The following is a 119,383-nucleotide window of genomic DNA, read 5'->3' on the forward strand; positions in this document are numbered from 1 at the left end:
TGATTCAAAGGTCTTCATTCAAGATTTATACAAATGTGATTCAATAAAATGCTATCAAACTCCTTTTCATCCCATTACAAAAAATCCAAGTCCATTACAAATTTCAAGTGGAAATGCATAAGGGACAAGTTACAATTGGCGATGCGCTTTCATTCATTCGCGAGTCAAACAAGATCAATTCTACATGTCCAAGTTCATCCGAGTATCAATTATGCTTCATTCATAAAAGGATCTTATTCAAAATTTCAAGTGAAGATGAGAATCATCAAACATCATATTAAGGCATGCCCATGGTTCGGAAACAAAGATAAAGTAAAGAAAGATGGGATTTCAAGCTCATGGGAAAGAAAGTAGATTTTTCAAAGTTAGAATTCAAAGGAAGGCCCTCACAATTTCAAGTCAGCCATTTAATGAGATACCATTCACATAGTGCATTCATCTTACATTTCCACTCTTATTGCACAAGAATAAAAATTACACATGAAACTATTTGCAAGTGGGACCACCAGACTTCATAATCATCCATTTGCCTTCAAGCTCTTCACATATCAATGTCCATAAACCAACACAGATCCTCAATCAATCTGCAACATACAGACACACAGTAATCATTCACTTCAAAAGCCATAAATGAAAGAAAAAACAGTTCCGAAACTACACCCGAATCTGAGGCAGAAAACCAAATCAGAACCATATACCTTACAAAACTAACAGTTATCCCAGAACCATATTACTAACCAGTCCTAATTAATTCCCATCACATAAAAGAACATAACCAATTACCATTCAGTTCATAACTCAACTAACTTAAACAGAATTAGTTACGTATAACTAACAACCTAACTAACCCCTAACCGTTTTGTAACTAACAGTTACAAGCTTTAACAGAATTAACAGAATTTCTATCCATTTCTAACAGCTACTAACAGGTCTGTTACCAATCCTAACAACCTATAACTAGACTCATAACAGAAAACATAACTCAACCAATTTGTAACTAACCTTTTTTCCATCTCTTCTTCTCCCCCAACTGAATTCAACTCTCCTCTATACCACTTTGCTTCCAGAAACACCACATTTCTCCCTCTTCAACATTCTTCACTCTTCAACTCAGCCATTCTTCACTTCTCACCCTTCATCATCCACTTCATTCATCTTCAACTCTCCACTCTGCAACTTCTTCATCACTTTTCACCCACCTTCACCCTCCATCACGAATCTTCAGAACTTCATCTTCCATCCTCAATCTCTCTTCATACTCTCTGCTACCCCATTCTCCACAACCATTCATCACCCTCATCACTTCACAACCTTTAACCAATCTCGCTCAATCATCATCTTCACCCAACTCCGCACCTCAATCACGAATCCGCAAAACACGTATTCATCCAAGCTTCAATCTTTGACACGCTCCAGGTGCATCGTCATCTTCATCAAACAATAACAACACGCAAAAAGAACACAACAAAAGATTCAACACGCAGAAATCACACAGAAAAAGAAGCGACGAAGAAGAAGATCACACAAGGAGAAGTTGTTTTGAAAATATACAAGGAACAAACGAAGCACGTTACCTGAACGTCACGGTGGTCGTGAATCTCCGCCACCGTAAAAAGGGAGCTCAGGTCTTCTAAACCAGGTTATTCCTTAACCCTCTTCGCATTTTCCTGATACAATTAAGTTCACTTTCAATTTCTGGAAATGTTGGCTCGAATTCATGGCTATCGTGGCTTAGGGTTTAGTTTTTGTGTTGCTCAATCCGGTTGAATGTTGAATTTTCTGTTTAAATTGATGGTGGATTTGGGCTCAGGACAAGATTTTAGTTGGTGTTTAGATTACGGAGAGGCGGCCGCTCGGAGAAGACGGTTTCTCCGGCGCCGATGGTTGCGAATGAAGAAAAACGGGAGAGGAAGAATAGAACGAAGGAGAACGAGGGGTGAAAGAATTCTAATCGTCACACCCAAATCAAACCCTAAAATCCTTTTCTTTAATTTTTATTTTTTAATTTTATTTCAATTAAACCAGTTAAATCGAAATCTGAATAAAACTTGAAGCTGGACCAATTTCCTTTGGGCCATCATCGCATTACTGTTCATGCACACCAAAATGTCCTTTGTGCCATTGCTGATGCATACCCCCCTGTGGCCCATTGTCATACCCCAAAATTTGCCCACCATATTTTTATATGCTCAAGCTCATCCAAGCATCAATAGCTCAAGATCTAAGTGGATGCACACTCTCCTAAGCAATAAGGACCAAAACTAGGGTTTTGTTCTCTCCAAGTATAATCAACTTCTGATACCTCAAGTGGATCCCATGGCCTCTCATATGATTCAAAGAACCTCTATGCCAAGTTTCAAGCCTCGATTCAAAATATTGCTCACTCAATGGCCCGAACGATCAATAATCGACTGATTGACCTAAAAGTCAAACTATGGTCAAACCACAGTCAAAACTTCGGATTTTTGGTCAACAACCTCATTATGAAGTGTCATTCATCATTTGATAAAGGATTGATCATGATTCATCAAGGAAAGATCAAAAATCAACAAATTAAAAGTTTCTAAATCAGGGTTTCATAGGAGAAAGTCAACTAAACTTTGACCAGACATAACTTTCACATGGAGCATCAGAAATTTTCCATCCAAAGCCCAGTTTGAAGGAAACTGAATTCTCTACAATTTTGTCTCTCACATGCCAAGTCTAAAAATGCATAATTTGAGAGATATGTCAACAAAAAGTCATCTTTTTGCAAAGAGTGATACATTAACATGGTAGACTCAATTGAGATGAAACCAAAAGGAGCTTTTAGAGGACTCTTTAAGCTTTCTATAAAGTCCTAAAACACATTCATAGGATAAATATTGAGGGAGATACGCTTGGCGCAAGGTGGGCGATTTTGAGGAAATACATAAAAGGCAAAGTGGAGAATTTTGGACTAATGGGCCTAAGGTTTTGATTTTAAATATCCCTATAACCTAAAAAATGACCTCTGAACCCATTCCCATATTTTTGTCACCTTTTTATATTTATTTGAATTTTTATTCAATTAAAAATCAATTAAATCAAGTAAAAATGCAAAATAAATGAAACAAAATGCATGGATTTGGTTTTAAACATTCAATGGTCCAAATATCATCACATAAGAGGTCCAAATTCGTGAAAGAGGCTAGGAGAAGATATTTGTCAAATTAGAAAGTTTTAATGTAATTTTCAAATCAAATTTTTATCTCTTGAAAGATTGGATTTCTTTCCAATTCTCTTGACCTAATCTCATTCTCTATATAAGAAAAACAATTCTCAGAACCCTAGGACGAAAATCCTAGTCCCAAAAGCTCTCAAAAACTTTGCAAAAATATCAAGGAGACTAGGGCATAAGGTTTCTTTGCATGCAGCCGTTCTCCATCAATTCCAAGCATAACATCGTGATCCAAAGAACTCATGGGATAATCCCAGGTCCAAAGCCATGGTTCATACGTGATAAAACGCTCAGATAAGAGCTCACTTTCCTGTATCCCTTACGTTGATCGTATCACATGTTACAGTTTATTTTAATTCAAACTAACGATGTTAATGGCTTTAGGAGATGTATTTATACAGGTCTGAGTCATCGTTTGACACTCACCACGGCGGGAACGTGTTTCACCATGGCTAGGGCATGATGAATGGAGCCTCTCGTTTTCACGCCTACAGGCCGTTTCACGCCCAAAAAACCACACCAACGAAATCAGGGGAAGTTTTTATATACATCTGGGCCCTTTGGTTATTTTGCTAACGTTGCCTTATCGCGTTTTGATCTTGTTGCAGAATTCGAAGGAAGAGTTGCAGGTAAATCCGCAGGTAACTACCTGGGAAAATCCGCAGGGGTACATGCAGAAGATGATGAACAGTAGCCTTTGAATGGCTGACTGTTACGTGGCCTTGTCTGGTTCGCTGGTCCACTCTTACGGTCAATAATTCAACGCACTATCCCCTCTCCTCAATGGCTGTAGCGCGCGGTAGCGGGCCCCGTTTTTGACTCATTCCACTAACTTTTATTTTGTTTATATATTATATTTGAGTGAAATTCTAAACAGCAAACAAACGGTGATCCATTGGCCAAGTGTAGAAACTTGTAACCCTCATGACCTGGGATCGAATCCAGGGACATGCAAAGTTTTTTTCTTTATTCTATTTGCAGATCCAGTGTTGTCCATTCAAGAAGTGTCACGGTGTACCATCAGCTGTTGGCCGTGGATTCATCCTGAAGCCGTATCTGAAGGACTATAACGCACGCCCGCTGTACTCCCTCTAGAGTGTGCCTCACCGAATCCAGGTCCCAGTTTTTGTTTCTATTTCTTTTCTATCTTTTGTTTTTTTGCTTGCTTTAATTTTCTTTTTCACTTTTTTTCAATTAGAGGTTATTAAATTAGGATTAACAAATAATTGTATTTTATTTTCATAATTAAGTTATTAGATTAGTATATTAATTAATTAATTAATTAATTAGATTTAATTAGGTTTAATTATTAGGTTAAATTAATTAGATGGTTAGGATTGGTACATGATTTTTTATTTAATTTAGTTTAAGATTAGGATTTAGCTTAATAATAAAATCAATTTAGGTTTCCATTTAATCTCTTTAACCCCGATTTTTCCAATACGATTCTCTTCTCACCTCATACTCAATGATTGGCGCATGGTTTTCTGCTTGATTTAATATTTGCTATTTTTTAAATTTTCCGTTATTATTGTGCCTTTATTTAATTATGTTATTAATTTAATTATTTAATTTACTTTCCGTCATTTAAATTTTAGAAGGTGTATAGGTTGCAATTTTTGTGATGTAATAGTAATTAAGCTTTTATTTCCTCGCATTTACCTTTTGCATCCCCCAGTTTTGATTTTGTAATCCCCCATCCCATAAAGCTGTAATAGCGTAGAACATTTATTTTCCGCACTTTATTTTTCTGTAAATATATTCTCTGCGTGGTTAGTAAATAGGGAGTGATAACAAGTAATTGAACTTAATTCACCTAATACAAGATAAATACTCGAATCTAACTCACGTGATTGCTACACACACGCACCTTTAAGGTACCCTTCTTGTTGCCTGTTGCCTTCAAATTTCGATCAAAATAGTCAAGTCCCTCGGATATAGGGATACCTTAGCATATGTTGCCTTCGATTCAAAATCACCACGTCCCTCGGAACAAAAGATCATAGTCCCTTCGAGTTACCTACGAACAAAATGATCTCGTCCCTCGATGTTGCCTCGATTAAATGGTGATAGTCCCTTCGATTGCTAAGGTATCCTTACTGCCGCCTTAATGACTATTTTATCCTTCCCTAAAGACTACTTACCTCTTCATGGTGAGGACAGTTTTATGGCGAACGATATTTTCTCGATGACCCGTACATCCAATTGAAAGACTTCCTGCCCTCTCATGGTATGGATAGACCCTTTCAAACGAAAGACTTAAGGAACACGAAAGACAAACGTAGGGTAGGTAGCTTAATTGCTTGCTCATATTCAAATCAATTCAAAATACTTTTCACACCTCATTTCAAATACTTTCAAACAAGGCTACGCTTATTTACAAGCTAAAGTCCTTAACGAAATCTTTTTACTATTCGCACACGACACTTTTCAAACAATTCAAACAAACAAAGTGAGCTAAGCAATTAAGAGCCCATGGATAACCATGGATGCAAAGGGTGCCTTACACCTTCCCTTTGTATAACCTACCCCCCGAACTCAAAAATCCTTCAAAGGTCTTTCCTGTTCTTTTTGCCTTTCCAATTGGATAAAATAAAAGTCGGTGGCGACTCTTGCTTAACCGCGACATTCCGAATAAAGTCAGTTCACCGTATTACAGAACTGGCGACTCTGCTGGGGATGCTTTCGAATAAAAGAGGGGTTACCTTAAAGTTTAGGATTCATTTTAAATTGTTTGCTTTGTTTGTTTTATTTTTCAGGGGCGTTTTGGGAATTAACTGAAGGACGAATCCTATTCCCGGATTCAAGTACATCTAAGATAGGAAGTGGCATAGTCATGGCGACCTCCCTTGTGTATGCTTGGGATTGGTCAATATGAGAGTTCACGCTTAAGTTAGGCCTCCATGGGTGTTTGCATGCTTCTCTTGTATGAGGGAGGTTCGTGCCGATGTCTGTGGGTGAGTCGGAGCTTAAGGACCTTTAGTTACCTTTAACCCATCCTGACTTTTAGGAACGTAGTGGGGGGACTACTCTTGATGTATGTTGAGAGCATAGTCGCTACCCGATACTACAACTCAGATAGGTTCTTTCTCAAAGTATCATTGCATGGTATGTATGTATCATGTTCGAGGGTGCTTTAGGAGGGCTGACAATTCTGAGTCACTTGGTAGAACCCGTTGCTGAAATCTCCTTATCCATAGAAATATCCTTGGGAAGGACACCCGATCAGACTCCATGCAAGCCTTAAGCCAAAAATTGTGTGACTTGCGTGACTTGTGTGACTTGTTTGCGTTTGCTACTAACCTTCGTTTCCTTGCAGGTTTTGTTAAAAGGACTTGTTTGTCCTTACTACCTCACACTATGCCAAATGAACTTCATTCGCATAACATCATGACATCATGACATCATAAGCATAACATGATTAACTAACCCTTTCAAGGATCTTAGGAATTTAGGGCGCACAATTTCAGGTGCTCTTATCAAGGACTGAATTCCTAATCAAGGGGCAAGAGGATTTATTTTCCTCAAGCCGCATGCCTTCCAATTAAAAGACTCAGTACCTATCAAGGGGCAAGAGGATTTATTTTCCTCTAGCCATGTACCTTCCAATTCAGAAGTATCCCGAATCAGAGGCGATGACTCACTCGATATGGTGAGCTTGATTCTCAAAGAGGAACGTTCAAAGACGAAAGTCAGAATTCTTCAGACAAAGACGCGACCAAATCACCTTTTAATGTTGCTAACTAAATTCCTAAAGATCCTTGAAAATATTGCATTTGCATTCATAGCATCACATAGAACTAACTTTTCCTTTCAGGTCGACCAACTGGTCAGACATATACCATCAACAAATCAATCTCTATCAGATGAACATTCTGGAAGCTTGACCCCCAGACTTCTGAAACATTCCAATCAGATATACATTCCGGAAGCTCGAACCCCGGACATTCTGAAAGTTCCAATCAGATGAACATTCTGGAAGCTTGACCCCCAGACTTCTGAAACATTCCAATCAGATATACATTCCGGAAGCTCGAACCCCGGACATTCTGAAAGCTTGACCCCCAGACTTCTGAAACATTCCAATCAGATATACATTCCGGAAGCTCGAACCCCGGACATTCTGAAAGTTCCAATCAGATGAACATTCTGGAAGCTTGACCCCCAGACTTCTGAAACATTCTTATCAGATACACATTCCGGAAGCTCGAACCCCGGATACTCTGAATCTCCACACCAGTTCTACAACAACGACGCAAGCCAGATGCACCTAAGCGTCAATTCACCGAGATCAATATGTCATTGGCTCAAGCATTACAACATCCATTGAAGATCGAATTGATTACTCTAAGGGACCCTCCTAAGAATGCTAACACCTCCACTCCTGACTATAAACTCAATGCGAGGTGCGCGTACCATTTCAAACATTCCTGGACATTACAAAAACAATTACTGGGCATTAAAGAATAAGATTCAAGATCTGATCAATGACGGAGAAACCAAATTCAATCCTCATGAAAACTCCTATGGGGATCTCGGCTCCTATGCCTGATCATGACAAAACTGACTGACACCTAGGCGGATGGACTTTTGGATCATTAGATCTACTCTCATCTGCAAGTTTATTTTCTGTTTGTTTAAACATTTGAATCATGATAGACATTATCTGTTTTAATAATCATCATCAATGCATTGCATATGTTTGTCTTGAATAAATTATTTCGTTATCACTCATTTTAAATTATGTCTTTATTGCGTATATGTTTTATGATACTCAACTCCTGCTAAAGCTGTAAGCCTTTTGAGGGAGGATGACGAAAACAATACCGCAACCTCATACAGTATGCTTTTGAACGGACTATGCTGACGATGTACAGGCATTGTTTCAATTCCTAAACAGTGGAGATATAAGGATGTTAATCCCTCGTCAACCCCTTTGAGCCTAAGAAGTAGAAGTTTCTTTCTTGTGCTAATTAAAACCCTTGATCATAACCTGGGGCAGGGTAGTTCTCAGTTAATTTGGCTGTCCATTCTATTTTAAGAGAATCATTCAGTACACCTTCCAATAAAGGTTCCAAACACAAGCGCTCATCCGCACACATCAAAGAGGTGTTGGAGATGTCAATCAAAAGCCAATGATGGTTCATCAATCATTAAGCAAGGCAGTCAATATCTTTCAAAATGAAGTAAAAATGAAAAAACATATATACAAAAAAGGCCTGCTAAGTCAAAAAATCAAAAGGATGACTTAGGCAAAAATCAAGGCATCCCGCTGACTGTAAGCTCAAAAGAGACAGTTCAGGCAAAAGTTAGGGATATCAAAAAGATGAAAAAATAAGAACAAATTCTTAAACAACACAATGTTGTGGCTACCAAAAGGAAGAAGTAACTGCCATCTCAAAAGTGCTCCTTGCTTGTGAGCCATTGTCATTATCAAAGGTGCAAATCCAAAAGTCTCTTGGAACCTGAATGCATAAGCTGAATTAACTGAGCTTAGGACTGAAGATCATCACGAGAAGGGGATGGGTATAAATAAATTTTGAGCCATTATCCTTTGTTTCTTAAACCGTAAACCAAACCACGTTACAACCCTTAAAAGTCCTAACTGAAGCATGGTTAGTTCGAAAGCATAATGTCACCAAAAAGGTATCCCGACTCCTTAAGGTTTGCTACAAATATAAAGTTGATATCCTGTTTTTTACAAACATCACGTTTTTATAAACATCATGCTTTTACATATCCAGTTTTAATGTTTTTCAACAAACTCAAGACAAACGTATGCATTGCATCTCATGAATTCATTATTAAACATATTTTGCTACATAATTTCAAATGTTAGCATCAGAAAGAATCGGCACAGGGTACAACTAACGACTGAAAGTCATCCCGATAGACAAGATTATTCCGAGAAGCAACGTCTCTTATGTATACAAGGGGCACGACACGTTTTCCCAATCAATCTGGGGCAATCAAGTCAGGATTCCGAGAATCTCTCAAGGGGCATAAACCCAAATAGGTCAGAAACCATCACTCGATCAGTCAAGGGCACGCATCCAAAAAGATCTGAAGCTATTTCCCAATTAGCATGGGACATTGTCCTGGGCCTATGACTACTAGGGGCATGTCGCCCAGGGTGCGCATCTCACAAATTCCTCGCAAGGAAAAATCTTCCCAAAGTTCCTGCTAACTGGGGCAAATCTATGCAAGTCCAGTACTCAATGGTGTGTCCTAATCAAATCCAAGAATGGTAGTTACTATAATACTTGGGGCAATGTTCAGGGCACCCATGCCTCCTGACTTCACAAGATCATATCCCCACAGAGTAATCACTAAGAAGATATCTCTAGATACTCTTATCTCGACAAAGACATGGCTCCCCAACAGAGCTTACATCTTCAACACTACCGGTCATCCAACATGTTGCTCTTCTCCAACATGGTTTATTAACATCTCTAAATCAGGGTACATCAAACTACTGATCATCTCCAAGCAGAAATTATAAATCCCCAGCTGAGCATCTTCAAGACAAAATCAAACATCAAAAACAAAAAGACCTGGAGATTTATTTTCTCGACGAAGATAACATAAATCATATTCGCATACCACATGACACAAACATACATCGCATACATCACTGCATAACAAATCCATAACATACGAAGTTTCTCATTTATTTTGAGATACTCATTACATAAACACATGCATCATGACATAAGAAAACTAACCTCTACTTTTCAGGATACTACTACATCTATTTTCAAGTATTAAGTCGACACCTTTGACGGTTCCTTAATATATCAAGAGTTAAGTCGACACCTTTGACGGTTCCTTAACAACACACTTCAGATATAAGTCGATACCTTTGACGGTTCCTTATACAATCTATCTACATATCTGAGTCGATACCTTTGACGGTGCCTCAATGATATGCTTCAAAGTTAAGTCGACACCTTTGACGGTTCCTTAACAACCCACATCAAGAGTTAAGTCGACACCTTTGACGGTTCCTTAACAACACACCTCAGATATAAGTCGACACCTTTGACGGTTCCTTATACAACCTACCTGCATATCTGAGTCGATACCTTTGACGGTGCCTCAACAATATGCTTCAAATTTAAGTCGATACCTTTGACGGTTCCTTAAATAACCCAACACAGATTTGAGTCGATACCTTTGACGGTTCCTCAACATTCAAAAAAGGGAAGACAACAAAAGCAGAAATTGCGTAACAATCTATACTCTAACAACTATCAGATGGCATCTACAAGCCCATCTCCGACAAAAGTCCCTACTGCAAATAGGGCAAATTTCTTGGTATTCTAGTGTTCAATCATCTTCCACCTTCAGATACCGACTGGCATACAGACCACTCTACATCTTCGGGTTTAAGATAATTGAACAGGGGCAGCTGTCATACCCCAAAATTTGCCCACCATATTTTTATATGCTCAAGCTCATCCAAGCATCAATAGCTCAAGATCTAAGTGGATGCACACTCTCCTAAGCAATAAGGACCAAAACTAGGGTTTTGTTCTCTCCAAGTATAATCAACTTCTGATACCTCAAGTGGATCCCATGGCCTCTCATATGATTCAAAGAACCTCTATGCCAAGTTTCAAGCCTCGATTCAAAATATTGCTCACTCAATGGCCCGAACGATCAATAATCGGCTGATTGACCTAAAAGTCAAACTATGGTCAAACCACAGTCAAAACTTCGGATTTTTGGTCAACAGCCTCATTATGAAGTGTCATTCATCATTTGATAAAGGATTGATCATGATTCATCAAGGAAAGATCAAAAATCAACAAATTAAAAGTTTCTAAATCAGGGTTTCATAGGAGAAAGTCAACTAAACTTTGACCAGACATAACTTTCACATGGAGCATCAGAAATTTTCCATCCAAAGCCCAGTTTGAAGGAAACTGAATTCTCTACAATTTTGTCTCTCACATGCCAAGTCTAAAAATGCATAATTTGAGAGATATGTCAACAAAAAGTCATCTTTTTGCAAAGAGTGATACATTAACATGGTAGACTCAATTGAGATGAAACCAAAAGGAGATTTTAGAGGACTCTTTAAGCTTTCTATAAAGTCCTAAAACACATTCATAGGATAAATATTGAGGGAGATACGCTTGGCGCAAGGTGGGCGATTTTGAGGAAATACATAAAAGGCAAAGTGGAGAATTTTGGACTAATGGGCCTAAGGTTTTGATTTTAAATATCCCTATAACCTAAAAAATGACCTCTGAACCCATTCCCATATTTTTGTCACCTTTTTATATTTATTTGAATTTTTATTCAATTAAAAATCAATTAAATCAAGTAAAAATGCAAAATAAATGAAACAAAATGCATGGATTTGGTTTTAAACATTCAATGGTCCAAATATCATCACATAAGAGGTCCAAATTCGTGAAAGAGGCTAGGAGAAGATATTTGTCAAATTAGAAAGTTTTAATGTAATTTTCAAATCAAATTTTTATCTCTTGAAAGATTGGATTTCTTTCCAATTCTCTTGACCTAATCTCATTCTCTATATAAGAAAAACAATTCTCAGAACCCTAGGACGAAAATCCTAGTCCCAAAAGCTCTCAAAAACTTTGCAAAAATATCAAGGAGACTAGGGCATAAGGTTTCTTTGCATGCAGCCGTTCTCCATCAATTCCAAGCATAACATCGTGATCCAAAGAACTCATGGGATAATCCCAGGTCCAAAGCCATGGTTCATACGTGATAAAACGCTCAGATAAGAGCTCACTTTCCTGTATCCCTTACGTTGATCGTATCACATGTTACAGTTTATTTTAATTCAAACTAACGATGTTAATGGCTTTAGGAGATGTATTTATACAGGTCTGAGTCATCGTTTGACACTCACCACGGCGGGAACGTGTTTCACCATGGCTAGGGCATGATGAATGGAGCCTCTCGTTTTCACGCCTACAGGCCGTTTCACGCCCAAAAAACCACACCAACGAAATCAGGGGAAGTTTTTATATACATCTGGGCCCTTTGGTTATTTTGCTAACGTTGCCTTATCGCGTTTTGATCTTGTTGCAGAATTCGAAGGAAGAGTTGCAGGTAAATCCGCAGGTAACTACCTGGGAAAATCCGCAGGGGTACATGCAGAAGATGATGAACAGTAGCCTTTGAATGGCTGACTGTTACGTGGCCTTGTCTGGTTCGCTGGTCCACTCTTACGGTCAATAATTCAACGCACTATCCCCTCTCCTCAATGGCTGTAGCGCGCGGTAGCGGGCCCCGTTTTTGACTCATTCCACTAACTTTTATTTTGTTTATATATTATATTTGAGTGAAATTCTAAACAGCAAACAAACGGTGATCCATTGGCCAAGTGTAGAAACTTGTAACCCTCATGACCTGGGATCGAATCCAGGGACATGCAAAGTTTTTTTCTTTATTCTATTTGCAGATCCAGTGTTGTCCATTCAAGAAGTGTCACGGTGTACCATCAGCTGTTGGCCGTGGATTCATCCTGAAGCCGTATCTGAAGGACTATAACGCACGCCCGCTGTACTCCCTCTAGAGTGTGCCTCACCGAATCCAGGTCCCAGTTTTTGTTTCTATTTCTTTTCTATCTTTTGTTTTTTTGCTTGCTTTAATTTTCTTTTTCACTTTTTTTCAATTAGAGGTTATTAAATTAGGATTAACAAATAATTGTATTTTATTTTCATAATTAAGTTATTAGATTAGTATATTAATTAATTAATTAATTAGATTTAATTAGGTTTAATTATTAGGTTAAATTAATTAGATGGTTAGGATTGGTACATGATTTTTTATTTAATTTAGTTTAAGATTAGGATTTAGCTTAATAATAAAATCAATTTAGGTTTCCATTTAATCTCTTTAACCCCGATTTTTCCAATACGATTCTCTTCTCACCTCATACTCAATGATTGGCGCATGGTTTTCTGCTTGATTTAATATTTGCTATTTTTTAAATTTTCCGTTATTATTGTGCCTTTATTTAATTATGTTATTAATTTAATTATTTAATTTACTTTCCGTCATTTAAATTTTAGAAGGTGTATAGGTTGCAATTTTTGTGATGTAATAGTAATTAAGCTTTTATTTCCTCGCATTTACCTTTTGCATCCCCCAGTTTTGATTTTGTAATCCCCCATCCCATAAAGCTGTAATAGCGTAGAACATTTATTTTCCGCACTTTATTTTTCTGTAAATATATTCTCTGCGTGGTTAGTAAATAGGGAGTGATAACAAGTAATTGAACTTAATTCACCTAATACAAGATAAATACTCGAATCTAACTCACGTGATTGCTACACACACGCACCTTTAAGGTACCCTTCTTGTTGCCTGTTGCCTTCAAATTTCGATCAAAATAGTCAAGTCCCTCGGATATAGGGATACCTTAGCATATGTTGCCTTCGATTCAAAATCACCACGTCCCTCGGAACAAAAGAACATAGTCCCTTCGAGTTACCTACGAACAAAATGATCTCGTCCCTCGATGTTGCCTCGATTAAATGGTGATAGTCCCTTCGATTGCTAAGGTATCCTTACTGCCGCCTTAATGACTATTTTATCCTTCCCTAAAGACTACTTACCTCTTCATGGTGAGGACAGTTTTATGGCGAACGATATTTTCTCGATGACCCGTACATCCAATTGAAAGACTTCCTGCCCTCTCATGGTATGGATAGACCCTTTCAAACGAAAGACTTAAGGAACACGAAAGACAAACGTAGGGTAGGTAGCTTAATTGCTTGCTCATATTCAAATCAATTCAAAATACTTTTCACACCTCATTTCAAATACTTTCAAACAAGGCTACGCTTATTTACAAGCTAAAGTCCTTAACGAAATCTTTTTACTATTCGCACACGACACTTTTCAAACAATTCAAACAAACAAAGTGAGCTAAGCAATTAAGAGCCCATGGATAACCATGGATGCAAAGGGTGCCTTACACCTTCCCTTTGTATAACCTACCCCCCGAACTCAAAAATCCTTCAAAGGTCTTTCCTGTTCTTTTTGCCTTTCCAATTGGATAAAATAAAAGTCGGTGGCGACTCTTGCTTAACCGCGACATTCCGAATAAAGTCAGTTCACCGTATTACACCCATGATACGCTTTTTTGGCTATAAAAAAAACTCCTTTGGCCCTGTCCACCTGGGCCCTGCGCCCAGTTGTTCTTTACACCATAAAATCAGCATACACCCCCTGGTTCTATCATTTTGTTATTTAGATTAATTAGTTTTTTACCCTTTCTTTGAGTAATTAAATTGCTAATTTTTCTTACTAATTTTAGACCTTAGTGCTGACTTTTTACATAAAAAATAATCATAAAATATTAGTTTTGTTAGGCTAATTCCTTTTAATTCTTTTTGATTAATTAGAATCATTTTTCTTCATAAAAATCATAAAAATAAATAGTATCTTTTAATTTATTTTAGCACTATATTTTGAATAATTTGTTTTCATGTTTGGTGCTATATTTTCAAGTCTTTCTTTTAGCCAATTTTGTATTAATTTTGTTTCTTGCTTACTTGTGATTTTTGCTTGTAATTTCACTTGTATGTTCCTTAGATTTAGGACCTATAATCCATAACTTTTAGGTTAGTCTTCCCTTTTAAGCACTTAGGCTAGTTATTCATTTTAGGCTAGTTTTCTCCCCTTTTTTCTTTTCAACTTTAAAACATTAATAAAGGACGATGTGAATCATGCTAATGCCTTTTTTTTTAGTGTGAAAGAAATGATTGGGGCGTAGGCCCCGATGTATGTTCTTTCCCACTTAGCGGAAGAGAAATGATTGAGGCGTAGGCCTCGGTGTATTTCTTAACCGTTATTTAGAGAAACGATTGTGGCGTAGGCCTCGATGTGCATTCTCTAAATATTCAAAAATTGTATTTCATTTAGAGAAACGATTGTGGCGTAGGCCTCGATGTGCATTCTCTAAATATTCAAAAAACTGTATTTCATTTAGAGAAACGATTGTGGCGTAGGCCTCGATGTGCATTCTCTAAATATTCAAAAAGACTCTTTTTAAGGCATGATTCAAGTCACAAATTAATTTCCCTTAAAAAACACCCAACCAAAAACACATAAAATATCTAATAAAGGCTCAGACCTAAACAAAGTAAGGAAGTGATGCGAAGCCTTGTAGTGGGTTTTCGTCCATCATGGAATTACACCTAAAAGACACAAACCAATTTTATCTCTTCTTTCTCTTGCCTCCGAGGCATTCTTTCTCTTGCCTTCAGGGCATTCTTTCTCTTAATCGGACACGTTATTTCCGCTCCATTCCCAGCTTAAGACTCCAGAGGTCGAGCAGCGGAGTGCGAATGTAACTTCGTCCACTAAAAAACACAAAAACAAACAAAAACTAAAGAGCCGAACTACGGCGCTCTGATTCCTGAAAAGGATACGTAGGCATTAGGTCGCGGGGCCTAAGCGAGCACAACTATTTATAAACCTTATTTTCCCCGTGTTTCTTTTCTTTCATTTGCATGCATTCCCTTAGTAATTAAGCTTTAGATTTATACACCCTTAGAATAGAACAAACATAGGTGGATACCATCGAGTACGATGGGCGTGAGGGGTGCTAGTACCTTCCCCTCGCGTAACCGACTCCCGTACCCTATCTCTGGTCGAAAGACCTCGTTCTTATTCATCCTAGGTTTTCTGATATTCCTTTCCCTCTTTGGGATAAATATATTAGTGGCGACTCTGTCTGATTTTCGCGAGCGTGCGACAGCTGGCGACTCTGCTGGGGAGTCTAGCTTAGTCGATCCTAGCTTGTGTTTGCTTTCTTTGGGTGTTCATTTATTGATTTATTGCTTTATGGCTTTACTTCTTTATGCCTCGCATATCATGACTATTTATTGCTTGCATATCATGTTTATTTTCTCGCATCCTGGACTATATTATGGGTCCCCGTGGGGGCCACATATTTTCAATGTTTGCAGGTTGGGTGGGATTTCTATGAGGTAAAAGGCCCAATACCCAGGCCAGAGTGATACCTTAGGAACTAGGAATAGAGTGGCCATGACGGACAGAAGACGTATGTCTGATTGATCCGATCATGTATCCACGGGCAGAGCTTGGTTGAACGAGGCAATATCGTATGATTGCGCCTACTTTCAATCCTCTGTTGGCTTTTTGACCTACCATATACTAGATCCTACCTGTGAGAGGGGTTGGGAAATTTTGTTTTGCAGGAAAACATGCCTCCATCCTACCTTAAACCATTCAGACTATCTATCATAATCAACGTCGAACCTCTGAATCTGGAGGTTTGACCTTATGTGACTTTTGCAAAGGTTATCTATCAGAATCAACGTCGAACCTCTGAATCTAGAGGGTTTGACCATCTTTGACTTATGCACAAGCTATTTATTCAGAAAGCAACGTCGAACCTCTGAATCTGGAGGATTCGACCATATCTTATTGACCATGAGAAGTTGTTATCCAAGAGGCCTTGATCCTTGATCCTGATTTATGTTGCATTTGCATCATCATCAACATTTTGCATTCATGCATGTGCATTCATGGTTACCAATACTCTTATACTCTTCCTCTCCATCAGATCAGTCAAGACGATTCCTCCACACCGATATCTGACAAGAGCTCACAGAAGAAGAATCATGGAGAATTACGAACAAGATCAAGCTGCCATTAGAGAAGAGATGGATCAAATGAAAACTAAGGTCGATGCTATCCTGGAAGCTATCCAAGCCTTGCGAACTGAAAGGGTTCCTGCTACACAAGAGATTCCCGTTGTTGGTAACCAAGCTGCTGCTAGCCAACTTGAGATCGTTCCACCTTCTTCTACTCCATTTGAGTTCCAAGCAAGGACTAATGCTACTCTTGGGATGCCATTCAACTTCATGACTGTGGATACCCTTGGAGCTCCAAACCAAGGTGGGACTATACCCGTGACTTCTGGAGCAATGACTATGGCTGATCCCGTCTTCCCACTCCCTGTGCCACCTTCTCAAACAGAGATTCCTATTCCTGCTTTCTGTGGTACTCGTTCTGCTAACCCAGAAATGCAAACAATACCAACTGCTGAAAGAGCTCGACCCGTTGAGAAATCCGCTGAGAAGTACAAAATCCTTGAGGAAAGAATTCGAGCCATTGAAGGATTTAGTGCCTATGGGATGGATGTTGAGGATATGTGTCTAGTTCCTAATCTGGTTGTCCCTCCTAAGTTCAAGACTCCCGACTTCCAGAAGTACAAGGGTTTGAGCTGTCCGAAGAGCCATATCATCATGTATTGTCGTAAGATGGCTTCTCACATCCACAACGACTCCTTGCTCATTCACTGCTTCCAAGATAGCTTATCTGGGGCATCTCTGAACTGGTATATGAATCTGGAGCGTAATAGAATCCGATCTTGGAAGGATTTGTCTGATGCTTTCCTCAAGCAATATCAGTATAACATTGACATGGCACCGACTAGGTTGCAACTTCAAAATCAAGTGCAAAGGACCAATGAGACATTCAAAGAGTATGCTCAGAGGTGGAGAGAAATAGCTGCTCAAGTGAATCCACCACTTTCGGAATCCGAACTGGTCGACATGTTCATGAACACTCTTCAAGGACATTATTATGAGAGAATGGTTGGTAGTGTTTCTTCTGGTTTCTCCGATCTAGTCAAGATTGGTGAAAGAATTGAGAATGGTTTGAAAATTGGTAAGATCCAGAATCCCGCCAATGCTGCTGCTGCAAACCAATATGGGTACAAGAAACCTCAGGGTAACTTTGTCAAGAAGAAAGAAGGCGAGACCAGTGCCACCTATGCTCAAGATCAAGCTCCTTGCTATCGAGTGGCCGCCACCGCCCCTCAAGCTTATGTGGCACCTGTTGGTCAACAACCTTGGGTCCCTTATCAACAATATGTCCAACAACAACAACAAGGTTTCCAACAACAAGGTTATCAGCAGAGACAAGGTCAACAGAGGCAGAATAGGCCTAAAAGGGTGTATGATCGTGTACCAATGACCTATAGCCAACTTCTCGCCGCCTTGCTTGATCAAAAACTGATTCAATTAGCTGAAGCGAGGCCTCCTCCTGATCCCCTCCCTCCAAATTACAAGATTAATGCCAAGTGTGAATTCCACTCTGGAGGATCTGGTCACACCACTGAAGAGTGCAGAGTTCTCAAAGACAAGGTTCAGGATCTGCTTGATGCAAAGGAGATTACATTCACACCTGCGGCACCTAATGTGGTCAACAATCCCATGCCACCTCACAATGGAGCTTCCACCAGTGGAACATGAAGACTTTTATGTTTGTCAAAAAACATTTCATTTGCATTAGAATAAGGCCAAACTTGCCATTGTATAGATTTCTTTAGTATTTTCAATTGTACTACTTTTGTTGTTATCAAGTACTATCCATTGTAAGAAACTCATTCTGTTTGAATAAATAAAAATGTAATATACATGTTTTTCTCAAATCATTTCATCTTTGTTATTATGTTCATTGATACTTCACTCATTTGTCTTAAGCAACTAAAAAAGGAGAATGATGAAAATCAAAAACACATGAATCACTAATTGTATGCCTTTGGAACAAGATCCTGCTGACGATGTACATGCATTGTTTCCATTCCTAAACACCGGAGTTATAAGGAAGTGAAACCTTCGTCAACCCCTTTGAGCCTAAGGAGTAGTAGTTTCTTTTCAAAAAATACAAAAACCCTCAATCTTAACCAGGGGCAGGGTAGTCTTCAGTTAGCGCGACCGAGCGCTCAACTTTCAGGTATTCCATCAGAGGATCAATCATATTCCATATATCACAACAAAAGAAGAAGAGCACATTACACAATGGATGTCTCCCATTCACAAAGAAGAAGGCAGTCACAACCTTTGCATCAAGTCAATCACAAATGTCATACAACTTGTTTCCGAACGAGACAAAAAAAAATGAAAAGAAAGTATTGAATCATGATCAAAAAGAAAGAAACAAAAGCCCGCTAAGTCAAAAAAAAAGAAGAAAGGAAGAGCTTTGAAGCAAATGACTTAGGCAAAAATTAGGGCATATCCCGCTGGACAACGAACACCAATATCAAAAGAAACTTTTTGTCCAGGCAAAAGTTAGGGAAAGCAAAAGGCAAATCAAAAGAAAGAAATCCTCTAAGGGACAGGTTGTTATGACCATCAACAAAAGCACTAAAGGGTGACTGCCACCTCCATCAAAGCTACAAAGGATCCTCCTCCATCACCATCCTTCCTGAAAGGCGAACGCTCGTGTTAAACTAACTGAATGTAGGACTGGAGAACATCACGAAGAGGGGTGGGTTAAGTAGAACTTGAGCCTTTATCCTTTGCTTCTTAAACCGTGAACCCGGCCACGTTACAACCCTAGAAAGTCCTAATTGAAGTAGGGTTCGTTCCGAAAGCATACAAACTGTAAAATCATGTCAAACTGACTCCTAATGTTGCTATGTCACTAGTGTTAGTATCAGTACAACATTTTGACAAATAAAAACTTTTCTTTTGAGATTAACATGTGCATTACATTTCTCATTATCTCTTCCAAAACAGAATTGTCTCTAATATGAAATTAAGTACTTGATACCAAGGAAAGTTCAACATTGAAATTCCATCGAGTAATCTTACAAAGGAAAAGGTTGGTCATCCACTAAGCAAATATCTGAAACATCCATTAGGTGGAATAGTTCCTTTCAATCTGGGGCATTCATTCCTTGATCAACACTGGGGCAGACCATTTTCAAATCTCCACGATTCAAGCATATCAGAGTTCTTTCTCAAGAGATCCTACAAGCTGGGGCAAGCTAGTAACAATTCATTTCTTCATCTTCAAACAAGTGTCAGATATCAAGATAGGTGTCAAGGAGTCACACCTCACCTTCATCAATACTTTCACAAGCTGTTACCTTTCCGCAAAGGCATTCTCCATCCATCCCTTGTACCTTGGAAACCATCATTCCATTCATGATCATACATTCATCATGCATGTCATTGCATTTTCATTATCATTTCTCCCATAATGATCCAATCGTCAATAAAGCAGGGGCATCCACCCTATCTTGAATCAAGCAGAGTTTCAGAACTCCATCCAATCTATTCCATACAAAGAAGAAACCTTGATCAATCAGTACAATGCATATAGAACTCATCGCAATGCATCTCCAAAAGTGCATAAATAAATCAAACATTGCATATGAAGCATAAGCCAAGTTACTCATCAAATGGGTTCTCTACAAGTATTCAAGTTGATATTCCACTGGATCACTCAGAGTTACCATTATGGTGTCATCTCCCAAAGTCAATCATGTTCACCTTTCTTCAACCCAGAATTGATGTTTTTGTGTTGAACCCAGAGTTGATTTTCCCTTTCATCTTTTAACCCCGAGTTAATTATCTTCTCCCACTCAACCCAGAGTTGACGGTTATCCTTTGTTCAATCCAGAATTGATTACTCTTTTTCCCACTCAACCCAGAGTTGACGGTTATCTTTTGTCCTTTCCCCTCTCACCCAGAGTTGACGGTTATCTTTTTCTTTCCCACTCAACCCAGAGTTGACAGTTATCTTCTTCTTTTCCCATTCAACCCAGAGTTGACAGTTATCTTCTTTCTTCCCCACTCAATCCAGAGTTGACGGTTATCCTTTTTCAACCCAGAGTTGATCTTTTGTCTTTTCCCACTCAACCCAGAGTTGACGGTTATCTTTTGTCTTTTCCCATTCAACCCAGAGTTGACGGTTATCTTTTCTTATTTCCCACTCAACCCAGAGTTGACGGTCATCGCTTACCTTTTCCCACTCAACCCATAGTTGACGGTTATTGCTTGTCTTTTCCCACTCAACCCAGAGTTGACGGTTACCTTTTATTCAACCCAGAGTTGACCTTTTTCCCACTCAGCCCAGAGTTGACGGTTACCTTCTTTCTCTCTCATTCAACCCAGAGTTGACGGTATTCCTAATTGTTCATCTTTCCTCTTTCAACCCAGAGTTGAATTACCTTCTCTCAACCCAGAGTTGATGTCTACCCATTGTCTTCAACCCAGAGTTGATTTTCATTCTTTCTCAACCCAGAGTTGATTTCCCTTTATCCTTCAACCCAGAGTTGACCCGCGTTTCTTTTTCAACCCAGAGTTGATGTTTATTTCATTTCTAACCCAGGGTTACTCTGTTCAATCCAGAATTGACGCAATCTTCCTCAGTAAAATGACACCGTCTCTTCCTCCGTGGATTCTATCTCACAAGGCAAATTTTCAGGTTCTTTTGGTATTTAATCCTCTTCCACCTTAAGTGTTCGAAAGGCTAGCGCCAATCTCACTCTCAGGTTTAAGATGATTAAATAGGGGCAGCTGTTGCACCCCAAAATTTGCCCATCTAATTATTCTTAATTGGCTTACATATCTCATTCATTTGCATTTTAGGTCATCAATAAAATCACGCATTTGTTAATAATTTGAAATTGAGATCGAGGATCTTGGGTGTAAGGATTCCTTTATGGCTCTTAGTAATTATTCACATGCTGAACAGGATATGTTAAGTCCTTCTCCGACTCTATTTTTCTAATTCTATCTTTCACCAATTCCAAGAGTTCATATAATTGATTGAGGTACAAAATATCATGGATTTTATATTTGATCAAGACATTGAGTATTGAATTTGGATTTAATTATTATGGAGTATAAGTTTGATTCAAAGGTCTTCATTCAAGATTTATACAAATGTGATTCAAGAAAATGCTATCAAACTCCTTTTCATCCCATTACAAAAAATCCAAGTCCATTACAAATTTCAAGTGGAAATGCATAAGGGACAAGTTACAATTGGCGATGCGCTTTCATTCATTCACGAGTCAAACAAGATCAATTCTACATGTCCAAGTTCATCCGAGTATCAATTATGCTTCATTCATAAAAGGATCTTATTCAAAATTTCAAGTGAAGATGAGAATCATCAAACATCATATTAAGGCATGCCCATGGTTCGGAAACAAAGATAAAGTAAAGAAAGATGGGATTTCAAGCTCATGGGAAAGAAAGTAGATTTTTCAAAGTTAGAATTCAAAGGAAGGCCCTCACAATTTCAAGTCAGCCATTTAATGAGATACCATTCACATAGTGCATTCATCTTACATTTCCACTCTTATTGCACAAGAATAAAAATTACACATGAAACTATTTGCAAGTGGGACCACCAGACTTCATAATCATCCATTTGCCTTCAAGCTCTTCACATATCAATGTCCATAAACCAACACAGATCCTCAATCAATCTGCAACATACAGACACACAGTAATCATTCACTTCAAAAGCCATAAATGAAAGAAAAAACAGTTCCGAAACTACACCCGAATCTGAGGCAGAAAACCAAATCAGAACCATATACCTTACAAAACTAACAGTTATCCCAGAACCATATTACTAACCAGTCCTAATTAATTCCCATCACATAAAAGAACATAACCAATTACCATTCAGTTCATAACTCAACTAACTTAAACAGAATTAGTTACGTATAACTAACAACCTAACTAACCCCTAACCGTTTTGTAACTAACAGTTACAAGCTTTAACAGAATTAACAGAATTTCTATCCATTTCTAACAGCTACTAACAGGTCTGTTACCAATCCTAACAACCTATAACTAGACTCATAACAGAAAACATAACTCAACCAATTTGTAACTAACCTTTTTTCCATCTCTTCTTCTCCCCCAACTGAATTCAACTCTCCTCTATACCACTTTGCTTCCAGAAACACCACATTTCTCCCTCTTCAACATTCTTCACTCTTCAACTCAGCCATTCTTCACTTCTCACCCTTCATCATCCACTTCATTCATCTTCAACTCTCCACTCTGCAACTTCTTCATCACTTTTCACCCACCTTCACCCTCCATCACGAATCTTCAGAACTTCATCTTCCATCCTCAATCTCTCTTCATACTCTCTGCTACCCCATTCTCCACAACCATTCATCACCCTCATCACTTCACAACCTTTAACCAATCTCGCTCAATCATCATCTTCACCCAACTCCGCACCTCAATCACGAATCCGCAAAACACGTATTCATCCAAGCTTCAATCTTTGACACGCTCCAGGTGCATCGTCATCTTCATCAAACAATAACAACACGCAAAAAGAACACAACAAAAGATTCAACACGCAGAAATCACACAGAAAAAGAAGCGACGAAGAAGAAGATCGCACAAGGAGAAGTTGTTTTGAAAATATACAAGGAACAAACGAAGCACGTTACCTGAACGTCACGGTGGTCGTGAATCTCCGCCACCGTAAAAAGGGAGCTCAGGTCTTCTAAACCAGGTTCTTCCTTAACCCTCTTCGCATTTTCCTGATACAATTAAGTTCACTTTCAATTTCTGGAAATGTTGGCTCGAATTCATGGCTATCGTGGCTTAGGGTTTAGTTTTTGTGTTGCTCAATCCGGTTGAATGTTGAATTTTCTGTTTAAATTGATGGTGGATTTGGGCTCAGGACAAGATTTTAGTTGGTGTTTAGATTACGGAGAGGCGGCCGCTCGGAGAAGACGGTTTCTCCGGCGCCGATGGTTGCGAATGAAGAAAAACGGGAGAGGAAGAATAGAACGAAGGAGAACGAGGGGTGAAAGAATTCTAATCGTCACACCCAAATCAAACCCTAAAATCCTTTTCTTTAATTTTTATTTTTTAATTTTATTTCAATTAAACCAGTTAAATCAAAATCTGAATAAAACTTGAAGCTGGACCAATTTCCTTTGGGCCATCATCGCATTACTGTTCATGCACACCAAAATGTCCTTTGTGCCATTGCTGATGCATACCCCCCTGTGGCCCATGATACGCTTTTTTGGCTATAAAAAAAAACTCCTTTGGCCCTGTCCACCTGGGCCCTGCGCCCAGTTGTTCTTTACACCATAAAATCAGCATACACCCCCTGGTTCTATCATTTTGTTATTTAGATTAATTAGTTTTTTACCCTTTCTTTGAGTAATTAAATTGCTAATTTTTCTTACTAATTTTAGACCTTAGTGCTGACTTTTTACATAAAAAATAATCACAAAATATTAGTTTTGTTAGGCTAATTCCTTTTAATTCTTTTTGATTAATTAGAATCATTTTTCTTCATAAAAATCATAAAAATAAATAGTATCTTTTAATTTATTTTAGCACTATATTTTGAATAATTTGTTTTCATGTTTGGTGCTATATTTTCAAGTCTTTCTTTTAGCCAATTTTGTATTAATTTTGTTTCTTGCTTACTTGTGATTTTTGCTTGTAATTTCACTTGTATGTTCCTTAGATTTAGGACCTATAATCCATAACTTTTAGGTTAGTCTTCCCTTTTAAGCACTTAGGCTAGTTATTCATTTTAGGCTAGTTTTCTCCCCTTTTTTCTTTTCAACTTTAAAACATTAATAAAGGACGATGTGAATCATGCTAATGCCTTTTTTTTTAGTGTGAAAGAAATGATTGGGGCGTAGGCCCCGATGTATGTTCTTTCCCACTTAGCGGAAGAGAAATGATTGAGGCGTAGGCCTCGGTGTATTTCTTAACCGTTATTTAGAGAAACGATTGTGGCGTAGGCCTCGATGTGCATTCTCTAAATATTCAAAAATTGTATTTCATTTAGAGAAACGATTGTGGCGTAGGCCTCGATGTGCATTCTCTAAATATTCAAAAAACTGTATTTCATTTAGAGAAACGATTGTGGCGTAGGCCTCGATGTGCATTCTCTAAATATTCAAAAAGACTCTTTTTAAGGCATGATTCAAGTCACAAATTAATTTCCCTTAAAAAACACCCAACCAAAAACACATAAAATATCTAATAAAGGCTCAGACCTAAACAAAGTAAGGAAGTGATGCGAAGCCTTGTAGTGGGTTTTCGTCCATCATGGAATTACACCTAAAAGACACAAACCAATTTTATCTCTTCTTTCTCTTGCCTCCGAGGCATTCTTTCTCTTGCCTTCAGGGCATTCTTTCTCTTAATCGGACACGTTATTTCCGCTCCATTCCCAGCTTAAGACTCCAGAGGTCGAGCAGCGGAGTGCGAATGTAACTTCGTCCACTAAAAAACACAAAAACAAACAAAAACTAAAGAGCCGAACTACGGCGCTCTGATTCCTGAAAAGGATACGTAGGCATTAGGTCGCGGGGCCTAAGCGAGCACAACTATTTATAAACCTTATTTTCCCCGTGTTTCTTTTCTTTCATTTGCATGCATTCCCTTAGTAATTAAGCTTTAGATTTATACACCCTTAGAATAGAACAAACATAGGTGGATACCATCGAGTACGATGGGCGTGAGGGGTGCTAGTACCTTCCCCTCGCGTAACCGACTCCCGTACCCTATCTCTGGTCGAAAGACCTCGTTCTTATTCATCCTAGGTTTTCTGATATTCCTTTCCCTCTTTGGGATAAATATATTAGTGGCGACTCTGTCTGATTTTCGCGAGCGTGCGACAACGTTAGAAGAATGTTAGTCTGGTGTCAAGCCCAACTTGAGTCATTTGAAGATATTTAGATCTATAACACAGAGACATGTGCCAGATAAGTTGAGAAGAAAACTTAATGATAAGTCAAGTCAAATGATCCTAATAGGATATCATTCGTCTGGTGGATACAAGTTTTTTCGACCCAGTGAACAAGAAAGTAGTGATCAATAAGGATGTAATCATATATGAGCTTAAGGAATGAGATTAGACTGAAAATGTAAATAAGAATGTGAACCAACAACTGGAGTCGAAAGAGAAGAATTTCGACAAGAAGAAGTCAGAGGTGATGCAGGTCCAAGCAGACCTTAAAGAAGTAGTCACATGTCTTTAAGGTTGCAAGAATGTGTAATTACATTAAATGATGCAGTCGATAATGAAGGTGAGTTGGTACATTGTGTTTTGTATGTAGATGTCGAACCAGTCAATGCAACTGAGGCATTGAAGGATTTGAAGTGGGTAAAAGCTATGAATGAGGAATTGAAGTCCATTGAAGTCAACAACACTTGGTCACTTGTCGAATTTCCTCAAGGCAATAAGGCAATTAATGTGAAGTGGGTATACAAGGTGAAATTGAATCTGAAAGGAGAAGTAACTCGACACAAGTCAAGACTTATGCGAAAGGATTTATTTAAAAGGAAGAAATCAACTTCAACAAAGTTTTTGCACCTATTGCTAGGATCGAAACAATTAGGTCGGTTGTTGGTCTAGCAAACATGAACCTTTGAACCATATGTCAGATGGATGTAAAATGTGCATTCCTAAATGCCTCCTTAAATGAAGAAATATATGTTGCACAACCAGTTGGGTTTGTGAAACATGGACTTAAGCTCTATATGGACTTAAGCAAGCTCCAGGAGCTTGGAATAAGAAGATACATAGTTTCCTAAGGGAGAAGGAATTTATGAAGTGTAAGGAGTATATGTAAGATGAAGCAGGAGTGAATTGCTGATACTATGTCTCTATGTCAATGACTTGTTGATAACATATAGTTGCAAGAAAGAGATTAAAGACTTCAAAGGTGATCTTAGCAAGGAATGCTAAATATTTAATGTGGGCAACATTTTATACTTCCTTGGTATCAAATTCTACAAGAGTGAATTGCTTATACTATGTCTCTATGTCGATGACTTGTTGATAACATATGGTTGCAAGAAAGAAATCGAAGACTTCAAAGGTGATCTTAGCAAGGAATGCTAAATATTTGATATGGGGGACATTTTATACTTCCTTGGTATCAAATTCTACAAGATTCGTAGTGGCTTGATGATGCATCGAAGAAGATATGCAAGTGAAATACTCAAGAGATTTAAGATGGAAGAATGCAACCCGACTTCGACACCTTCTGAACCAAGACTGCAACTTTCAAAAGACTCGGACGAATATGATGTCGACCCAACCTAGTATAGAAGACGTATTGGGTCATTAAGATACCTTTATCATAGAAGGCTTGATCTAGCATACAATGTGGGCATGATGAGTTTATTCATGCAGAAGGCAAAGGTATCACACCTAGCAGCAACTTAAAGGATACCAAGGTATCTGAAAGGAACTCTCGACTATGGAATTATGTTTCCTACAGTCGATGAAGGAAAAGAATGCAAGTTAGTGGGTTACACTAACTCAAATTGGTTTAGTGTCGCCGAGGATCAAAAATCCATAACACGTTATGTGTTTATGCTAGGTGGTGCACTAGTTGCTTGGAGTTAGAGAAAAGAACCAGTAGTAGAATTATTATCGTGTGAACCAAAGTACATAGTTGTTTCTCTCTGTGCATGTCAAGCAACATTGTTGGTGAACTTGATCGAAGACAATAAAGGGAAAGATCATGGAGTAATTACCATGAAGATTGACAACATGTTAGCTATCAATCTGGAAAAGAACCTGATAACACATGGTTGAAGCAAGCACATCGAAATGAGGCTCCACAATCTTTGAGAGCAGGTAGCAAAAGATAATCTAAACTTGAAACACTACATATTTGAGAATCAGATTGCAGACATCATGACGAAGGGTGTGTAGATTCAAGTATTCGATAATCTAAGAGCTATGATGAATACAAATAGCTTAGACACAATGAATTAGGTGGCGTGTTAAGATTGTAATCCCTTATGTCAAAGCAGACAACGGTGTGTCGAAATAGTCTAATGTATGTCGAGTTGTATTAGGTGTCGAAGTTTCAAAGCAGGTTGCTTGACACAAGATTTCGACTTAGAACAAAATAGGTATTTTGGGCTTTGGCTTAGGGAGAAAGCAACCTAAAACTATAAATAGAGGGAGTAACCATGTGTATAACATTGAGAATTTGCAGTTGCAAAGTGAATAAAATTCTTGTTTGGAAGCAGAGAAAACATCTGTAGAAAATATTCTTCTTCCTCGTCTTATTTTGTTCGAATCCTAATTTACCTTTCTTTTCAAATTTTCTTTCTTCTTTCTTTCATTGTTTATTGTGTAGCGATTAGGAATTACTCAATCTTTTGGGTTTAATTCCAACAACTTCTTAGATGTGTATCACCAAAAGGAATTAATTGTTAACTTTGAAAGTAGAAAAATGGATAAACTTCTTAGATGTGTATTAATTGTTAGCTTTGGATTGAACATGAAGATAGAAAATACTGAAGTACCACGTCGATTGTTTATTAAATATGTTTAGTGTTTATATAGATCTTGCAAACATGTTTCTTAGACATCTTGGATATTGGACTCATGTTGAAGACAAATGGGTTATGGGCCAAAATATTTGTTTTACAAATTTAAAGTAATAAATTTATTAAAATAATTAATGTTTAAAATAGAATGAGTTAAAATTGTTAATTTGTTATTTAAAAAATTATTAATTAATAAATTATCTCAATCAGCATTAACACGTCATTAAAATTTTTTTATTTTAATTATCACCGTCTACTATACAAAATTAGAAGAGGACCAATAAAATCTCAAGTGAGGTAAAGTTTAGGGATAAAAAGTTGATTTTTCAAATGTGGGCTAAAATTTAAAAAACATAAATATAAAGGGATCAAAAGTGTATTTAAGCCTTTATGTTTTTACTATCAGTTGTCTTCTTTTTATCATAAGTTAATTTATATAATTACATTAGTTTATGAAAGAAAATTGGTTCTAAATCAATTTTAATTTGATTAGAATTGTTTTAATTAATTGATTTAATTTTTTAACCATTTAAGTGGTTTAGTTTTTCTTATAGTGCAATGCAATTCAGTTTAATAATATAGTTTGATTAATCATTTTTGCACACGCTTACTTAAAATACGCCTCTTTTAATAAAATTTACTTATAAAAAAACTAAACAAATACCAAAATATTTTATAAGAAAATTGATTCTAAACCAATTTTAATCTAAACTAAAATTGTTTTAATTAAAATTATTTAAGTGATTTATTTTTTTTATGGTATAATGCAATTCAATTTAATAATATAACTAAATTAATCATATTTTTGTACACTCCTATTTAAAATATTTCTCTTTTAATAATTTTTTCTAATAAAAAATCAAACAAATGCAGAAAATGATTTAAGAGCTAAAGCATTTTTTTAATACTCCTATTCACTCTTTTATTAATAAAACACAATGGAGTCCTTCACACAAATTATTATAAATAAATATTTTAAAATATTTTTCATATCTTCACTTAAAGTTACATTTTAAAAAAAGAGAATACTAACCAGAACAATGGTTAAGATTTTAAAATAGTAAATTTATCTAGGTAACTATGTATTTAATACTTTGAAAATTGAAATATTAAATTTTCTATAAAATATTTTTTTGTTTTGAAATGTTTAACCATTGTCCTGAGGGCATTGGTTAACCATACCCTTTAAAAAAAGTCATGTTAAGGAGTGCCTATAAGACATGGTTAAACATTTAAATTAAAAAAAAAATTTAAATTTAATGTACACACAATACTTTTTTAAAAAATAATTATTTATATTTTTAATACATTAAATACAAATATTTAAATTGATTAAACAATTTTCAATTTATTATTCATTTCCCTTAAAAAAATATTATGGAAAAGGAAAACTTTGTTAGAAGAAACGAAGAACCATCGGGTGTAAAACAAAATAAGCCAATAGATAAATTCAAGACGTGTTTTGAAGGGAACGCATTATCATCTTATCCGTTGCCGAAGACGACTCTGATACCAAATCAAAATCATTTATAGCTCAAATTTGTTCGCGTGTCGCTATGTGATTGGCGGAACTGCCGTTACTTTTACGCAACCTCAAATCATTTAAAGCTATAAAATCGAAACCCCATATCAGAAAATTCATATTACAGGCATTCGTTTCATTACAGAGAAAAGAAACCCTCACACACACACAATCAAGGTATCTTCTATCCCTATTATATTTCCCTCCTAGACTTCGATTGATAGGGTTTTGCGTTCTCACGATTAGTTTATCATTGAATCGAGTTTGATTTTGATTTTGATTTTGTTTTTCATATTCAATTGTTAGGGTTTTGTATTTTCTTTTAATCAATTGTTGGATATGTTTGCTTTGATTTCAATTTAATCGTTTACATGATATATAATCAATAATCGCATGTTTGAAAAACTTTTCTTTAATTAATTGGCCAATTTGTTTCAAATTTTTTATGATCGAAGAAGACTTGATATCTGTTTTAAACTTGTATACGAAATTTCTTAGAGCAAGATTATGTAAGATTATGTATTGTAACGTTATAAAACATTCTTTAATTAGACCAATTCAGGGGTAATTGATACTTCTATTTTGAACTGGACAAAGTATCAAATCTATAGCTTTGTTTTTAGTATTGTCACCCAATGAAGACTTTTCGAAGATGTTTCCTGTAAATAGATAGAAGTTATTATATTGGTTGATTTTATGCTTTTCGTCTTTTGTTTGCTACATGTAGATCTTCCACTATGTAGTCATCTTTATGAAGATTTTTTTATTGATTTGTATGTTTTTGCTTTTTTCTGATATTGTAGATGCAAATTTTCGTTAAGACCCTCACTGGCAAGACCATCACTCTTGAAGTTGAGAGTTCAGATACCATTGACAATGTTAAGGCAAAGATTCAAGACAAGGAAGGGATCCCACCAGACCAGCAGCGTCTCATTTTTGCTGGCAAGCAGCTCGAGGACGGGCGTACCCTTGCTGATTACAACATACAGAAGGAATCTACCCTTCATTTGGTGCTCCGTCTCCGTGGTGGGATGCAAATCTTTGTGAAAACTCTCACTGGAAAGACCATCACCCTTGAGGTGGAGAGTTCTGACACCATTGACAATGTCAAAGCCAAGATTCAGGATAAAGAGGGCATTCCACCAGACCAACAGAGGCTTATCTTTGCTGGCAAACAGCTTGAGGATGGCCGAACTTTGGCCGATTACAATATCCAAAAAGAATCCACCCTCCACCTGGTGCTCCGTCTTCGTGGTGGTATGCAAATCTTTGTGAAGACCCTCACAGGAAAGACCATTACCCTTGAGGTAGAGAGTTCTGACACCATAGACAATGTTAAGGCCAAGATACAAGACAAGGAGGGGATCCCCCCAGATCAGCAAAGGCTCATCTTTGCTGGAAAACAGCTTGAAGATGGCCGAACCTTGGCTGATTACAACATTCAGAAAGAGTCAACTCTCCATCTTGTGTTGCGACTTCGTGGTGGTATGCAGATTTTTGTAAAGACTCTTACTGATAAGACAATTACTTTGGAGGTAGAGAGCTCAGGCTAAGATACAGGACAAGGAGGGTATCCCCCCAGACCAGCAAAGGTTGATTTTTGCGGGAAAGCAGCTTGAAGATGGCAGAACTTTGGCTGATTATAACATTCAGAAGGAGTCCACCTTGCACCTTGTTCTTCGTCTGAGAGGAGGTATGCAGATCTTTGTGAAGACTTTGACCGGAAAGACTATTACGTTAGAGGTAGAAAGTTCAGACACGATTGATAACGTGAAGGCAAAAATACAAGACAAGGAGGGAATTCCACCAGACCAGCAGAGGTTGATCTTTGCTGGAAAGCAATTGGAGGATGGAAGGACCCTTGCTGATTACAACATTCAGAAGGAGTCTACTCTTCACCTTGTTTTGCGCCTTCGTGGAGGAATTTAATTATGTGAATGTTGCAGAACCATCTTATAATGTGTTGAAGTTCTATATGTGTGTAGTTTTTATGATTCCAAATTTGTGTTAAGCTGAAATGGCCTTGGAAAACTATTGTTTGAGGCGTTTTATGATTCCGAACTTGTGTATTAAGCTGTAATGGCCTTGAAAAACTATCTTTTAAGGCATTGTGTATGATTCTGCTCTAGTATTACTTGATGATGATTGTAGACAGTTTGCTCTTAATAAGTGCTCTTTGTTGTTTTATATGAGATTCCAAAAATTACCGTGATTGCATTATTGCTAAGTTTGAAATTGGTTAACCATAAGATTGACAATGCAGGGGTTTTCTATTATCCTGGGCGATAGGCATTTCTTTACGATAGGGAGAAGTATTTTATTTTTTTTTGGTATAAATAGAGAGAAGTATTTGTCTCGTTTGAAATGTGTTTTTTATAATAAGCAAAACAAAGTAGTTATATATATATATATATATATATATATATATATATATATATATATATATATATATATATACACACACACACACACGAAGAGAAAATAAAAAAAAACATTACATAAGGACTTTCAACAGCAGGCAAAATACTTGATTACACCAGCCCCACCACCAATCTAAAAACCATAAATGGAACAGCTATAAACAAATAACTTCTGTTAAAAAAAACCTAGCTCCACCAAGACCCATATAACATATTTCAATTTCATTACATTCACTCAATTGAAATACAAAGAAAAACCAGTCTAGAAACTGTCAGATTGCTTCATAAACCAGAAACTCGCCTCATGCTCCAATTTACCTGTCATAGCAGCTAGATCTGCAATATATGCTCAAATTATTATTCTGCAGTGGCACCAATACACTAGAGTTGAATGATGATTTGAATTACACTAGAGCTGAATGATGATTTGAATTACACTAGAGCTGAATGATGGTTTGAATTTTGACAGGACTATATCAATCACCTATTGCTAACTAATAAGACAGCCACAGTTCACTGCTAAAGGATACGACTAACTGCTAGAGCCACCAATGCCAAACCAGTATAGAATATTGCGAAATATTTCCACTTACTCTAGGACATGGAAATATCTCCATTTTACCTGATCCAAGTTACTCCTCCTGCATCAAACTAAAATTAAAACTGTAACAGACATTCACTTTACAGTAACTGCTGTTTGCTCAATTAGTTTTACATTAACTGCTGTTTGCGCAATTAGTATTGAAGCCGTCTTCCAGCACCACAATGGACTGACACACTCCGGTAGAAACTGGACAAGAACTGCATCAATCCAAATTTCTCTGAACAAGCAAACATGATGAAGTGTCCACTGTGATTCAGGAGACCATCCAAATTTTCATTCTGCAAAACTGTGGCTGGACTACTCTTATAACCATCATTATACATTTCCTTAAACTCATACCAAAATGCACCGCTGCAGAAACAGACCAACGTAAAGAATATACTCATAATCTCGCACCACCCCAACCTCTAAATTAATTGATGCAATACACCTCATAATAGGCTTAACGCTTGAAATGATAATTCAACTGTAATGAGACTAAGAGCAGCAGAAAAATTGCTAAGCCAAACTCTAGACCCACAAAATCATAAGAGACCGGACTATTCATCGACCACCAAAAGGAGACCATCAAGCTGCCAGACCAGCAATTTCGGCCCATCATCGACCATTCAAAAAGACTGCATCTTCAGTAGATAAGCACGATCTGCAATGCCGAGAACAGAAATGGCTATACATGCAATGCCACTATATAATATAATTTTCAAACTACAGGAAATTCAAACCACTGTTTAGCATCACTTATATCCACATGTAAATAAAGAAACAGACAAGCCTGTGATCGATGTAAACACCAAAATTCCACTGCCTAAACCAGCTCTTGATTGCTCAGATGTTAATTCATTTTTAATTCCAAGACAAGCCTTAGAATTTATACACCATGGCGATACATTATCATGAATATTGTTTGATTTAATTCTCAACCACTTCCAAGAGAGCAATTTAGCCTCTTCAGCCATCTTTAATCTTATTGTTTCTTGCTTTACATAAACTCCACACGCTAGCGAACCACACCATTGCATTCTTCTCTGATATTGATCAGGCATAGCTCATCAATATCTCCCTGACGCAATGAACTAAACTTAAGTCTGTCACTCATCTATGGAATTCTATTTTGAAACAATCTCCATACAAAACACGAGACTTTTAGCAAAATCACCCTTATAAGTCTCTTATCTCCATACAAAACACGAGACTTTTAGCAAAATCACCCTTATAAGTCTCTTTTACTGAGTACTCATATTTGGAAGTTCCACGAAATTTGAAATTTAAGTCTAATTTACAAACATCCTTCCACCATTTGGATATCCACTTTAAATAATATCACATCTTTCTTTTTTTCGTAAGCTTCATCCACTATTTCATTTGAAACAAGATCCGATCTAATACTTGTTTGCATGCAATGAAAGTTGACTGCAAAACTTTATAAATACACTCTATATAAGTGATATTGGCCTATATTTTCCTATCTTCGCCGGATTATTTTTCTTGGGAACCAAGACTAAGAAAGAGCAATTTGCCCTTTTTACCATCCGACTGTTAAAATAGGACAATAGGCATTGAGTATTCTCACACTGAAAATTTCATGTTTTATCTGTGATTGGAAAGGTTCGGTTGATGAGAAGCACATTATAAGTGATCGTTTCTGCTTTGAATCAGGTAGTTTTTCATGCTGGAGCTTCGGCACTGCATAAGATTTGTTTGTGTGTAATAACAGTGATATTGAAATTTGTTGTGGTGCATTATCTCTTGTTTAGTTTTCACATAACCAAGCATTCATTTGCTTTCTATGGAAAAAGAGTAAAAATTAATTAGTTACTTATTTATATATTGACATTACATCATCATACATCTCTTACACGCAAATCACAAAAACATAACCATTACAAACCAAGATAAGACAAGTACACGAATTTAAAGCAACACAATAACAGAGAGCTTGTTGTGTGTGAGTGTGAGTTCAACCAGAGATTTCAATAGACTTAACCTCAGGCTTCTTAATTTCTTCTTTTGGAACGGTGACAGTTAGAACACCATTTTCCATGGAAGCTTTCACCTGATCCATTTTAGCATTCTCAGGCAATCTGAACCTCCTCAAGAACTTTCCACTGCTACGCTCCACGCGATGCCATTGATCGTTCTTGTCCTCTTTCTCAACGTTCCTCTCTCCGCTTATCTGTAGAACCCTATCATCTTCAATCTCAACCTTCACTTCCTCCTTCTTCAGTCCAGGGAGATCAGCCTTGAACACGTGTGCTTCCGGGGTCTCCTTCCAGTCCACTCGTGTGCTCACAAACGCAGAATTCTCACGAGGGAATGAAGCAGAAAGTGCAGAATTGGAAAATGGAAAATCCTTCAAGGGGTCCCAAACATCAAGAGAGAATGGATCGTATACGTTGCTCCTTCGGTCACCAAAGAAACTTGGAATCAAAGACATTTTTGTTGCAGTTGAAAACACTGTAAATTTAGAATTGTAAGGGAAATTGAATAGATATCGATGCTTAGTGTGAATGCCATTGTTGAAAGGCTCGGGGGTATTTAAAGGAGATGGTGGAATAGCCTTGTATTATCTAGAAAATGCTGTTAGTTGAAAATTCTGAAACATTCTAGACTTCTCAAGAGATCTAAAATTATCAAGATTTTGTTTAAATGTTCAGCGATAAAAATAGATTTTGTCCTACCACCTCTAAAAATTATGTCGCACACCTCTTAATTTTTCTATAGATCAAAATGCTCTTTTTATTTATTACCATATTTTAAAATTATATTTGGTTAAAATCTACATTCTAGTAGATTTTAAAAATTAAAAAAACATACAAGTAAAGTTTTGCATTTTTACCACACTTTTATTCATTCGATATGTGTTTTTATTGATTTTTTTGAAAATTCGGCAATTCACATTGAGTAGGCTTATAAAAAAATAAAATCAATACCATCAAATATTTTTATAAATTTGATATATTTTATAATTTTTGAAAATTTGGAAATTCATATTCAATAGGCCGATAAAAAATTAATTTAACACTATCTGCTTGATAAATCTAATATGTTTTGTAATTTATTTGTATATTTAAAAAATCGATATAAAACCATAATTTTTTTACAAAAATTTATGATTTTATACTAAATATTTAAAAAATCCAATATAAAAAAAAATGATTTTACACTGGTTTTTAAAAATATACGGTAGAAAATTGTAGATTTTAAAAAATTTATGATTTTACATCTATTTTTAAAAAGTAGGTGTAAAATATATGCTTTTATAATGATTCTTTTATAAATATCAGTGGCGGAGCCAAGATGAAATTGTTGAGGGGGCCAAATATTAAAAATAAAACTAATAAAAATTATAATGTTAAAAATGTTTATTCATTTACCCAATAGCACTTGAATGAGATGGTAAGAGATTTCTTCCGTATTATTTAAAAATTTAAGGTTCGATCTTGGTCTTAGACATGCAACCTCGTTAAATTCTTTTGAGGGATCCGACTCGAAAGATTAGTCTGTGCAATTGCGCGTAGAGATATCTCATTTCTACCCAAAAAAATCATTCTATTTGCTTTCACATTTTTTGTTACTAGCAAAAATAAATGTATAAATTGTTTTTTTTTAAACTCTTGTGCAAAAGTGTGTCAAATTATACTATAAAATTTATTGATACATCTTCAAAAATCAACTAATTATTGTCAACATAAATCAACTAATTATTGTCAACGTGTCTAGCAATCATATTATGTCCTTTATTTTTGTAGATTTACGATTTTTATATGCTCTTTGTTCAATAATTTTGTATAGTGATAATTGATTGAAATCATTTTATATGAAAAAAATAACAATCAAATAATCTATGCGTGATTGTATGTGGGGAGGAAAGAAAATCAATAGCCAAACAAAATATGAATGAGAGAGTGTAAAAAAAATACATTCAAAATTTATTTTAGAATAATTTTAAGAAATTGAATTGGATGGACATTATTGTTAATAAATAAATTGGATAGAATTTTTAAAAAAGACAAATATGTTAATAAGTTTGGGAATACATAGACAAATATGTTTAAAAAAATTGTAAAAAGACTCAATAAAAATTAGTTTAGACATTAGCCAACAAGGTTTCATCCCATGACATTTAGGTTGTAGTTATACAACATATCCACTCAGTCATTTTGCATTTATGATAGCATGGTGCTTTATAAATGTATAAATATTAAATTTTATAGGAAAAATTATATATTATATCTGTTTTTTAAAAAAAATCATAAAAACTTTGGGGTGGCCATGGCCACCCCTTGTCCCAAGGAAGATCCGCCCCTGATAAATATTTGGTAAAAATTCGGTAATAACTCATGGATTTTTTTAAAAATCCGATAAAAACTTAAAATTTTCTAAAAAATCCAGTGTATCACACATAAATTTGAAAAACACAATACTTTTTAAAAAACGCAAAAATTCACAAAGGATATTATTGTAAAAGTACAACTATGGCAGAATAAAATCTTCCAATATTGGGTTAACTTCTTGGACTGTAAGGAGAATTGTAGTAATTAGATTGAAAAAAATAGGGAATTGCTTAACACATCCTATGGATGGCTACCCCACTATCGTGAAACCCTTAGACTCCAAAAATACATCTCTAGACACACCACAAACACATTCATTTATGCATAAGGCCCTAAGACTATGCCAAAAAAATTATTGAACTGCATCTCTGTGGAGCTTATGGATATGCATCTCTGTGGAGCTTCCTATTACGCTTTAAAATGCATCAACCATGGCCGACAGGTTGCAGGTCTGCCGCAACCTGATGAGCAGTGGTTTTTGGATGTGATGTGGATATCTGGATTGGGAGACTTGTGCCAGATCAGTTATGTTACTCTTTTAAACATAACTTCGACCACAACACAACTGTAAGTCGAAAACACAACTCATTATAAAGCTCTGAAATACAAAAAACACACCTCCACTTCATACTTTCTAAGCTCCTCATTCCAATGAGCTTCTTCAAGTTTTTGAACCTTGTCTTCTTCAAAGGTTTTGTAAGCAAGTCTTCCAATTGCACTTCTGACTTGCAATACTCAAGTTCAATCTACTCTTTATTCACTCAACATCTAAGAAAGTGGTACCTTCTTTCTATATGTTTTCTCCTTCCATGGCACATAGGATGGTTGGCTAAGTCTATAGGTGACTTGTTATCTACAAACAACTTCATCTTCTTTGGCTCCATAACTTTTAGTTCTTCTAGCAACATTTCGATCCATAAAACTTGACAAGCTGCATAGGATGCTACTACAAACTCAACTTCATAAGATGATAAAACCATTATCCCTTGCTTCCTCATGCTCCAGGAAATCGACGCTCTGCCAATCATGAATATGTAGCCTGCAATACTTTTCCTTCGTCTTGGTCTCCATTGAAGTCAGAATCTGTATAGCCATGCACTTCAGCATTGTCGAAACTGATCTCCAGCCTTGGCATTAGCACACCATGATCAATTTTTCCCTTGATGTATCTCAGCACCCTTTTTACTGCAGTGAGATGACATTCTTGCGGCTTCTCTATAAACCTTCTCAAAAGCCCAACACTTTGGAAAATATCAGGCCTGGTATTACATATATATCTTAAGGATCCAATGATTTTCTTGTAATATTGCATTTACACACTCATCATTTGTATCCTTCAACTCATGCTTTTTGATTTTGATTCCTTGTGGATGAGTGACATACACCTCTTCATCCAATGGTCCATTCAAGAATGTAGACTTAACATCCAATTGGTGTATCTTCCATCCATGATATGTTGCAATCGACACAACAATACCGATGGTTTTCAACCATGCAATAGGTGCATAAAATTCATTGAAGTCGATACCTAGTTTTTTTAGAAAATCTCTTGCCACTAGTCTTTCCTTACACTTGGAAATTTCACCAATTGGCCTTACTTTTAAATTATAGACCCACTTCACATCAATTTGCTTCTTACTAGACCCGTTCTTGACCTCCCAAGTCTTGTTATTCTCAATTTCCCTTATCTCTTCTTGCATAACTTCTAACCAGTTTGAGTCCTCCATTTCTTGTCTCAACTCGAATGGTTTTGTTTCATCCATCATCACTTCTTCTATCACATCACCTGGTGCGTTAACTGGTTGATTAGGAAATCTTTCATAATTAGTGAGTCTCACTTATTCAATTCTTATTCTGGTGGATCTTCTAACATGTTGCTCAGGTGATCTACTCTCCTGAGCATGTATCTCTTCATTTGGTTGATCTTTTTCAAGCACAATTTTGATGCATTTTGTTTAGCAAGAGCTAACCTCCGAGTCCAATCCCAGCTCTTGCCTTAATCTACTCGAACATTTTCATTGATCACTAGCTTATAATCATCTGGTGAATACAGTTTGTAAGAACTAGTCGAATAACCTATAAGAACCATTGCTTGACTCCTATCATCCAATTTTCTTTCAAACTATTCAGGTACATGCATGAAACATACTGATCCAAAAACCTTTAAATGACCAACACTTGGATTAAATCTTGTACAAGCCTCATAAGATGTCTTGTTCACTATCTTTTTGATTTGACATATTTTCAGAATGTATACTGTTGTTGAAACACTTTCACCTCAAAATCTCTTTGGCATTCCTTTAGCTTTCAACATGCTCCTAGCCATGTTCTGTATGGTGCAATGATCTCATGCTTTATGCCTTTATCATTGTATAATTTTGCAAATTCTATTGAAGTATACTCACCCCCACCATCGATTCTTAATTTCTTAATATTGCACTCACTTTGTTTTTCAACATGCAATTTAAATATCTTGAACTATGTGAGTACTTCACTCTTTCATTCAATTAGATAAAGTCACACGTGTCTTGTAAATTCATCTATGAAAGTTAGAAAATAACAATGACCTCCATTTGACCTAAATTCAAAAGGACTATACACATATAATAATGAACAAGTTCCAATTTTTTCTTTTACTTCATAGGCAAGTCATGCTAGAATGAACTCTTTGCTTGTTTGGCTCTATAACATTCTTCACATATATGACTTCACTCCTTTATTTGGGGTAGACCATACACCATATTTTTCATATTGAGCATACTTAAACTTCTAAAGTTCAAGTGACCATACTTGTGGTGCCAAATTTAGTTCTTATCTTCTACTAAAGTCAAAGCAAGACATTGATCATCAACCATGTCGATCTCAATCTTAAATGTCTTGTTATATTCCATGATTAATCTTTCTACACCATCCAACACCTACATTATTGTCTACCATCTTCATGTTGTACCCTTTAACAAATAACTAACCTATGCTTATTGGATTACTTGTCATCAAAGGGACATACAACACATTAGTGATGGTAGCTTTTTGACCATCTTTCTTCAAAAGAACTATGATGTAACACGTCTTCCATCTGCAAACCTGATCTCCTTCTTTACTAATTAATCCAACATGATGAACCAACTCTTGGTTCCAGTAATGTGATTGCTACATACTGAATCTAGATACCACCTTCTAGCTAGATCATCACTAGGTTGCATACTGGCCAGTAGCAACACCTCATCAGGATCACTTCCTCTTGCATGAGAAAACCGGACCTCTTCCTTTCCTTTTGTCCTTGACTCCTTGGGCGATTTTAATTTCTTGCATAATGACCAAGTCTTTGACAATTGTAGCACTGCTCCTCCTTCATGTCAACTTTCTTTTTCGTATGCATGTTACTCATGCATTTCTTGATTGCTTCAGCGTGATTCTTTGAATCACCTATTCTTTACCAAATCTTTTGGTGAATCTTGCTTGCAGTTCCTATTCAACCACTTTCTCCCTTTTTGAGATCATTTGTTTCAGCCTCATCTCATGAACTTCTAATGAAGCTTAAAATTATTCCAACTTCATCTCAACTAGGTTTTGGATTCTTCAATCGACACTAAAATATAATTGAAGTTTGTAGTAAGAGATCTCAATACTTTCTCAATCTTCTGCAAATCATTGATTGACCCACCACACACCTTCATCTAGTTCGTTAGCAGCACCATACATGAAAATAACTGTGAAACTATCTCATCTTCTTTCTTTTGTCATTTGTCGAAAACATAGCTCCTTAGAAAGCTTTGAAATACAAATAACAACTTTAATGTTGGAGTGTTACTTTGCAGATCAACCTCTTTCTCATTATACAAGAAGCTCAAGTTTACCGTTGCGTCTCAGAACCTCCAATCTCTAATCAATTCTAATTCCCTCGTGGAAAAAGTGAAAAGGGAAGAAACATACCTAAAAGATAAACTAAAATCAAGACTGGTTAACAAATCAATAAAAAGAATCAAGAATTTGTGGGAAAAAGAACAGGTTGGATCAATATGTCAATTTGACATATTGGTTGTGAACCTAAAAAGTCATATTCATATTAAAACAGAAATCTCAAATCACAAAACATAAGTAAGCATTACAAATTACAATCAAAACAAGACAAGTACAAAAATTGAAGTTAAAGACAGTAACATAGCTCATACTAAGTTCAGCCAGAGATCTCAATGGACTTAACATCAGGCTTCTTGATCTCTTCCTTGGGAACAGTGATAGTAAGAACACCATTCTCCATTGAAACCTTCACTTGATCCATTTTAACATTCTCAGGCAATCTGAACCTTCTAAAAGAAACTTTCCACTGTTATGCTCAACACGATGCCATCCATCGTTCTTATCTTCTTTCTCAATGTTCCTCTCTCTGCTTATCTGTAGAACCTTATCTAGTGACAGAGCCAGGGAAAAAAATTGGGATGGCCGATAAAGTAAAATAAAAATTATAAATAAAAATGTAAATTATATTTCATAGAAAGCATTTTAGTTAAAATAAATATAATGTTGATTATAAAAAAATTAAATTACATAACTTAAAAATACCTTATAATAATGCTTTACGTGTTCGAGTGACTTGAAATCATCAATAATAGACTCAGAACTAATGTTTGCACTAATCTTCCTTTCAATATAAATTGTCATGCTATCTCTTAGAAACCCAACATCCATCTTGTTTCTCAACTTAGTCTTGATAATTTTCATTGCTGAAAAAGACCTCTCAGTTGTGGTCGTAGAAACCGGTAGAGTCATGATAAGGCAAAGTAGCCTATTAATCAAGAAGTAAATTTTAGCTTGTCCAGTTTCAATCAAACATGAACATAGTTCTTGAATAGTTGATAAATTATTAAAATTTGATGCTTAGCGAGCAACAAATAGAAAATGTCGAAGTTGAAATTGCAAATTATTCTTCTATTGATCACTAAAATTTATTGGATAATATTTTTCAACTAGAGAACAAATAGTATTGTCAAAACAATGATTGTCTTTGTGTATTTTAGGAAGGTTTATATTTGTAGTAATTCTACAACAGTTGTATCTTGCTAATTACTAGGTTTATTTATTTAGTATCAATCCCATAATCACAAGGATTTGTTTCCTTAGAACTAGCTGTCCATATTTCCTAAAATAGCTTGTAGGCTGATGTATATGTATATATAGGTCCAATGACCTCATAGCAAAATACACAAGAATATTATTTCTTCTAAATTTGATATGGTATCAGAGCCTATCGATCGGACAATGGGTCGCCCATCGTTAATATCCACGCACCAAGCCCAAAAGAGTGATGGGCGTGAGGGGTGTATTAGGAAGATCCTAAGGTCCCACATTGGTTGGAAATAGAGCATTGAAAAACTATATATAGAGGGACACTCCTCACCTCACTAACCGGTTTTGCAAGGATGAGTTAGGTCAAACTCTAATAAGTATCAATGTTAAAAGCTTTATATTCATCCTTAGGAGACAAAGCACGAGAAAGGGTAAATAAATCCATTGCCTTCCTGCTCACTAAATCTATTATTCAAATCTTGTAATTATCAATGGTAGTTAAAAAGATTTCAACTTCGAAGTAATATTGAATCGTAACTTGATTCTCTTCAAGACGAGATCGTCCAAATCTTGTTACTGAATGAATATCATTAAGATCAGGAATCTCAATAAAATGCTTTTCAAAAAAAGATGTCATTGTAGTAAACAATATATCCGAACCATTTTCTTTCAAGTCTTGAATAAAACTTTTTGTTGAGTGAACCAAGTGCATATCATTAATTACATCTTGATTTTTTTTGTAAGACTTGACAAAGCATATCTATTATCCCCATAATTTCTTTCATCAAATGCAAAATAAATATAAAATCAAATGCCTTCTAGTAATTCTAAGAACTATATGATTCCCCGCGTGTAGCATAATTTTCTCTTTCTTTTGCAATTTTCTTTAAAACTGAACAAGTTGCTTCATACATGTTTATCAAGCTACAAATAGAATTGTAATGTGATCCCCAACGGGAATCTCCAGCTCGTTTCAAAGTACCAATTTGATTTGAACCTTTACCAGTTACAATCTCACCAAACTCTAAAAAATGTGCAATCTCTTCTAATTGAGAAGCTTGTAAGTCATCACGGCGCTCGATAGAAGAACAAACAACATTGACGACAAAAATCAGTTGATCAAAGGATTTAGAAATTGGTTGGACTTCTCTTGATGGTGTAACCAAGGCAAGTTACAATCAATGAGCATAACAATGAACATAATATGCATAAGGAAAATCCTTCATAAAGAGTGCTTGTAAACCATTCCATTTCTAGCACCATCATACCCTTATTCGCAAATGTTAGAAACATCAAGGTTATGTCAAAAGAGTATATCACATATTGCTTCCTTAAGAGTTAACAAGTGTCACATCAAAAAATCTCTCTTGTATTAAATCAATTTTATCAACAAATCTTAATACAAGAGTCATTTGTTCCTTTTTTGACTCATCGTGAGCTTTATCTACAACAATACAAAATTTGAAATCACCAATTTTCTCACGAAGATGCTTTTTCACCCTACTAGAAATAAAGACATGTGATTCATTTCTAACTTTCTTCCAAGTTCTAAATCCCTTAGAAATAAACAAATATGCTTTTTCACCCTAACTAGAAATAAAGATATGTGATCCATTCCTAACTTTCTTCCAAGTTCTAAATCCCGCAGAAATAAAGATATGTGATCCAGGATGTTCACTTGATTTTTTGCTAAATAGGTAACATGATAAGCAGTATACAGCATCTTCGGATGTGAATATTCTAACTAAGAGAATAATATGCTAAATCAAGTGTGTTGAAACCTTCTTCAGTCTATTTTCCAACACCTTTGATATCACTTTGTAGATGCATCCAACAAGGGATATTGGTCAATAACCAATAATCCTAGACGGATTCATTTTCTTCAAAATTAATAATAATAAAAAAAGAATAATTTGCACCCTTAGTCATCCTAATCTATCATATAAGAAAAAAACATGTTGATTAAAACCCTTAATTGCCCTTATTAGTCCATAAGTAAGCCACGTGGCTAGGTTAACAATTAATCATGTTTTATTATAAAAAAAATCAATTTTAATTGTTGCCAAAATCCTTGTAACACATTATCCTTTGTGCAGTTTCTCTTCAAACTTCAACAACCGCCTCTCACTCATCACCCACATTCTTTCATTCCATGTCTCATATCCCAACTCCTTCTGTTCTTTCATTCCACAACCTTTCCACGGTTTTTCAAAAACTGTTTCTCTTCCATCTCAAAAATCGTCCCTCTCACAATCGTATCTCTTTCTCTCTCTCCCACATCTTTTTATGCAACTGATTCCTTTCCCTTTCTTCTCTTCTGCCTTCTACCTCTTCTTAAAAAACCCTAACACTAGAATATGTTGTAAGAGAACAATGATGAAAAAATTTGAGTATTCAAGCGATTTTAACAATTTCGGCGGAAACGAGTTTGAGTATTCAAGCGATTTCAATGCTTTGAATAATAAACTGATGATGACACTGACGGTAGCTATGTTTGGTTTGGCGGGAGTTTCATAAAATCACTGTAAAAACTTCAAAATCGCGTTTGGAAGGGCTTTAGACGTGTGTTTGGTGGCTGAAATGCCAAACCAAACAGGCACGATAACGATGATGACTATGATATGGATGAAGATGACAACAATGGGGATGAATATAATGATGAAGAATCTGAGGAGGATGGGACTGAGATGGAAAAGAAGGTATAATCTTGATTATTTGAATTGACAAAATCTTAGTTTAATTTACTTATATTTATTTTATAAATTTGAACAATTACTTTTTATACTTTTTATTATAAATTAGTCCATCCTTTACAAATCAGCACGACTTGAATCAGCGGCGAGTAACAAACGAAATCGGTGCTCGTCCGAAAAATGGTTAATACAAAGGTAGGTTATAGAAAATAGTACTATCAATTGTTAAATTCCTTCTATTTTGAAGTGATTTTTGTTTGAAATCTAATTCAGTTTTGATTGTTGTTTAACAGTTTCACCAATAGCAAGTCGTCGGAAGGGGTGTTCCCACCGAAACCGACGAGCACCCGAAGGTTTACTGCATGAAGCTTTGGCCTACCAATGAGGTTCGTGCCAAATCCAAATTCTGGTACGTATCTAATTCACTAACAAATTGGAGTGTTTTTTTTATTGTTTTTATAATGATTTAGTGTTAAATGGGGTTATTTGTTTTGTTTAATAATGTTAATAATTATAGGTATTTTTTGAGGAAGTTGAAGAAGGTCAAGAAAAGCAATGGACAAGTGCTGGCCCACAATGAGGTAAGCTCATCATCAATGATCAGTTGTAGTAGTAAATTAAATTGTAATTTGATGGGGTTTAGTAGGGTTGTAGTTAAGATAGATTTCTACTTAGAACTATTTTGTGTGGAGCTTCTGTTATTGAATTGTTAAGTTTAATTGGTTATTGATTGGCTAAGAAAGTGTTAAATTCTGCATTAGAGCACTCATGTAATTCTTGAATCACATATATCAATTTATTTGGTCACAAAAATTGTCTAAACAATTGGCAATTTCTCACCATGAACATATTGAAACTATTGATAAAATCAGGATTTAAATTTATTGACTCTAATGTTTTACTGACCGCGTGAGTGACCTACCCAGGGATGTCGGGTTCAAAAAAGTTTGGAATCTAGCTGCTGGACTAGAGTGAATTTAGTAGTTGATAGTCGAGATGTCAGTGCAAGACTACATCTGGGATACTGAATAAGAGGCTCTCATAAAACACGTCCCTGTTTTTTCCATGGAATTTAATTTGTCCACCAACCGACGATTATGTTATTGTTGATATTTTTACAAGGAATTCATTGACGATCTAACAAAATCAGTGAAAAATGAAGTCATTCCTATGTGTCGAATTGATGATGTTGTGAGGAGAATTTTGCGTGTTATATTCATGATGGGGATTTTTTAGAACCCTTCTGATTATAGTTTGGTTAATCATCTTGGGACTAAGGTTAGCTGTTTTCCTTTAACTACATTATGTTAACTATTAGATATAACTTATAATTTTATAAAGACCACCCTACAATCATCTCTTCTATGGTTTTATAAATTCTAAACAGGAACATAAAGAACTTGCTAGAGAAGCTGTGAGGAAATCCATGGTCCTTCTCGAAAATGGCAAATCTGATAAAAACCCTTTGCTACTTCTTACTACAAAGGTTCCAAAAATACTCTGTGGCTGGAAGCCATGCAAATAATCTAGGATATCAGTGTGGTGGTTGGACCATTGAATGGCAAGGAGTCGGTGGCAACGATATTCTTGAAGGTATGATTCATTTTGATTGATATGTACGATCACTCTAAAAACGTTTTACAATGTCAATCAGACATATTCGTTAGATCATTAAAAATATTTGATTTTAAACATAACTCATAGTTATCATCTACCCTTCTTATTCTTGTGAAAATTCTTGATATGATCAGGGATTACAATTCTCGATGCTATAAAGAACACGGTTGATCCAGAGACCATAGTGATCTACGAGGACAAAGAAATTGCCGGACCCTGTCGAGAAAGGTGTCAGTCTTTGTAAATGATCAAGGATAATATAGGGAAATATCTAACAAAAATTTGCCTGTCTGTTTACTTTAGTGAGGCTCTCTCCTCCCTGCAAAAGTATTTTGAAGAAATGGAGTATTCATATATGCTGGAGCAAGCATATGAATGGGGAAAATGGGTAAGTCTGGATTTGGCTGACACATTTATATTGTTCTACCATATTAAGGAAAATATTAGCGCTTCAATATGATATAAGAAAAATGTTTCATGATTTTTATTGTTTTTTTACACCTGTTAACCCTTTCAATAATATCATATTAGTGTGTTCTTCCCTATCTTTTAAACAAATGAAAATTCTCTACTTCACTGCTTTTACTTTTACTGTATCTGCCCATGCTTCAAGAGAATGAAGAATTTGCAAACCATTTAATCCATTACTTGGCGAAACATATGATAGATAAAGGAGAAAAGTAACATTATTATTTTAGTAATGTTATATTTTTTCTATTTAATAATACTATTTTATCATATTTATGTTTGACTATTACATGATTTTTTTTTCTCTTATTAGTGGAGTGGGATGGACAATGTAAATTTGATGTCGGATGAAAAATTGAAGTCTTATCAACTGAATGATATTCTTACGGATCAAATGGGTATTCAGAATACAATCCAAACTAATGAATTCCTTTCTCATCTTAAATAAAAAAAAATCAAATATACATGATAACAACTCTTCTATCAACTATTTCTCTCTATCAATTAATCTATTTCATATATGTTTATTTAGGTAATTAAATTAAATTATATCACATTTCTTAAATATTTAATAAAAATTTGAGTTACTATACATAAATGTATATCAAAAAATTTATTACACTTCCTTACTCATGTTTATTTAGGTAATTAAAGTAAATTATATCACATTTTTTAAATATTTAATAAAAATTTGAGTTACTATACATAAATGTATATCAAAAAATTTATTACACTTCCTTACTCATCTTAAATCAAAAGTATCGAATCTATATGATATTTACATGATAATAGCTCCTCTTTCAACTCTCTCTCTATCAATTACTCTATTTCTATATATTAGCTCCTCTATCGATTACTCTATTTCTAGATGTTTATTTAGGTGATTAAATTAAAGGGTTTTTCTAACCTATACAACATTGCATAGGATAAGAAACCATTAATACACCACTTTTTAATTATAAATTACCATATTGATTATTATTTATGTTGATCCATTAATTGAGTGGGAGAGAGAAAATATAAAAGATTACTTTTCAAAAAAAATAATTAATATGATAATTTATATGAAAAGAAATAATGTATTAATTGCCCTTATTCTATGCAATGTTGCATAGGTTAAAAAAACCATTAAATTAATTACTTCACATTTATTATGTATTTAATAAAAAATTAAATTAATATATATATATATATATATAAATTATACAAAAAAAAATTAAAAATGGTGTAGACTGTCCTATGGCGAGTTCTTTTATGGTCAAGTTTAAATCATCTACATTCTTGTAAAAAAAAGAAGAAATATACAACTTTATTTAGGAAAAGATAAATAAGAGTTTAAATTTTGAGAAGGACCAATTATAAATATGAATTATATATCAATAAATATTTTAATTTTAGTTAGTAATAAAAATTAAAAATAGTAATTTTTAAGATTGTTAAAATATGATTGTATGATTTTTTATTTTTTATTTGTTTAAAACACTAATTATTGGCCATTATTATAAAATAATAAATGAGCATTATTATAATTTATTTAAACAATTAAAATAATATTTTTAAATATAAAATTTAAAAAAAGAAAGATATATAATATTGAATTTAGTTGAGTACCTATACATTCATTCAATTAAATGAAGATATTCAATATCATATTAATATTTAATATTATTTTATTGTTAATATTTAAAAATTAATTAACATTAAAGAGTACCTAAAAATTTGTCTTTATTTTTACAAATTAGGAATGAAAAAAAGTTCATTAGTAATATTTTTTTAACATACAAATTATGAATGAAAAAAAAAATCGTTAATATTTTTTAACATCCAAAAATAATTTTTTTTTTGGTAATAAAGCCACCTCACTTTTATGTTCCAACTAGGGGTGGGAATAGGCCAGGCCGACTAACAGGGGCCTACGGCCCAGCCTACATAGGCCTAGGTCAGGCCAGGCTTTTTAGATAAATAGAAAAGGCCTAGGCTTTTTTATAAGCCTATTTAGCTAAAAAGGCTAGGCCACAGGCCACATAAAAAGCCTTTTAAGCCTAAGAGGCCGGCCTATTTAAATACATATGAATAATTTTATTATTATTATATTATATTTTTTACTTTGAATTAAAAATATAAAAATAAATTGTAGTTATCTTGAAGAAATTATGAAAATAAGATGAAAAGAATCTTATGAACAATGTCATAAGTTGTTTCAATAAGTTCTCTCAAACAAATAATATCACAAAATTTATGCTACTAGGTAAACTCAAATAAACTAATGCAAACAAACATTTAATCTCATTGATCTTTTAATTTGTTAGTTTATATAAAGACGAGTTGAATGACTTATTAACAAATGTTCAAATGAAATAGGCTTTTAAGTAAGCTAATAGGTCAATCAGGCCTTCAAAAAGGCCAGGCCTAGGCCAAAAAAATAAGCCTATGATAGGCTACAGGCCAGGCTTAGGCTTTGAATATTATAGCAGGCCAGGCTCAGGCTTGGCAAAGCCTAGCTCGGCCCAGCCTATTCCCACCCCTAGTTCCAACTCACTGTCTCATTTCAAATTCACTTAAATTCTTTTTAGAAGTTAATAAAAAATAGAGTAAAAAAATGTTACTTCAAAAACTGTGTATAAATTATGTTTAATTAATTTACATTTATAAATATTTTTCAACATACATTAAATACAAATGTTTCGTACAAAATCATTTTTCATCCGTGCAGACGCACGGAGTCTGCACGGGTATTTAAATTTGTAAATAGCCGACGACTGCACGGAGTTTGCACGGGTATTTAAATTTGTAAATAACTGACGACTGCACGAAGTCTGCGCGGGTATTTAAATTTGTAAATAGCTGACGACAACTTAATATACTACACCATTATTCATGCAAATACACTGGTACTGATATGATACGCACATGGTACTAATATTAAGCTATTGATTATACCGTTGATTTAAATATTTTTATACACGAAAGAAATTATAGAAACCGATTTATTATCTCTTTTAAAAATAATAAACTATTTTAGTTAGAAATAATTAATAAATTATTTAATTTTTCTTTATTTTATCACAATTCTTATTTCTTCAAATTTGAAAATAACCGCCGACAACTTGGCATACCACACCTGTATCTCTGTGCAAATGCACATGTATTGATATGATACTTATATTAATGGAAATATGAAGTTAGTGATCCAATTTTTTTCATTAATTATGCATTTAAATAACTTTTTTCCAATAACTATTAAAAATAGTGACATTATAACATAGCACACAACTACTCGTGCGAACACACTGGTAACACACCAGGACTATATAAAAGGACGGGGTAACCATACAAAAATCCGTGCAAACACACGGGTTATTTTATTTTTTTTACAACGTTAAACTTCATTTTTTTAGATGTTATGTTTTTGGACTTTTATGTAAAATTTCTTTTTTATTGATATTCAACTAATTTTAATTTTAGATATTTATTTGTCTTATAAACCTGTTTATTATTAATTACAACTCTGATGACTCTAAAAACATTTTTTTCTTCTATTTTTCACAACTGTCTTTTACAAAGTTTTTCTTAATCATAATAGTTTTTAAAAACTTATACAATTATCTTGGGGTTCATTTTTTTTCAATAATATTTTCATATTTTCTAATTTCTTTGAATTTCTATGACAAAATATTTTAATATTATATTTAAAATTAAATATATTTTTGAATAATAAGCTATCTATTATTTGATTTTTTTTTACTTTTTAGATTAATTTTTGAATTCAAATGCGCGTAACACAGTGGAACCCGTGCAAACGCACGGGTATCCTACTAGTGTTAGTATAAAATTCAAACCCAAAATTTATCATGTCCAAACTTGAACTCTTTGAACTATCGCACTCACAAACAACTCTTCGAACTTCTGTCTGAAGTAAGACATGTCACCTAAAAATAGATAGGAGGATTAGAAAGGGGATCATATATTACATTGTAGTTCGAAAGAAATAGTCTTTTGGCATTGGGAAGCAGACATATTTTGTATCTTGTATTCTTCTGCTAATTTGGTCTTAAATTATAAACTGGATAGGAATAGATAGAATGGAAAATAATGATATTTGTCAACCAACTCACAGTATGATGTATTACAAGATCAAATTATTTTCTGGGAAATTCAAAGAGAAGGTGGATGGTGAAATCAAACTCTATTTTACAAGATTTAATATCAAAGTGCTATTTAGAGCTTCAGAATTAAAATTTATGTTAAAGGTGAAAAGGTGAAGATTAAGCCATTATTTTGGGTCAGTTTTTTTTGCAAGTCCTCAAAATACTGTTGCTTAATTTTGTTAAAACTTCAAGCTCTATTGCAACTAAACATTCAGTATGATTCATTAGAATATGAATACAATAACACCCATAAGAACGAACAACAACAAGTATGTACTAATTTATTTATGCATTAACATTTCACAATTACATCACCATACATTTCTTGCGGACATCAGAGAAAGGTGAGCATTACAACCAAGAAAGCACACGATTTAAAGCACTAGAGAAACATAGCTCATTCTAGTTTAACCAGAGATTTCTATGGACTTAACTTCAGGCTTCTTGATCTCTTCTTTTGGAACGGTGACAGTGAGAACACCGTTTTCCATTGAAGCTTTCACCTGATCCATTTTAGCATTCTCAGGCAATCTGAACCTCCTCAAGAACTTTCCACTGCTACGCTCCACACGATGCCATTCATCGTTCTTGTCCTCTTTCTCAACGTTCCTCTCTCCGCTTATCTGTAGAAGCCTATCATCTTCAACTTCAACTTTCACTTCCTCCTTCTTCAGTCCAGGAAGGTCAGCCTTGAACACGTGTGCTTCAGGAGTTTCCTTCCAGTCAACTCGTGTACTCACAAACGCAGAATTCCCCCGAGGGAATGAAGCAGAAAGTGCAGAACTTGGAAATGGAAAATCCTTCAAGGGATCCCAAACGTCAAGAGAGAATGGATCGTATACGTTGCTCCTTCGGTTGCCAAAGAAACTTGGAATCAGCGACATGTTTGATGTAGTTGGGCACTCTGTAATTTGATAATTGAGTACGAAATGCTATCGATGCTTAGTGTGATTCACATGGTTCGGAAGCGCAGGTATATAAAGGAGATGAATGAATAATCTTGTACTATCCAGAAAGTGCTGTTTATTGTTTTATTTTGTCACCGAGTCTTGAAAATTCTGAAACATTCTAGAGTTCTACAGAGACCCAAAATTCTCTAGATTTTATTTTAATTATTCAGCAATAAATAAGAGGGCTTGGACTTTGTTTTTGACAGAAAATAGGTTTGGGTTTTGAAGCCCTGCCACTCTTTCAAATGTAAATGACACCCTTTGAGTATTCATAACTGAAACACTTATCTAATATAATATATAAAAATCAATTACTACCAAATTCCCTTAATTACCCTAATCACAATCAATTAAACATGGTTTTACATACCCCTGAGCGTCATTTTACATCTAATCATGATTACATTCCAACATCCAATTTAATGCAAAACTTCTTTATTGGAACACACTTTTTTTATTGCATCGGTGCATTTTCATTGGGTCATGCAGACATAGAGCCAAGTGAAGTCTGCATAATTTCAAATTTGCATACCCTTTTCCATTCCTCTCATTCAATTTTGTTTGCCTCTTGAATCCTATAATAACTACATAATGCATCTCTCATCCACAAGTTCAATCTCTCCTTCAACCCTAAACCCATTTGCTTTATTCTATACACAACAGTCTATTCCAATTCCTTCCCACCAATTATAAAGTAAAGTTGCTTTTCACCTTCCTATACATCTTTTCAGATCCTTTCAATCTTTCTTTAGTCTTTGGTTTACACCTAAGTTCTACATATTCTTCTTCTTTCTCCATTATAGCAAGGAGAAGTTTTCTTTAAATCTTTCTTCCATCCTTTTTTCGTCTCCACCTTTTGGCCAGAATTTTTCTTCTTTCTTCTGCTGTCATCGTGTTTATGTTTCATCTTTTATATAATTTTTCCTAATGCGATGCTTTCATTTATTCGTTTCTGTGTTTCTGTTAAACACATAATGGGCTGAATTTTTTCGCTGATTATTTGTTTTGTTGTTGTTATCGCTTAGAAGATGGAAAAAAACAAGATTCAAATTTTTGCTAACCATAAATTGTTGTTGTTTGTTGTTATGCTTAGATTGAGAGATGAGGGGATTGTTTTTACATGAGGATAGAAGCAGAGTTGGAAGAGGGAGGAAGTTAGCGCAACCCAGTGGAGAAAGTGAGAATCGATGAGAAATTAAAGTTAATCGATGAAAAATTTAAGTTGAGAGAATGTGATATTGCTGATTGCTTTTTTCAAATTATGCTTTTTAATTGGTTTGTTAATTGTTATTATTTTAATTTAATGTGAACTTTTTGTAAAACTATATGCATTTTATTATTGTGTTATATTTTTCACGTGATTGATGCCAATGTAATGAAGACATTTTCCTTTATTCCACTACATTATTAATCTTCTTTTATATGAATTCTACTAAAGATACACACACCATAAAGAAACGTATGAGATATCTAATAATAATTATGAAATTATTTCTTATAGCAATCATAGAAAATAGAGGAATAGAATTAAACAATATGAATAATTTTAATCATTAAAGTTTCTAATCGAATATAATTATTATTACAGTTTTGAAAATATTATTAACAGATTTCATTTTTTTCTTATTTTCACAAGTGTTATTGTGAAAAAGATTAATCAAAATGATAATATGATACTATTTAAAGATTAATTAATAAAATAAATCTATTAAATATATTAACCATTTTTTAAATTAATATATTTAATGCAATCTACTTTTAATACAATGAAGTAAGTATACTATCAATTTTACTTAATTATCATAATTAAAATAATTTAATAATCTTTTTTTAGTACCTAAATGTCATTTTGCGTTAAAAATTTATTAATTAAAAATTAATTCTATTATAATTATTATTAATGACAGACTAATTAATAGTATAAATAAATTCAAATAAGTGATTGAGATATATAAGGAAAATGTAAGAATATCTCTTCTTAGGGGGTGTGAAAAAAATTAGGCGTTAATAGAGGTGTTAAGTATTGGGTTTTAATATATTAAAGATTCTCACACAAAATTCATAAATGAATGGAGAGTTTATATATTTCAATTCTATGAATCACTTCCATTTCACACAAAATCGAGATTGATTTATCTAAAGTTAGAAACTCCAAATGTTTTATTCTTTCTATTAACAAATAAAAAAAATTAATTTAATTTTTAAATCAAATTATACTAAAATAGTAGAGATAAGTGAATTATATTAAAGTCAATTATAGATAAAATATTCTTTTTCAACAGCAAATCAAATCAGTTAGCTTATTAGATTTTTTGTAATAAAAAATATTAAAAATTTAATTTTTATTATTTATTTTAAATCAATTAAAAATAAGTTTTTGGAAACATGATTTTAGGTTAAATCATTTTTATGATAATGAGAGTTAATTTAAAAGTGGGTTAATTGAGAACGTGAATATTAGATTTTTTTTAAGGGAAAGTTAAATTAAAAAGCTAAATACAAAATAATTATTTTAGAAAAGTGAAAAGATATTTACTTCAAGACAATCTGCATCAGTCATCATACATATTTTTTAGTGTAGAAAAGTTGTATTTTCTCATACATTGATAGGTGTTGTGTTGTATTTTGGTCTAATTTGTTGTAACAAACTAATAAAATATGATTTCTTTTATAAATTTTTTAAACAAAAATATCATATACCTGATAAAAAAATGATATATATTATTATTACATGATACAAATAAAAATAAAATTGACATGAAAAAATGTTAGCATTTATTTATGATAAGATGTTAACATTTATTCTAAAAGTTGATACATATATTTTTTTTTTATTAAAAAACATGAGAAAATTATGATTGATGAATAAACAATTTTTTTTATGAAAGACACAAATTTATTTCTTTTTTATATTTAAAACAAAAGGCCAAGATATCAACTATTATATATTTATTTACTATTTATAAAAATATTATATATAAGTAGTGTACATCCTCATATTTAATTTTTTTAAAAAAAACTTTTAATATATTTAATTGAAAAAAAATGGGTACATGAATTTCACGGGAGAGTTTAAAATTGGGATTGCAATTTTCTCACGTAAAATTTCAAAAGGAAGGATAAGATTTCACGGGAGAGTTTGACTACGATTCTCTCATATAAAAATTTCACCAAAAATAAAGTGTCTTCATGGTTCAGAAGACCATCTTAAATTCCAATAAATTAAATATTTGATTCACTGAAGTTCAATGGAGAGTTAAAAAAGAATTAGGATTTGATTTAATTCATAAATTAAATATGATTTTTCAATTTATTTATTTCAATCTAAATTAAAAATTAACTACACACAAATAATTATAAAATCATTATACGGTTAATTAATCATAACAAAATGAAATTCATATAACTCTCTACCTTCCATACAATATCAACAAATATATAGTACTTGACATAATTCAAATTCAAATAGAGGAATCAGTATAAAATAATTGTAAATAATTAAACATACAATTTTTTTTGTATAGAATTAAAAATTAAAAATTAAATGCATATAACACCTTTCAATACGCATTATTGTATCTTTCCTATTGAAAATAGTTGACATTAATTCTAATTTATATTCATTTCTTTAATATCTATAAAAAAAAATATTTGACATTAATTCTAATTTATATTCATTTCATTAAATATATCAAATATAAAGAAAGAGTTGGTATATAAATCTTTTTCAGTCAAGATTATAAATAAAATTATAAGTTATTTTTTATTTAATAAATGTTCTATTTTTTGTTATTGGATATGCAATTTGAATTAAATATTTTTGCTGTTTTTATTCCATTACATTAGTATTTTTGATTCGGTATGAGTAGCTAACACAAATATGAGAAATTAACGACATATATGTGATAAGTAACATTAATATTAATAATATACATCTTTTGTACAAATTTTTCTTTGGTAAATCAAATTAAATATATATTTAAAGTTAAATAATGAGATTTAAATGTGTTGCATTGAATTATAATATCTCATTTCATTATTTTTTGTTTCTTGACTTATATAGATGTTATAATTTTTTTTGCAATTTCTTATTTTGATAATTTAAATTTGCAATTTGAATCATGCTCATAAAAAGGCGGGTAGACATACTAGGGGTGGGAGGCCATAAAAATTGTTGATAATGTGCGTCTGCGGAAAAAAAAGGCGGGTAGACATACTAGGGGTGGGAATCCATAAAAATTGTTGATAATGATAGTACATAATAACTACATTATTTAATTTTTATTTATTTTTTTACTTTTTATCAAGACCTATATTTTTTCAGAGTTAAAATTGTAATCAACAATAATAATTAATTATCTCTAATATTATTTTAATTTTTATCGAACATAAATTAAAACAACTACAAATTGATAAATTAAATTAATATTGATATGATAATCATCATTGAAGAAATTATTTCGCTTAATTAATATATATTTTAATATAATACTTTAACCATAACCATATTATATTTATTTAATATTTATACCGACTTTACGTGACCCGTGCGGGCGCACGGGTCCTTTACTAGTTATATATTTATTTTTAGTTCTTAGATATCACATGTGCTTTCAAAATTATTTTTATGTTTTTGGAGATGTATTCTGGAGTGTACCTTTTTTTTACTTAGTTTGAAAATGTTTCGTAAATGCATCTACGGAATATATCTGTATACATATCTACGGAATAAATCAGATACAAAAAATCAACATTGCAACGATAAAAACAACATTCATAACTTAAAATCGGCATTACACTGATGATTTCAACATCTCTAAGATTTGCTCGACCGTTCTTTGTACCGTTGCTATGAACTCGAGCGGGATTTTCTCTTCAAAATCGTAATACGTTTGCCACATTGCCAAAGCATCCTCTCGGTTCTTGAGCTCAAAATTGCTGTAAACAACGTTCCCTCCGTTGTCAACTGAATGTAAACGATACTCGAGCTTCACAACCTTTCGCTTGTCTCCGTAAGGTAGGCGATAGTGGATTCCGTCAATGATATTGTCGAGCGAGGTGTAATCATTGAGTTTGAACGTTCGTCCGGGTGTTCTGCCGTCGGATTAGGAGACACTGGCGACATACCAACAGATGTTAATATCATATTAAGACATTTTTGTGTTTGTGAGAAATACAACATAAGAAGCCCCAAATTTATAGAAGACCTAAGTCAATATGGACCATTCATTTTCTGTCACATAACTTCCCGTAGGTATATCCACGGAAAGAACTTATATATTTTGCTTCTGTATGTATATCTACGGAGAAAACCCTGAGTTTGCAAAATAAGAATCTTTCGTAGATACATCTTCAGAACTTTTGCTATGAGTTTTTTAAGCAGAGCAGAATGGTAATGCATAACAGAAAAGTTTTAGAGCTACTTAACCTTCCATTAAAATTTATAATTGACAAAAAATGATTATATTACGATGTTAAATAGTACCTATATTACACTTTCAAAATTCAAAACAAATCTAAAGAATTATCGCCGACTAAATCTATTGTTGGTTCCAATTTTTACTTTTCCGCATTCGATTCCTTTTTGATATTGTTCAATCTTTCGAATTCGTGCATCATATCAACAAAAAGATCTGGCCATGTCTCGACATTTACGGTATGATGAATCGCTCATTCCGGTGACAGGTGGTATGGGCCGGGGCATCATGATTTCAAGTAAACTTGTACAAAATGACTCGATTTGGCAAGCCTTCCAATACTCATAATGCGATACTTTAGATTTGTAGGGGGTGCGGTGCGGAGCGGAAAAATGGTTTCCTAAAACCCGTATCGCGTCAAGTCAATGCACACCATATCATATGCACATGCAATAAGATGCCCCATCTCCGGGAATCTCATCCATTTTGACAGCGGCGCGTGACCGTTCAACCAAGGTACAAGAGAGTCATAAACCGCTTCAAATTTATCTATCTCTCCGTATAAACGCATGTACGAGTCTTTATACGTCTTCAATTTTTAGATAAGTTGATGACGGACAAGCGTATGATTATCCTCTCCCTTACTAAGTAAAGTCGAGACGACTCGATCACCGCAATTACCGTCCCCCTTAACATTGACGATTCGCTCGATGTATTTGTGCATAAAAATCATATTGAAATTTATTTTGTGCAACTTTCATCGTACTGTTTTCATCTTCTTTTCGTTCATATTTTGCAGCTGACCCCAAACACAAGATCTAACAAGCACTAAGGGTCTGTTTGGTAAAAATAGCGGTTGACTGATAAGCTAGCTGATAGCTTATAGCTTATGACTGATGACTTATAGCTTATAACGGATGGTTGAGACTGATAGCTTATAAGCTCATTGAAGTGTTTGGTAAAATTAGCGGTTTAATTAACTTATAAATATAAAATGACATAAAAGATATTTAATATTTAATTATTTTATTTTAAATTAAAATAAATTATAAGGGTTAAAAATGGATTCAATTGAGATAATAAGGATAAAAAAGGAAGAAAAAGTAATAAGACATAAGACATAAGCTAAACGCTATTTAAAATAGCGTCTGGAAAATAGGTTATAAGCTAGTAAAATAAGCTATAAGCTCGTTATGAAAAGATCGTTACCAAACGGGTCTAAATTATCACATGAACTTATAAGACATAAGACATAAAACATAAGCTATAAGCTCGAAAATATGTTTTACCAAACAGAGCCTAAATATTATAATTTTCTATTGATATTTTCTTAATTGACATTTTCCTTCATAAAATGCCATACAACGGATTAACAATGTATCTCCAACATTATATCTAACTGTTATTAAGACAATGATTTTTTTTCGTTTACCACTTGTACTGCATTAATATGACCAAATTGCTTTTTTCCTAATCAGGATTTCTACAATAATTTTGTTACATATTAACTACGATGTTAACTATCATTAATTGTGAAATTTTATGGATTCAAATACGATGTTAACTATCATTAACTGTGAAATTTTATGGATTCAAATACATTTTATGGATTCAAATACGATGTTAACTATCATTAACTGTGAAATTTTATGGATGATGTTAACTATCATTAACTGTGAAATTTTATGGATTCAAATACATTTTATGGATTCAAATACGATGTTAACTATCATTAACTGTGAAATTTTATAGATGATGTTAACTATCATTAACTGTGAAATTTTATGGATTCAAATACAATTTATGGATTCAAATACGATGTTAACTATCATTAACTGTGAAATTTTATGGATTCAAATACGATGTTATGTGTTAACCCTAACATCATTAACTGTGAAATTTTATGGATTCAAATACGATGTTATGTGTTAACCCTATGGATTCAAATACGATGTTATGTGTTAACCCTAATCATATGGCATGATATGTAATTTAACTGACTAACATTTCATTTTTAGTTGCCGAGAAGATCGAAAAAGAACCTATATTTGTTAGGTTAATAAAATTGAATATCTAATTAGATTTCATTTTCATTCTAAAAAAATAAAACTCTTGAATAATATCATAGCAAAAGAATTTAATCGGCCATTGTTTGTAATCAAGTAGATTTTTCTCACCGGTTGATTGTATCACTCTAATCGAGTCATTTGGGTGTGAAACATATATTCAGTGTTATTTGAAAGATAGTGAGGCAACACACATTTTTAATCCCAATCAATTTGCAATACAAAATTATATCATCATATTTGTCACGAACTCACCGTATGAATTATTACAATATCAAATTATTTTCTTATTAGGGAAATCCAAAGAGAAGGTGGTGAGATCAAACTTATTCTACTTACAAGATACAATATCAAAGTGCTATTTAGAGCTTGAGAATTAAAAGTTTTGCTAAAAGTGAATACAATAACAGCCATAAGAAGGAACAACACTACTATTTACTAATTTATTTATGCATTAACATTTCACAATTACATCACCATACATTTTTTGCACACGCTACAAAAAAGTAAGCATTATAACCAAGAAAGCACACGATTTAAAGCAACAGAGTAACAGAGGTCATTCTAAGTTCAACCAGAAATCTCAATAGACTTAACCTCAGGCTTCTTAACTTCTTCTTTTGGAACGGTGACAGTTAGAACACCGTTTTCCATAGAAGCTTTCACTTGATCTATTTTAGCATTCTCAGGCAATCTGAACCTCCTCAAGAACTTTCCACTGCTACGCTCCACACGATGCCATTCATCCTTCTTATCTTCTTTCTCAATGCTTCTCTCTCCGCTTATTTGAAGAACCCTATCATCTTCAACTTCAACTTTCACTTCCTCCTTCTTCAGTCCAGGAAGATCAGCCTTGAAAACATGAGCTTCCGGTGTCTCCTTCCAGTCAACACGTGTGCTCACAAAAGCAGAATTCTCACGAGGGAATGAAGCAGAAAGTGCAGAATTGGAAAATGGAAAATCCTTCAAGGGGTCCCAAACGTCAAGAGAGAATGGATCGAAAACATTGCTTCTTCGGCCACCAAAGAAACTTGGAATCAGAGACATGTTTGATGTAGTTGAAAACTCCGTAAATTTAGAATTGTGAGAATATTTAATAGATATCGATGCTTAGCTTGAATGACATTGTTGAGAGAGGCTCGGGGTATTTAAAGGAGATGGAGGAATAGTCTTGTATTATCGAGAAAGTGCTGTTACTATATCACCGAGTCTTGAAAATTCTGAAACGTTCTAGAGTTCTCTAAAGAGACCTAAAATTCTCTAGATTTTGTTTTAACTATTCGGCTATAAATAAAAGGGGTTGGATTTTGTTTTTGAAAGAAAAAAATTCGGGTTTTGAATCTAAAATTTTATCTCACATCCCTACATTTATCTATATTTTTACATTGTAAAAAATTCTAAGTAATATAATTTTAATAAATTTATCATTTTATTTTTTTAATATTCATTCAAATTTTTCAAAAATTTGTAGTAGTTTATATCACACTGATGTTTACAAAATAACGGTAAGAAATACTATTTGATGTATTTTTTTCGTTTATTAAGTAACTTGCAGTTATGTTATCCAATTTATATTTTAATTTTATCGAAGAATTAATTGAAAAATTATTTTGTTTGTAATTTTTTAACTATCTCGGATAACTTTGTAGTATATTATTCAATGTAAATGAAGTTGTGTATCGGATAATGTTGTTTTATGTAGATGAATTTGTGTACAAGAATAATTGTTGTCAAGTGATCGGATAAACTAAATTTTTAATCGGAAAACTTAATGATAAGATATCCAAAAAGAATTCTAATTGAAAAAAATTATGTTGCTGCTACTAAAATTCTTTTACAAATATGCAATAAAAACACATTTGTATAGATACCTCTATTGCATTTTCAACTATACAAAGATTCGATACACAAGAAGAAGTGATAAGGTGGATTAAAGAGACTGGAATTAGAAATAAAGAAATTATTTTCATCACTTCTTCAAATACTGAAACATGTAAGAGAGGGAGAATTAACAAAGTATTCTTTGGTTGTGATAAAAGTGAGAAATACAAAGATATCGATAATAGAACACAAAGTGTCACTAAGAAATATGGTGTCCATTCAAAATCAGGTCAACACCGTCAAAAGATGGGTCTGGATGGAGTGTTCATGTAATATGTGGACTTCATAACCATGATTTACTTGATAGATTAGAAGGTCATTCGTTTGTTGGTAGGCTAAATGCATATGAGAATCAACATATTGTTGATTTGACAAAGCGACATGTACCCTGATTCAATCAAATATATACAACCTGATTCAATCAAATATATACAACCTCTGTTTGAAATAGTTGGCAAGACGTCAACCAAGTTGACATTTGGGGTTGCATTTGCCTATATGGAATCTGAGCAGACAGAGAACTTTTGTTGGGTATTGGATAAGTTGAAGCAATTGTTTGTCGAGAAAGATTTGTGTCCACAAGTGATTTTTTACTGATAGAGATCTTGCTTTGATGAAAGCAATTGAAGTTGTGTTTTGTAGGATGATTAATTCTCTTTGTTAATTCGCTTTGACGATTAATTCATTTCATTTTCTTCCCATCTAACATAAGCTTCTTTTTTTAGGTTTCTCAATTTTTTATCTACTTTCTTAATTAGGGGACAATATGGTCAGATATGTCATTTCTTTCCACAATTGTAGCATGTTGAAAGTGTTTTCTTCATCTTTTTCTTGCTCTTCTTTTTGCTTCATCTCATTTTTATGAATCTTTTGAAGTTCTTACTATAAGAGACACGTCACCATCAGAATCGAATTCCTCAGCTTTAAGTGTTAGACTTTTGTTTTTCTTTTCTCCTTCTTCATCTATGGCAAGCATTTTGAGTTTGATTTCGTATTCCTGCAATTTTTCAAAGAGAATATGTGTGTGTGTGTGTGTGTGTGTCCATAGTCACTAAATCCTTAAATTATCAAATCACAGTGACTTAGGGTTTCCAGAGTTCTTACAAGACTAATAATATGGGTGAATCGTATTTGCATTTGATTTATTTCTCACCTGACTAACAAACTAGGTGATCGTATTTGCATTTGATTTATGTTCTCTTCAGGTTTCATTCTGAAGAGTTCATACACATGGATTAATATGCTCAACATTGCTCTTTTTATCTCAGTAACGCCTTCCTGGATAATTTGGAGGATGTCCCATATTTCTTTTGCAGTCTTGCAGCGAGAAACTCATAAAAGTTCATCAAGACCGAAAGCGGTGGTAATGACAGTTTTTGCTTTCAAACCGCATTGCACATTCTCTTTATCATATTTAATCCAATTCTTTTCAGGTTTGTTTACTACCACATCATTGACATCTTGTGTAGGAACAAATGAACCTCCTTTCAAAGCCTTTCAAATACCAGGATACATCCCTTCTATGAAAATTTTCATTTTCTCTTCCACAAAATATTCCCTTCTCAATTAAAGAATGAGAATTTGTTTAGTAAATAGCTTGAAGACATTTTTTTCTCTTAGGACGATTAGTCTTTAACAGGAGTTAGGGTCTGATACCACTTGTTGGACAAGGGGCTTCAAGCACAAAGGAGGGGTGAATTGTAGTATTTAATATTCTCAATTACTTTTGAAATTGTGTTAGTACATTCTTGAGTATACAGTAAATAGTTGCGAAAATAAAGACAATCAATAAATAGTAGAAAAATAAAGAGGATAAGGGTTAGAGAGATTACACCAGATATTTACCCAGGTCCGGCTGACCGTTGGCATATTCCTGTCCCCAACAGATCTTGATATTTTGACCATAAACTTTGAGCTTTTATAGGTTATGCCCACGAACCTTAATACAAATTCATCTTCCAATTCAAAAAATAAAGAGCAAACTTCGTATTGATGGTTTTACACTATTCCAATGATAAAGACAACGAGACTAGTGATTTTGAAATAAATAATCAACCATCATACAATGAATTGCAAAATGCTTTCCTTGCATGTTGAATATTTAACACTATCTAAACAATGCACAAAACAAAAGAACAGAGTTTTATGTCTAAAAGTAAAAGCTACCATGCAAATGAAATTAGGCAAGGTTAAGGATTCAACATGCATTAAATATAAATCTCTTGAAAAGAAAATCATTTACTTGATTCAAGTAATTTTGAGATATGAAAAGGCTAAATTGGATTGAAAAGCGGGTCTTAGATAGGCAAAATATACAAATGACAGGAGTGAACTTGAGAATTTTAAATTTGACAAACCTAGCTCAATCAAGAATATCTTTGTAAAATGTACAAATGCTTATAGCAACTTTCAAACTAAGAGATTGTACAAGAGAATTTTCAACCAAAAGGAACTTTTTTTTGTAAGAAATAATGTTTATCATTCAAATAGGAACGGGTCCTTTCAATGCATCTACATATATTGAAATACAAATGCAAGAGCATTGGCCAACGATATGTATGTGTCAAATTTTATCTCATTTTCACTTTAAATTTGTAGAATTTCACTTTAAATGAAATTCTAAGATGTTAGACTAAAATTCTAAACTTTTTTGTTGTAGAAATGACAATTTTGTGATAAAAGAACGGAGAGAATTAGAATACACAAAAGCATTAAACATCATTTTTTCTAATACCGAATTCTTACAAGAACCATCAATCACACACACACACATAATGTCACTGCTTATTACGCATTGATAATTCAAACACCTAAAACACCATATTTCATCACAATCTTAAACCAAACTCCTAAACAACACATCAATCTATAAAATAAAAAAACTCCCAATTCTTCAAATCCTAACATTTGGGCTCAAATGCAAGAGGCCCAACGGTGTAGAGAACAAAAGGATAACCCTTAGACACAAAAGGTTTCTCAGCTCTAAGAGCAGCACCACTAACACCACCATGAAGATTCGAAGGCTTAAGCCCATTAGGTGCACTAACCAACACAACATTACACTTATGAGCTGCATAGCTTGTAATGCTCTTTGGGCCTTCAATGTAGAAATAACCATTCTTATCAGTTTCGTCCTTCAACACCAACTTGTACCTTGTGTTGTTACATTGAAGCTTCACAACGGCACCTTCAAATTCAAACCAACATAGTTATTACCACTGTCGTTTATCGACAAAAGTATACATAACGTTGTCATGTCAATGAAAAAGTACATAAGAAATTATGTACTGTTCTCAGTAAGCGTGCAGCTTTACTAAAAGGACAAAGTAGCTTTAGTTTAAAACTTTTGCAAAAAACCATTCTTGGATTCTGATCTTTTAATTAACACACAAAACCACAGTGTTCCCTTCAATGCAAACAATAATAAAGTTTTCGGGGAACATAACTTTTTACGTAATTTATGTTGTTTAAAATAATGATGTTTTTTCGATCCCCGCAACTGCGATCGGGAGGGGGATGGAACCACTTGATGCCAGAACTCGCCCCCGAACCGGACTAAACCGGTGGCATAAAGCAAAAAAAAATAAATAATGATGTTTTTTTCTTTCGGCCTTAAAATATAATTATAGATCTGTAAAATATAATGTAAAAACCACTTTAATAATATTATAGATCTATCTATACTATTTACACTGATGCTAGCTACACGAGTAAAAAATGATTATTTGTGAAAGAGAGTGAAAAAAAATCTAAAGTTGAAAAAATCACTGTATATTACAAGATCTAGGAAAATATGAAAATGAAATTACTGAGAGAAAAAAATAAAAATAATATTTGCATAAAATGGGGTTTAAGCGTAAAGAGAGAAGTTAAAAGTTGAGTAACAAACCAAGAAGTGATGAAGCTCCCAAGAGGGTGTCAGCACCAGGATACTTGCATGATTTGACATAAACAACACCCTGAACAGCAATGAAGCTTCTAGGGATGGGAGTAGGGTGCGGTGGTGAGTGAGCGGGAGCAGGAGGGTGGGATGGTGAGTGAGCAGGAGCATGAGCGGGAGGGTGCAATGGTGGGTGAGTTGGAACGACGGGTGTGTGAGTAGGGGCAGGAGCAGGAGCGTGGTGGTGGTGGTGGTGGCCGTGGGTTGGGGGTGTAGCAGGTGGGTGAGCTGGTGATTTGGTTGGGGGGTGAAGTGGAGCTGGTGAGTGAGGAGGGTAACGAGTATGAGTAGGGGTGGGAGCTGGGGAATGTGAGTGGTTGTGGTGGTGATGGTGGTGGTGAGGGGGGTTGGCCGGTGGGTGAACCGGTGACTTAGTTGGAGGGTGAAGGGGAGATGGGGTGTGAGGAGGGTAAGTTGGGGGAAGAGATTCAAGCTCTTCAGCAAATGAAGAGAAAGAAGTTAGTTGGAGGAAGAGTAGCAACAATGCTAGGGTTTTAGCCATTTCCATGAGTAAGAGAAAGTATCAAAGAGAGAGATGGTATTGAATGAGAGTGGGAGGGTTGATTTATAGGAGCTAGTGCCCAAAATCATTACTATTTTTGTTTTTTAAAAGAACACAAAATTAAGAGAAATGTTAAACATAGAAATGTTATTTTGAAGGATGTGTGTTTAATTATATAAAAATTTTAAAATTATTTTTCAAAATATTTCAATGCACTCTATGATTCTTTCAGCGAATTTTTATTTATATTCTCCGGTTTTCGTAAATATATATTCGAAAACATCTTCTTCTTTTTTAAATTTAGTTTTTTCGTAAATGCATTTACGGAAGTGTAAAAAACTATAGTAAACGATGGAAAAATACAATGAATTTTATTTCAACAATTCTTCTTTAAGTACGTCTACGAAACGTGTTCAAAAAGAGTATTACGTAGTTGTACCTACTAAAGAATTGTTGATATGAGTTTGTGGTTTCCGCTTCTAATGATATATTTATTTGCTTGAAACAGTTAAGAATCATGATTTTTCCACAGTATATCATAGTAGTGTGATGTAAATGTATATAGTACACGAAAAATAAAAAATCTTATAAATCTTACAAATAGTGTCAAACATAATAAAAATAAAATTATATCAACCTAATAAAAATAAAGACACCAAAAGTGTCTCAAACTGAGGCCGATGAGACTAATAGTTCTAATTCATATTCAAACAAAATAAGGCCTACAAAAAAGCCTAGCCAACATCAACAGTAAAACATAACTTCTTTGACGTTATCCAAGATAATTGAATTCTCCCGGAGCATAGTCGACCAACATATTACCATGTGTTGTATGATGAAAATAGATTCAGTGCAGAACAGCTCCAAAGTTTTAGTTGTTTTAGTAAAACTTTGTAGCTGATCTGCATTGGATCTAATTTCATCATACAACACATGGTAATGTTTGCCGACTATGCTCCGGTAGAGTTCAGTTATCTTGGATAACTTCAAAGAAGTTATGTTTTACTGTTGATGTTGGCTAGGCTTTTTAGGATGTCTTATTTTGCTTGAGATTTATGGTTTGAGGAGTGTACAAGTGGAGTATTGGTTCAAGAGAAAGTATTCCGGTTTGGGATTAAAACTGGCTGCATGATAGCTCCTCGGTGTTCAACATGTGGCTGAACAATCAGGTGATGGCTAGTATGAAAGTTTCGGACTTGAGTAGCTCTATGGTAAACAATGGAATTCAAGTTTAATTCATTCTTTAGTTGGGGAGGGAATAGTGGAAAAAGACCTCAATACCCCATTATTTGAGGCAGTAAAGGATGACAAAATAGTTTGAAAGTTTGATTAGAATGGTAATTATTTTGTTCGTAGTGCTTACCACTTTTGCATTAATAAAGCTATTGATACCTCTCACCTTAGAATTGACGATAATTGGGACTTAATATGAAATATGAATATTCCGCCAAGGGTTAAGAATTTTTTGTGGCGGCTTTGCAAGAATTACGTGCCAACTAGAATACTCTTAAATTAAAAAGGTGTTCAATGTCCTTCAATTTGTGTCGTTTGTGGGAAAGAGGCGGAAAGTAATAATCATTGATTCTTTCAATATTCAAAGAGTATGGAGTGTTGGAAGAAATTGGGGCTCTGGCCTGTTTTGCAGCAGCTACAAAATAATCACCTCCCTTTTTTGCCACTACTGTGTTCTCCTTTTTGCAGGTACCTAATCAAGATCATCAAGTCGTATTCTCTACTATTTTGTGGAGTTTATGGAAAATCAAGAACAATCACATTTGGAACCAAACTGTTGATTCTCAAGACATAATTTGTAATCGAACGATGCTTTTACTTGTTGGATAGAGAAATGCTCAAAAGCCTAGTAAAAGAAACATCTCCCAAAATCAAACATCAACTGATGACAAGTGGAATATGCCTTCGATTGGTCGTCTCAAATGTAATATCGACGCTTGTTTCTCTAATAATAAGGTTGATATAGGTGCTTGCATTAGGGATGATGAAGGTTGTTTCTATTAGGAAAGATCCTAAAGTCCCACATTGGTTGGAGATAGAGCATTGAAAGAGTATATATATAGAGGGACACTCCTCACCTCACGAACCAGTTTTGTAAGGATGAGTTAGGTCAAACTTTAATATGGTATCAGAGCCTATCGATCGGACCATGATCCGCCCACCGTTAATATCCATGCACCAAGCCCAAAAAGAGTGTTGGGCGTGAGGGGTGTATTAGGAAAGATCCTAAAGTCCTACATTGGTTGGAGATAGGGAATTGAAAGAGTATATATAGAGGGACACTCCTCACCTTACGAACCAGTTTTGTAAGGATGAGTTAGATCAAACTTTAATAGTTTCATTGCTTCCCGAACAGAGTGGTTCTCGCCCATTACTGAAGTCGCGATTGGAGAAGCTTTAGGACTTATGGCTTCTATCAAATGGGTGTATAAGCTTGGTTATGACAGTGTAGATTTTGAGTTGGATCTTAAAAGCGTTGTAGATAGTGTGAATAGTCAAAGTCCAAATTATACGGATTTTGGTTCTGTCACAGAGAAAAGCAAACGCTTACTATCTAATTATTTTACGAACTCTCATGTTAAATTCACTAGGAGACAAGCCAATAAAATTGCTCATATTTTGACACAAATGACTTCGTGTCTTGTTAGTTTCACAACTTTCCAAATGTACCTGCATGTAACGAGTCTCTTATTACTAATGAAATGAATTGAGTTTTTCGCATAAAAAAAATACAAACAAAGAGTACAAGAAAAAACTTAACTCATACTAATCTCTAACATCTTATCATTATTAATTTTACAAACATTACATTTTCTTGCTAAATTTCTAAAACAAACTTTAGAAACTTTTTTTTTCCAACGAGTAGAATGTTTAGTTCATACTAATTTCAATCTCCATGTGCGATATTTAATGGTATTCAATACGGTATTACTTGAAACAATATGGCATATTTGCCATAGCGTCCTCACTCCATGTAGTTGTTAATCGTAATTGATTTTTAGATAGGAGATGACATCTATCCAATTTGATTGTGATCCACATTACTCAAAATGTTTGAGCAGGCTGATACTTCTAGTTGTATATGCCTATTAGACATGTTAATTTGGACAAAAGAAGTCAATAATAGATTATTCCGCATTGTCAAGTGTGGGTGAAAATAGGCTGGACGGAGTTAGACTTTGTCAAGTCTAAGTCTGACATGTCAAAAATTTTAAAGTCTAAGTCTGATCTATAACCTATCAAAGACTTGTTTTTATGTCTGAGTCTGGACTTTTCGAATGCCTGATTGACTTATTAGCCTACATAAAAGTCTATTTTATGTGAACATTTTCAAATAAGCAATTCAACTAATATTAAAATATAATAACAAGTTACAAGGTTAATTAGACTTAATGTTAATTTGCATTGACTTATTCAAGTTTACCTATTAACATATATTTTGTGATACTATATGTTTGAGAGAACTTATGGAAAAAACTTACGGCATTGTTAATAAGATTTTTTCAGAGTATTTTCATAAGTCCTTCTAGACATCTAAAATTTATTTCTGTATTTTGTTTCTGCAGAAGACTTTTGACTATTTTCCGGAAGAAGATTCCAGTGAGGTCACACACGAGTTCATGAGTGTTAGTTTTAGGGATTCGAGCAATGCAAATGATGAAAGCTCGAGATGCTAAGTGTCTTTTTTTATCTCTGTCGGGAGCCCTATTTATAGTTGCTGGAGCAATAATCACCCGCATTATGGAGGAACCTTGGATTCTTTCCATTATGAGTGATGGTAGTAACCTCCGTCACCAGCTATTAAAAGTCGTAACCCCTGTAACGGCGAAGGCTCTTCGTATACAGGTAACTGTCGCAACCGACCAAGATGAACAACTCCGACCTTACTTAAGGTAACGTCTGCCGAGTTGGAGAGTCTGTTCTTGTCGGGCTAAAGATCCTCGCCGAGCTGAAGATCCCTGTTGAGTCGAGTTGATAACTCTTAAGGTTAATCTTAATTCTTATCCACCCTATTCTAAACCTACCTCCTCCCTGTAATGTCGGTTTGCATGATCTGCCTAAATATCTTAAATTTCTTTTTAATAGGAACTAAAAATGAAATTTGAGATATTTATAGGATCAAAAACATACTTAACAGTTAACCCTTTTAATTTTAAATAATAACATCATATATAATAATAATAATAGAATTATTCATATTAATTTAAATAAGTTGGTCTGATAGACTTTAAAGACTTTTTTGTACTCTGTGGTCTAATCTTTTTAATTAATAGACTTATAAAACAATCTAAATCTTTTTTATTTTAAAAAAATAATTAACTTAATCTAGACCTTTAACCTAGACTTATGTAGGATAGCATGTAGGCCTTAGCCTAACCTATTTTCACCCTAATCAAATTGCACTTTAAATTCTAAATATTGTGGCTGTATATTACTATTTCTTTTTATGGATGATAAAGAAAAAATATTTTTTGGCTTGGCATAGATAAACAGTTGACGAGGAACACATGCACAGCACAGGTGCTGATTATCCAATATTGGGAATTTGCCCTTCTTGCAAATTGCAATGCAAATGTAGAAGTTTCCAAAGAGATTTTTGTGACAAATGTTTCTCATGTGAAAGTAATTTTTAGTGATTAGGAAGAAGAAAAAGATAGAAAACAGCACTTTCGCAATATTTATTCATATTTCTTGGCGGGCACTCTAAACCAATGTAATGTGCAATTAAGCATTCTGGTTAATTGTCACTGAATTTGTTGTGGAACTTAAATTTACGTACGTTTCCATTTTCAACCTCCGAACATAATTTTTTTTTTTATAGAAAATTGTAAATTGGTTTTTTTCTTAAGTTTCGGATTTAGCTTTTTCCACACAAATTTTATATTTCAGAGTTCTTAACTCATATTTAGGACTATGGATGTGAGTATTTTTAGAAAGCAATTTACATGATTACTCACTCCGTTTTATAATAAGTGTCTCATTTACATTTTTTTTTGTCTCAAATTAATTGTCCATTTACAATTTCAATGCATCAATCATTATTATTTTTCTACTATTATGTCCCTATTTATTAACTTTCACGTTATTCAACTACTATTAATAGGGGTATTCTAGTAAATGACATTAACTTTTTTACTAAAACCAACACATCCAATCATTTTCTTAAAAACCATGCATTTTCTTAAAAACGGACATGCCAACTCTATTTAGGTCCGTCATGTAAAAGTCTGCAAAAAAAATGGGACGGGACGGAGCAGACAAAGTTAAGTTAGAGTGCACATGGATCGATTTGAGTTGAATTTAGCCATAATCATAACCTAACCCATACATGGTACAGTGATTTGGGTGAGGTAAAATAACCACCCACAATAACATTGGGTTGGTTTGGATAAAACCATAAATTTGAATTGGGTTTATTTTTTCGTCATATAATTATTAATGATATGTCACATTTTTTTTAATAAATAGTTTAACATATTATTGATATTTTTTTTAACATCAAATGTCTAAATGTACATTGAAATTTATCATAAACATATATCTGTAAAAACCAAAGTTAAAACCTAGAATTGCATAAAATACTTACAACTTATTAGAATTAGCATCAAAATAATAAAAGTGTGACATTTTAAATAAGTTAAAATAATTACTTACTAAATAAAAGATGTTCAAAAGATTGAAATTGAAGTAGGCAAAATTAAAAATATTAAAGTCATCACTTGTCAAATTATAAAAAAGAGAAAAAAATATAATCACTCAATAATCCATGAGTTTTGTGGGTTGGGTGTGGGTTTAACCATAACCCAATTATTTTGAATGAATTTTCATTTTTGAAAACCGTATTCATCCAATAATTCGACCCAACCCACTTTTTTGGGTCGGTTTTACTGCCCAACTTATGAACACCCCTAAAGTTAAGGGTGCAGGTCTATAACTTTAGTCAGTCCCACAAAAAGTGAGGGCAGAGCGGACTAAGCCAGTGGACACTACATCTTTTAAATTTAAAAATATAAAAATTTATGTTAATTTTTGTGTCCGCAAAAACCCGCATAAAAAATGGAGTGGGGCGGGACGGTCACATTTAAGGATGATGACATAAAATTTTGGTTTGTTCCGTACTAAAGTGCGGACAAAATTAATATGCCCAACGAACCGGATCCGTTTTGTCAACCCCTAATTATGTTTGCTCTTTTAGTTATGGTCACTCTTTAACTAAAGACTATAAAAGTGAAGAGATGAAAATAATGTCTAGTTAATTCAGTTTATATTGATAATTATATGTCCATTTCACATCATCTTACTTATTTATTTAGAAATGAAATTATAGTCATTAGATTATTTAGATAAAAATAAAATAATTACTAATTTATTAACAAGCCTAAAAATATTTAAAATAAAGTTTTTTTTTTATAATTTTCAACCAATTATTGTGGTTTTGGAAATAGCAATTTTATTATCTTTTCAATTAAATTTGAAAGAATTTGTGTTAAAAAAATTATTTACTGAAATTTTTTAACTTAATTGTGTATTTTTATTTTATTTATTGACAGCAAAGCTCAAATTTCAAAAAATAATTACTATTTGTTAATTTAAGATTTGTTATAACTATATGTACAAATTAGAGTTTTAAATTTATAATTTAAAAAATATATATACAAAATTCAGTTAAATAATAAATATATAATATTTCATATTTAATACAACTTTTTTGTTAAATTTGTAAAGAAGAGGATCTCATATTATCATATGTTTGGGTTTAACTTTTGACTTTTTTAAAATGTGATTTTTTTTAAAAAAATTCATTATAAAAGTTTTTTTTTTTTACCGTATAAAAATTGTTTTAAGTCTTTAAATAAGTTGAAATTGCATTCCGTAAAGAAGTTATATACTCTTTCAACTTAATCAAAATGGGGTTCAAATTTGATTACGAATTTGCAACTATATGAAATCTTTTAAAGAAAATTTATCGCCTATTAAATTTCGGGTAGTTTAAATTTTTTTAATAGATAAAAATAAAATATTATAAAATATTGAGGGGTAAAATCTGATTCAGTCATCATTCTAGATAAAATACCATTGTTACAACAATGGTCTAAGATAAGAAATAAAAACACTCACTACATAAACACTACCTAGCGAACTTTCGTACAAGGACGAAATCAGATATCAAAATAAAATGTGTTGTGTGAATCTTCATAATCTTTAAGAAATGGTGAATGAATTGACCGCCAAGACGAACCAATTCAAGTATTCAAGTGCCAACAACTCCTTGCAATAAATTACAGCAATATAAAAGTTCCTTCAAGCTTAACAAACTCATATCACAGTGGACTATAACAAAGTATAGCCCGACAGCCACAAAGTTATCAAACAGAACAAAACCGTTGTTGTGGTAACACCAACCTGAACGCGATGATAACTACAAATCTCAACAAATCTAAAACAAATCAAAAATCAAAAGCAAGGCACGCCACCACCAACTACGAAAACAGAACCGGAATCGGTGAACATTCGGATCGAAAAAGACAACCAAAAATCTAGTTGATAAAAGCGAAAAAACAGATGCTAAACACCATGTTAAGAGACTCACCGTCGGCGAACTCCAACAACCGACTCCGAAAAACGCAGGAGAAACAACCACGTCGAAGAAGCGGAGGAAGAGCAGAACCAACAGAAAAAAGGTGGTGTGGAAGAGAGGCCTCAACACACCACAAAGCAACTTGACTACATGGTGAACCAAAACCTTTGGTTTTTTGGGTGAGAAGAGAAGAGAAGAGAGCGTACCTTTTTAATTTTAAAATAATTGAGTTTGATATAATTGATTTTATTAAACTTGAGTTTAATAAAATTGATTTATGTTTGGATACATTTATGTAAAAATGAGTTGAATAATAAATTATAGTTAAAAATCATCCTGAATCAATTCTGAAGGCAAGAGCTCCAAATTCTAACTTCAAATACAAAATCAATTTTATTTTTGTCTAAACAAAAATCTTAAAATCACCCAGAAATAATTCTACATCTCTAAATTTTTTTTTTCAATTTCAAATTCCAAACATGCACTCCATAAGATTAAATGAATTATTCCCTTAGTCTTATAAAAAGTGTTCTATTTCAGCAATGCACGGTTCTTAAGAAAATGATTAGATATATTAGTTTTAATAACAAAACCAATATTATTTACTAGAATATCTTTATTAATTGTCTTGAAAAAAGTGAAAGTCAATAAATAGAGACACTACTAGGCAATTATTTTGAAATAAAAAAAAGTGTAAATGAAACACTTTTCATGAGAAGGAAGAAGTAGTGTTTACTGTTGTGCACGCAAAAAATATATAATATTAAAAATAATCCGCAATTTTATGATGTTTTAACCATTAATTATATTTAATTATAAAGTTTAATGTTAGTACATTGGCACTGTAAAAAAATATTACACAGACATCCAATCAAATTAATTTTAAAGTACTAGTAAATCATATGAGTAATTTAAATTTTAAATGGTGACTTGATAAAGTACATGGTAGTCATTATTTGAGAGTGTAAAAATAATTTACATGTTCTATTTTCTCTTAATTATATTCAAACGGTTCAGATTAAGATGGTTAATGTACAATATTTTTATCTCAACCAACCACACGTTCAAATTCTTGAAGTTAGAAACATGACGTTGTCCACAGAGAAAGCTTCGTACCATGCTATCCTATCCTATGAACCTACAAATGATGATTCATGATGGACACAGTACACAAATCGGACAATAGATCGTAGCTTTTGTGACATTTTAAAAAAAAATTGAGTTTTGTCTAAAATTGTTTACTTTTCATGATTGTAGCTTTCAACATCAAACGCAATGGATACAACCCATGCCATCTTCATATCATTGCTATCTTCAGAATGTAACGGTAAGTAAAGATGCCGAGCAATGATTTAAAAATGAGAAAAATTCTAAAATTTGAAGAAAAATATTTATATACATAATTATATTTAAATTTATTTTTGAAAGAATTTGATATGTATTTGATTCAATGGAATAAAAATTAATTTTAAATGTAAATGGATTTCATTAAAATTGAGTTGAATGAAAAATAAAAATTATAAGTATATATTGAATTTTTTTTACCAATAACTAACTATTGAAATTAAAATATATCAATAACCATATTTTGCAATAAATTACAAAAATAACTAGATTTCAGAAATAAAAATAGCGTGCACGCCAGTTGAGATGGCGCATACTTATTTTAAAGAGAATGCGCCAAATGGACTGGCGCATGCGCTATCTCAACTATCTCAACTAATAACAAAAACATTTAAAGAGAATACTTATTATTTTTTAAATAATAAAAAATATTTAAAAATAAAACTAAAAAAATAATAATATTAATTTAAATAAACAATTAGATAGTGGGAATGTAAATTACATCAAGACATAATTTCCTCGTCCCCGTCCTCTCTTAGTAACTCGTCCTCTATGAATTTCTTGGTGTGGTTGGGTCGAGGGTCCCGCGAAGTCAATGCGATATGAGTCCATGAAACTCGTCAGGTCAGCATATCTTAAAGACCTGCTTTTGAAAAGTCAATTACCCATGTTCTCAAAGCTTAGTCGTGTTGGTGGGGGTATGGGCTCGATGGGTGGTCGGAAGCACTGGTCGTTTGAATAAGTGGTGTAAAAAGGAAATTGGTCTTGTGGAGTTTGGTAGCCATATGTGTGTTGAGTATGTTGGGTGCTACGGTGATGGCATGGTTGCGTGTATGTTAGGTTGGTTGGAGAATATTTTGCATGTTCGCCTAGGTCGGGGCTAAGGTGAGTGGTGGATGGACTCACACGGGGTTGTTGGTTGTATGGTTTATATTCTTAGTATTGACTTTGAGTATGTGGCATTTGTTGGTCTTGGTATTGGTCATGGTGATGTGGTTTGGTGCTTGTGGATCGATGTCGTCGTTGTGTTGGTTGAGTGGTGCAAGTGTGTTGGGTTTGTTGTTGGGGGTGTGTGTTTGTTGGTAATGTTGTTGTGTATTCGATGACGACGCAACTCGAGTGCGTGGGTCGATCAAATACCTCAAGACTGACACAAACATTTGAGGCGTAGTAATCGATCTGTTCTAACTCATATATTGAGTTGTGTGTCATATTATTTGGTTCTCGGGTGCGACAGAAAATTGTAGGGTTCACATCTCTTCCACATCTAGCACCATTCTAGTGTGTGTTATTTCTAATTGGCATAAGCCCATTGGGCATCGACTCTAAAAATATGCCATGGTGACAAACACATTGGGTTGGTCGGGATTTCCTGATGCATGCGGAACTGCATTTTGACTCGGTCAACTATTTGGCATATAGTGAGAAAATGGAAAGAGTGCTATATACTTACTTTGTCGCATAAGGGAACATAAAGGCGTTGTTGTTGATGGAGAAAAGAGACTTCATTCTCCACCAACCCCATGCTCAGAGCAAGAAAGCGCAACCATAAAAAGTATAAGTTTCTTTTTTGGCATTTTTACAGAGTGCACTATATAGATGGGCTAAACCGGAGGAACCCCAACTATATCCTTTTATTTTATTAATGTCCCTAAATAGACTTAAATACATAAAATTTACAATGTTACCTGTATTTTCGGGAAATAAGAGGTTTCCGAACAATATCATATTATAAACTCTTGTTTTAAGGATTCTAGCATCCTCGGATGAAAATTCATCTAACTTAAGAGAGGTATAATACGTTTTGAGGTCCTTTAGGTTAATAACATGGTCCTTCGACCTACTCCCATTTATCATATATTTTCTCAAAATTTCCTTGCAGAGGGCATTGGCTTGTTGAACCGATCCATTAATAGCCTTATTCTTAATTGGAAGACCCAACAACATGTACACGTCCTCTAGTGTGACGGTACATTCACCTATTGGAAGATGGAAAATGTGTGTTTCGGGTCTCCACCTTTCAAGAAATAAGAGTATGAATTTCGTATCAATGGTACAATTTTATATATTAATAACATGTCTGAAACCCACATGCTCTAGATATGGCTACGTGGCAGGCTAGAGGCATGCATGCTGTGCAGACTAGGTGGCAGGGCTAGTGGTGATGCGCCATTCCAAACGGCACATATGAACCTTTTCAAAAGTATGTGCCATTTCACTTGGCGTGCATGCATCTTTACAATTTTGACTAATACATTTTATCTCCGACTATTTATACCTGACTAATTTTGATTAAAACACATAACTCTATACTTCAACAAAAATTTAAACACAATATGGCCTCTACTCCACAATACGTTATCAATGCCCACGTCAATGGTGAGACGTACCAATGTGATGTATCCAGTTTTTTGTTTCGTAACACCAATAATACCCGCTTTTGTTTAAACAGAAAAGCCAATTTTTCGTATTTCAAAAAGCAACAGGAGGTCTAACTTGAATGATGTCTGTTGTCACAAATCTTCTACCAGCATCATGTATTTTTTGGCACGAACAAATTTAAATATTATCAAGTAATGGTTCAAGATGACGAAGATCTTTAGAATATGTTATGTAATCATGAATATTTTAGGTACAACTCGATTGAGTTGTACGTTTAACTACAACAACCTGAAGTGTCACAGGTAATTGAGTCACAAGTTGTTGATCCCATTGATGATGAATAAGTTGAAGTAGATGTCATTGACAAAGAAGAAGAAGAACAACTAGAGCTATAAATTGATCACATGGGGAATGATGATTTTGAAGAGGACGATCAAGTCTACACACCACCTGTGCACATGACAAACTTTAATTTGGACGAAGATGAACCTTCATTAGATATATTCTTCAATCGGTATATGCAGTCAGATGAATAGTTAAAAGAGAGAGACAAATTTCGTTCAAAAGATGACTGCGTGCGAGCTATTAAAAAGCTCCATATGGTGAACTATGATGATTTTAAAGTAGATCGAACAAATGCCGTGAGGTACAAAATTAAGTGTGCGAATGAGGAGTGTATGTTTGAGAAATGATTATTAGGTGATCGACTCTATTTCTAAAGAACACACTTGTGTTACCACTAATCAGTCACACGATCATCTTAAACTAAATTATGATCTTATATGTCAAGAAATCTTACGTCTCGTAAGCAATGATCTGTCATTGAAAGTGAGTATCATAATCACTCATCTCACTTATGTATATAATTATACTCCCTCGTACAGAAAGACATGCTTAGCAAAGACCAAGGTCATTGAAAAAGTATACAAAAATTGGGAGGAATCATAAAAAGAATTTTCGTGCTACTTGCACGCACTTCGCTCATATGCTCCTGGAACTATTTCTATTATGGAAACATTGCCGGTGTATGCCCTAGACAGTACTTGTGTCAAGGGAAATGTAATATTCCTTCGACTGTTATGGGAATTTCAATCTTGCATCATAGGGTTTGCATTATACAAACCTATTTTTCAAATAGACGGGACATGGTTGTACGGGAAATATAAAGGGACGCTACTGATGGAAGTCACACAAGATGGAAACAACAACAGTTTCCCAATTGTCTTTGCTCTAGAGAAATGAGAGACTGGTGGAGGTTGGGGTTTCTTTCTCGAGAATCTCGGAACACATGTTGCTCCGCAATATGGTCTCTATTTAATTTCTGACAAACATGCTTTTATTGAGAGTGCATACAACAATCCTACTAATGGCTGACACGACCCCCTTCTATTCATGTCTACTGCATTAGACATATCACCCACAATTTCATACGGGATATAAAAGACAGGATTATTCGGAAAACTCTTGTGAACGTGAGGTATGCATTAACGCAACCATCATTCAAACTGTATTGCAGCGAGATCAGATTGTCAAATCCTGATGCAGGGAGGTGGGTAGATAATCTTCTAGTGGAGAAATGGACGAGAAGATAGGGCCACATGACCACGAATCCTGATAATGAATAATGATGGGGCCACATGACCACGAATCTTGGTGAATAAATGAACACCGTCTTCAAAGGCATACGAAACCTCCCTGTAACCACTTTGGTGAAATGAACATGTTTTAGAATGTCTTCGTTGTTTGCAAAAAGAGGTGAAAATGGAGTGTAATGTTACAATCAAGACAATTATGGAGTGAAAGTTGCATGAAATTTATGAAGGAAGAAAGTGCCAAAGCCAACACGCATATTGTTACTAGATTCGGCCGTCATAACCACAAGTTCATTGTTAAAGAGACGATGACCCTAACAAGGGGCTGCTAAGACAAGAGTATAGAATTCTACTACCATCTTGTTGGTGCGATTGCCGAAAGATTCAAGCCTTTCGTATGCCATGCTCCCATGTCATTGCAGCATGTGCGTATGCTTATCAAGATGCATTATCACTTCTATCTCCCGCTTACAAGGCCAAGACCTTACTCAATGTATACAAGAATGACTTTCCAGTGGTAGCAAAAGAGGATTATTGGCTTGCGTGTGAAGGAGAAATTGATTGACATAACGACCAAATGCGAAGGAAGAAAAAGGATCGTCCCAAAAGCAAGCGTATTACAACTGAAATGGATACGACTCACAAGCTAGAAAGAAAGTGTAGTATATGTTTTCAGGTCGGACACAACCGAAAATATTATCCCAGTTGTGTTACAAGCTCAACAACATAAAAAATTTATGCACACATGTAATTTATTTTTAGATCTGAATGAAACTATTTTTTCATTAAGCATACTGCTTACAAGAAATCGATCTCTTCTTAGCATGAAATTGAACTAGTTAACAAGTCAAAATATATAAGAAATTACAACTGTAAAAACAATTTCATCTGTTCCATGCATCATCACCATAACGTCGCTGTTATTTTTGACATCCTCCCACCAACGTTGAGGTTTTCCAATTGCAACTGAGGTGGTCGTTCTTTGTCTCTGAATTCTTCTAATGACTTTGCCATCTTGGATATCCTCGTCTAACCAACGGATCAAGGACCTCTTAAGATGGTCCATCGAGTGGATGTTCCAAAATTTCATTTTAATCGGGGGGTTTGATAGCCGAAAAAATAACATAGCCATCCCTTTTGAAAATTATTTCAAATGTCATGAAGAAAAAAATTGAGAGAAAAAGAGTAGATGTGTGAAGAATGGTGGAGGAATGAAAAATTATTTATAGAAAAGTCTGATACACCCATGCGACAGTTGAGATGACGCCTCCTCCTAATGCATGCGCCATTTCAATTGGCGTGCATGGTTTTTTCATTTTTGAAACCTGGTTATTTGTGTTTTTTTTTTTTTTTTTTTGCAAAACATGGTTATTGATGTATTTTAATTTTAATAGTTGGTTATTGGTAAAAAAATCACATATTGGAATTGTGAATCTATCATGATTTATTTAAATCAACTCTCTAATTATTAATTTGTGTAAAAAAATCTCTCAAATTATTACTACAATAAAAATTTGGGTTAAATAGTGTTCACCCCCTGCCAAATAAGCGAGATTCGGTTTTCCCCCTTATTAAAAAAAATTTTAGCCTTGGCCCCTTAGAAAACAAGATTCTGTTTCCAGGAACCCCCTATCACCTGTTTGGCTGACTGGGCTTTTGGAATCTTGCTGACGGAGCGCCATTATCCTTGTTTGGCTGCTGACGTGGCTGCTGCATTTGGATATTATGCTTAATAACTCTAAAAAAATTGTCTCCCATGAGAATTGAACCCATGAGCACATGGCTGACTGGGCTTTTGGAATCTTGCTGACGGAGCGCCATTATCCTTGTTTGGCTGCTGACGTGGCTGCTGCATTTGGATATTATGCTTAATAACTCTAAAAAAATTGACTGGGCTTTTGGAATCTTGCTGACGGAGCGCCATTATCCTTGTTTGGCTGCTGACGTGGCTGCTGCATTTGGATATTATGCTTAATAACTCTAAAAAAATTGTCTCCCATGAGAATTGAACCCATGAGCACATGGACATAAACCAACCCCCAAACCACTAAGCCAATTCGTTTTAATTGAAATAACATTGCTCCTATTAAACTATATTTAAAGCTGAGTTTAATTGTATAATTTAAAGGTGTACATATATACTTAAAAAAACTGTATGTTAAATAATTATAAAAAAACGTAAATTAAATATTTTAAGTTTTTTCTTATAATTATATAATATAATATATATAAATGTTAATTAAAATGTTTTTTTAATAAAGTTTATAATTAACGTTTTTAATTTTTTTAATAAACGTTTTTTTAATAAATATGTACAGCTTTTTTTAAAAAAATTTAAATAAATTTAAATAAATTTAAAAAAAACGTTAAAATTATTCAACGTAAATTAAAAAGGTTTATTACAATTATTAAAAAAAAAGTTTATATAAATCATTAAAATATAAATTTATATAACGTTTATATTAAAAAAAAGTTTATATAAATTATTAAAAAAAAGTTTATAATAAACTTTTATATTTATATAATTATATAACGTTTTTTTAAAAAAATTAAAATCGTTTATTAAAATTATTTAAGAAAATGTTTATATTAATTACTAAATAATAAATTTATATAATTATTAAAAAATTATTATATGTATAGCTTTTTTTTATATTTATATTATTAAAGTTTATTTAATTTATATAAACGTTTTTAATAATTATTATTTATATGTTTTATTCAGTTTTTTTATAATTATATAAATGTATTATTTAATAATTTTAATAAATGTTTTTAATTAATGTTTTAATTATATAAATATTTTTTTATAATTATATAAACGTTTTTTAATTAACGTTATAAATATATAAATGTATTTTTTATAATTATATAAAAGTTTTAGATTTAGAAAAGTTAGTTAAAAAACTGAATGTATCATAAAAAACTAAAACGTTATAAAAAATTGTTAATTAAAAAAATTTTCAAGCTTGCAGCAATAAATGTATAAATGTATTTTTCAAGCTTGCAGCAATAAATGTACTAAAACGTTTTACATTTATATACAAAATAGTTAAAAAAACTGAATGTATATAAATGTATTTTTTTTAAATGTTAAGCTTGCAGCAATTATATACAACTATTTGGCAATTAAAATCAACTTAACAAGCATGGCCTAGTGGTAAGATTGGAGCATTGTATCATAAGTGACCTGGGATCGAATCCCAGGTTTTGCAACTATTAATATGCTATTTTTCAAGCTTTCCAAATGCAGCAGCCACGTCAGCAGCCAAACAAGGATAATGGCGCTCCGTCAGCAATTTTTTTTTTAATAAGGGGGAAAACCGAATCTCGCTTATTTGGCAGGTTACACATCACTAAAAACTTGAGGTTTCACTCTCTAAGTTTTTAATATTTATTTTTTATTATCTTTTTTTTTTCTTCTCTATAAACGCTTGAACGACAATGAAATCATTATTGAAGTTTATTTTTTAAAGGGAAAATATTGATAAAACTTTAAAATAACATAAATATAGTCATCACAATCAAATTCAGGTTCGGTAGTCGATTATGCGCTGAGAAGGTATTAATACCTCGCGACATCGGTTGTAAACAACGGTTACCTTTAATTAGTTTTGCAAAAAAAAAAATATTAACCTTAAAGTGTTCGATTTCTCCTAATTTTTATGACGTATTTATAAAAAGAAAGAAAAGAGAAGAAAAAAAGGTTTTTTTACTAGGATACTTGACAAAATATTAAATCTTGCTCCTACGTATTCAAAACTACTTAATTTTTTGTAACAAAAATTTATCCATTAGTTGATTTTAAATAAAAAGTTTGATCGCACTAAGGCAAAAAAGAAAATGTAAAAAAGACTAACTCATGCTACGGTTGAAAGAAAATGCTAAATAAAAAAAAATTGACTGTCGCTACAGCAAAAAAAAATTGTTTATTGGTTGTTGTTGTTTTTAAAAGGAAGACGGATATTTGAGCTTAAACGTGAGATATGTCTCGTATTTGTTTATTCGAGAATAAAAAGGATGTGCATCCAATTGTTATGTTTTTCAACTTTATAAATACCTAAAAATTTTAATTTTATAAACACTTCTTCATCATTTTTTCATTTAAATTTAAAAATCGTAAAATTAAAATTTGTTAACCATTTATTTTAATCATAAATCTAGATAAGAAACCCCTTTTTTATAAACAAAAAGTAATAATAATAATAATAACATTAGGGATACAAGGAGCAAATAGCAGGGCATGTAGAATACACAAATGGGCTTAGTCCAAATGATCAAACTGGCCCAATAATAATCATGCTCTTTAAACCCAACCCAATGCTAAATAGTAAGAGATTTTTTTTTACATCTATATTGGGTGAAAACACCTCTGAAAACTTTAAAATACTTTTCGAAGATGCATCTCCGAAGGTATTCATATCTTAATTTTAAAGATTTTAGATATGCATCTTCGAAATCACCCCTCTTTAAATTTTATTCATTTAATCGTTGGATTTAAAATGTCAGGTCTTTTTCGGAGATGCATATCTCAAAAAACACTTCCCAAAATTTGGGATATTGGTTAATTCGGATATACATATCGAAGTATTCCAATATCCTAATTGTTTTTTTATTTTATTTTGAAAAAATATTTATTTATAATATAATTAGAGTGAATTATTATTAATAAGGAATAGTTTAAATACAAATTGTTATAAATAAGAAATAAAAAGATTAAATAAAATTTTAATTTTTATAAATTATAAAAGTAATTATTTTTTAAATGGTATATAAATTATAAAAGTAATTATTTCGGATGTGCATCTCCGAAAAAAATTTTTCTAAAAAAATTATCTTCGGATGTGCACATCCGAAATCACATTTTTTTTAAAAAAAAAGATGTCTTCAAAAATGCACATCTAAAATATAGGGGTATTTTAAGAATTTCATCGCGGGTTTGTAAGAAGGTATATAGGTGTAAAAAGAAGTTCTCAAATAATAAAGATAATAAAAATAAATAGGCTAAAGAAATCTAAAAAATAAATAATAATAATAATAATAACAATAATAATAATAATAATAATAATAATAATAATAATAAACTAGGGACTTTGATTTTTGGATTATTAACTAATTTAAAATAAAAGAAAACCTCTTTTTTATTTAAAAACAACGGATAAAATTAGACCATACTGGTTTAGATTGAAAGATTCTAAATGGGCTGTTGCCTTGAAAATCCTGCATGAGTGGCTTGTACAAATAATTAATCAAAATCTAAAAACAAAATTAAACATAATAGAGAATTTCTTTGTAGACCCCCCTATGGGGAGAATCTTCAGCGAAAACTCCATAATACCCCTGCTTCGGAGATGCATCTCCGAAGTTTTGTTTTTCTTCAAATTTTCCCAGAATTCGGAGATGTATCTCTGAAAAACGTCAATTGGGGGGTGTTTTCGGAGATGCATCTCTGAAAATACCAATTTCACATTTTTTGGTGTTTCGGAAATGTATCTCCGAAATATGCAGAAAGATATTTTTTTGTTTTGTTTTATGTTTACAATATTTAGTCCCGTATGCAAAAAGCAATGCTTAATGTAAATAGTGCTTGATATAAATTAAATATAACACGCAAATTGAAATAAAATACTAATAATATATATATATATATATATATATATATATATATATATATATATATATATATATATATATATATATATATATATATATATATATATATATATAATACTGTACGGAGATGTCAAAATAATACAACCCGAATACAAAAAAGTCAAGACTAAAAAATAAATAGGCAACAACTACTAGGTATGCCTAACTCTAACGCCCTGGAACCTCATCTGCCTGGTATATGCCGCTGCACCGCTCGCGTCACCGACCATCCTCCCCACGACTGCAACCGCCTCTGGACCGCCCTGCACGATGATATCTCGGTCCAATGTATCCCACCCAAGCATCTCTATCCGCTGGCATATTAGTAGGAAATCAGTGGCATGGTCATCCTCAGCCTGCTGGTTCTCCAAGATCTTCTCATATGCTGGCCTAGGAGCTCCGGGAGCGGCGGGTGTCATCAGAGGATGTGACACCCGATAGAACCATGTCACGTAGCCCTCTACACAATGCCACTCCTGGGTGGCCTGCATACGTCGATACTCCTCCGAGACCAAATGATGCGCCCAGACCTCAAATATAGTAGTGAGCTCTACTCGGGTAACTGTGTCGGGAGCAGCCTCAAACGGTGACATCGGTATCATCTGCACACGTCCAAACTGTCTCATGCACCGCTCCAGCATATACCTCACCATGGTGTTGGTCCCGCATGCCAACCATCCTGAGTATAACGCAATGCGGTCGAATGGGACAACAACAGTGTAGTCACAGAATGGCGTCCAACGAATGTCATCGTGAGCTGTGCGGTCAAGGTACCCGCGATATGGTCCCACCGTGTTGTTTCCCCTTTGGAGAACGTATCGGGCGGCCCTGGGCAAAGCGTCATCGTACGTAGGATCAATGGCGAAGCCGTGGATGCGGGGGAAGTAGGAGATGATCTAGCCCTGAAACACAAACATGATAATGTATTAAGAATAAATATGAACCATAAATAAATGTGTAACAATTAAAAGGAAACGTACCGTCAAGAGTGTGGCAGATCCAGTCAACTTCCTGGTCCTCTAGTTGGAGGCTTCATTCAGCTTCTGGTATAGGTATACCAGAATAGCTGACCCCCAGTTCACTGGTGAATGATAGTCAGGTCCATGAAGTAGCGAAGATAAGTCACGTCGACGTAGGTTGCACTCTTTTCCATAAAGAGTGCAGTGCCTATCAAGAACATGAACCAGCACCAGAGAGCGCAGGCGCCACCAAGTGGTTCTCATACAACTCTCTCAAGTTGGAGAACCAAATATAGGCCCCATTCGTCGTCCGACACTCAAAATCAACCATGTGTGGGTCCATACCAAGATAGTCGACCATCCACTCGATCGCCTCGACCCTCTATATCTGAGAATGGTGCAGCAATCTCCCCCTGATCGGCAGGTGGATCAGATAATAAACATCGTGCAAGGTGATCGTCAACTCCCCAACCGGTAGGTGGAAAGAAGACGTCTTCCTATGTCACCGCTCCATGAAATCCCCCTGCATGCCGTGGCTGATAGTGGTATACCCGGTCATGCACAAGCCACCGAGCCCGGAAGTAGTCACCACATCATTAAACCACTGCGCCTCTGGTTTAAACAAATCAAAAATATTTCGCGCGTGGTTCACCATTTTTAGCGTCGCCCTTTCCTGTTACAACAAAAACAAAATCAAAAAAGATTGTTAATTAGACCGAGAAGAAAATGTGAAATAAAAAGCTAAATAAAAAACTGTTAAATAATAAAGTCGGTTAAATTAAAAAAAAATACCTCTCCCTCCCAGACACGTCGAGCGACGTGCTCGTGGTAGGAAATCAGCACGAAAGTGTCCTTAGGACCCCCCGGGAAGCCATCCTCTTCCTCCTCCTCCCCGTGCGGAGGGTCAGCATCAAGTATCTCCTCATCATCCTGGTATCTCACCTCCTCCTCCTCCTCCTCCCGTATCTCCTCCTGCCGGGAAGAAGACACCTGAGCCAGCCGACTCCTCGATCTAGATGAGGAACCAGCCTCATCCATATGGACGAGTACTCATACTCTACCACGTCCTTGCATCGATGCCAGTTACGCCGCTCGCTCGCGTCTAGCCGATGTTGTTTGTGTCTCTCTGCCCTGTCTAAGTCGTGCGGGATTGCCTGCCATTTTCCTGAAAAAAATTGAAATCCATAAGAATGCGAATCACTCAAGAAAAAAAACATTTCTGTGTAAATTTCGGAAGTACATTTCCGAAACTAGTTAGGGAGGTGTTTTGGGAATGCACTTCCGAAACCCCCCTGCGACACCATTTTTGCAGAACTTGAAATTCTTGCCCTAATGCATCAAAATCAAATTTTTACTAATTTCTAACATCCCTAACATATCCAGTGACATATAACAACTTAAATGTAGTACATTATACTAATTTCTAACACCCCTAATATAAATTTCAATCATAAATTGAAAGTTTTGAAAACTTACAGATTTGTGGTGTTGTTGGAGGTGCTTTAGAAGTGGTTTATGATCCTTTGGATAGAAAATTGATGGTATTTGAAGTAGCCTTTGGTGCTTCTGCAAATGCTTGAGTAGTAATTTGAAGGTTTGAAATATTTAGGGTAAAATGGAAATGGGGGAGGCTGTTTTGTTTAAACAGCAAAACGCGCATTTTTCGGAAATGCATCTCCGAAATGTTGTTTTCAGAGATGTATTTCCGAATTATTTTTTTTTAAATAAAAAAAGTGTTTTCGGAGATGTATTCCGAAAATACCCTTTTTTTAACTTCGAAGATGCATTTCCGAAATAAAGGAGCATTTTTCGAAAATTCACCGCGGGTGACCAAGAAGAGAAGGGGGTCTTTAAAAAAATTCTCAACATAATATAAATCAAAACCTAAAAACAAAATTCTTATTAAACAAAAAAAATTTAAGACCGGGTGAAAGTCCATTTAAATTCCTCACAAAAACTATATAATGCAAATTAATATTTGACAAAAAATTTGATTTAATTATTTATAAAATTTAATCGGGTCATGTTAGTCTCTCTGTTAGTATTTTTTCAAATCGATTTTTTTTTTTAATTTTTAAACCATGATTTGACTGCCACGTTGAATTTTATTTTTTATTTTTAAATTATTAATTTTTTATTTATTATTTTTAAAATATCAAAAACAATAAAAAATTATTAGAAATAATAACTGGACTGTCATATTGAATTATTTATTTATCTTTAATTACTAAATTAATTTTTAAACAATTCAGATTTGAAAATATCAACAAATTATTGTTAGAAGAAATAAAACTCAGGGACCTCTAAGGCATATTATATGTCTTTACCACTAGGTCAATGTACATTAGTGGTAAATAATTTTCATGATTTATGATAATATTAAACAATTCTAAATTTAACACAACAAAAAGCCATTGTATATTGGTGTTAGATAACTCTCATAATTTATAGTAATATTAAACAATTTCAAATTTAAAATTACTCACTTTATGACCAGACCAATTGTTATTAATATTTTTAATGATAAATACTTAACTTTGTAATATAAAACGAATATTTATTTATTTACTAAAATCATTTAAATAACACACAAATAAATATTTACTTATTTCAAATAATATACAATTTTAAAAATAAAATTAATAAAACGTAAATCCTTAATATTGTTAATCAAATAGAAATAAATAAAATAATATTTATTAGAAATTAAATAACACATAAATAAATATTTATTTATTTATTTCAAATTAAATAATAAATAATTTTATTTAATTGTAATTTAATTAATTATTAAAATATTTAATTAACTCAAATTAAATAATTAATTGATTTTTTTAAGTATTTAATTAATTTAAATAATATGATAATATATTAATTTACTAGTAATTCAATTAATTATTAATTAATTTATTACTATTTTATTAATTATATTTTGAATTTACATTTTATTTTTTATTTTATTTTTTTTTGGATCAAAAGAAGTATATATTTCCAAAAAAGGATATTACAAACCGATCACAACGATCCAGGTATCAAAATAACAAGGTGACCTACCTTACAAAAGCGAAAACCAAATCGACAAAGAAACAACAAATTAGATTCTATTGCAATATCTATTTAGTTTCCTGTTGTTGTTAGCTCTCAGCAGAATAGTGTCAATCACTTCATTGCTGCGGATCGGACCCCCCGGGTTGGTACGGAAAATGATCTTGTTTCGCCATATTGCATAAACTAGGGGTGCTCGCGGTGCGGTTTGGGCGGTTTTGACGAAAAAAATCATCCGAACCGCAAGAGAAAAAATAGTGCGGTTTGGTTTGATTCGGTTGGCTTTTAAAAAAAATATGAACCAAACCATACCAAACTAATGCGGTTTGATTTGGTTCGGTTGGTTCGGTTTTTTACAAATATTTTATTGAGCCATACATACACATATAGATGATAACATAATTTTGTATTTATACATTCATACACTATCAAATAACAACAAAACTCGTCATATTTTGACAACAATTTTCCATTTAATATGTAAAAATTAAATTAGACAAAAGTGGAATATTAAACATAAAATAATAGCATAAAACAATATAAAAATTATTATAACGAAACAAAAAAATAGAAGAGACGAAAAATTAGTGAAAGTGAAAAAGAAAAAAGTGTTGAGAGATTAGAGAAGAAGATATGCGATAAAAACGAAACTGAAATACGGAACATTTACATAAAAATGAGAAGGTGAAAAAGAAAGAATATGAGAGAGTATAGATTATAGAAGAAGAGGGAAGATGTATGTGGCAAAGAATGTGCGATAATGTTATTAGAGATTTTAGAAGATCGGGACTGAAATTATATGTGTAAGGATGAGAAAATTGTTTGTAATCATAATGCTAATGTATAATAAGTTTAAGTTTGGGTTGAATGTGAGTTAGTAAAATTTAGGTTGTAACATAGTGCGGTTTGATTCGGTTTGGTTCGGTTTACAAAATACAAACCGTAAACCGAACCGAACCGTGCGGTTTTGTAAAAACTAACCCAAACTAATCCGAACCAAATGCAGTTTTTTGCGGTTTCGGTTTGGTTTGGTTTGGTTTGCGGTTTTCTATTGGGTTGGTTTGGTTTTGATCACCCCTAGCATAAACAACCTCAGATATAGCTAACTTAAGGAGACATTTTTTGTTACCTCTTCCACTCGTCGCATGGCATAGCCAAAGTAATTCTGTCTGCCATCCCCCCGGAATGTGTACTATATTAGTCCACCTGAGTATGTCATGCCAAATTCTCTTTGTGATAACGCATTCAAAGAAAAGATGGTTAATCGTCTCATTTAATTCGCAAAAAACACATTTACCGTCATTGATCACACCAAAACGCTGCAGGCGATCTTTGGTTGGAAGCCTCTCCATACAAGTCATCCAGAGAATAAATTTGGCTCCAGGTCTAGCCAAATTCCCATAGAAGATTTTTCTCCAAGTCACTTTAGGCTTTTCCCCTCGCAACAGGTTATAAACTTTTCGAGTAATATATTTACCTGTATTACAGAAGTCCTTCCAAATGTCTGTATGAACAAGGTCATCCCTGTGCTTGAACATAGCTTTCAAGATCCAGGAGCAATGGATGTCGGGATAATAGGTAAGAGGATCTGATTTTTTTATATAATAAGTATGAATCCAGGAGATCCACAACCTGTCCTTTTTTTCACACACATTCCAGAGAAGCTTACCAACAGTTGCTTTATTCCATTCCATGAGAGAGATCAAATTTAACCCACCATCAGCTATAGGATTACTCAGATGATCCCAGGCAACAGGTGCTTTCCTAGATATGTGTTCTTTACCTGTCCAAAGGAAGCTCCTGCAAATACTATTAATGTGATCAATAACTTTTTTAGGGAGCGGAAAGATCTGCATCCAATAGTTTGCAATAGAGAAAATGACGCTCTTCAGTAATTGGGTTCTCCCTGCATGCGATAGAAGTCGTGTGCTCCAATGTCTCAATCTAGTAAGCATTTTCTCAATCTAAGGCTGACATTGGGAAATGGTTAACTTTTTGCTGGCCAAAGGGACGCCAAGGTACTTGAAAGGCATGTTTCCAACAGCAAAGCCGGTTTCCTGGTGAATTTGATTAATGGTATCTTCATCAACACCCCCAAAATAAATTCTACTTTTTGGGATACTAATCTGTAATCCCGTAGAAGCAGAGAATCCACGAACTTTATCCATGATCAATTTCACTGATTCCAAATCACCTCTCACAAACATCAGGATATCATCAGCGAAGCACAAATTAATAATCTTTAACTTTTCACATTTCGGGTGGAAATTGAAGTTTGGTACCCGACATAATCCTTGAAGGATCCGGTGAAAATATTCCATAATAAGCACAAAAAGGAGAGGTGAGATGGGGTCTCCTTGTCTAAGACCTCGTTTCTCCTTGAGGATCTTAGACGGAGTTCCATTAATAGAGAAGCGATAGGAAACCGTAGTCACACAAGCCATGATCCAATTAACAAAAATGTGCGGGAATCCAAGCTCTAACATGATGTGGTGGAGAGCTGACCATTCCACCGTGTCGTAAGCTTTTTGAACATCCATTTGCACCATACATCTCGGAGAGATATGTTTTCTACTGTAACCCCGAATAAGTTCTTGCGCCATCATAATATTGTCAGGAATAATTCTGCCCGGGACAAAAGCTGATTGGTTTTCGTGGACCACCGAATTGATCACCTCACCCAATCTAGCTGTAATAATTTTGGAGATAATTTTATAAATGGTAGTACAACATGCAATAGGCCTCATTTCCTTGATTGTATTGGCTCCCGGGAATTTAGGAATGAGAGTAATAAGCGAACAATTTACAGCCATATACATCTTACATGTCGCAAAGAATTCCAGAACAGCTTCCCTCACATCGTCTTTAACCACATGCCAGGACTTTTTAAAAAAGAAAGCATTAAATCCATCAATCCCGGGGGCGTTGCTGTCGCCGAGACTCCCTAGAGCTGCTAGAATTTCCGCATCCTGAACTTGGCGGATGAGACTACTTGCAGCAGAAGCAGAAAGAGTTCTACCATTACGTAAAGTCGGCATGTCAATACACCGCAAGTTCGCTGCATTTGTGCCTACCAACGACGAATAGAAATCCACAATTTCCTTCTCAATTTCCTCTGGCGTACATAACAGACCCCTTGATAAAGCCTGCATAGTATGGATACCATTCTGCTTGTTTTTCTCCTTAACTGACGCATGGAAGAACGAATTATTACCATCGCCTAAACGGAGCCACTGAATCTTAGATTTCTGCATAAGGACGTTTTCCTCCCTCTGGTTAAGCTCCATTAAATGGTCAGTACACTGCTTTACAAGGTTAATGGCGCTTTCATCCAAAAGATTAGTGTTGAGATGTGCTTGAGCTTGCTCCAATTTTTCCCTTGCCTGCTGAATGTTCAGTTGGATGTTTGTGTATTTTCTGTTAAGCTTATGTAACACCGGCTGAAGGTTTAACAACTTGCGCCATAGTTTATACATTGCCGTGCCTTCTACCTTTTGCTGCCATGAACTAGAAATTATCTGCTCATAAGATTCATCCTCTGTTGTGCAGTTGATGAATTTGAACATCTTCTTCCGGTTGCCGTATTGCACTTTCGTGTTAACTTTTAAAGGAGCATGGTCTGAAATATTTGGCAGAAGAATATCCACCGTGACATCTTGGTATTTTTGAAACCATTGCACATTACCAATGAGCCTGTCGATGCGAGAGTAAATTGCACCCGTCTCATGCTTGTTCGACCACGTAAAATGGGGACCTTTGGTACTTGCTTCAAACAGCCCTGTAGCTTGCATCATCTGTGTTAGATCTCTGAATTCAGCCTCATGGACTTCATTGCCTCCGATCCGATCTTGACTCGTGAGCACGTTGTTAAAGTCACCCATTACTATCCAAGGACAATTCATAGTAGCGCCAAGTTTTTCTATTTCCAGCCAAAGACGTTTCCTTTTATCTAATTGGTTATATGTATACAAGATCGTTGCGACATACTGAGTGGATTTGTCGAGGTCACAAACTGCAACATGGATGTATTAATCAGCCGTATTCAGAACCTCGATGTGCACCGCAGCCTCTTTCCAAAGAACCCATATCCTATCGTTATCGTGATGCGTATAATTGTCAACACATCTCCATGCTGTCCCAAATTTATTCCTGATTTTTCCTGCATTCTTTTTTTTCACTCGTGTTTCCAACAAAGCGACGACCGGTACATTGAATCTAGAGAGACAGGAGCTAATCTCTCGGTGTTGTGCTTCTTTGTTCATGCCCCTTACGTTCCAAGTGACTAACATGGGGCAGTTGGAGCTTCCTCTATAGGACGGTCCCCAATCCTAAGAGGCGAGAAGCTGTTTTGAAATCGATTCTTCATGTTTGTTTTCGGCGATACCTCCACTTGCTGTTTCCCTCGGTCCATACTTGAAGTAACAGTCGTCCAGTGTCCATTATCTTCCTTTCTATCTGCAGCGTTACTCGGTTCTGTTACTACTCGATTCTGTGGCTCATGCTGAACTGTGGCAATCGGTTTCGTGACTGGTTTCCATGTTTTCTCTGCATGCTGTATTGGTTTCCTTGGTTGCACAGAACAATCATGTCCAAATTTCAAGCAAGTATGGCAATATTTAGGTCTCCATTCATACTCAATTTTTTGTTCCAAGACCTTGCCATTGTGGTCCCTAATGTTTACCGTTTCTCGAGGTTTTTGTGTGACATCAACTTCAATTAAAACTCTAGCATAAGATATTCTCAGCTTCTTTGCGGTGCATTCATCGGTGGCGATCGATGTTCCAACTGTGCTTGCAATTTTTGACAGACTCTTCTCTCCCCATAGGTGCAACGGTAAATTTGGAAAGGTAACCCATAGCGGCAGAATACGCAGTAGGTCTTCTTTGATCTCAAAGTCAGGTGCCCAATATCGGATGAATAACGGTTTCCCGTAGATGAAATAAGGTCCATCTGTCATTATCTTTTCTTTATCCTCATGATTCTTGAATTTGACAATGAAAAATCTCGCGTCGTTATAGTATAGTTCCGGTAACGAGATATAGTTCCACGTTGATTCCATAAATTTCTTTACAGCGTGCATGGATAGATTATCGCCTAGGGCAAAGAGAATAACTGCATTCTCCTAGTATTTCAATTCATCTTCTACATCTGAATCATCAATGGTGACTTCCACTTCTCCATTCAAACAAGTTGGAGCTATATATTCCACTGCCATACCATGATCGTGATTCCTGTTTCCTTTAATAATGTGGACCCATGGTTTTCTCGCTGCCTCCGCTGTTGGTTGTTCCTGTACGTCATCCACCTTCCCATCCTCGACCGTTGGTGTAGCTTTGGATGAGTCGGCAAGTTTGATCTGGCCTGAAACATTTTATTTAAAATTTACATTTTATTTAAAATTTACATTTTATTTAAAATTTATATTTTATTTAAAATTTACATTTTTATTTAAAATTTACATTTTTATTTAAAATTTGTGAATTATTTCAAAAAATAACTAAATAAGTAAATGTTTATTTTCAATTATTAAATTAAATATTTTTCAATAGAAATACTAACAATAAAAATTGATTTTTCTGTTGTAAAGTGACTACTATTTGGGTGTTCCTTGGTTCAGGCAAACCCAACGAAATCAGAATTCAAACCAAACCTTAGTCTTTGGGTTGGTCTTTTTTAGTTTGGGCAAAAACCGAACCAAATCAATGAAATTCAGTGTTAATTGATTCGGATAACGAATTTCAAAAATTCTACCTGCTGGCCAGACTACCCGAACCAACCATAATTAATTTGTATAATTCATATAATCATTATCATGGAAATTAGTACTCTATATGGTATTCAACTTCAAGAAGAAAAAAAATAAATGTCATTTTTGACATTCACAATCTTTATGGAGACACGAAAAATTAGGAATTTTATATTATTATTAAAAATTAATTGATGTAATTATATATTTTTTAAAAAATATTTTTGAACATTTGTTTCTAATGTATCCGATCAATCCAACTTAAACCAATCCATTGTTTCTTATTTTATTTTGGTTAGGTTTGAGTTTTATCATAAATTTGTACAAATTCAATCCAAACTAATCCATATAATTTTGATCAATTCAGGTAAACGATTCTCTTAAAACCGAATCAAACTGTACCAGGAACATCCTACCATTTAACTTGAAGGAACTTAGGCTAGTATTTTTTATTTAAAATTCAAAATTGTTTAATATTACTACAAATCATGGGAATTAAATGTCACTAATGCACACCGACCTAATGATAAAAGGCATATGATGTAGCTTGAAGATCCCTGATTTTTTAAATATCAATTTAATATTTAAAAAATGAAAAATTAAAATTAAATACACAGTGGTAATTCAACCACAGTTTAAAAGTCGGAAAACACCTATTTGAAAAAAAATATCAACAAGTAAAAAAATATAGTTCGGTTAAATTTCGTAAGGGATTAAATCAATTTTTTTGTAAGAGATTAATTTGATTTCTGTAGTTTTTGTGAAGGACCAAAATGAATCTGCACCGTGGTTCATCTCTCCCAGCAACAATTGACGGCGGCCAATTTTCTCCCTTTTATATAACAGCACCCTCCTATTTCTTCTACCCAAACAAAATTGTTCTTTACTTCGTTCAAACTGAAAAACAACTTCCCTTATGTATCTTTCAAGTAAACAACAATAAATAGCAAACAAACAAAGACCAAAAGTTGTGAATCAAAGAAACTCAATTTCTCATTCTCTCTCAATTTACATCGAAAATACATAATGCAAGAAAACAATTGGAAGCAAGAAAAAAACAATGAAAGAAAAGAGAAAATGAAGGAACCTCCAACACGACTGAGCACGACTTTTCGGTGGTGGCAACGACGGATTTGGGAACGAAAGAAGTTTTCCCAAGCCATTAGTAATTTAGTAATATGTTTTTAGGGGCATATTTCAACCAAGGGCTTTCATTAGATGTTTTAAAGGGCATGGGCAAAACTTTCATTTTCCCAAGCCATTCTTTTAACCCCTTATACTGACCTAAACCCCCATTCCTTCCATTTCATTATCTAACAAAATCATAATTAGTGAGGGAGTGAAATAAAAAGAAAGAAACATGGAAGTGAGAGCGAACAAGGAAGGAGCTTGAAGTTCATCATCACCATCCTATGCATAAACAATCAAGAGTAACTTCTCTTCAAGCCAAGCTGTAATCATCTATTCTTTCATCAATTCCTCATCAAGTTCATATTCTTCATTAGAGTAGGGTTCGTGGTTAGTACCATGTTTGGGGAATAAATTAATGTTAGGTCAAGAATCCATGTCGGAAAGGGGTTGAGATTTGAAATATGTTGCATTCTATGTTAGGATTTAAAAAATACTATGTAGCCTTATAGGCTGGTCTATATTTTTATATATATTAAAAATAGACTAAATATGATGGCCTATATATGCATGTGTATTAAAAAAAATGATAAATAGGTTGGTCTATATATGCATATATATTAGAAAAAGACTAAATAGGTTGGCCCATATATGGGGATGTATTGATGTGCATAAAGTATATCCTTATGCACGGTGCATAAAATACTCAAATATTTATATTACTCAAAGTATTATATTTATTACTCAAAATAATATACAGATTACTCAAAATAGTATAAATATTACTCAGAACAATGAATATATTACCCAAAATAGTTAAAATTCGATATTACTCAGAATGGTGTAAATATTACTCAAAATAGTGTACTCATTACTCACAATTAATAATTATTCATAATTAATAGATGTGTACAAATAATGCATATATTATTCATGGATTATGATATTATTACTTGTTTCTAACTAAAATGTTACTCGGAACAATTTAAATATTACTCGTACGAGACTTATGCACCGTGCATAAGGATATAACTTATGGACATCAACCTGCCCCCCATATATGCATATATAGACCGACCTATAAGGCTTTTTAAGTAATATGGATTAATTGAAAAAATTAATGAAAAATATGCTTTTATATAGGCTTTTAGGTCATGCCCAAAAAAAACCCTATAATAGACCATAGGTCAGACTCATACCTTTTAAATTTATCGTAGGTCAAACTCATACCTTATAAAACCTGAACTAGCCTAACCTATTTCCACCCCTAGTTCTAACTTGTTTTTGTGATGAACATTGTTGTTTGCATGTGTACTCTACACATACATTTCATTCCCGTGTATTGTAATTGACATGACATGAATAATCCCTAGATGTTACCATTTCATGAACCTTATGATGCATCCTAAAGAAAGCTTTGATGAACAATCATGAATTAGGAATGATGCTAATAACATATTCTTATTGGTGGTAAATACCTGTGGAATTGTTTCATTTCTTCTATTGATATGGTTGTATTGGTGAATTGATGCCAGAATCATTGAGCTTTTCAATACGAGAGTATGGGTTGTGCTCGTAAGATTAACACTCCAACGCTCAAATCAGTGAGAGAATGAGAAATAATCTTTAAATTACTTGTAAAGTAACGCCTTCTCTTTTTATATAACAAAGACGGTTATAACCGCTTTATGTGGAATGCGACCTATCGTGTTGGGGACCATCTGATTGATATAGACGATGTGTGATGAGTTAGATTGAGATTGTCTATGCTCAAGAGTACGAAGGTTTTCCTTTATTATGTGTAGTCTTCAATAGTATTTGTTTTGTGTCTTTCTTAATCTAATGGACGACAGTCGACAAATAATAAAAATAATTAATGTGATTGATAATTTAAAAATATTAGTATAAAAAAGGAGGGAAGAAATATACATAAAAAAATTTATATTTAAGAACGGATGTAATATATTTTTTTAATGAAAAAACAGAAATTTAAAATTTCAACATTGACATTGAAAAAGAGGAAAGTAGCATAAAAAGACAATGAAAAAAAATATAAATAATAGAAAAAACAAATAATATAAAAGAAAATGAGTGATGCACTGACAGTATAACAATCAATCACAATCATGTATCTAATTACAACCCACTTTTACTTTAATTTTTTTTTAATAACTTGTTGATTTTCTATTGGATGAACCTGTCAGTGTATATCCATTAAATTCATAATATAATAGGAAAAAAAATAACAGAGGAAGAATAAATAATGAAAATATAAAAATAAAAAGATACAAATGATAACAAATAAGAGGTAAAATACTAAAATGATCAATTTCAAAATAGAAAGAAATAATTTTGAGTATTTGAATGAAGGATAAGAAAGTATTAATCTATGTAATTAACATTTTTAAATTATTGGTACATTAAATTGTGTTTTTGTATTATTCATTCCGTTTTGCCACATTTGTAAAAGAAAAAGTTATGGAATTTTTTTAATTTTTAAAGTTTAATAATAGTGCACTGTGTCACCGTAAAGAAGTATTACACGTGCATCCGATAATATTTTAAAATATATAATCATAAAAATAATTTAAAATTTATAGATTGATTTGACGGAATATATAATTATCATTAGTTGACAGTAAAAAATTATTTTACACGGTTAGTTAGTGTAGAATATCTTTTCTCTAATTTTTAGTATAACTTTAATTGCTTTTTTATTTATTTTAATTTTTCTCTAATTTTTAGTATAACTTTAATTGCTTTTTTATTTATTTTAATTTTGATTACTTTAATTGCCAATATAACTTTAATTGTTTTTTTTTTTAATTTGGATTTTCATACTTGTGTTCTAATGAGACGTGTTAGAGAATTTAAAAGTACAAAGTTTGTATTGAAAATAAAAAATGTGTAAATTTTTTAACTATTGAATATATCAATTTAAAATACAAAAAGATATTGAGTATTTAAAACACCTATCTTTAGAGCACATATATGTTATGCGCAACATTTTCGAATTATTATTTCTTATTTTATATTTTATGATATGAAAATGCAGCAATATACAATACGGTTAATTGGTAAAATCATAATTTTATTTGGTATGATATTTTGGTTCATTGAAAATCTAGTGATACAATAGAATTTTAGAAGTCACATGCAACCCCCTTCAAGATTCATTGCACACAATTAAGCATGTAAAAGTGCTAAAAATCAATACACAATCACAAGTCACAACATACAGTGTCCTTTTTAGTGAAAGCGTAATGAATGTGACTCGTCACAAAGTTTAACCAAACAACAACCAACTTAATGAATTTTGATATTTTAGTATTGATTGACAGAATAAGTTAATGTCATGTTGGTCGAATCCACAAGTAGTTGGAACTTGAAGGCAGAGTACACTGCATTTCCCAAAAGTGAAAAATCATTTAACATTACTAAGCTTTAATGTCACATGCATATAGTAGCCTAACTGTACATCAAATAAAGAATGAAACATTACAAGTATAGTATCAAAACTGATATTGGAGAATAGACAAAGTACCTTATAGGCTTGTATAACAAATAAAAACAGACAACTGTTGCCTCAAAAAAAAGCTAATACTATAGATCAATTTACAACTTTCATATGAATGTTATAAAGAGAACTACAGCCAGAAAACCAAAAAAAAAAAACCTTTTTCTGAAGAGGATTGGTATTTAAACTATTCAATATTAATTACAATGAACCTAGTGTACTACAAAAGTCAGGACATTCGGAAGATTCATGTAAATTTTGGTTTAACCACGGGACCGATATTATGATGAGCAGGAACAAGCTTGTGAATCCAATGAAGAAGGCCTTTTTTATGATCTTGCCCACAAGGGTTTTGCAGCAGGGTCAATGTTCCATCACGAGCAAGCGAAGATTCAAACTGCTCTAACACCTTAACAACCTGCCAGAATTCGGGCCTTTTGTCGGGATTCAAGGACCAACATTGCTCAATTAAAGCTCGCATAGCAGGTGGGCAGTTTGGAGGAATAACAGGCCTTGAATTCTGAATACCACATCACAGGAGTATTAGAATTGCATACGTAAACCGTGGCAAATTACTTTCGAGAGTGAAATTATATACATAAGATGGCTGACAAACTATACTTTTTATGAAAATCAGATTGCAAAAACTGCTAATAGAAAATGAAATGACATGACTTAATTGCAAAGGAGCATACCTTATTTACGACAGCAAAAGCAGCCTGGATGGGAGTCATATCCTCATACGGTATTGTACCAGTAAACATCTCCCATAAGATAAGGCCAAAACTATACACATCAACCTTTCTCCCATATGATTTTCGCCTGATCATCTCTGGTGCCATCCAGCGGTAGGTACCGGGGTCATCAGCAAGTAAGTCACAGTGTGCTTCCTCACAAGCAATACCAAAATCAGCGACTTTAAGGTGAAAGTCTTCATTAATAAGGATATTCTCTGGTTTAAGGTCTCGATGAATGACACCCTGAGAGTGTATATATTCCATTCCATGAGCAATATCCAGAGAAAAGGCAATTAACTTCTGTAGAGAAATGGTTTTTCCTTCCAACTTATGCAAATATGCCCTCAAGGAACCCTCGGATAGATATTCTGTGATAACACAATAAACAGGTGGATTTCTGCATGCTGCTACGAACTGCATAATCAGATCAAGATATATGAGAAATCATGTAGTAAATACCTTCGTTGTCACTGTAGATTTTTCAACATGAAGTGAAGTATGAACTGCATAATTAGACCAAAATATACAACAAAGGATGCACAAAATAGCATCCTTAATTTTACAGCTGGCTACTTCAACAAAACTAAAGAATCAAGTCCAATAATTATTACAAAATACTGTGTATCATGCCAACCATGTATTAAACAAGAATAACAAATAGCTCTGCACAAAGCTAAAGACAACATTTTAAATTCTTGCGACAATGTTCTTTGATAAAAGTTATGCCATGTGTATCATGTTTTGGCAGAGCTTATCATAATTGAGGTGAAAAAAACTTGAAAGCAACATAATAAGACACAAACAAGTAGACTATTTTATCTATTAAAAAAATCCAATAGCAAATAAATAGCTGATACAAAAGATGAGAAAGGGTTGGACTTGATTACCTTAAGAACATTTTGGTGGTGGAGTCGAGATAAAAGTGTGACTTCTGTGATGAATTGCTTCTCTAATTTAGCGGCCAAGATTCCATTTTCGTCATCATCGGGTACCCTAATAAGTTTCACAGCAACAGGTTCTCCCTCATACTTACCATGGTAAAGCCTACTGTGAGCTCCATAAGCAAACCTAACACCAACATAGAGCTTACAGAGGTCAACATTCCATTCCTCAGCCGTTTCTACTGCAGTAACCTTTACTCCACCGTGGTCAAAATACTTCGTCCACCCAGAGTCCTTCCGGTTCTTCGGCTTGTCACTGAATTTCTTTGATGCAAAGTGCCTGAGTGGACTTTTCAGAGGCGAAGTAGATTTGGAAACTTGAGAATCCTTGTTCAGTAGTTTCCCCATGATTCTTGTATCCTGTTCTTTCCTCCTACGACCTGGAGTCGAGAACCTCTGCTGTTCACGCTTGGCTTCCTTAAAGGTTTCAGAGAGATGGGTTTCAGGCAAAGGAGACACAGATCTCTGCTTATTTGTCGAAGGATTCTTCTGAACCTTTGAAACCTTAGAAACAACAGGAGGTGCTGTTGCTGGTGCTGCTGTTGCTGAAGCTGATGCAGCTGATGATATCGATGATGCTGCCCTTGACTTCAGACCAGAATTGGGCACAACATCTGGTGGAATGATGAAAGAGCCTATTCTCGAATAATCCATTCGGTGACAAACCGTGTGAGAGAAATTTGTCCTCCTAACCCAAGAATTACAACCTTCATCCATCTTAATTTATTCTAAAAGCTTATGAAAAAACTTTCAAAAGAAAAAACACCTTAAAACTCTAAAAAAACGACACTTATCTACTATCTAACAAGACTCAGAAGTACTATACTTATTCAGACCAAATAACAAACACTAGGTGGGCACAAAACTTGAATCACGAAAAGCGAAAATTTTCCCACATAAAACATTCAAACCAATCAAAAACAGGCAAGAATGAATTGATCTGAGGTAATAGATCCAATTCCATTCGACGTCGAATCACCCAAAAAAAAAACTAAATCAAAACACAACAAACATGAAGTGACGTAGATGCAACAACAATACAAACGCTGTTGATTAACGTTCCGTAACCTCGACAACACTACCACGTTTTTCTTAATAACAAAGTCAAACACCACCTTCCGTAAATCCCTGGAAATCACACAGAAACACAAGCAGATTAAAGTAATCTACGAAAAAACAAAAATGTTAACTTCAAAATCAAATCATCAAACCCAATCAAACTAATAACATAATGTTAAACAATTCAAATTGACATGATAATGCAGAAACTGACATGATTGAATCCATTGACTAAATTAAAATATTATTAATCAATTATAATTAATTTAGAGATTCAGAGAATGACATGAAAGGAATAATAAATAAATAAATAAATAATTACCTGAGGAGTGATGAAGGTTTTAGAGAAGTTGAGAAATCAAATCGGCGTGCTGTTAAGTGGAGAGAAAAATCTTAAGCCTAGTAAAAGTTTCAACGGAGAGAGAGAGGGATGGTTTTGAAATTAATTTATATATTCTATGGAATTTTGGAATTGGTCAATGTGAATGTGAAGTGGTACTTGGTCGTATGATACACGCTGGAAATTTTGGCCGTAGATTCTTTATCACGCTGGAAATTGTGGCCGTAGATTCTTTATCATGAGGTGGGTACGTTTGATGGGAGTAAGAGATTGCGTGGTAGGGTATGGTAGGGTAAAGATTAGGGAATATAAGTTTGTTGATTTTTAATAGGGGAATTGTTATTAATGACTCACGATTTGTTTCATTTATTTATCTTTTATTTACCATTTATTTAGAACAAATAAATTTAGAAATTATGATCTTTTTCTTTTAATGATACTACCATTTATGAAATTAAATATAATAATTTGATTCTATATATTATGCTTTGGTTTTTTTTTTCAAAAGTTTAAATTTGTTTTTTACTCAAAACTTTAAATTTTTTTTTAGTTTTTAAGTTTTTAAGTACAACTCTAAGATTTAAAACACAAATTAACATAATTCATAGATAAATGATAAATTAATATAATTTATTATTTATTTTGATGGACATATATTGCTCGTTTAAACGATAATATTTATTTATATTTATATATTAATATAAATAAATTATTAATATTTATAAATTAATAATTTAATTAAATATTTATTTTAACAATTGAATTTTAATTAACAGTATAAATTATTTTTAGATTGTTTATTAAATAATCATTATTATGTTAATTATGTTATATCATGTAATTAAGTTAAAATATATTTATAATTTAGTAGAATATATGTTGTTTATTAGATGACAATATAAATTATTTTAAGAGGTTGATATATTTTTTTTACTTTATCTTTTGGTAATTTAGTAATTTACAATTTTTAAAAATAAATGATAAGTAAATTAATACATAAATAAATAATTTAAAGTGAACATTCCGGTACTCTTAAATTCAGTTGGGATCAGTATCCTCATTCAATCAAATACTATTATTCAGTGGCACGTCACATTTTACATTTATTTTATTTTAAAATAAATTTAAATTCTAAAATAATTTGTACTCAAGGTATCAGTACCCAATTATTTATCATGGATACCTAAAAATTTATCAAAAACTATTGTAAATATATAGTATTAAGAACTAACACTTTCACTTTTATGCTAACTTAAAAAAATTTGAAAATTTTGAGCGGATTTTATTATATCCACTTTTTATTAATCTATTTACTTCTGTTAATTCTCAAAGTTTGTATGATTGACATTAATTTTTGTAAAACAAATTAAACAGCAACATGTTAGATAGAATGTTTTAACACGCGAAATATATATGTTGAACATTATATTGAACAAGATATTCTACCAACTGCAACTAGTACAACATGTCAAACAAGATGTCCTATGCAGGATCATCCGACATCGTGACTGAGTAATAAGTTGGGCTTTTGGATTCTGTTTAAGTTTTTACAGATGCGAAATAGTTAGAGAATATTATGCAATCCAATCTGGTGTTAAATTTGAGGATAAAAGATTTATCTGTTTTGAATATTTTCATTGTTTCTAAATATGGGGAATATTTAGGAAACTAATAATTGAAGACCTATTTTTATGGAGAAGATGTTGCAGATTTCTAGCAATCTCCTTGCTGCGTTTTGAAGCCCAAATCCCGTCCAGATGTGTGCTTAAAATAGAAGACTATAAATCTTTTGAAGTGTAGAACTTACAGGGGAATAGGTCAGGGTTTGTGTCATTTGTGAGCCCGTCTAATATCATTCTTGATAGAAGAGTAGGACTATGTTTTAAGTTGTAAGTTCTGTCATGCATTCATAAGTTGTTTTAAGTGTGTGTTGCCTGTGTTTCAAGTTATTGTTCTTGATTTGAGCTTTTAAGCAATATCAAGTATTCTTGATTAAGAAGTTCTTAATCTAGTGTTTCTTGTAATTCAAGTTTAAGGTAAAGGGTTGTCAATATCAGTAACTGCGATTGTCATTGTGAGACATCACTGTAGTGATTGGAAGTGAGAGAGGTTTCTCTTATCTAGGAAGTTCTTAGATAGAAGTTGCATTGGGTGGGGATTAAGTGAGAAGTTGTAAATCGAGGTTGTCTAGCTTCAAATTGATACTGCTAATAGTGAATTTTCTTCCTGGCTTGGTAGCTCCCAGAGTATGTGTTGTTGTACACCGAACTGGGTTAACAATTTTGAGTATTTAATTACTTTCCAGCATTGTTTTACAATTATGGATATCTGTCCACTGTATGTTGTTCAGAGATCAATGTCTCGGCATCTCTTAGAACATTTGAGATCTGAAGACCAGAATTTCAACTTTAATTAACCAAAAACAATTATGTACAAAGGCGGTCTATCTGGTTCAAGGAACAAATGGAGAGAAACAAAAAGACTAAACTAAGCTACAACATTAATCTACCTATATGAGCTCTAAATCTAGGTTCCATTCACGTCCGTTAAATCAAAGTATCTATAAGTTTTGACCCTATATTAGTGTTATTTACTGTATTGCCAAAACAAGTGTCATTTCTATACTTCAAACTTTCATAAATGGTTTTTTCAAACACAATCTTAAGCAGCTTAGCCATCCAACCTTTCCCTTTATAGTGTTTGAATATCCAATTAAGCTCATTATGCCACTCTCCTAGGGAATGCTTAATTCGTAACCAGTCTATCACATACTTCCAGATGTGCTTCAAAGCATAAGAGTACAAAAAATGAGTGTTGGATAGTTTCCTTCTTTGATGGAAGCGACAATAATCATCATTAATCATGCCAAATCTCTTCATTCTCTCCTTAGTTGCAAGCCTATTATGACATGCAAGCCAAAGGATAAATTGGGCTCTAGGTCTTGCCACATCATTATAAAAGACTTTCCTCCAATGGACACCCTGTTTCACTCCTATAAGGCCATGATAAATCTCTTTTGTTTTTAATTTAACTATTGACTATTGGATCTGCCAAATTTGCACCTAATGAACTACCTCTCTCTGCCTTAGGATTATTTCCATGATCTATGAGCAATCATTTTTCACAGGTATTGTCATAATATCAACATTCTTGATGTAATAGGAGTGTATCCACTTGATCCAAAGACTACCAGCTTTCCACTAAGGTTCTAGATTAGTTTGATCATATTAGCTTAATTCTTGATCACTTAAATATATCAAATTCACACCACCTTGGTTTTTTTGAGAACAAACCTTCTGCCAAGCCACATGAGATTTTTTAGTGATTTCATCCCCATTTGTCCACATAAAAGTTCTGCAGATAGCCTCAATTTTATGAATCACCATTCTTGATAGGGGTAAGCACTAAATCCAGTAATTTATAATGGAAAAGATCACACTCTTTATTAATTGGATCATGCCTACAAAGTTAAGCATTATTCCCATCCCTAAGTCCGAGCCAATCTATTTTTGCTTTTTGCATAAGGATATATTATTCAAGATTATTCCACTTAATGACCTCTTCAGTACATATCTCACTTTATTCAGTTTTAGTTTGATGCCATAGATATGTTTAATTTTTTCTCGTATAATAGGTTGTAATCTCTATAATTTTTTCCATAAATTATACATAGTTTGTTGAAACAACTACTAAGAATCCCTCCATATCTGCTATAATATTAAGGAATTTTAATTTTGATCTCTTCGATGGATTCTTCTCTATTTATTTCAAACAAAGTAAAGCATGATCTGAGATACCAGGTTCCATGATCTGTAAAGTAGTGTCCTTATGCTATTGAAACCATTCAATGTTTCAGAGAACCCTATCAGTTATAGAGTAGATAGTCTAACCTGCATGCCTATTAGACTATGTAAAATGGTCTCTTGTACTCTCCATTTCAAAAAGACCAGTATTTCCCATCATATCTACCATGTCAACATACTCTGAATTATGAACAACATTACCTCCAATTCTATCATGAGTTTGCCTTACATTGTTGAAATCTCCAATCAAGCACCAAGGCCAATGTAACAGATGGTGTAAGCACCACTAGAATTATGTATACCACAATGTGTCATTTGATCTTTACTAAACACACTTACGGCCTTCACTTTATATGTATTACATGACACTCAGACTCTACCATTCTCATGCTTAGAATAGTTATCCAAGTATGACCAGTTCAGACCCATTTTATTCTTAATAGAGGTAGCTTTTGTATGTTTAACTTTGGTTTCGATTAAGACAACATTATCGAGTTTAAGGCTATGGAGATGGGAGTTTATCTCTCTATTTTTACCTATTTTACTTAGCCCCCTTACATTCCAAGAGATGATCATGGTATCTTATCCAGTGTCACTACTAGATTACTCAAAATCCTTAGTGGTGAGAATCTATTACAGCATTGAACATTTGCACTAGGATGCCTCTCAGTGTTATCTTCCATAGTATTTTCCCCTTATCATTCCTACTTTTTCCCACCATCGTCCAGTCCTCCTTATCAATATCCTTAGGATTAGTATCTGAGTTGTTATCAAAAGTTGAGGTTGCTTCCATCTCCTTCTGATTGATATGTTGATTTGTTTTGGCCTTCCATTGTTTGACATGATGAGCTTTCATTCGTGGCCAAGACAATTTTGATACCTACGACCTATTTTCTAGAAGCTTTCATAATACAATTATTTGCATTCGAATTCCACAAGTTGCTTGATCTTCTCACTTTCATTGTCCTTGATGGTAATAGCTTCACTAAATTTATGAGTATTGTCTATCTCTTCCAGTATTCTAGCATACGACCCTCTGAGTTTGTTGGTTGTGCATTCATCTATGAATACATGTTTCTCTAGTGCACTTCCAATTTTACCCAAGCTCTTTCCCCCCAACAAATATAGAGGTAATTATCATAGTTTCACCCAGACAAGAATGGTTCTTAGCATATCTCTTTTCAAACAAAAATCAGATTTCCATTCTCTTAAGAGTATTGGCATGTTATAAATAGTATATGGGCCTTTCATTATCACACTATCTCTATCCTTGAACTTCATTCACACTCAAATCACCCCTTAAAACATACATAATCCACGAAGATGCCCAAAATTTTACCCTTCCATTAGTATCAATCCAATCTTCACGAAACTCTATCTTTCTCACAATTCTGTTATTGGTATCAGACAACAATTCATTCAACTTGGATGTCAAGTTGGCCCATATACTCAACATGAGGTTTATCTCCATTGAAGTACAATTTTGCCTTAATAAAAAATTGAGGAAGATGCATTTTGAGATGATGCTCTCAACAACAGATGACCCATATTTATACAACTTTGGACTCATTCTTGACCATAGAAAATTGTTAGTGCAACCACAGTCATATAAAACTGTCGGCAAAATCCTAATCATTGAAAATTTGGGGTTATTGATATACCAGAAGTTTCAGATTTGCGCTAAATTTCTAGAATGAAATGGTAAATTTTGAAAATTGCCACTCACCCGAAATTTCAACTAAACTATTGAAAATTTAGTTGTTACCGAAAAATTTAAAATGTCTACCAGAAATTTCGTTCGGACAATTTGTTCAATTTTTGACCAGGGACACTATTCGCATTATTAAAATATGGAGGGTGTCAAGTTTAACTTTGGGGTAGCAAGTTAAAACCTCCATTATAAGACGCATATGGCTCGTGTTAGCCCATATTTTAGTTGGAATGTCGACCTTATTGTTCAAATTTGGGCTCAAATTGATCCAATAAATCATTATGAAGTATGTTTTTTTAGAAAACAAATCCTACAAAAATATATAGATGTTTATTTGATCTTAAATTTTTTGAGCAAAAGACAAATCTCTATGCATGCATTGCTATAAATTATTTTTACATATTTATGAAACAACATTCAATTCACACCTCTCTCACTAGAGAAAAAACAAGGTTCTATCTTAATCAATAGTAACAATTTACACAACTTCAACAATAGTACAATGCATATTAGGAATCTTCTCAGACAAATCCACTGTTAACATTGATGCCCGCATCTTCTGCTTTGGACTAATCCTCTAAAAAATTCCCATTGAAATTGAATTTGTCCAAGTATTACTTTTACATGGACCCAACCACTTAGCTTACATGTATTTATGTTTTCTCCATGGTCTTGTGTGCATTTTATTTGTCCTAGTACTGAGGAATCTCGACAGAATGGGCTTCAACTTATCAAATATGTCGACCCAAAAGCGTTTGACGGAGCATGGTAAGATTAGTTTGGAAGAATCTCAAGAACAAACCCTTAAGATTATGATCTCTCTTTTCTCTAAATATGTCCAAAATATCTAAAAGGGAATTTAATGGTCAGATTCGACAAGGTCATCAATTGTCTAGGACTTAGAATAATTTTATAAGTTCTAATATCATGTAAGCAAAGAAGTGCTTCGAAAAAGCGCTGCTGGAAGTGAATGAGATAAACATGAAAGCGATTGGGAAGTTCAAAACACGTTGAAAGACGGTTATCAGCATGACGTCTAGTTCCTAAGCTATTATCTCCCTGAAGACCCAGGGAAGCAAGTAAGAATGCAGATATTCAAGTAGTGGGGATCGTTTCCGATTTTTTAGGGAATAACTAATGTTGACGATTATCTTTATAGTATTATAAATAGAAGACTCATACACTGTATTTGAGGTTGCAAAAATTCATACATCTCTTTATAGAGCTGAAGTACCCAGGTTAAAGAGCAAAGCAATTTGTGAGGAACATTTAAGAGTGTGTATCCCTTCATTTCATTGTCTTTATTTTTCCTTAACTGGAATATTCTTACTTTAATTTCATTTATTGCATATTCTCATTTAATGTCGTTTGTTGCACTTTTCAGTCATCACTCTTATCTAAACTCTTCTTCAATTAAAGTTTCTGTTGTTTGTGTTATTTGTGCAAACATGCACATTCAATTTACAAACACATTTTCTCGTGCATTCAATTTGCAGAAATTACTCCTAATATTTTTCGAGTTATCACAAACTAATCAAACTCATGATTGTTCACCAAAAACACCCACGAACAAATGCTCCACATATTCACCTACCTGATCTTGTTGTGCATCCGTCTCCTATTGAGCTCCTTGTCCTTAACCCATGCATAATAATTTCACATTCACGTCCTCCATGCGACACTAGTAAAAATAAAAAAAAAAATAAACAACTTTAAAAAAATGAATTCTTAGACAACATGTGCAAAAATATATTCCGTGAAAGAAAATAGACTACCAAATGCCTTGTATTCATGTTCTCTAATGGTTTTATTTTTAATAGGACCGAAAAAATTACTTGTAAAACTTTTGGAAGTTATAAGTGGACCAGAAAACTTGCTTGTAAGAGTTTGGAGAGTTTTATGTGGACCAGAGATCCTATCGTTAAACTTCCAAAACTATTATGTGGACCAGAGAACTTCTTTGTCAGACTTTTGGTATGTAAAATTTCTTCAAATTCTCTCAACTTAAATTATGTAAGAGAATGTCTTTAAAATAAAATGAGGGGAAAATAATTTTTTTCAAATTTGAATTATGGCAAAAAAACCCTTTTTGGTCCCTTAACTATACCCCAAGGTACATTCTGGTCCCTTATCTTTAAAAAGTGTCAAAGTGGTCCTTTAATTGTTCAAAAAGGTCCACGTTAGTCCTTTCCGTCCAATTTTTACTAACGACATCAACTTTTGCTTGCGTGACATCTGACATGGCACATATTGATCTTCAAGGTCTTTAAAATTGTGAAAAAACATTCAATTTTTTTATTAAGTCTGGAATCAAACCCAGGTCACATTACTTACAAGCTATCTCAACTTACCACCACACCAATTTACAATTGATGTTAACTATTTCATTCATATTTATTATCAAGTATATTATTTCTGAAAAACATTAAAAAAAACAATCATCTTCATCAGAACAACATCCAGTTTGGGTTTCAAAGTTCTTCAATTAAAAATTTGGGAAAAGTAACAACAGCGGCGATTCTTCTTAAAAATCAATCCAAATGAAACTGAACCCAGATAAACTATCAGTGGCCATGGCTGTACCAAACAACCAAACCCTAAAAATTGCACTGCTTTCATTTAGGGAAAAACTAACCATCTAAAATGGGTTTTTTTCACAGCAATTTTCACAACAATATAATCCACATACAGTCAACACCGTCGAGCCCGAAATCATTCAGTGTGCCACTTTTTGGCAATGAAGAGGAGGTACATTTTCAATTCCACTGATTGCCCTATCTTTAAGCATATTAGTTTGGTACGACGGATCTTGTTTCATATCACCATTCACCAGAAGCAAAACCGGCAAAGACGGTGGATTAATGAGAACTACCTTCAGTCTCTTCTCCTCAATATACTTTCCACTATTATTTACAAACTATACCGTGAAGAAATCCAAAATCTTTCAACAAAAAACAAAAAAGAGTTAGACTTTTTTGTAGATTACCTTTTTCGTAGAAAACCAAACAGCATTAGGCACAAATATATATATATATATATATATATATATATATATATATATATATATATATATATATATATTCATAGTCATAGTCATAATTCAGATTTAAACTTTTGTAGATTATCTTTTTCATTTAGGGAAAAACTAACCATCTATTGAAAGTGGCAAGAGGTAGAGGATGAATATTCATGGGTTTTCTGGGTAGGGTGGTCTGTTAGTTGCAGAGAGAGAGTAAGAATAATAATAATAATAATAATAATAATAATAATAATAATAATAATAATAATAATAAGATCAAGTGCCACGTCAGATGCCACACAAGCAAAAGTTAACGCCTTTAGTAAAAATTGGACGGAAAGGACTAACGTGAACCTTTTTGAACAATTAAAGGACCACTTTGACACTTTTTAAAGATAAGGGACCAGTATGTAACTTGGGGTATAGTTAAGGGACCAAAAAGAGTATTTTGCCTTGAATTATTTATACAAGGGTATTTTATTAAACCATGATTTTTAGGGATGGGAGATAATTATTGGATATGGGGTTTCTAGTTTTTGTCCATTATAAGGCACATATGGCCACCTTAGCCCCACCTTTTATTTGGAATGCTTAATTTTTTGTTCAACTTTGGGCTCAAATTCACCCAACAAATCAATACGAAGTGTTTTTTCCATAAAACAAATCTAAAAAACAGAGAATTTCTTATTCCACCCCATACTTTTCCAACGCAACACACGAAATTCCAAAAATGCCCTGAAAACTAGAAATATACTTCCAGTTCGCGTTGTATTAGACATGAACGTTGGAAGAGTTGGAACTAACCAGAAATATAACTATGGTTTAGAACCGTAAATATATTTCTGGTTCGTGGAACAACTAAAAGGCGTGCTGCCTCTTCCCCTTCCATTACAGTTTCAAAAACAAAAAACACAAAAACTCTCTCAATTTCATTTTCACCAAGTCAACCACATTTGCAACTGAAGTTGTTAGAAATAATCAAGAATCTGTCTCTCAATCATCCAACCACAATCAATCAAGTAATTTATTTTTGAACTTTTTAGAGTTTATGACAAATCCACTCAAATGTGTGTTTTAAGTTAGAAATTGGGATTTTGTAGTTTGTTATCAACATTAGGAATCATTAGAAAGGTGTTGGCAATGTCATTTTCATGATAAATGACATTTTTTTAAGCTCATTTGGGGGAAAGGGAAGCCATTAACGTTCTTATGTAATCGCAGCAGGAATCGGAAATGCATTTCTGGTTTTCATCAAGAACAAAACCGCAAATGCCTTTCCGGTTTTTGTCAATATCTATTTTCAACTTTTTTTTGAACACTGGTCCTCAAGTTAACATTTTTTCCATGCTTCTACAGGAGAAATGACTGACAGAGCATCTCGATTGAGGCACGACAAGGTTGCATAGCATGCTTCTGGGCGGAGATAAAGGAGTCAAGCAACTCAACCTTCTCCTGCCTCTGGACAGATTGTACCGGATGCACCTCTTATAACTTCAGCCTCTGGTGTTCTTGCTTCTACTCCTACTACGTCGTCCTCCTGTAACAGGAGAAATTTTCCAATTCATCCGTATCCGCCCCCGTCCTCACGTAGACGCACGTCTCCACTGAGTGTTCGACTCTCAGGTGACACCATATGCCTAGTAACAACCTCTACCACAACTTCCATCACAACCACAGACGACAGCCTAGGCAGTTCCTCAGTCATCCCAAGCACCTGAGTCGGCTCATGAGGCTGCACTTGAGCGTGCACCTACACAGGCTGCACCTGCGGCGCCTCAGGCTTTTGGAAGAGGACCGTTTGATTTATACCTTTTATCATTTTTACCCTAACCATGTTGCTAGACATATTTGGGACGAACATGTATGAATTTTAAATTTTGATTTCTATTACATTTTTTTAATGAATTTTACTATGAATTTTAAATTTTGGTTTGTTGATTAAATTCGTCAAAAATTTATGCAGGAACGTGATACGCTCAAGGTCATTAACCATGGGCGAAAGATTAATAGATTTGTGCCCGTGTTGAGCCACAGCTTGATGAGCTTTTACAACTTTCAGGGTTGAAAAATTTGGCCCAGTGTGGATATAACGTGGTTAACTGGGCTATGATTAACGCTTTCGTTGAGAGGCGGCACCATGAGACGTTGTCGTTTCATCTACCACATGGTAAGGTGACGATCACACTCGACGACGTCGCGTGCCGGCTGCATCTTCTGATTATATGGACATTCTTGGATCATGAGAGGATCGATAAAGATGAGGCGTTGGATATGTTGGTTAAGAAGTTGGGAGTTACCCCTCAGAGTGTCCTGGGAGATATTGATAAAACTCTTGGTTGCCACGTCAGGTATAGTTATTTGGGTCAAGTGTTCACGAATGGGATAAGGCGTGCACGAGAGGCTGATAGTGATCCCGAGCATGTTACCATTCACAAGAGGTTTTCTACGAGAGCATACCTTTTGTATCTTGTTGGCAGACAGATTTTTGTGGACACTAGTGCCACTTACACTGATATCATGTACCTACAATATTTTGATGATTTTGAGACGATCCACTAATGGAATTGGGGGGGCTGCTGCCTGGTTTACTTGTTAATTATTTTGATTCCGGAACTAACTATTTAATTTTCCTATTTCAAGGATGGATCCTACAGCACTTTTCCCGCATCTCGGGTTGGTCACTTGCTACGGGTTATACTGAAGATAAGTCGCGTGCTTGTGCAGACGACCCGCTCAGAGGGATCCAGGCGATAGAGTTGTTCCGGGTGTACATTGACAGGCTGGTGCATGAGGACATACACTTGTGTTCATACATCGACTACCGTGTGACGATACCATTTGACGAGGTTGCGCTATTTACGATTTGGTTGGCCCGCGGAATTCGCAAGACGACTACTTATATGTCTGAGCGGGTGATGCGTCAGTTCGGGTTCACCCGGACTATTCTCCGAGATCCTACTGTATATGCTCCTCTGACGGTAAAACAGAGGGATATGGATGCTTTGTTTGATGATTTTGAGAATCATCTTGTTCTTGATGAGGCTAGGAGTACCGTAGCACCATATGATTGGAGCTACAAGCACGGTTACATGATATAGCTCTTCCGGGTGTTCCATCCATACATGGTACATGATGCTCCAGGGAACCCACTGAGACCAGTTCATCAGGAGATCCTAGAGAAGGAGTAGGCTAGGGTCGATCATGCCACTGACGTGTTGCCTAGGTGTCGTCGTATCATGGAGATTGCGCGGGATGGTATTGATAGAGATTTGTTTCCTGATGGATTTGATGTTAGAGGTGTTTTGGATGCCATCATGGCGGAGGCTCATGAAACTTTGTTTTACAAGAGGCAGCGAAGGGAGACCTCGAGGGTGACAGGTCGACTCATCATCCGCCATACCTAGTAGTACTTGATGATGTATTTGTATTTTGGTTATAGTTTTTTTTTAATTATATTTGGATTACATTTTTGTATTTGATATATATATATATATATATATATATATATATATATATATATATATATATATATATATATATATATATATATATATATATATATGTATATATATATAAATAATTTCGATTTTCAATCAATTTAAAAAAAATGTGAGCACCAAAAATATACTTTCAATTTAGGAGGGGCGTTTAGAAATTGCACAGGTATTTCTTTTGGGCATTGGTGGAATAAGAATAAAAAAAATATGTAACTATCTTGATCTTGAAAATTTCTTAACAAAATTTCTTAGCATCATACAAATGACTATCCATGTATTGCTTATAACTTATTTTAACATACTTATGAATGAAACAATATTCAATTCACACCTCTCTCTCACTACAGAAAAAAAAAAAAAACAACAAAGCTTTTATCTTAATCAACAATAGCAATTTACACAACTTTAACAGCAGTACAATGCATGCTAGGAATCTTGTCTAACAAATCCACGGTTAGCATTGATGCCTGCAGCTTCTGCTTTGGACTAATCCTCTGAGAATTTCCCATTGAAATTGAATTTGTCGAAGTATTCCTCTTACATGGGCCCAACCACTTAGCTTGCATGTATTTATGTTTTCTCCATGGTCCCATGTGCATTTTGTTTTCCTTCAAACATCTCTTAGCTGCCATACACATGATCTTTATTATGTTGCTTAATCTCTCTACTTTTCCTACATACACTTCTGGGAGTTTTCTCACAAGATTGTTGTAATCCTCACTTGCTTTTCCCATCTCAAATTGTGATCGAAAGTTTAGTTCTATGATTATCCTAACATCTGCTTTATCTTTGCTTGTACTATGTATCACATCCAAAAATGCATGTTCCCCTGCATAGTTATAATGGTATAATTATTAGCTTTCAGCATATATTAATTTTAATTATTATAAGAGCTAAAAAAAAAGTTATTTTAATATTAAATAAGATTTAAAAAAAGTTATTTTGTATTTTTTACATTGATATAAATAACTTCATTTTACTAAAAGAATCAATAAGCTACTCAAATCAGCTTATCAGATGTTTGAAGCATATTTTAACTATTTATTTTTGAAAAATAATTGTAAAATAATTTATAACAAACAAAAGAATTTCTGATAATTTTTTAATTAAATTTAAATTTTTCACATAAATCAACAATAATAATAATATTATTATTATTATAATGGAGCTGAAGTGTGTGCATGCACATAAATTTGATTTTTATAGGCTTGTGGATAACATTTTAATTTATTTTTCTTTTGATAAGAACCCATAACATAACACTTATTTTTAATAATATGGGTTTTGTTGCTTTTGAAAAATATATACACCGAAGCAAATACCTGATAAATTATTATCAATACAGCTAATCATACTATAATACTTTACAGAAAAAGATAGAAAAAGTGAATCAAAAAATAGAAAAGATGCATGTAGTTGCTGGAAATAATATATTATAGTTATATATTGAATAATTAATTGATTACCTGATGGAAGATTATGTGACTTCATCCATTTAGTGTTACAAATGGCACTATTGAAACCGGCATTTTGAAGGCACCTAGAGACTTGTCTCATAAAACAGTTTCTACATGATCTGGCTGATGAACCCTTGATCTGTCCACTGCAAGTGCACTCTATTTCTGATCTATCTATTTCCTCAATCGCTTCTTTCGTTGCGTTCTTTATGCTTAATTCCATTGCACTTATTTTATATACATTTGTCTGCACAACATCCAAACCAAAATGATTTAATCATAATTTAAATTTCCAGATCTCACAAATAATAATAGATGTAGATCATGAATTACTTAATTACCTGCAGAAGCTGAAGTTGAGTATCCCAAAATTTTCTATTCTCTTCAACGTTGCTACCGCCATGAATCTTCTGAGAAGATTCATCATCGTCTTCATCTTCGATATCTAAATGAAAGTCATCGGAACTGGAACTACTATTACCTAAATCCACATCACAATCATCAAGAAAATCAAATTCTACATCAACAAGATTGTTGTCTGCATATTGCTGCAGTTTTTGCCTAGACAATTCTCTACGGATACCAACAGGCAAATACCTAGTAACTTTGGATCGAGAAGTTGTACCCATGATTAATCAGTGTTGTGTGTATGAAAAATAAAAAGAAGAATGAATGTGTTTTTATACAAAGATAAAACAATCTCCAATCGCCGCGCACATGAAAAAGTGATTTTGTCAAAACGTGGTTTGTTGTTGAATGTTGATTAAGATTAAATAGTTATAGGCTATAGGGTGATAACAATACATTGGCAACAGCATGGATCCACGTCATTGGGTATTCAATTATTTCTTCAAACCTAATCCGTTTAGAACCAACGCTGCAACCTCTTTTTAGTCTTATCCCGTTATAATCGCTGGATTATATCCTTTTGTATTTGTTGTTTTCTATTTGGCATAACCTATGGATTAAATACATCAATAATGTGGAGGTCGTATTAATTTCTATATTTAATCTTTTAGTAAAAGTTTGAAGTTAACAACAAGTTAATCCATTTCTAAACTCTGGATTATTCGTTTTTTTACATTACAAATTCTGGATTATTCTATAATATACTTTAGAGATGCCGAAACATTGTTTACAAATAGAGTGGTTACATCACATTTACTTTTCTAGATTTTTCTCTTATTTCACTTGATATATATATATATATATATATATATATATATATATATATATATATATATATATATATATATATATATATATATATATATATACAAACACTAACTTTTGACACCAAATTTTACCCGTTTATTTTTATTAATCTAAAGAAGAAGGTTAAAATATATTCACTTAAAAACTAACGTGAATTTTTTAAGTTATTAAACCAAAATGAATCTTAAGTACAACAGGACCAAAAAGAATATTAAGAAAAAAAATAAATATGTCATCGACACCTTCATTGGTAGTTGGTTGTGTTGGGGAACTCTCATGAATCTCTAATCCATTTTATAAATATAACAATACATTTTTGTTTGGGACTCCTGAGAAAATTCATATATAATTGAACCAAGAAAAAACAAAAGGGAAATGCCACACCTTAGCTTCAGTTTCAATGGGGTTTCTAAAATCCCCAAATAGTATGTGGCATCAACCAAAGTTAAAACCTCGTAAACATAATTTGTTGGATCTCAAACTCCTAAGCAATACAATCAAGAGGTATTTTGGGATCCAATTTATGTTTGTGGATATGTCTATGTATAAGAAGTCATATCTTGAATGGATAAAACATTTGCTTTATTATCGTAGAGATTGTTGTTTCGTTAGATTGATTGTATCAGGTAAAACTACATAAGTACATGATGTTAATATTTAGTGGAAACATGTGGAACAAGATATTCCAGCGTGTGTTCCAGCACTTGGCCTCAGTCTACAGACCAAGACTGGTGAGTGAATTTGTGCGCGTTGATGCTTGATTCCTAGAAGATTTTTGTTGTACTCTATAGAAAATACTATTCAATAAGATTTTATTAATCCACCAGTTTGAATCAAGTAAAGATTATATTTGATTTGCACAAAGATTCATAATTCTGTCAAAAAGACGTATGTCGAACCGTATATTCTAACATGTGTGAAACATATGACCATTGACAACATGATTGGTCGTTATCTATTAGCATAAGTTATTTGATTTGTTTGCTAAAAATTGGCTAAGATCAATTCAATTTAGATGGAGATTTAAATTTGAATTTGAATCAAATCAAATCATTTCTTTTTGGAAGTTTTTGTGAAGAAAAAAAAACAAATCCTGTTTATCTCTAAACATGATCTTATTCAAGGAGAAAAAGCCCAGAGTTAGCATTGCAATTTAAGAAGACTCAAACCTAGATTTTTAGGTGTGCATGTATTGAAGACTCTTTGTGTTAAGGTTTTTATTTTTGAGTCTTTTGTTAGATTTATTATTGTGTACCACATTAGTGCCTTCGTTCATATCTAAGGCATGAAATTTGTTTTGTTAGTCGAGTTGTAATACTTTAATTGTTCTTAGATATTGATTCTATAAGCTAGAGAACAAAGTAGTTATGTGTCACGATTGTTTCATCTTTTCAATCATTATCTAAACACTTGGGATATTGTTTGGGTAAAAGTGAGAGGGTTCTCATATTTAGGGGAGTGTAGAACTAAGCTTCACGAGTAGTATTAGGAAAATGGCCTTGAACTGAGATCTCAGAGTAAGCTCATTTGTCCTTCTGACTACTTGGAGTGAAATAGTCCTATAAGGAGTCTTAAATAAAAAGTCACTAGGATTAGGAAGAGGCATTGAAAAACATGGGGTTTTTATTCCGATAAGGCTGAATGTTCTAATTCAAAATAGTGAATTTCCTTTCTTTGGTAGAGTGTCATACAGACGTTAGCGTATTTTTACTAAACCGAGCTACCAATTCTCTTGTGTTATTTATTTGCTTTTTGTATTTATCATCTTGCTTGCAAATTGATTTTTTTGGTATACAATGTCCCTGACATATGTCCCCATAATATGTCATCTGCCATAAACCAGGTAGTTGTACACATTGTCTCAAGTATCTGGTCCAACATTTGTTCTCCAAGGAACATAATTTCAATTGGCATCAAAGTATGCACCATATTCTGTTTGGTGAATTCTAGGGTTCTTCTATTCAAGATGGAGAATTTCAATGAAGGAGGATAAGTTTGTCAACCAAAGATTTTTTATGGTATTAAGAATCCTCCAAAGAATTTATTCAAATGCAATTATGAAGTTTTTAAAGACCAAGTAGACTATGATTCTGAAGAAAATGTCAGGCTTGCTAAGAACTTTAGTAAACTCATGAGAAAATAGATATGAGATCTATGAATTATTTCTCTACAAATGTTCAATACAATCAGCATCACAACTTTAATAAGTGTAATTTTTAGCATAAAGGAACAGATGGTGAAAGAAAAAATCTCAAATGGATCCAATGTCTTGAATGCAAAGAGTTTTAATATATTCGAGCTAACTACTCAATTTTTCCAAGGAAACAAAACAGAATCTACAATGTCACTAAGGATGAAGAAATTGAATCTAATCAAGCAAACCATATTGTGACCTTCAAAGACATAAAATATGGTATACATTCTAGTAAACTATCATATTTAAAGCATATGTGTATTACTTCTATTCAGAAAACAAAATGCAGAATGTGAGGTAACATGGCTCAACATCTGGTCAAACATGATTACCAACGCATTAATTTTGTCATCTCCATTCCTTAGTACTATTTTAAGTTGTATTGTAGACAACCATATCATCAACCTATGCTTCTCTAGTGGAATGAGAAGTCTCAAAGGCATCATCAACAAGGTAGACATGTCAAGCCTAATATTCCTGTTCATATTGCTTGTTCCTC

General features: G+C 33.7%; 8 protein-coding genes and 2 pseudogenes across 9 annotated transcripts; 3 read left to right on the plus strand and 7 right to left on the minus strand.

Moving 5' to 3' along the window:
* Window positions 1-26,002: 26,002 nt before the first annotated feature.
* LOC131605539 (uncharacterized mitochondrial protein AtMg00820-like) lies at window positions 26,003-26,568 on the plus strand. The gene is made up of 2 exons (XM_058877886.1): window positions 26,003-26,269; window positions 26,419-26,568. The coding sequence occupies exons 1-2, from the start codon at window positions 26,003-26,005 to the stop codon at window positions 26,566-26,568; spliced, it is 417 nt and encodes a 138-aa protein (XP_058733869.1).
* Window positions 26,569-29,868: 3,300 nt separating this feature from the next.
* Window positions 29,869-32,035, plus strand: LOC131602674 (polyubiquitin-like; annotated as a pseudogene).
* Window positions 32,036-34,670: 2,635 nt separating this feature from the next.
* LOC131602676 (18.2 kDa class I heat shock protein-like) lies at window positions 34,671-35,392 on the minus strand. Its single transcript, XM_058874844.1, has one exon. It carries the CDS (start codon window positions 35,304-35,306, stop codon window positions 34,830-34,832), a length of 477 nt encoding a protein of 158 aa, XP_058730827.1. The 5' UTR covers window positions 35,307-35,392; the 3' UTR covers window positions 34,671-34,829.
* A 5,991-nt stretch (window positions 35,393-41,383) lies between these two features.
* Window positions 41,384-43,685, minus strand: LOC131605540 (uncharacterized; annotated as a pseudogene).
* A 7,768-nt stretch (window positions 43,686-51,453) lies between these two features.
* On the minus strand, window positions 51,454-52,192 carry LOC131602680 (18.2 kDa class I heat shock protein-like). Its single transcript, XM_058874848.1, has one exon. The coding sequence runs from the start codon at window positions 52,081-52,083 to the stop codon at window positions 51,607-51,609; it is 477 nt and encodes a 158-aa protein (XP_058730831.1). The 5' UTR covers window positions 52,084-52,192; the 3' UTR covers window positions 51,454-51,606.
* A 7,874-nt stretch (window positions 52,193-60,066) lies between these two features.
* On the minus strand, window positions 60,067-60,767 carry LOC131602681 (18.2 kDa class I heat shock protein). The gene has a single exon (XM_058874849.1). The coding sequence runs from the start codon at window positions 60,677-60,679 to the stop codon at window positions 60,203-60,205; it is 477 nt and encodes a 158-aa protein (XP_058730832.1). The 5' UTR covers window positions 60,680-60,767; the 3' UTR covers window positions 60,067-60,202.
* Window positions 60,768-64,212: 3,445 nt separating this feature from the next.
* Window positions 64,213-66,003, minus strand: LOC131607482 (non-classical arabinogalactan protein 31-like). Its single transcript, XM_058879487.1, has 2 exons — window positions 65,403-66,003; window positions 64,213-64,700 (listed from the first exon to the last, which is right to left on the minus strand). Exons 1-2 carry the CDS (start codon window positions 65,959-65,961, stop codon window positions 64,414-64,416), a joined length of 846 nt encoding a protein of 281 aa, XP_058735470.1. The 5' UTR covers window positions 65,962-66,003; the 3' UTR covers window positions 64,213-64,413.
* A 32,915-nt stretch (window positions 66,004-98,918) lies between these two features.
* LOC131602682 (serine/threonine/tyrosine-protein kinase HT1-like) lies at window positions 98,919-102,124 on the minus strand. 2 transcript variants are annotated; one of them, XM_058874850.1, is made up of 4 exons: window positions 101,971-102,124; window positions 100,536-101,717; window positions 99,607-100,062; window positions 98,919-99,431 (listed from the first exon to the last, which is right to left on the minus strand). In XM_058874850.1, exons 2-4 carry the CDS (start codon window positions 101,304-101,306, stop codon window positions 99,159-99,161), a joined length of 1,500 nt encoding a protein of 499 aa, XP_058730833.1. In that variant the 5' UTR covers window positions 101,307-101,717; window positions 101,971-102,124; the 3' UTR covers window positions 98,919-99,158. The 2 variants fall into 2 exon arrangements, with proteins under 2 accessions (XP_058730833.1, XP_058730834.1); XM_058874851.1 differs by lacking the exon at window positions 101,971-102,124 and having other exon boundaries at window positions 100,536-101,925.
* A 10,503-nt stretch (window positions 102,125-112,627) lies between these two features.
* LOC131605542 (uncharacterized) lies at window positions 112,628-113,619 on the plus strand. The gene is made up of 2 exons (XM_058877887.1): window positions 112,628-113,018; window positions 113,162-113,619. The coding sequence occupies exons 1-2, from the start codon at window positions 112,628-112,630 to the stop codon at window positions 113,617-113,619; spliced, it is 849 nt and encodes a 282-aa protein (XP_058733870.1).
* A 599-nt stretch (window positions 113,620-114,218) lies between these two features.
* LOC131602683 (uncharacterized) lies at window positions 114,219-116,228 on the minus strand. The gene is made up of 3 exons (XM_058874852.1): window positions 115,817-116,228; window positions 115,485-115,722; window positions 114,219-114,847 (listed from the first exon to the last, which is right to left on the minus strand). The coding sequence occupies exons 1-3, from the start codon at window positions 116,102-116,104 to the stop codon at window positions 114,414-114,416; spliced, it is 960 nt and encodes a 319-aa protein (XP_058730835.1). The 5' UTR covers window positions 116,105-116,228; the 3' UTR covers window positions 114,219-114,413.
* Window positions 116,229-119,383: the final 3,155 nt, after the last annotated feature.

This window comes from Vicia villosa, linkage group LG5, assembly GCF_029867415.1.
Source record: "Vicia villosa cultivar HV-30 ecotype Madison, WI linkage group LG5, Vvil1.0, whole genome shotgun sequence".
In the NCBI taxonomy this organism is placed as follows: domain Eukaryota; kingdom Viridiplantae; phylum Streptophyta; class Magnoliopsida; order Fabales; family Fabaceae; genus Vicia; species Vicia villosa.

Coding starts and splice junctions, on each gene's coding strand:
- LOC131605539 (XM_058877886.1), top strand. CDS start 26,003: ATGTCTTTAAGGTTGCAAGAATGTGTAATTACATTAAATGATGCAGTC. Junction 26,270..26,418: donor AATTGAATCTGAAAGGAGAA/GTAACTCGACAC, acceptor ACCATATGTCAG/ATGGATGTAAAATGTGCATT.
- LOC131602676 (XM_058874844.1), bottom strand. CDS start 35,306: ATGTCTTTGATTCCAAGTTTCTTTGGTGACCGAAGGAGCAACGTATAC.
- LOC131602680 (XM_058874848.1), bottom strand. CDS start 52,083: ATGTCGCTGATTCCAAGTTTCTTTGGCAACCGAAGGAGCAACGTATAC.
- LOC131602681 (XM_058874849.1), bottom strand. CDS start 60,679: ATGTCTCTGATTCCAAGTTTCTTTGGTGGCCGAAGAAGCAATGTTTTC.
- LOC131607482 (XM_058879487.1), bottom strand. CDS start 65,961: ATGGAAATGGCTAAAACCCTAGCATTGTTGCTACTCTTCCTCCAACTA. Junction 64,701..65,402: donor GGGAGCTTCATCACTTCTTG/GTTTGTTACTCA, acceptor TTGAATTTGAAG/GTGCCGTTGTGAAGCTTCAA.
- LOC131602682 (XM_058874850.1), bottom strand. CDS start 101,306: ATGGATGAAGGTTGTAATTCTTGGGTTAGGAGGACAAATTTCTCTCAC. Junction 100,063..100,535: donor ACCACCAAAATGTTCTTAAG/GTAATCAAGTCC, acceptor CTGATTATGCAG/TTCGTAGCAGCATGCAGAAA. Junction 99,432..99,606: donor CTTTTGCTGTCGTAAATAAG/GTATGCTCCTTT, acceptor TGTGGTATTCAG/AATTCAAGGCCTGTTATTCC.
- LOC131605542 (XM_058877887.1), top strand. CDS start 112,628: ATGATTAACGCTTTCGTTGAGAGGCGGCACCATGAGACGTTGTCGTTT. Junction 113,019..113,161: donor ACAGATTTTTGTGGACACTA/GTGCCACTTACA, acceptor TCCTATTTCAAG/GATGGATCCTACAGCACTTT.
- LOC131602683 (XM_058874852.1), bottom strand. CDS start 116,104: ATGGGTACAACTTCTCGATCCAAAGTTACTAGGTATTTGCCTGTTGGT. Junction 115,723..115,816: donor CTCAACTTCAGCTTCTGCAG/GTAATTAAGTAA, acceptor GATGTTGTGCAG/ACAAATGTATATAAAATAAG. Junction 114,848..115,484: donor GTCACATAATCTTCCATCAG/GTAATCAATTAA, acceptor ATAACTATGCAG/GGGAACATGCATTTTTGGAT.